At 30.4% G+C, this 121,896-nt stretch overlaps 9 protein-coding genes, 1 long non-coding RNA gene and 1 pseudogene across 37 annotated transcripts; 5 read left to right on the top strand and 6 right to left on the bottom strand.

Moving 5' to 3' along the window:
* Window positions 1-785: 785 nt before the first annotated feature.
* LOC113523534 (putative odorant receptor 92a) lies at window positions 786-5,190 on the bottom strand. The gene is made up of 7 exons (XM_031907479.2): window positions 4,563-5,190; window positions 4,044-4,245; window positions 3,762-3,858; window positions 2,702-2,806; window positions 1,348-1,436; window positions 1,162-1,228; window positions 786-860 (listed from the first exon to the last, which is right to left on the bottom strand). The coding sequence occupies exons 1-7, from the start codon at window positions 5,188-5,190 to the stop codon at window positions 786-788; spliced, it is 1,263 nt and encodes a 420-aa protein (XP_031763339.2).
* Window positions 5,191-13,079: 7,889 nt separating this feature from the next.
* On the bottom strand, window positions 13,080-44,400 carry LOC113523423 (TWiK family of potassium channels protein 7). Of its 12 annotated transcripts, none has more exons than XM_031907599.2 (9): window positions 44,322-44,400; window positions 33,636-33,898; window positions 25,894-26,064; window positions 24,309-24,432; window positions 23,145-23,303; window positions 22,846-23,046; window positions 22,340-22,560; window positions 21,392-21,463; window positions 13,080-14,371 (listed from the first exon to the last, which is right to left on the bottom strand). In XM_031907599.2, the coding sequence occupies exons 2-9, from the start codon at window positions 33,786-33,788 to the stop codon at window positions 14,210-14,212; spliced, it is 1,263 nt and encodes a 420-aa protein (XP_031763459.1). In that variant the 5' UTR covers window positions 33,789-33,898; window positions 44,322-44,400; the 3' UTR covers window positions 13,080-14,209. The 12 variants fall into 12 exon arrangements, with proteins under 12 accessions (XP_031763459.1, XP_031763457.1, XP_031763454.1 ...); XM_031907597.2 differs by having other exon boundaries at window positions 44,261-44,367; XM_031907594.2 differs by having other exon boundaries at window positions 44,148-44,367.
* On the bottom strand, window positions 26,319-27,524 carry LOC113523422 (cAMP-dependent protein kinase catalytic subunit alpha-like). Its single transcript, XM_026909396.2, has one exon. It carries the CDS (start codon window positions 27,390-27,392, stop codon window positions 26,319-26,321), a length of 1,074 nt encoding a protein of 357 aa, XP_026765197.2. The 5' UTR covers window positions 27,393-27,524.
* On the bottom strand, window positions 28,969-30,073 carry LOC116412733 (cAMP-dependent protein kinase catalytic subunit 1-like; annotated as a pseudogene).
* LOC113523421 (cAMP-dependent protein kinase catalytic subunit alpha-like) lies at window positions 30,619-31,871 on the top strand. Its single transcript, XM_052902411.1, has one exon. The coding sequence runs from the start codon at window positions 30,789-30,791 to the stop codon at window positions 31,869-31,871; it is 1,083 nt and encodes a 360-aa protein (XP_052758371.1). The 5' UTR covers window positions 30,619-30,788.
* A 10,631-nt stretch (window positions 44,401-55,031) lies between the features above and the next one.
* On the top strand, window positions 55,032-68,782 carry LOC113509099 (circadian clock-controlled protein daywake-like). The gene is made up of 5 exons (XM_026892381.3): window positions 55,032-55,204; window positions 60,892-61,120; window positions 66,336-66,472; window positions 67,132-67,284; window positions 67,623-68,782. Exons 1-5 carry the CDS (start codon window positions 55,135-55,137, stop codon window positions 67,784-67,786), a joined length of 753 nt encoding a protein of 250 aa, XP_026748182.1. The 5' UTR covers window positions 55,032-55,134; the 3' UTR covers window positions 67,787-68,782.
* Window positions 68,369-87,477, bottom strand: LOC113523533 (uncharacterized). The gene is made up of 10 exons (XM_052902358.1): window positions 87,340-87,477; window positions 86,758-86,971; window positions 83,130-83,260; window positions 81,086-81,340; window positions 77,401-77,566; window positions 75,884-76,056; window positions 74,807-74,999; window positions 70,773-71,081; window positions 69,729-69,898; window positions 68,369-69,294 (listed from the first exon to the last, which is right to left on the bottom strand). Exons 1-10 carry the CDS (start codon window positions 87,362-87,364, stop codon window positions 69,038-69,040), a joined length of 1,893 nt encoding a protein of 630 aa, XP_052758318.1. The 5' UTR covers window positions 87,365-87,477; the 3' UTR covers window positions 68,369-69,037.
* Window positions 85,879-89,580, top strand: LOC128202346 (uncharacterized). The gene is made up of 3 exons (XR_008253724.1): window positions 85,879-86,158; window positions 87,560-87,682; window positions 88,866-89,580. It is a non-coding gene; the product is annotated as an uncharacterized LOC128202346 (long non-coding RNA).
* A 2,246-nt stretch (window positions 89,581-91,826) lies between these two features.
* LOC113509118 (TIP41-like protein) lies at window positions 91,827-95,377 on the bottom strand. The gene is made up of 6 exons (XM_026892410.3): window positions 95,209-95,377; window positions 94,974-95,128; window positions 94,597-94,776; window positions 93,174-93,387; window positions 92,502-92,660; window positions 91,827-92,066 (listed from the first exon to the last, which is right to left on the bottom strand). The coding sequence occupies exons 1-6, from the start codon at window positions 95,221-95,223 to the stop codon at window positions 91,974-91,976; spliced, it is 816 nt and encodes a 271-aa protein (XP_026748211.2). The 5' UTR covers window positions 95,224-95,377; the 3' UTR covers window positions 91,827-91,973.
* A 325-nt stretch (window positions 95,378-95,702) lies between these two features.
* LOC128202345 (uncharacterized) lies at window positions 95,703-97,003 on the top strand. The gene has a single exon (XM_052902359.1). The coding sequence runs from the start codon at window positions 95,908-95,910 to the stop codon at window positions 96,910-96,912; it is 1,005 nt and encodes a 334-aa protein (XP_052758319.1). The 5' UTR covers window positions 95,703-95,907; the 3' UTR covers window positions 96,913-97,003.
* Window positions 97,004-97,583: 580 nt separating this feature from the next.
* Window positions 97,584-121,004, top strand: LOC113523531 (dynamin-1-like protein). Of its 17 annotated transcripts, XM_052902341.1 has the most exons (18): window positions 97,584-97,867; window positions 99,085-99,229; window positions 100,632-100,706; window positions 101,025-101,233; window positions 102,034-102,244; window positions 105,477-105,586; window positions 106,820-106,957; window positions 108,863-109,103; window positions 110,129-110,274; window positions 111,334-111,477; window positions 111,656-111,820; window positions 112,464-112,487; window positions 112,773-112,847; window positions 114,285-114,356; window positions 116,091-116,214; window positions 117,701-117,796; window positions 118,725-118,936; window positions 119,890-121,004. In XM_052902341.1, exons 1-18 carry the CDS (start codon window positions 97,766-97,768, stop codon window positions 119,944-119,946), a joined length of 2,346 nt encoding a protein of 781 aa, XP_052758301.1. In that variant the 5' UTR covers window positions 97,584-97,765; the 3' UTR covers window positions 119,947-121,004. The 17 variants fall into 17 exon arrangements, with proteins under 17 accessions (XP_052758301.1, XP_052758302.1, XP_052758305.1 ...); XM_052902342.1 differs by lacking the exon at window positions 112,464-112,487 and having other exon boundaries at window positions 97,585-97,867; window positions 111,656-111,838; XM_052902345.1 differs by lacking the exon at window positions 112,773-112,847 and having other exon boundaries at window positions 97,585-97,867.
* The last annotated feature ends 892 nt before the right edge of the window (window positions 121,005-121,896 follow it).

Consider the following 121,896-nt stretch of genomic DNA (forward strand, 5'->3'; position numbering starts at 1 on the left):
AGTCAAGAACCTTTTTCCCCGTCGGTCGTCGGTTATTTTAGTTCTTTTGCGGATATCTTTGTTTCGGATTCTATCACACAAAGAGCCCTCTCCATAGCCCGCTGAGTAACTTGAAGCTTTTGTATACGGGTAATCGTGTAGAATTATGTTTCAGTTCCAAAAGTCATAACTGGCAACACCTGGTTAAAGAATTTGTCTTCAAATTCTAAGGTATTTTGGTTAAAAGGATGTGACGTAGTTTCCCGAACGCTGTCCAGCCGAGTTGGATTCGTGAGTTGACCTCTCAGTTGAAGTTGGACTTACCCATTTGGATAACTTGTCCCAGGTATACATACTCATCGACAACTTCGAGCGTAGTATTCTCAATAGTTCGTTCAATCTTCTTCGTCATACTAGTAACTAAAGATTCAAAATATCTTAATCATAAAATTTTTACTTTATATGTAAAGTACTTGTAGTAATTATAAATATTATATTTATGTGTTTTTGTATTTTAGAAACGATTTTGTTGTAATATTCATATTCTTTACATAATTATATGTCATATATGTAATTTTAAAGTTCACAAAGATTTAGTTATCATACGTGTCGCTAAAGTTCTACCAACGTCTCGATGAATTGTGATGCACTACTGTAAGTTTTACACGACATTGCCAAACACAATACTTAAAATCTGAAATGTATATTTTTTATAACTCAGGGGTAAACGAGCATGCGGCTCACTTGATGGTAAGTGATTACCATCGCCCACAGACATCCACAACATTTACATGCATATTTAAAATTTAATTATTTTTAAATCCTTTTCCTCCGTATACTGTTTGCAGCAATGCGAAGTATGACCAAGACCTTCCCATTATCTGAAATTTACAAAAATCACCTATAAGATTTAGTTTTAAAGCAGTAGATCATAAGATTTAAAACTGTCCGACTGGAAAAAACGTTATAATAATAATTACAATTAATTATGATAGTTTTCCTATATTTAGGTATGTTCATGATGGGTCCCTCATGGTGTATTTAGTAAAAAAACTGTGTGTCAAAGGCCTTTATCCTTAAGTACATCTATTATTTCGTCTACTTTTAACAATTTTCCCATTATAATTATATATTATAATATCATCATATACTAAATAGAGTTTTAAAAAATATGATACTCACTCTACCAAACGTATTCAAATTAAGATCGGTAAACCGATATGCAGTTAATTTACATGCTCTCCGAGATCTAGAAATAATAAAATGCATTTGTAATAAAATAAAAACGTACAATTTCTAAATTATTAAGTAAAGGTTTTATATAAATATCTAATATCAAATAATATAACTAACGACGTAGTGAGATACCTGATGGAGAGAAACAGTAAATCTCTCATGACCTTGGCATCTGCCAAATACCATTGACTGTTGTATACGGCATCACTTATTTCCATGCTCTGAAAAATAAATAAATAATACTGGGCAATTATCTATACAGCGCATTAGTCCTAAACTAAGCAGAGTATATAGGTACTTGTTATACATATATACTTTTTAATCTAATTAAAACAATAAATGGGAAAGTTTGTACCGATAGATGGATGTTTGTTACTCTTGCACTCAAATACTACTATACAAATTTGAATAAAATTTAATACACGGATAGGTTATATGCTAATTTATAACACAGGATGTATTATATATTATATATTGACTAGCTTTTATTCGCGTCTTTGCCTGCGTGACTGGGAAATATTCAGTAACTAGGATAAAATGTAGCTAAAGATGGCTACACCCCACGTAGTACGTTTATACCAAATTTCATAGTGATTGGTTAGGCCGTTAAGGCGCAATGAAGTAACAAACATACTTTTATATCCTTACTATAATATTAAAAAGTATTTACGTGGGTGAAGTCACAGGATACAACTAGTATATGTCTATTATTCTTTTACATAGAAAATTACAATAATATAATCAGATATACTCGTGAATACAAATATTCGTATTGTGCGTAGATTGAACCCAAAACCACCAAAAAGTGGTTAACCTAAACCTATTAAGCTACTATAATACAAAGATAGTCGAACATATAAATACTTTATTTATTACTTAATAAATAATTAATACCTACATTTAATTCTAGTAGAATTCGTCACGATGGACTAACTAATTTGCTTTCATCGTCACCTAGCATCCCTCACTGGTGCCCCGCCAGCGTATACCGATAGCGCGGATGGGTTACCATTCCATTATCACCCATTAAAAAAAATCTACATTTGAAATGGCTGAAGCACACTGCTTATCTGATAGGGATTATAACCGTCGACTAAAGACACGAACAGCACCATAGCTATCACAAATAAAGAGTAAGACATCTCTAGTACTCTTCGTATGTTAGGTATACGTTATACTGAGTCCTAGGATATTATGAATCCGTATTTATAATTTTATTGCTTTCTTTCATTCTTAATATTTGTATTTTCTTAGTAATACAAACGACTTGCCCTTTCCATGATTCCATGTTTCCTGGCTTTCCATGATTGATGATAAGATCGAGATCACGACCACGCCACATACTAGTCCAAAACTATCTTATCTGACAAGCTAAAATGAACCAAATTCGGTTGGAAACTTTCGGAGATTAGCGTATATGAACATAGTACATGTAATGATTTTTTATATAATAAGATTTACGTTAATCATAAAAAAAAATACATACATATTGCATTATTTTATCGCCGTAGTAACATAATACGACTACTTGCAGCATAGACATTAGAAAGAACGAAACGAACGGCATCATTAAAATTTTATTTTCAATTGTCTGAAATAATTGAGTACATGGTTAAAATTATTGAGATAAAATTAATGAACTATTCTATTCCTTTGCCCGTTGCTGGGCTTCCGAATTTCGGTTCATTAGTTCCGGAATTCCTCTCCTGGAGAGTGTTGTGACCTAGTACTGTTTTATCCCGACTTATTAACCTCAAAAGTCGTGAGTTCAATCCACCACCACCATAAACTTTGTCTCAATTTAAATTTCCGACTAACTCTCCAGTAATGGAAAACTAATTTAAGTGACAGAAGTAGACTCGCCCCCTGATAAAATGCATACTAATATGTTCGACTAAATGTGGGCACATCTAGTGTTATGTTCATTGCAATAGCAAATATTTATTATCTGTACCGTCAGGGATTATAGTAATAAGGACGTTAATATTCTTAAAAAATGTTTTTTTCAGTACTGCAATTTCAATATTATACAAAAGGATTTATTTAAGGTTCTGAAAATACAAAATCGTTGCCTAACTAATAATACAATATTCAAATAAATGTGGATACCAAACCGATCGGTCTGGATGGTAATAGCATATTAATATCTTTTTTTTCGGGAAGAGATTCATATATAGGGAGACTTTGTACAAAAGTCGGATGTCCTATTCGTGTTTCAACCGTGAGCGGTTGTGTTTGCATGGCTGTGTTTTGGTTTGAAGAGTGGGATATGGCGTGAATTTACTGGGTACAGAGGAATAACACGTGAGTCCTCAGGAATGGCAACTCATGGGGGGTATCATGGGCGAAACAGTATACTCTGTTATGTCCATGATACTGCTCATGTCTATAGGCGAGACTTTACATATATGCCATTCTAAGTTGTATAAAAAAAAAATTGTATTAAGATATTAATGGATTATTATGATATCATTCTTTTAATGATCACTGGTTATTCCCACGACTGAAGCTGACAGTTTATATATAAATATAAAAAAAAAACTTACCGTAACGTTGAAACCCGTAACACATATGATTAACGAACTTGTAGCAACGTTGAATAGAGTGGATTTTGCAAAAATTGATTCTAACAAATTCACACATCTGAGAAAATAATTTTAATATTTCATTAAGTAACTACTAAATTGAATAATTAAATTATCTATTCAAAATTAAGACACTTTTAAATTATTTATATTGTTGAGGTATAGAGAGAGTTTAAACTTACTAAATACTATATTTAGATATATATTAGTTCTTTTACTTCGTGTTATACTAATATTACTAACCGTATTAATATTTTATGCCTTTGAATTATCTGTTCAAATTGTAATCGAAAACCACCATCTATGAGACATTTATTTCTGTTTTTCGTTCCAACATCAATTTTTTCTATATCATACCGTAAGCAATGAAATTGTATGTTTATAAATGTGGAGCAAGTTGCGAAAAAGTTATCGGGACCAAAAACCTTAAAAACAGTAATTGTAGCTGCAAGTAAAATTAAATATTTATTAAGCATATTTCTAAAACTTGCTCTTTATTGAAGACACTCTTGTTTTTTAAACAAATCCCCTATTTTTTCTACACAAGGTTATTTTTTTTTTGTTTTATCGTGGCTTCTTTGACGTCTCTCTATATTTGACCTTTTAATTTATTATTTTTATTGATGCTAAAAAATAAATGTCAGAGAAATAGAAGGATTATTTTCCTGTTTCAACTAAAAGAAAAATGTAAGTTAACATTAGTTTTGTAATACTTAAAAACAATTTTTTTTTAATTAACAAATAAATATTACACTTGCATACCTGACCACACTTGATGAATATATAGAAACGGCCAATTGGTTAACTTCGTTTGATCAACAGGATACCAAAGAAAAAATGGTAAAGTAATTAACATTTCACCAGTTGAATAGTAATAAACACCCAATATAAGAAAAGGACCCATCATAAACGACAGTAGCGCTCCTCCAGTTGTAATTGAGGTGAGATAAGTGAACATATTGTAAATCCACAATCTGTTGTTTAACATTTCATGTTCAACTTCATTTCGATATTTTCGCATTTCCGATGTCAAACTCTGTACCTTTCTCAAACTGTTTACAGTGTCATTAACGAAATGGACGTATTTTATAAAGTAGAATGCCTTCATATTTCCGAGACAACAAAAAGTGACGCAAGGCATGAAATAAGTAATCTCTGTGATACTCCTGTCTGTTATAATCGCTTCGACCCACCACGCAAATTGTCCCATAATAGAAGTAGTGAGGTAGAAAAAGTTAAAATAATAAAACCACCGGTGGCGTAGAAGCTGTAATAGTGACTTGTTACAACCTATGTCTTCCTTCAGTTGCATTCCCGTAACATATAAAAATTTATTTGTTCGATCCAAATACTTTTCAAATAATATTTTCTCCTGGCTCTCCAGATCCATTTCGCCGCTTGTATCTTACCAATTCTATTGTTGAGTGAGACACTAATGTTAAATTACATCGGTTCATGGCTTTTACAAAAAACATTATTTTCCAGAGACATACACTTATATAGATGTCGCAAGTGTATTTTACGTATTTTTATCAAAGAAAGAAGGATATTTTTATTCTTCATATATGTAAAATCTTCTTCAAAAGTGCAATAGTTAGGTTTTTGTGACTTTATCATCTCCATTATTTACTTTCTACTAATCTTACACCTATGCAGTTGAGTAAAAGTAGAACGCATATACAAAAACTATTTTCAGGCTGTCGTTGTATATATAATTTAACATTACGATAAACAATTTAATTTCTCTATAAATTCGTTTAGTACAGTTTTAGTACAATAAAAATACGTTTATTTACTATGAATAGAAAACAAAACTATAAATATGCAATAATCTTATACGCATCAATAGATCTAGTATGAATTAAATAGAAAATCAATTTTAATATACATTGAAAATGTGCGACATCTGTAATCACATGTATATCAGTGGTTATTTTTTGAGGCGGGTAATTACATAGTTAAGTGTTTAATTAGTTACTTATTAGTATTTGTAATGCCTCATATTAATCTTTCCCTGGTGTTCTTTAGGCTGTATTCACATGAGTCAGTAGTAATTAGTAGTTAAATATTAAAATTGTTTATTGTTCTATTACACGGCGAAAAGAGAGCGTTGACAAATATTATATACATATATATATTGTTTAAAGTTAGTGTGTGAATTATCTTTGAACATTATTTGTGTAATTCTGAGATTATCAATGCCAAATTATTGTCGGATTGTGTTCTGAAGAACTGTTCGAAATGATGCCTATAGTCACTTTTTATCATTGTACCCCTAACGAACGACAGGACATTCATCTTCATACGAAGGCTGAATGACTACGTACAGTGCGGTTTCAGAATAGTTTCCTCCCGCGAAAACTCAAGTTGTAGAATAAGCCAAAGTTTTCCCTAGAGACTTACAGTATGAGGTTCTTCAAAAAACATGTATTAAGATTTTGTCAGGGTTGGTCATACGCACGTGATACTCCTAGAGTTATAGGCATCCACAAGCTGCAGTGATCATTTACTATCAGACGAACTGTATGCTTGTTTGTCACATTCGTGAGATAAAAAAAAGAAAATCTCATAAAGTATTTTTTTTAATTTCATGTCTAATACAAACAGAAAACAAATATTTGTAATGTGCAAAAATTTTACTTGCAAACCATCTAAAGTGAACCGCTGTATCATCATTATTATCATAATTTTAAAAAATAAACAAATTACAACATCCCTGACAGCTTATTTTATGATAATAATTGTTATTTCAATAATAATTAATAAAAAATAACAAAAACTATCCAAGTGAGTTCCTTTTTCATATTTATGTAAGTTCTTATTACCCAAAACAATTTTTCACACGCGTGGTCAAAATGTTCGAATGAAGAATTTCATCTGAATGTTTGATGTATAGGGAAGTCCATAAAAATAAAATACTGTTATTCCTTTATAGATAGCCATTTGTGAAAGTCACCCTACTACATTTTCCTGTAAGATTTCTTGCAGATCGAATTCAAAGGATAATGTTATTTCAGAAAAATACGGTGTAATAGTAAAAATTCCAATTTTTCTTCTTGACAAATTACTATTTACTTATTTATCAGTCAGTATTAACCAGTTTGAATACACAGTATTTTTTCAGGTGCTAACTCTCATGTGAATAAACCCATATTACATACATATGGGTTTATTTACATTCACACAAAATAGTGATTTTTAAAGGCAATTACCACGTCTACCTATCTAATATTATCAATTTTGTAACGTCGCTTATTCCGAGTAGTAACTAGTAAATCATTCAGAATTCAATGTATGTTTGCAATCGTATAATGTTGAGTAAAAATAGCATGACTAAACTCTGTTACACACTTCTAATATACTCCCTGATGCTCACATCATTTTCCATGAATATGGATGAGTAAAGATCAATTTATATCCAGTATTGTGAAACAGTTTATTTCAATCATGCATCCGGAAAATCACTCATCGACACAGAGATTCGTAATCATTCAATATTTTTGTACAATTTTTTTTTATCATTACTTGCCTTGTAGGTTACCTGTACTATTTACTTAATATTTTTGATAGATACAGTAGTAATATTATTCCAACAATTCTAAACGTAATAAATAGATAGATGTTATAAAATAGAATAGGTGACAAAATAAATATTTACCGTGAATTTTATATATAATAAACGATCAACGTCAACTTAATCTTCAGATTAAATGTTCGAATATTTTTAATTTGTAGTAAAGATTGTAGTATATATTATTTAGATAAGGATAGTTTCGATCCCTGTCGCAAGTAAAGTTTTTCTCATTGGCATTCATCAAATGCCTTTGATTACTATTTATGCATGCTTCTAGCACATTTATAAGTACGAATTATAATTTACAATATGCAAATTCATTTGTTCGACAGTCCGGACTTAAGATTGAAATGAGACAATACTTCCCTTTGGTTTTTACTGTCCGTATCAAGGAAAGTATCCTATACAATTACACGGAACAAGACGATGTCTGTATATGGGGGATATTTAAAAAAAATACTATTAGTGCCTAATAAGACCAATAGATGCCAAAACAATATTTTTTACAAATATTGTCTCTGTACATTTGTAATTGTCTATTTATGCTTTTGTTCTGGCATTACACAAAAATTACTATACCATATTTTTATATAACTTAGAATGGCAAACAAGCTAACGGCCCACCTGATGGAAAGTGGTAACCGTCGCCTATAGACATGAGCAGTACCATGGACATAACAGAGTATACTGTTTCGCCCATGATAACCCCCATGCGTTGCCATTTCTGAGGACTCAGGTGTTATTCCTCTATACCCTGTAAATTTACGCCATATCCCACCCTTCAAACCAAAACACAGCCATACAAACACAACTACTTCACGGTAGAAACACGATGGGACAGAGGTGCCCAAGCAATCAACTTTTGTACAAAGTCTCCCTCTGGTAAGAATTTAATGTAGTTTTCAGATATATTCCTGATAGTCTTACTTACAATTTGTTATATGTTTCATCTTGATACGTCATCACATTTCATTGGACTTCCTATTTCTGAAATCTGTGAATAGCGTGCAAAAAGCTAGTACCTAGGTGATAAAATAAATATTTGTGTTTTGTTACTGATATTATCGATTACCACTGATTGTAACCGTTGCCTATTGGCATGAATGGTAGGTGTCCTGAACATCAGAGAATATACCTCAGTCCCCATGGTATCCCTCATTGTTCGCCAAACTATTCCTTGGGATTAAGGTATTATACTTTAGTTCCATATAATTTAGTGAAAATACATATAAATAAATATAGTAGCGTCTATATTTAACGTTTTAAACGAAAACCAAAACCAAAACTAGCAATGCAACAAAGGTTTCCTTTATATCACTTACCTAACTAGTTAACGCAACTATTTGATAATTTTATAGTAATTTTGATCTACTATTGTGCACGACGCACCTTTTTAGTTTCTTTTTTAATTTTATTAAAAAGATGTTCCTTTTATAATTTGAAGTCTGTGTCAGTTTCGGTTTTGTTTTTGCCTTCGCTTTTTTACTCCGTTGGTTTGATATGTATATTTTTTATATAATTATATTATCTTTCTAAAACACCGTGTTTCCATACCAGCATACAGTCCTTTTGTCCACATTTTTGGCGCTGCATCAAGCCCGTCCACACAGCTTTGTTCATTAAAATAAGAATGCTGATGATATTCAACAGCAGTTTCCTGAAAAGGTCCATGTAATCGTTCATGACCATTACATGGACGATTGCATAAGTAAGTGTAGAGTCTGTGGAAAGAGCTGCTCGTGCAATCTCTGCTTAATATATTAATGCGTTTTCGTGAGGAGAGTGTCGCGATTAATGGTGACATTAAAGAAATGTTTCCTCAGGTTAAAATTTGTAACGCAGACCGAGATGCACAGCGTTTTCCAAGGCGCGATAGTCCTAATGAACTGACACTACTGATATTCAACAGCAGTTTCCTGAAAAGGCCCATGTAATCGTTCATGATCATGGACATTTGATCACGGACACATGGACGTTTGCATAAGTAGTGTAGAGTCTGTGGAAAGAGCTGCTCGTTTGGTAGCAGATATTGTTGATATACATCAGAAAGCAGGATTAGAGATGCGTAACTGGATATCTAATGAACCAAGGGCGCTATCACTAATGCCTAAGAGTTTGTGTCATAGTCAGTCATTAGATACACTTCAAGTAGATAAAGGTGTTGTTAGTACACCTGTACGCACACTTGCTTTATTATGGTACCCAGGCACTGATTTAATCGCTGTTAATACCGGTCTTCAAAAAGATTTTGTAATGCCTACTAAACTCACCAAACGACAGGCTCTTGCTTATATTATACGGATATATGATCCACCAATTTTATTAACACCAATACACGTCAGAAGTCGCGTTCTTTTAGAGTGCGAACTATGATTTTTTATGATGTCAGTAAAGTAGCTTATTTTAGTAGCTTACTGCTTTATTCATTCTAATAATCATCGAAGCTCATAATTAACTTAACCTCATTTGCATCAAGTCAATCAGATCACTTCATCCAGTTCGCAGTTGTCACTCTCAGCTGATCTATTACGTTAATGGATTAGATTCATTCATCTTTATATGTTCATGGATTAAATTAGTACGTTCAACAGCAACTGCGCATAAATTCATTTTTATATTGCGATTGCGTAGTTTACGAAAACGAGAAGTTGATATTTCTAAATTAATTAAATTAAATTATTGTATTTGTTCTTTTTTAGATAATTCTATTAATGTAACGGCACTAACTTCGCGTAGACAGTCTAATATTTCAAATATTCTAACGGCGGAAGCTTTAAATCTCGCTGAGTCACATATACTACGTCGTAGCCAAGAAGACGATTTTCAAGAAGAGATTGCATACATTGCTAATAATCGGCCACTTAACCTCAGAGTCGTCTCCGCAAGCTGTCACTACAAATTGGTCCTGACAAACTTATACATCTCTGGTCGTATTACAGCGGTTTTAGATGTCAATGAAGAAGATTAGTTTTCTATTTTTTTAGATGGAAACATCCAAGTATTCTCCTTTTAATTCATTATTATCACGTTCGAACTCCTCATGGAAATACGGAAACCATTGTTAACGAGCTTCGACAAAAATACTGGATTCTTGGATTACGCAATGCTGTGCGATCAATTGTTCACAGCTGGCAGCTCCTTACCAGCGACACTCTGCAATCGAGATCTAATTTCACACAATAACTGGAGAATTGCTGTATGACTAAGTGACATGTTTTAGAGCCGGTGGGTGATAGAGTATCTCCCCAGTTTACTGCACAGTCATTCAAGTTCGAACTCTTCAGCACTAAGTATTTCTATCGAAGATGTTGTTCTTATAGCTGATGGAGATTTACCCCAAGGTACATGGTCGCGAGGTCACGTGGTTGCTATGTTTCTTGGAAGAGACAATTTTGTTCGTGTGGCTGATGTTTAAACGGTATCAGGAACGTTAAGGCGTCCTTTAAAAAGTTAGTGCCGATAGTTAGAACTGAATAATTAGTTTTGTTTAGTCTTCGACTAATAATTTCTGTAAATAAGTAATCTTTTTTTTCTTTAATCCTAGACGATGTGCACGACGCACCTTTTTAGTTTCTTTTTTAATTTTATTAAAAAGATGTTCCTTTTATAATTTGAAGTCTGTGTCAGTTTCGGTTTTGTTTTTGCCTTCGCTTTTTTACTCCGTTGGTTTGATATGTATATTTTTTATATAATTATATTATCTTTCTAAAACACCGTGTTTCCATACCAGCATACAGTCCTTTTGTCCACAACTATATTTTCGTTATTTTTGAGTAAAAAATAAACGATAAACTTCCTCTAAATTTATTGATGAACAAAATATAATTTTATGACTCAAAAATTTCCTGTATGATAATGATAGTGTAATAACCTCTGTAAAAACTGTATTGCAGAAATAGTAAAAGATCTCCATAGATGTAAGATGAACAATTCTGGGCAATTACATTTCTTTACTCTTTAGCGATATGTCTACTATGGCACATCATGGCCTGATATAGTTTAAACGCCGGTATTACTTGTATCAGTATAAGCACTTCTTTATAAATGTCAAATTATATAGTCATGCAAATCGTGAAAGCTTTTATATGAATTTAGGAGTTCGGTTCCATTTATTACAAAATATTGTACTTTTCATTATGAAAAACCTATTTAACAATATATATGTTTAACAGCTAAACGCGTATATCAAAATATTATCAATTTTATTTGAATAGAGATAATTTTCCTAAAATCCTTCCCATTAACAAAAGTCGTTCGCCTTCTGCCAGATGGGTGGTTATCATCTTGTTTGCAACTTGAAATCGTTTATAAAAAGGTAGATGAAATTATGGATTTATTTGCTATAAAACATACATAATTACCCACATTATTTACTGTGAACCTATTTTTAAATATCTGGTGGAATCAAATTATTAAATAATAACTATGTAACAGCATAAACAATTAGAATTAAGCACTAAATAGGACAATTCTTAAACAAATGCATAACAAATATAAACAGACTATTAATCATCATAATAAGTACTTTAAATATATCATCTGTTACACAATCAAACCCACCGCTCATAAAAATTTGAATTATGGTCATTTTCTAAACCCACACGTAGTTAATCCTATAGTATTATAGTACACTCATCCGGTTGGTAGCAAACTGTTCTTGTTTACTCAATAAATTACGAATTATACAAACATTGGAATATATTTTATTACACTATAAAATCGGGAAACAACATAAGAATGGAAACCGCAACAAGCCACGAAGTGATCGTACGAAAACCAAACAGATCAAGGCTAGAACAAATTGACAATGAAACTATCTATCATTCCTAGATTTTGTCCAAAGTATCTAATTTTTTTATTTAAACTTAATGCATAGTGAATGTATCCATGTATATAAAAATTTAATAATAAATTAAAATTGTATAAATTTTTATAACCAAACCATTAACAATTTGTATTACTTAGTTTGATTATTATTAATTCAAGATAAGCATTTATTATATTCAACACTGGCTCTAATAAATATTCGTTAAGTATTCAATTTTGTTTACATTATCTGTAATAACTGATATTATTACTATATTTTGGAATGCAATAAAGAATAAATAATAACCCACCAAAAAAAAAATTGAATATTAGATTCCTCACTGTTGTTGTTTTACGACTATTATTATTAAACCTAATTTTAATAATTTTATTTAAAATGTTAATAACATACTCTAATATGTTCTAATCCAACTGAACAGAGAATGAAAATACTTACTGCTGCAGATTATACGTATATCATTGTTAATACACATAGCATAATTCATTGTTGTTATTTATTTATCGCAACATTAACTATTACATATACTAGAAAATATTTATTTATACATATATACTTGCCGTGTGGTCCTAACATAGAACCACCCTTTCCTTACCCGTGGATATCGTAAAAGGCGACTGAGGGAACTTAGTGCTTTAGAGATGAACAGAAGCGTCATTCTTATAACATCACCAAAGCTTAACTGCGGTTGCAAAGCCACCTGCCAAGCGTGGCAACTGCTGACAAAACTCCCCTTATGGGGGAGGATTATGTTCACAGTAAACGGCTGATACATATATATTTACATACATATATATGTCTCCCATTGGAGGCAGAAACAATGGAACGCCAAAAAAACAAACCTCTTTACTACATATATATTGGGAAATAAAAAACGTACTTATATTTACGAAATGCAATTTAATGAACAATTTAATAAAACTATAGCAAATTACAGTAACCGTACAGTAGTCAGTTTTTTCTTTATAACTTTATTAGTGGCAGTTGCAAAGGCAAATAATTAGTGTCTTTTCTAACAATCCGTTATAATCGAACCCCAAGTTTATTTATTTCTACCATAAGAACAAGTAACATTCTTATGTTTATACAGTAGCAATCAATACGTTCTTATATTAGTTTATAACCTATAATTACTTTTATACGGCCAATAGGTAGTTCATTTTATAGTTTACACTTAAAGGTAAGAATAGGTACGTTGTTTTATATTTTTCCGGCGATTGAAACAATATTGAAATATATAGATAAAGTGCATTGCAATAGCAATAATAAAATGAAATTTTAGGAGTATTTCCAATAACATCAATTCTTTAAAGTCATATTCAACAATTGTTCAATATTCATTTTCATACGGAACAGTGGACAAAAATATAGTAAATTAATTCATTACGTTTACAGTTTGTTGCGCCTAGACAAACGTCGTCGAACAAAATATCTTCACTCGAACCATTCAATATACACAAACATCACGAGTCACATCTTTTTCTGATTTTGGCACACGGACCACATGCCACACTGTTTAACTAATTGTCTTTTCAGATTACGCATTTACCGCTACATTTAACGTATACAGTTTTAAACAGCAATGCAGAAGAATGAAATGAAGTAAGTTAACCTTGAACTTTTATACTCTAATGTAATCTCTAAATGTCACGCCAGCATAAGCGCCCGTGATCGAATTCCATAACAAAAGTATGTGACGATAATTTAATTTAGAAGTTTTATGTTCATTAAATATAATGAGCTTACAGCTTTATGAGAAAATGTAGAATTAATATTTGTATAAAAAGTTACTTTTAATCAGCTAACCTTACGTTATGCTAGATCTGTATTAGAGAAGCAAGACTTCTTGATATTTAAATTTAATTTAATTTTATGCAATATCGTGATAAAGTGCATATTTATATTCGATTTAATGATTCAAGGCAATTGCTCATTACACACGCATTTGGAAGACCCTCTTGCTTTGCTTACGCGTAGCATGTATTACTTCAAATATAATAAATAATTGTACTAAACTGAGGATTCATATATTACTATCTGCACGATTGGTGGCTTCTTTTCAGGTGTAGGTGCCGTGATATCCCTTATCACCGCTTCAACTGCAGCCTCCCATTCTAGTTGGCGTTTATCAGAGAGTCCATCTTTTCCAGTAGACAAACGTGGCATAGTAACCTGAAATAAAGTATTTTCGATTTAAGACAAGATTTTATATCTCTAATAGTGCCACAGTACGCAAATACTAGTCAAATCAAACAGTTTATAACCATAAAAAAAATCTATTTCAAACAGGACATAATTAATATAAATAAAACAAACTAATACACAAATAAACGAATGTATAAGAATTATAAAAATGAGTTTAGAATTGGTGACTATAAACAGTAAAATCCTATTCGAGAGATTATTAATAGAGGTTTGCGTATTCTCAAAATTTTCTCACTTATTTCTTCCATAAAAATTAAACTATCCCAAGTACGCCGTACTAGTGTAGTCAAAGTCGTGACTTTAAGATTATTTAAAATAAATTATCTTTTTGGTACGTTTCCTGGTACTGTCACTCTTTTCAGCCGGTTTAAGAACTTAATTTCGTAAACAGTTCGTTACAAAAATATTTAACTTATATTGGCAATTTAGTAATATGGCATTCCCATTTCTTTCCACTTTTCCCTCCAGTCCCATAATAAGTCGCTTCATACACACGTTATGTCGCCGTGTGCAAATATTTTGTACTTTTCATACTTGCCAACTGTAGAACAGGGTATGATTATATACAATGGACAAAATATACGGCATTACTGCGGTACTAGGGAATAAAAATTGTTGGTAATAGGATCTAACAATCACATTGTTAGCAATATACCACTCAGGTAGACTTCTAGAGTTCCTGTTGGAAAATATCATGGTTAATATTTTATATAATTCGTCACGATGAACTAACTGACCTATTTTTCCTCCCCACCTATCATTTCTCACAGAGGCCCCGCCAGCGTCTACTGATAGCACAGGCAGGATTACTACTCCATTCTCGCCTATTAAAAAAGCGCCTAATTTCGAGATAACATGCTTGGTCTGGTCATGAATTCGATATCTAGATTAACGGATTTGGATATATCAATGCTATAGGATCGGCCAATATATTTATATGAATATTCTAATCTGTATTACTAAAAATTTCATACATACATTTATCTCCATCACGTTTGACTTCCATTAGGGTAAACAGAAACAATGGAACGCCAAATACACCAATTCAAACAGACCTCTTTCGGTTTCTCCACATTAATTAATCTAACACGCTCGCCGGTTACGTGTACTTTTAATTTGGCCTTTCTTTTGTTTAAGTAAAAAAGTATGTCGACGTGATGAAAGTTACGGGTACTACTAATTCAACCATACCAAAAAAAATTTTTGGAAATTTAAGAGTTTTAATATATGTATCATATTTTCAGGTTGATGTTTGGTCCGATTATGAATCTTATATTCGAATTAACAGCGCATGACTTCAGTTAAATCAATGCTATCTATTCTCCATGCAACGTTTTCTGGCATCATAATCATTTGAATATTCAAATTTCTACTTTAAAAATATGTGTAAATAAATATAAGATATAAAGTTGAATATTTAGCCGTTTGAATGTCAATTAGTCAGTTACACTTATCCAGGTAATGAGATTTAAATTAAATTTGATATAATTATAGTTTAGCGTACGATCTAGATAAACACATAAGATACTTTTTTCTTGATTTATGTAGAAAAACCGCAAGATATAGCAACCTAACTAAATAAGTACATATTTGACTAGATTCTTATATATACAAAGTAATGTATTTTGCTAATGGATTACTGAGACTACTTCATGAAAAATATATACATATATCCAACGGTGAACGATTAGTGAGTTTATACATTCTTTCGAGCGCAGAACTTTTCTTTTCAATAATTTATCATACAGTTTATATACATTATGTTACTTTACATAAAAAATATATCAAGTGCAATAAATTTTGATTCACTAAAGATAAAACAATATTAACTATTTTTATAAAAAAAAAACTTTATATAGGTAAAATATATATACTAATATATGCCACGCATAATAAATATTTTATTACGACAGTATTTACTCCCTTACTGGAAATATAAATTTTACTAACGATTTTCAAACTTTGTATTCAAACTAGACTTAAACTTTTCACAATCAAATGTAAGCTGTAAAATCAAGTAATCGAATAATGTTCTCAAAGAAAATTATACTTTGCCTTAATATTCTTTCCAACTTAGAGGCTAATTTGTAAGTAACGCGACAGAGTTAACGCTTTGTGGGTATGTCGTGACTTGTATTCTAGGCATAAAACATTAACTAATGTATATTCAGGTCAAATACAAAAAGCTAATATTCGAACTCTCTAATTCCTACCATATTTTAGTACCTACTTTCTTTTTGAACATAAATTATTTCTTTCCCAGAACGAGCTAATTAGCAATAAAAAGAAATTGTTTCCCAAGTGGAACAATTTATTTGTGCTTCTAGAGAACGAATATTATAACTTAGTTGTATCTTGTAATATTCAAGTACTGGAATATAAAGTTTATAGGTATTTAGTAATCACACCCGAACAGTTCATATAGAAACGTCGATATCCATAGCACGAACGTGTAGAGACATCATTTGTTTATATACGAGTAACTGTGAGTATAAACAGATAATGACGTTACACGCGTAAATGTCTGTGTATTTCTAGGTAGGTATGGAACAGGATATATTCCTTTTTCGAACAGTCAAATTTGGGTCACAAGATGGGGTTGATAGAGACTCGAGGGAGATTATTAGTGATCACACGGTGGGAACGCAATATTCAATACGATGAAGATATAGATAAACAAACATGATGATGATACTCACATATTCTATCATATTTTTTATCATTATCATATTTCATTTATCAACAATTTCAATGGAGAATATTAAAAATATGTTGTAATATATGTAAATGGGTAAAAAAATGAGTTTATGGTACCTAGAATGTCAACTTAATTCAAATTGATAAACGCTGTTTATATATATGAACATCACATAATGCACTATGAGGCCAATGGTGCCTTTCATGCATTGCCATTTTTGAAGACTCTCGGTGTCGTTTTATTGTATAATTTCACTCCCAACCTTAAAACTGAAATACAGACGTGCAAGCTCAACATCTAATATATAAAATCTCCTTCTGATAAATATTTTGTAATTATTTATTGTGAGAATACTAACTTTATGAGAATTATTAAAAGTATCTCAACATAATAAAAAGCAAGTACGACCATGAATTGCTAAGAACCTGTATGTTACTCACTGGTGTATATTTATAACCAGTAGATTCTTTCGATTGACCTTCTTATAGAGTTTGCACAAAATAAAATAAAAAAATTTAATTTTATTGAGTATAGATAATACATATTCAATAAATTTTTTTTTTTTTTTTTTTTTATTTCACTGAATGCAAACAAGCTGACGTGCCCACCTGATGGAAAGTGGTAATCATCATTCCATTATCAGTACCATGGACAAAAAAGTATACTGTTTCGACGAATTATTAGCCTCACATGCCATTAAAAGGACTCAGGTGTTATTCCTCTGTACCCAGTAAATTCACGCCATATATTTCAAACCGAAACACAGCCATGCAAACACAACTGCTTCACGGTTGAAACAAAATAAAATAAACAAATTTACTTTTGTACAAAGTCTCCCTCTGGATATATAAATATAGAAATATTGTGTATGAATTTTTATACTACTTGGAAAAGACAATATTTTAACAACTCTGTTAATAATGTTCGGTAATTAGATTTAAGTGATGTCCTTTTAGACAGCTAAAAGAATATCGCTTAAATTTAATTATCACAAAATGTTGTAGCCAATGCTCAAACTGGAAAATGATATTCGTCACATAAAAACCCAAATAATATGAAAAATACTATGTATATTCCCATTCCACTACTATGAGACTTATTTGTTGATACTTTTCTCATTAATTATGGAAACTTTTACAGTAACAGCTAAAGTCAATCAAAATATATCCCGAATATCAGATTCTCTATAGAATCTAACATTAGCAAGCGACCAATAGTCTATTTGCTCTTTTTTACCACTTAGAATAGCATACAAGCTGACGGCCTATCTGATGGGAAGTGGTAACCGTCTCTTATAGTTATAAACAGTATCATGGACTGCGTCGCCAATACTTTTCATGCGTTGCCATTCCTGAGGACTAAGGTGTTATATCGCTGTACCCTGTAATTTTATTGCCATATCCCATCCTTCTAATAGAAATACTGCCATGCAAACACAACTACTTCACAGTAGATACACGAACGGGAAAAAGGTACCCAAACAGTTGACTTTGCACAAATTTACTCTCTAATAAAAGTTATATATAATCCGAAAACATTACCTGTAAATTAAATAATAATTCATTAAAAATTTTTACATTTATAATTTGACTACACAAATAGACCCTATCCTAACAATATAGCATTTAATGAATTAATAGATATTGAAAATATCGAAATCACAAACCCATAATGTAATAGATATACCTATTCTGTGTAAAAAAATATTTATGTTTAACAATTACGGGTACATTGTTAAAATACATTAATATTAAACTGGAGTATAAAAAAACATACAGTACAGACACCAAATAATAGGAAAAAGTATAAAAGATGATGAGTAAAGATAAAAATTTAATTATGTCGTTCTTCACCTTTCCAATAAATGACGTTATTGACAACTGGAGTTCATAATAGGATCACGTCTTAAATAATGGTTCCAATGAAATCTCAATGAAGGCCGTAGAATTGCTGACGCACTGGCGTTTTATTGCCACTAGATCGGAAACTTATAAAAATACACCATAACGTTCGTCTTATTGACTGTAAAATTTTAAAACATACAGTACAGCGGCTGTTTTATTATACTTGCATCTTATTCATACTATATTATATACACAGAGAACCATCACCAAAACGTAACATAAATACATATGTAGGCAAATAAATATGTACTCGTATATTATAAAATATCGAAAGATCAAAGATATAAAAATAATGTCTTAGTGTTTAATAAGCAGTGTTTTTAAGATAATATTTTATATGAAAGCTTAGTGATTCAAATAATGTTGTAAGCTTAAATAATACATAAAATTTTAAAATTGAGACACAGAAATTGAGATTGATGTGTTTTGTTTTAGATCTAGACTCAGTTATGGTAATTCTCTTTCTCGAATTATTCAATAAATATTTACCTATGTAAAGATTATATAACATCCAATCCTAAAAACAATTTAGAAAAGTTTATCATACAAATAAAACAGATTTTGTGAGAAGTCTAATTATATTACTATACAATACTAATAAATATTTAAATAGGGTATTCGAAGTTTAACACGTTCTAAAAGTATTGGTAGGGCTGTATCCTTATTTAACATATTAGATGACAATTTTATTGCAGAGGCACTTCGAGTACGGTTAAAAAGAAAGGGTGTATTCATTTTTATGGAATTAGTTAACCACACCATTTAAGCATGTGAATTAAGCAGATGACCTATTTTTTCCAAAAATATAAGCATTACGAAATAAAGCAAGCATTAGTGATTCGTTCAGAGCAGTTTATTGGGTACTAAAACTAAAAGGGTAGCTATTGCGACATTGAAACATTCGGCCTCGAAGCGACCTATGCAAGCATCACCATTAGATACAGCACCGACCATTATTTTAATGAAGCCATTCCTATTTTTAGTAACAAGATAGTTTGTTTTGGTTTCTATGTAAATGAAAGAGCTGTACTGATTTGGCCATTTGCCTATTATTTTTTATTATTTTCAATTGCATGTATATCTAAGTTATATTTATGTGTCTCTGGAATTATGTTCATACAACTTGTATTTGTTTAAATAAACAGTTTTACTATAAAAACCTTCTTCGATTGATCATTTTTAAAAATGGTATATATTTTAACAAGTAAAATAGAAATAAATAAGTTTATTATTTCAGACATAGGTTAATGTATGTTCTCATCATTTTCGATTGAAACTATTTCACCCTTCAGTTATTAGAGAAAGGTCTCTTTCTACGACTTTGATATTATTAATCGTAGAAAGAGAATGACAGGTACTATTCTTAATCTACGAAGTAAATAATAAATGAACAATTATTTAAGAAAATAAATATCGCTTATGAAATTATGTGCCAGTATATTATTTTAAATAAATAGTTATTACAATATAGGTAATTTATAAAAATCTCTCGTGTTTACAATATGCTTAAAATCTATTCTTTTTAACATTTAACATAACAATTGTTAGCACTAGCAGTGAGATAATGTATGGTTATAACAAAGATTAATTTGATGGGTATTTTACACATTGATTATATTATCGAATGATTATAGGCAGATATTTAGTCTAGAAGGAATGAGTGTTTCCATTTAATTATTATTTAATAAATAAGAAAGTAATTAGTGTTTATATTAATAAAAAGAATTTATGAACAAGTTTTTATCAAATTTCAAAAACGTTCTTATTCTTAAATAAAGGTTATAAATAATTGCATGTTTCTTGTCAAAACTACTACCAGATTCAAAACAACAATTTATTCTCCCTTTATAATAGTTTACTAATGTCCAGTGTCATCGATTAATGTTTCGAGGTCAAGGATAGTAAAATCGCTACAACCGACTCGGTGACGCCTCAGAAATCAACTCAGAATAATATTTTTCAGCAAAAACAATTTTTGCACGCGGCAACTAACTCTACATAATGCTTGTTAAGCAGTTGTGATAGGGTTGCCATATGACAATGTTTTACGCAAAAGTATAAGTTTTTACAATGATAAATTAATAATTTAGTATCTACAAAGAATAATTATAAAACAGGAATATACCAAATGCATGTAAATATTTATACAATTAAACATAGTTGAATATCCTTTTAATTAGGATTTTTTATTATATAAAATATAATAATGTCTTTATTATGACAACCCTGGATATAAATATAAAATTAACATATAATGGAGTTTACAAACTACTAAGGTATGAATCAGATATCAAAATGTAAAATTTCAGAAAGCGCAGGAACTGCTGCTCTATTTATCAGGAAGCTAAAAGCGTAAATGTTTCTGCTTTCTATACTAGTACTCACAACTGGCGTTGCCGCCGGCTTAATTTGAGTTTTTTTCAATGGACTCAAACATCTGACCCCTTTGTTCATATCCTGAGGTGATGCATTTATACATAGAAATATAAATTAATAATAAAACAAATTATAATTAATTAAAATGCAATATTATATTACTCTTAAAAATGTTAATTACTTTTAAGAAATCGAAATGATGTCGATAATGGACATGAAATTATCTATTTCCATGAATATATAATATTTTAGTTGTAAACTTTTTAGGTACCCCTAAAAAGGTCGGTCAGTAACTCTTTTCACTGCGTAACACAAAGTAGGTAGGTACCAGAATGACATTATTCAACTTGAATTAAATCAAGGTCCACAAAGTGTGACAGTAATTAATTAACTTTATAGATTTAAATTCATTAAACTAAATTTTCAACTAATAATACTTTATATTTTACCATCGCATTCAAAGAATATATTTTTATCCTTTGTTGACGTTATAACAAAATCATAATAAATAATAGCCATAATAATTATAAAACTTCCATAGTCGACTACACATAACATAAACATCCAACACAAATATTATATCTACTAGTCATTACCTCGTACAAGTGATGTTTGTTTACTGTTTCATCCGACGCCTGTCATCACATTCTACAAATCTTGGAGTTAAAGCTTTTAGTTCTGAACTAACACATGCAATTATTTGTGCTAACAGTACCATATCCAATTTATACAGTAAATATAGAAAATTACTCTATAATTTTTAGACAATTAGTTTTTATTGGTAAATAAATGGAAATTATTTCGAATTAGTGATCAATTACCAAATAGTATTCCTTAGAGCAATTTGTACGCATTCTAATCCTACGTCTTATTGATCGTTAAACTAGGCTAGACTTTCTTATCATGATAGGCTACTAGCAAACTGACCTCGAGCTAATATAAATATATGTAACTCACCACTGTCAGTACTTTACGAAGGTCACTATGGAGAGCAGACACATCTACTCCCCTACCGGCGTCGCCTAGTCTTCTTAAAGTGTCCGCTAATGGCCCGGACAGAGCTCGTAATTGTTGCCAAGATCTCGCATACTGCCTTCGTACCAACTCTATTATAGTTGAAGTAAGCGCCAAACCAATAAGTATGTAAAGTGTGCATAGAAGCATATATTTTGGCCGTTCTGTGAATAAAACATATCTTTAAAAGTGGATGACTCTTACTTATGAATACAAATGAATCTAGATCATTTCTATCTAGCAAAATATGAGCAAATCGGGTGTGATATTCGCTACAAGAGAATAAAACAACAACCTGTAATAAATATATCAATTTTAAAGCTGAAAGAGATCACTTTGATTTGCCATGTGTTTTGTAATGCTGTATTTTTCTATACATTTTATGTAACTGTACCTTTCTGAGAAGGAATAATAAAGGGTTTTACGTTCATTATTAATTCAAAACTTACTTGGAACGAGATCTCCAAATCCGATAGTGGTCATAGTAATAAAACAGAAGTAAAAACCATCGTAGAAACTCCAATCGTCCTCCCACATTTTAAACAAGCCCGCACCGGCAGACAAATACACGAATAGAAATCCTACTGCGCCGAGAGCATAAAGAGATCGTTGTCCCGCTGGATTTGCTTCCGATACTCGTTTGCAACATTCTACAAACAAACAAAATTAGTATCGATGAGTGGAAATAAGGTCGAAAATATTATCGGAATAAAGTGCTTCGAGAATATAATATTTATGAATCACTTACTTGGCATAGCGGGTAATTGTTTTGCAATAATAGAAACAACCGTTGCAAAGACTCTACCCAAGTCTGCGATTACTGTTAATGTCAACGGGATTCCAATTAATGCGTATGCAATACAAAATAATCTACCCCAGAACGTCTCAGGTACTATATTACCATAACCTAAAAAAAAAACATTTTAATCAGAAATGTTCAAATCAGTAACTGTGTAGTTAGACGATTCATAAATGATGTAAGAACTTTATTAAAGATATAAATAATTTTATAAGACTTATACACTTTTACACAATTATAACTATTCATGAAACCATTGATGCTTTTTATATCACTAAAAACCTTGTTTAATTTTTGAATAACAGTCCTATGTAATCATATATACAATATCATGAAGAACCCTTAAATTTAATTATATATAATCCACATACTCATGAAACATTAGCACGCACTTGCTTTTTTTTAGGTATATTTTTTAAGTTTTTGTAATTTATTTTTATGAGCTAAAAAAACATTATATCCAGAATATGGCCAAAGGATGACCGTGTTTAAGCATTTTAATTACCTGTCAACATCATTTAACAACCATTTTCCGTTCATATTAGGCCAATTATGTAAAATGTTAGTCAATTTAATAAATTTCTTATTAACATTCAGTAAAATATATTCTTAAAAAATAACATTCTATTATTAATATTATCTATCTCTATCTTTATTTATATGATGGAGATTAATATTTTAGAATTACAATACCGCGTTTTTTAAATTTATACATTCGGTACTCAAGGACAATTCGTACAATGTATTAATTTAATTCAACATTTAGAGAATAAAATATACGTATTTACTAGTGTGAATAAGTAGGAATACAGTCATTGTTATTATTCATGCAGGTTATTATATTCGTGTATAAATATTTGACTTTTTAGCCAATGTTATAAATAGTATGTTGCAAGAAAATTTTACTGCAATATTCGATATTAATAATATAGATAACGACATACCATTTACTATTTTATTTCATATTTTTAGATGAATAACCAGAAGGCCTATAGAATTATTTTAATTGTTTGATAGAAGAGGCATGAAATTACAACATAGAGAAAAAATTACCTACCAAATGTGCATAGATTAAACTAGTGTAATATATACTATGCTTACATGTTTACACACCTATTGTGGTGAGCACAGTTGATGAAAAGAATACTGCTTGTAATATACTCCATTTTTCTTCTGCAGCAGGAAAATTATTTTCGACTTCTAATGCCAGTCCACTCGAAGACGCTTCTTCTAATACCTTAAAAAAACATTTTAAAGTTAAAAAACATATATTTTTAAATATTTGTTATGCAAAAACCAAGAAAAAAATAATAACACAATTTCGCTTATAATTAATATTATTTTATTCCGCAAAAATATCAACGCCATTTTTAAAAAACAAGAGTAAACAATTTCTAATTGAAAAGTGATTATTAAGAATGGAATGATGTTATATAAATATATCCACTAAAAAAAGTTCATTTTAATCCTCGTTGTGTTTGAAGTTGATTAAAAAATATAAAAAAAATTATATGCACTATTCAGAAATCCTAATATCTTCACAAAACACTTATTTTAAAAATTAGGATTCGTATGTTAAGTGTGGAACCAAAGAAAAGATAAATGGATGGTGTCAAATACAGGAGGAGAGGAGTGATCACAAAAAATGAACGTGTTTTAGTTGGCATGGCGATCTTCACAAAAATCGGACCCAAAAATGCAAGGAAATACATGTTGCCGATTATTAAGGAAAAAATCGACTTTAATCGATTACACGCATATCTTGGAAGCCGCTTGAAAATTACAATATATTTGTTTTTCTAGTATGATTTCAGGACTGTAAGCTATTCGTTATCTTACTTGGCAAAATATAATTTATACCCGAGGAAATCTTTGTACAAAAGTAAGACGACTTTGGTTTTGGTTATTTGGGTGCCTATGTCCCATTCATGCTTCTGCCGTGAAGCTGTTGTGTTTGTATGGTTGTGTTTCAGTTTAAAGGGTAGGATATGACAATGAAATTACAGGATACAGAGGCATAACACCTTAGTCCTCAGTACTGGCAACAAATGAAAGGTATCATGGGGGATACAGTATACTCTGTTATGTCCATGGTACTGCTCATATCTATAGGTAACGGTTACAACTTTATCCACCATCAGCATTTATACACAATCAAGCATTAATCGTAGCTTACCGAAATGTGGCATTGTCATAATTATTTACCAATTATAAAAATAATTGAACATTTTATAATGAACTAATACGTTAGTCATAGTGTACGTTGTACACAAATCTATCTTTAAAAATTTGGCTCCTATTTAGCTTCAGAATTTTTTCAAATACACTTTTGTCATTAGAATTCAAGTTTCAGTGGCAGCTATATAAGAACATTATTACATCACTAACATTTTAGTTCGCTACCAAAGAACTTTTTAAATTAATAATTTTTAAAATAATAAATAAATTAACTCAGACTTTTTAAAATAATAAATAAATTAACTCAGAAACATTAAAAACTGTTAATACGTTTTTTAAAATTGATATTGATAATTGCAACATTGTCACACTTTAAAAATAAAAAAAATAAAATTTTCATAACTCTTCAAAGTTATGAATGTATTTAAGTTATGCAGTCTACGATAATAGTAAATACCCAATAGCAGTTAATACGAGTAGACAAAAATAGATGAAAAAAAACATAAATTATTCTACTCACCTTCTCATATATAGCTAACTGATCACTTAATAGCTTCTCCATGCCCCCTTCAGTTCCATTATTATGATACTCAGATACGAACTTAATTAAATTCCATCGCTCTGTTAACAAACGTTCTCGATGATATTCTTGTTTCTCCAGTTCCGCTGGGTATTCCAGGGCACGAAATACCTGTGTAAGAGTAAACAATTAGAATTTAATTACCGTAATGTATTTAAAATTAAAAACAAAAAATGAGACTTACTGCTCTTTCAGATCATTACACATTACTTTTTGAATAAATAATATTCCACTATAAAAGGACAACTTTATATTTTATATATTTAATTCATATCCCTATAAATATACATAATACTATTAAAGATAATTCTAGATTATTGTTTTATACAATGCAAGACTTATAGTCTACGTAATAATGTTTAAACTTAAAAATTCTCGAACTCTTTCTCAAATAAACATTGATCAGCTCTCTTTAAGATAAAATCATCCACTTTTCTAAAATTCCCGGTATCTCCTGGATTTTTAAAAATTGGAATGAAAGGCGGTAACATTTTATGATGTAGTATTGCATCCCAATTTGTGTCATTAAACCATGGATGACCTTTTATATCATACACTCCTGTTTTAAGAGAACCTAGACGCTTCGTTGGATCAACTTCTAATAAACCTTTTACTAAAGACTTACATTGGGGTGTCATTGTATCTGGTGTTTTAAACTGTCCAGCAAATACTTTCTCATATAATTTCATAGTATCTGAACTATAAAAAGGAGGATAGCCAGCATTCATTTCATATATTAGAACTCCCAATGCCCACCAATCTACAGGATATGAATAACCTTTAGACATTACTATTTCAGGCGCTAAGTATTCTGGTGTACCACATATGGTCCATGTTCGAGATTTTACAATTTTACTAAAACCAAAATCTGCCAATTTTATGTAACCTGATTCATTAATTAGAATATTTTCTGGTTTCACGTCTCGATGTATTATTGAACAATGATGAAGATATTCTAATGCCAAAACAATTTGTGCAGTATAAAAATGTGTTAATGATTCTGACAAAGACCCTAATTTCCTTATCAAAGCAAATAATTCACCGCCACCTTCATATGACAACAGAAAATATATATATAAGTTATCTTTACAACAAAAATCAAGAGTAATCACAAAAGCAAAATTAACACTCTGTAAAATTCTCTTTTCTAAAAGCACTTGTTTAAGACATTTCTTTTTTATAACATTACTTTTTTCAATTGCTTTCATAGCATAGTATACAAAAGTAACTTTATCACGAACAAGAAATACTGTTCCAAATGATCCACATCCTAATGCTTGGATCAGATCGAAATCATTAACCGATTTTGAGTATATTATCGGATTTGAATAATTCTTGACAAAATCTTGTTTCAAAACATCTAGATATCGCTTATGATTGATTTGCAAGTCGTATGTATATATATTTGCTTTCGATGATTGCCTCTTATCGAATGTCATTACCAATGCTATTTCATTCACTTATAGACATTATCTTGTTATCATAAATATTTTATGGAAGCACACAGATATGTAAAGTTTATTCTTCATTTTAATTAATATTGTTTTATACGAGTATACAAAATTCTTACCAGAGACGTCACAATATTGACATTTACAAACATTTTTCGAAACATAAGGTATTATTTTTCATAGATTACGGATAGTATCTATGTTTCTGTGCTAATTTTAATATATATTTCACAAAACTAAAAGAGAAAAGAAAAAAGAGAATAGTGAAAACTTTAGCTTATAGCAAGAATATAGTAATTTATCTGAACTTACAGTTTCTTTCAAGTAAAATCGCGGAAAAAAATATATGAATAAAGAAATTACTGAGATACATAATAAGTCAACAGACAAACAATTTTTAATATAACTCTCTTTTCTGTATTTCTCTCTCCATTTTAATGTAAGATAGAAGATAATAAAAATAGTAATACATATTATATTTAGTATGCTTAATAAATTTTTGTGACTGATTAGAATAAATAAGAGTTTATGTCCTTATTAGTCCTTAATAACATGTTCACAAATTTTATGTTAAAAAGGAGTTTGTTTATTTTTTTATGTTTTAACGGTTTAATTAACCGCTATAAAATTTGGTATATACTTACTATTTGGAATGAGAAGGACATGGGCTAGTTTCCATACCAGTCAATGAAATCATCTTGATCATGTGAACGTAGTCGTAGGTAAAATCTATTCATTAAATACTTTTATTATTAAATAATGACTGATCTTCTTTATTCTATTAACATCGTTATTTTAAAACTCTTTTAAGAAGACTTTTAGATATTTATAATAGTGGCTAATTATTCTATTAATATTATAAATGCGAAAGTTTGTAAGGATAGATGGATGGATGGTTGAATGTTCTTTAGTCTTTCACGCAAAAACTATTGAACGAAATTGGGATGAAATTTAGTACACGAGTAGGTTATATTACATCTCAACTCAGTACTCAAGTGCTTTATATACTGGTTCTTGATAGAGCTAGTATCCTAAGTAGGCCAAATATTTAATTAAACCAGTAAAATCAAACCAGCACATTATTATTAACAGCGAAGATACGATTTTTAAATGAAGACAATTTGCCTATTGTTGTAAACAAAGTCAGTAATAACATTTATGTACCGTGCTAAAAATAAAATCGTTATTGAACTATAATATGCTAATACGAGTAAATACGCTATTAAAGTGCATGGTATATGTATACAGCTCAGTGGTTAGTATTATTTATTGTATATTATATTGTTGATTTTTGTATTTTATAATTTTGTCTGTTTTGTTTTATTTTATTTTATAAGGTAATAAAACGAAAACAATGTCTTATTTTTAATTGCTAAACTGTCCATAACGAATATGTAATTTTCCAATATATCCCTGTAATTTTCCTTTTTTATAAAAATAAATATATATCATACATTACAGAGTATACGCATGTATTACAATTGATATTTTCATTGTCTTATTAAAATCATAATTTATTTAAACATTAATAATAATATTAAACAATATAAAGATACCATAATCTTTAGAATACTTCAAACTCTTGCTCGTAGAGGCATATTAAGGTTATTTTTATCTTAGGTTGCGATATTTCGGGAAAATTACTTGTAAAGGACATAAGGGTATAAATGGTGCTTTCACTCGCTGATTGACTGACTGCCAGGTAATATAGTGAAACCACGGGTGACTTTTAATATCGTACACGCCACCCTTCAGAGACCCTACTCTTTTGTTTGGATCAACTTATAGTGAGTCTTTTATTAAACTCTTGCATTCTGGTGGTATATTATCTGGACTCTTGTATACACCATCGAGCACTTTTTCATATAACTTATATATACTAGGGTCAGAGGCAAATAAGGTGGATGTCCGACCTCCATTTTAAAGATTAATATGCCCAACGCCCACCAATCGACAGCAAAAGAGTAGCCCTTTGACAATATAACTTATGGCGCTAAATATTCTGATGTTCCACACGAGGTCCAAGTTTTTTTCTTCATTATTTTACAAAAACCGAAGTCACAGAGTTTTAAATAACCATTTAAATCGACCAAAATATTCTCCGACTTTAGAACCCGATGCAAAATTTGAGAATAATGTAAGTACTCTAATGCTAATGTTACTTGACTGGCATAAAATTTTGCCAAATTATTTGCTAAGTTGCCATGCTTTTGAATGCAAGTAAATAATTCTCCTCCAACTATATAAGGAAGTATAAAATATAGGTAAACGTTATCTTTAAAGGCAATGTCTAATGTTATAACAAATGGAAATCGAATACACTGACGAATTTTCTTTTCTAACAATAAATATTTGACATGATTCCTCTCAACTACTACGCCTTCTACAACTTTCATAGCATGATATGTGAATTTACCCTTATCTCTTACTAGAACCATAGGCATCATTACCAATAGTTTTGATTCTGACAAAATCATCAGGAGTTTTAGTTAAATCTGGTGGTTCCTAAAATTTCTTCACAAACTCACCTTTTAATATCTCTAAATAACGAATATAGTCTGTATGATTTTGTTATGTATATGAAACCTTAGACATGTCCTACTAAAGTTAAATATTACATGAAAAAATTAATACCAAAATCACGTTATAAATATAAACGAATATATAAAAGGAACCATATATTTATTCGTTGTTGAACACTTAATAATGACACCAAAAGACAATAAAATCTTTTTAAATATTTAATTTATGTATTATTATTTAACAACGTAGGTTTAATAATCATTTATAAACGAGTTGGTAGCTTATTAATATTATACTTCATCTGAGATAAAAACCGTAGTACTTTTCTAATCTATGACCTATGAATATGTATATTAGTACTAAGAAATGACAAATAATAAATGCGCAGGTGAAGCTGCACGGAGTAGATAAGTAGGAACTTTTAATTACGAATTATTTCAGTTTATAAACTTTTCTACGAGAGATCCATGAAACTTTGTATTCAGTCTATTAGATAACAAACTGAATATAAAGTTTCATGGATCAATAAATGCCTTACATAGAATTGCTTTAGTCATTGCTCATTAATTGCCAAGTTCTCTATCTCATAAAATTACAAATTATCTTTATATTTTACTTTTTCTTTGTTATAAGAACTTTTTAAATAAAAACTTCATAGACTAATTAAAACTAACTTTTGTGACTGCAATAATCTATCTGATATTTTCAACTAGTCCTAATCTTTATAGATTTCTTATAGCTTTATTCAATATTACTAAGCATTATTTTTAGTACTTGCTTAAATAATAAAGTAAAAAATTTTCTCATACTTAAAATAAAGAATAATTATTCAAACTGCTTTCGGTAGAAGGTGCACCAAAAATGGCTGATGACGTCAAGCGTCATACTTATTTCTCTAATCCAGGGGGTTACTCACATGCTAAACAAGATCAGTATAAACAGTATCTTCGTAAACTTCATCAAGATTTTATAGAATCTTGGAATGAGAAGACGGAAGTCGACGGTAAATTAAGTGACTTTGAAAAAAGTAGGATTCTCGGCACTGGAGCATTTGGAGTCGTTTATTTAGTAAGACATACCAACAGTGGAAAATATTATGCTATGAAAATGTTAGAAAAAGAAAAAATTGTTAAACTTAAACAAATTGAACACAGTTTTTACGAGAAAAAGATTTTATCCGGACTTAATTTTCCCTTTGTAGTTTTCATGAAGTACTTCTTTAAAGATAATGTTTATTTATATTATATCTTACCATTTATTCCTGGAGGTGAAATGTTTACCCATTTGCGCAAAATGGGAAAATTTGATGAATCGTCTTCAAAATTTTATGGGGCCCAAGTTATTCTAGCTTTAGAATACCTTCATGCTTGCGAGTTAGTTTATCGTGACCTCAAACCCGAAAATATTTTAATAGATAGAACAGGCTATATTAAATTAACCGATTTCGGATTTTGTAAGCTAATCCAAGGAAGAACTTGGACTCTCTGCGGTACACCAGAATATCTAGCACCTGAAATTATTCTTAGCAAAGGTTATGGAATGTCTGTAGACTGGTGGTCTCTTGGTATTCTACTTTTCGAAATGAGTGCTGGACATCCACCGTTTTATGCTTCAGATCCTATGAGAATCTATGAAAAAATTGTATCTGGGAAGTATCGATGTCCATCGCATTTTTCTTCAGAATTAAAAGATTTAGTCTCACACGTTCTTCAAGTTGATACAACTCGACGATACGGAAATCTTAAAGATGGTACTTTAGATTTCAAAAATCATAAATGGTTTCGAGAAATTGACTGGGATAATCTCTTAAACAGTCGCATTCCTCCACCTTTTATACCAAAGATTCGTTCACCAGGTGATGCTACTAACTTCGATATATTTGATGAAGAAAAAATTAAGGAAAGCCCAGTTTGCTTATTTGAAGAAGAATTTATTGACTTTTAATTTCTTTTTTACTATAATAATAATTCATATTTGCTTTATATCTTATAGAAAATACCGAATATAGAGATATTATCATAATTTAGTTTAAGAAAGTGTTGAGTTATATGATGTCATATGCAGATAAAAACTGCTTTTCGTCTTATAGTACATGTGCTATTTAGTGAATAGTTCTATTCGTTAAGTAACAAATATAATTAGATGTATATACAAGATTTTAATATTAAAATTTCAAAGAATATTTATTCCAGATATCTTTTAAACGTTTCTCTCAATAGATATATATCTCGACTTTCTAAATAATTTGAAAAATGTGTATTGAAAAATTAAGTTTGTTAATAGATAAGAGTTCTGTCATTTAATAGATTCACATAAATCTTAACATATTTTAAAACCATGTATTTATTCAGCATACACCTTAAAAGTATAAAAAAAGATGCATCTGTCTAATTATATATTTTTAATAGTCAGAAAGTCGAATTAGAATATTATAAAACCCAAATATTCAATATTTAAATTTATATTGAAGTTGCATGCTATCGAATCTCATGGTCCTTATTTGTGTGTCAAACATGAAAATATCAGCTACCCCAAATGTTGTGAACATTTAGGGTAGCTGATATTGTTTAACCAACATTGTTTAACCTCGTTCATCTATATACTGAATACAAATGAGCTGATCTTTCTTATATATACCTATATAAATATATGGGTCTTATTTAATCTACGTCATCATGGATATCTTGATAACTCTCCACACATTGGTCGAACATTATCCCTTTACAGTGGCTGAAAAGGATAGGTACCTACTTATATATAGACTGTTACAGAACATTTTCTATGTTCAACAATAGTTACATAAAATATATAGACAAGTTGAATTTTGTATTCACAACAACGATAAGTGTCAAGGAAATGTCTTCCTTCGCTTAACGCTTCTGGGAAAAGTTATCGAATGTCGGGTTTGATTTGTTTATGGGTTTTTTCTTCATTATTTGTCGTTCTGCCGTATACCAATAGGAATACTATTCTTGCGCTTCGTAGGCACTTTATGATAGACAATTTGGTAAAAAACATTACGTTATTTTTATATTCTCAGTTCATTTTCTTTTGTAAGCAATGCCGTCGTAAACGTAACTAGTAAATAATAAACATAATTTTTTCTTTGTACCTACGGAACACAGATTATAGTTTAATAAATAAAAAATATAATTTTATTCCTACTTTACTGGATTCATAGATTGTTAAAAAATTAATGAACTCATTATTTATTATTATCATGATTTCGATAATATTCATACATATATACTAAGTTCACGTAATCGAAACATGTCAATTGACCGGGATAGATAGCTTTATCTTTCTCCGTCCCATATAGTAGGGCTATACTAAATTTCATGACGATTGATTGATCAGTTAAGTCGCCAAGAGATGACAATCAGACAAAATTACTGTCATATGTATAATATACTATGATGTGATATCATCCGCGTAACCGGAATAAAAATTTGCCTATATCTCCTTTATATTTTGCATATATGCTCCATCTCGTATAATAAGTATACCAAATTTCATAGTGATTGGTTAAACTGTTAAAGCACTATAAAGTGACAATCAAACAAATTCATTTTCACATTTATAATATTAGTAAGGATTAGTAAATTTTCTGTTGTATTTTACCCTTAATAGCTTTTATAATACAAGCTTTATTTTGTTTGGGACTAGTTAGTGCTGCGTAATATGATCTAAAGTAAAAAAAATACTCACCAATCCTCCACCACCAGTGTATAGCATAAGTGCAATAAAGAGTCCCACATGGGACAGAGCTGCCCTCGGACAGAACTGTTCCCACCGCGACGCTGGTGGTGTCCCCATCAGCGTCTCCGTCTCCCACGCAACATTCTTCACGTTCTTGCACATTTTGTCACGCGGTCCTTTTCACTGTTATAAATAACTCCACCATTTTTTTTCTCTGTTTTTATTACACTTCACTTATTTGGATTTGTTCCAGACATGCTGCGTACGTTGAACTAAATGGATAGCGTTGATGTAGGTATTTTAAGATTTATTAATCAATAATTATAATTTTCACAAAATACCTTTACAAAAGTCTTTTGTAAATAATTAAGTAATAAGTAGATTAGTATGGTAGTAATATTATAGTAAGAAGTTCGAAACTATATAATTAGTACTTATTAAAAAAATATTTTTTGATATGAGACTAATACCGGAATAACACATTCGCTTAACATTAAATAACAATCATCAAAATCGCATCGAAGACAATGATAATTTGTCTGATAATACGTTCACAAAAAAAATATTTGAGATGATTCTTATGATTATTTTTGTAGCCATAGGGATAAAAATGTGACTGTTTCATTTGATATCAACATTTTTGCCTTTCATCGTTTCAAGTTTTCATAAATTTTGTAATTTAAGTATGACACACTATACACTGCGCAGTTAAATAAACATTCCTTCTTAGTATATATAAGCACTGTATATATAGGCACTTAACCCAATAATTGTGAAGCTGTAGTATTTGGAAAGATGCCTACAAGTCTGATATATTTGCCACTAATTTCATTGTTCAAGTAAAACTGTGTCGCGTTATAGTACCGCACTGCAGGTACTGGTAAAATCGCGTTTTTTATCGTATTCATGCCTCATTATTTTCACACTATGTTCCTTACAGGAAAAAATAAAAAGAACACTAAAATTAAAAATGTATTATTCTATAATCAATTATATTCTATAATATTATTATAAGTTAAAAATCCTTTTTCGTTATACATAACTTACATTTATTACTAAATCTATTTAAATAAAAATTTAATGTCGAATGTATGTAAGCGCAACTCCAGAATGACTGCAACTATTTGACTAATTCTCTTTATTGTGTTTATTATTAATTATCAGGACAAGGTTTGTATAGAGAATAGAAATAGGAAGGGATAGATACCAATAGGAAAAATTTTTAAAAAATCATACGAAAAAGTAAACCGTGCGAAGCCGGGCAGGCATCTACTACTTACATAAAATGTTTTTTTAGGATTGATCCAAATGATTATTTTATTTAAAGTATTCTTATTCTTACTAATATCACAAATATAAAAAGTATTATCCTTTGACGCATTAACAGATCATCCAATAGCAACGAAGTTTGGTGTACACGTACTTTTTGGGATAGAGAGGGATATAAACTACTTTTATTTCGATCAACGTATACACATTTAATTCCGATCACCTAGAATCGCAGGTAAAGACTAGTAAACAATATATTCTAAATTCAACGATTCCTATCCTATTATTATTTCTACTAATTACTACAGACAGATACAAAAAATTGTCTATATAGTAAACATATTTGGATACTTATACATTTGTCACTTATTCGATTAAATAAATAAACAGCTGAATAGATTTGAATAAAATATACAAAAGTACACCATATCCTAGAATAATATACAGAAACTTTTTATTCCAACTCGAGCGGGAGAAACAAGATATAGTTAGTGTCTTATAACAAAGGGGTCGAGTTTTTTACTTTTGAATTTTATCTGAACTTGAACGTCGCGTTCAAACTTTACCAATCTTTATTTACGTAACGCTTGGCAACATCGTGCAATATCTACCTAAGTCTTTATTGAAGTTACTAAGTTATTTTTATCAAAATTAAATTTATATTATATGTATTCTATACAATACAAATTAACTAGAAATTATACAGTGATCTACAGAGATTACTTTTACACAGAAATCAATTTACCTAAATGGACTGACCTACGTAGTAGACACCACGTAATTCTACCGTTCAAATACAATATATGTCACTAATATACTAAATTAATTATTGTTATTAAGTTCATCATCAAGGGAGGATCGTCTAGTCTCGGGTTTACTTGGATTCTATTACTACCTACATCCTATATCACATGTGTTTCATTAACGCATCACACGCTGTGCTAGAAAGTTTTTCTTATATTATTTCCCCGTCACGTCCGCCAAAAGATATTCTTTACGGTGTATCATTATTGTAATATGTATTTTAGTGCACTCCATTAATATGATTAGTATATTGTCATCTTCGTAATTGAGACAGTCTTATTTGTTCTGATAGCATAAATACATGGTGATATCAGGATCATTAACATTAGTATCCTTTTAATATAGTATTCTATCAATAAAATTGAAGATTGTTTATTTATTTATTTACACTTCATTGCACCAAGTAAAAAGAGAGATAACAAATAGATAACAATGAGAAGTGATACAAAAGGCGGCCTTATCAGACAACCTTTGGGTAGAGAACATTGAGAAAAAGACAAAGAGTAGGTGGCGCACTATTATATAAATATTTATCATATACAAACATATATAGATACATACATTGTTCTCAAAGAAACATGAATCAAATAATGACATTAAATTACATTAGATGTATACCTATGTGCCATATGATCCTGGCATAGAATGGGTTACCCATTTCTTTCCCGTAGGTATTGTAAAAGGCGACTAAGGGAAAATAATGGTTGTGGGATGAGCAGCAGCGTTCCTATTAAAACATCACCAAAAACCAAACTGCAGTTGCAAATCCGCCTGATAAGCGTGGCAACTACTGGCAAAATCCTTTCAATGGTTAACTGCCATGAGGAACAGCCCTATTTTTTGTGACAGACTGTCATAAGGATGGGGGAGGCTTTTGTTCAGCAGTGGAGTGTAAAAAAATAAAAATCCTAATAAACATACATAAAAAACTGTCATATTCTCTTTTTCCTTTTACGAGTACTCACAGAGGTTGTCTATAAAAGATATTTTGACCATTATATCTACGAAAATGAAATGTTTTCTTTCGATTAAGATTATTAAAATTAAGATGGCTTCAATTTACTGTGCATACAATTTTCTTATTTCATGGCAATAATAACGATACCTCATATAATTTTATTTGATATATACCTTTCATTACATTAATACGAGATATGTATAATATAAATTATATATATATATATATTTAATTTAATAATAATATATTCGCTATTGTTATGCTGGTTATTCGTTTAGAGGTGAAACACGTGTCGCAAAACGTGCGTAGACGAAATAGCACTCGAAAATTGAGGGCTGATATGGACGGTTGTAGAAATTCTAGTAGTAATGATAGTGGTCAATTTTTCAGTGTTGGCAGTCACGCACATACTACTGGTAGCAGAATTAAACAAAATAATTCTAATCTAACTTCCGCAAGATAACCTTCATTTCAGTAAAAGATATTCATGTGCATTTTATTGGGGTTATCAAAACTCATTAAACACATAAAGGAAACTAAATAGCTAATACAATTCTTCCGAAAATTTAATTCTGCCATCAAATTCCAAGAACATTATTGAGAGGCTTTTGATTTACAGTTGATTTGAATCAAGCACGTTAGTACAACGAGGTTTACACTCAATGTAAGTCCAGTATGTACCACTAAAAACTTCTGTACGCGCACTTCTCACATGGTGTGTATCATAACAGTACTTATATTATTTTAGGTATTAAAATATTGAATGAAACTAAAATGTATGCCGTTGAGGGGTGTCTCTTATTAGACTTAAAAAGGCCTGAACAGACGAAGCAAACAAAGGAACTTTTGGTCTGTAAACTTGATTTGTCTGTCGGATATCATCGTCCTGCATCGTCATGCATACATCGTCTTGCATAAGCTATATAAATTACATATTATTTGAAGTATTTAGTAAGTCAGCCCTACAAGATTTATAAAGCAAATAAATTACCTAGATTGTAATTACTAAAACCAAGTCTGGCAACTGGTGTGAAATTGGGTTGGGATGATAAAATTTTGTACTACTATAATAATTTTAGAAGAATTTATACATGTAAGTAGAAACACTTTTTTTAATTTAATTTTATTAGGTACTTATTTGGAAAACTAATTTGTTTTTCGATTTAATAATAATAACAATTAAAACAAAATAAAAAAAAGAACAAGTATATGTTTACAAAACAAGTTGATTAAATAAATTTGTTGAGTGCCTAACTCTCATTTCCGCTGTAGAAAGTCTTACACGGACTTGTAGATTATGATCAAATAAAGTGAGCGCTATTTGTGAGAAAAATAAGCAGTCTCTGAAACCGGCATATAAGAATGAAATGAATTATACAAATAAATGTGTGTAAAAAATGTATATAAGAATAGTTGAGGCCATTGAACTTAGTGCTCCTTGTCTCACATTCACAAGGGGCCAGGACTAAAGATAGATGAACAACATATATTATACAGATGTAAATTAAAACTAGCCCGTCATTAATTACTTAGCCAAAATAATATAGGCGTAAATATCATTGCAATAAGTACATTAACATTGAAGCCAAAAATTATATAAAAGACCAAATATATCGTGTTTGGATACCTTTTTAATATCCATTGCAATAAACAAAACATAGCTGTCAAATTTATTTCTTTAACCATTTTTTCTTGAATTTTGAACATGAATTATATCACCTTGATATATTTCATTAATAAAAAAAAAATCATGCAAAGAAGGATTAATGTGCTGCCTTTATTATAAATTTTGTATGCATATTACACATAAAAGTTTTGCTGTGTACATAGAATGGGCCACCCCTTCCTTTGCCGTGGGTATCGTAAGAAGTGGCTAAGAGAAGTTAATGGCAGAGGAACTGGCAGTAACGTCTCTCTTAAAATATCACCAGAGCCTAACTGCAGTTGCTAACCCGCCTGCCAACCGTGGCAAATACTAGCAAAACTACCCTTCTATAATGGATGCGTATGTTCAGTAGTAAACAGGTAACAGTTGATGTGATGTTATTACAAAAGTTGTTACGTACAACATTATTCCATTTTTAGAAACTGAATTTTCTTTCTCGTTTACAGACAGTACCTTGTTTAACTAGGACCTAAAAATACAAAGTGGCAAACCTTAAAACTTGTAATTACAATGTCCCGTTGGCTGTAACCCAAAATTCCAATGGAAACGCACAAGGGTTAAAAGTAGATATGCCAATCAGAAATCCCACTTACCAACCTAAGTGTAGACCAAAATAACGCGTTCTCGTAATTTCGTTCACTAATGCTGTCTAACTTACCTATGCAGGCAAAATGTTCAAGATTAAGTTGTTGATAAAAGCTTATCTTGACGCCATCTGGGTTCGTGGTCCAAATTTAGTATTCCAGATACTGCTGACTTTTGAATATTAGATTTGATGTGGCCTAAAACTGAGTAATATGCTACATATTCTAGTATCTAAATTTAAATTTAAATGTAAGACTACCCTGAATAGGAAATAATTCACTATGCATAATAAACCGTTAATGTTCCATTACTTACACGCACACACACTACACATGACTGTATGATTTTAATGCACTATTACCTTAACTCGTATGTTTTCTTTCGTTAAGTTCTTTATTATCGTATCGTTCTTTTGTATCGGTATTATACAATGGCAACGCACGTATGGCATTTCTGATGTTATAGGCGTGCAAACCAATCTCACATTCTATGGAAAAGGGCTATGCTCGGAGTCTCTTTGCGTGATAGAATCCGAAACGAGGATATCCGCAAAAGAACCAAAATAACCGACATAGACCGAAGGATAAGCAAGGTAAAGTGGCAATGGACTGGTCACATTGCTTAAAGAACCGACAACCGATAGGAAAGAAAGGTTCTTGAGTGGCGACCGCGTATGGGTGAACGCAGTGTAGGACGACCCGCCACTAAATGGAGTGACGACCTGAAATGCACTGCAGGAAGCCAGTGGATGCAGGTGGCTCAAGACCGTTCTTTATAGCAATCTATGGGAGAGGCTTATGTCTAGCAGTGGACGGATTATGGCTGAAATGATGATGATGATGAATCCCACATTCAAATTTCTTTTATATTTATTCAGTCAGACTGATTTGTAAGACTGTATTCGAAATTATCTTACTTATACTTTTTGTATTTCATATGGGATTATACTTGATCTCATAACGTATAGAATAACATCTTATAGACAACATTAACTCAAATATAATCGTAAATTGCTCTAATTCAAATGAGTATTAACTATATTATTTTTGAATATTAACAACATTAACCCTGATTTAATACCTACAACTTTAAAATAAAATAAAGGAGGTGTTGAAAAGAAAAATAAACACTGTCGATTTTATCGCTTAAAGCACTTTGCATTGAAATACAAAATACTTGTACGCACACGAAAATATACTATTTCCATTAGGTATATATAGAATTTGTTTAGTGTAATAGTAAATGTGGGTGGACGTATTAATTGACTGTAAAATAATATGTTTAACTTTCTGTAGTTAGATATTACTTTTTACTTTATTCTGACTTCCTCTTAATGTAACAACAAGTACATATTATAATTTTAAACAAACAAACAACCAATAGATAATATCTATTCATGGTAATTTAAATTTACTTAAAAAAAATAGTACGTGACACGTAGCAGCAAATAGGTTTAAAATACTTTATGTATTTTACTAAAAGATCTGTTATACTAGCATATATAGAGATAAATAATAGTAGAATTAGTATTTTAGAAGTAGCATTTTTAAAGAGGCTTAGTAAGCTTTCTACTGGATACTGTTTTAGTATGATTTATATTACGAACACGTGACAGAATACTATTTTACAATTTGAGATTAAGTCGCAATATGAAGTTCTTATTAATTAACTAAAAATAGCTCGTATGTGTTTATGTGTACCGTCAAAAATCAGGTTTTATTTAAATTGTCTGGATTTTTATAAATATATGCAAAAATTTACTTTTACATATTTATAATTTATATACCTATATATGTGTGTGTGAGTTGATGTCTACAGAAATTATAAATATGTAAAAAAAATATGCCAATTTTTTGCATGTTGCACTAACACGACTTATAATAAATAGTTTATAAATATATGTATACGTAACAAAATATACTTTAATGTAAAAAAAGACTTCCCATTTCTAAGTATAGTGTAATTCAATATTTCCTATATTTACTCTACTATTTGTAACAGTATACTCGACATCTTGCAATGTCACGTTAAGTATTTTTAGTACATTTTTATTTTATTTGCTTGTGACCGTTAGGAAAAACTTTTTTTATTTTCGTTATTAATAAATTGTCAGAGACAAACTATAATACCATGAAATTTAACAATAAGTAATTTGACGTGACTTCGCCTGCGTTAACTTATTTAGTACCTTTTATTTAAGACATTCTTTTTTAACAGGTAGATAATCAATAAAAACGTATCTGCTATATTTAAAACTGTAAATTTTTAATAACTATAGTTTTTCTTTGATGTATGTGTCATTCAACCAAAACAAGTATTTTCTTTTTAGTATTTCCATCTGTTTATCGCTGCTTCGCCTTTACGTAATTCGTTACATTCCGTTCCCGTGGGAACTCTGGAAAATAGACCAGTTTTTATCCTCAACTATTATCCCTCACTGGTGCCCCGCCAACATACCCATACCGATAGCGTAAACAAGGTTGCTTTTCCTTTCCAAAAAAACAGAAATAAATATACCTACAAGTATTCTTGTTTCGTATGTATGGATACAATATATATGCAGTATGTAGAAATTGATACTCATACATCTACTAGTAAATTTTTATATCTATACTAATATTATAAAAAGGAAAGATTTAATTATTTATTTCAATGGATGAACTTAATAACTATCCAACTAATTTTAAAAAAATTCTCACCTAGAGAAAGGAACATTACCAGCGAGTAACATAGATTATATATTACTAGCTACCCGCCCCTGCTTTGCACGAGTTGCACATTCCATCACATCACATTAGAAACCTCTAAAATTATCAGTGTTTCTCTACAATATTATGAATTTATTATATATATAAACCTTCCTCTTGAATTACTCTATTAAAAAAAACCGCTTCAAAATCCGTTGCGTAGTTTTAAAGATTTAAGCATACATAGGGACGGACAGACAGCAACAGCGACTTTGTTTTATACTACGAGTATGTAGTGATTTTCAAAAAGTCTTTTTATCTGTTTGATGCCGGGGTGGGTCATTAGTATCAAATAAATTGATCTTAATTGACAAAATAAGCCATATATAACTACACCTATATATTTTTACTTTTATACTGTTAAAAATAAATTAGGTGCTAGCCCTAACAAGCCTAAACAATTAAACACACTGAAGAATTTGAGCAGACAAAAATCTTATACTACTACGTATCACTCATTTCAATTTTATATTAAATTCTCCCTGTGTGTAAGCACAGAAAGAATTGTGTGTGTGTCAACGTTTTATTACTCCATTCTCCCCACAAAATAATGTAAGAAAAAAAGTATAATACATTATGCAATAGAAGAATGAAATACAACCCCATATAAAGCCCATAGCAACTCTTGAAATTTTATTAATATTTCACGCAAAGTATCTGCCTACTTTACATGAATAGTTTTCAGGAAGAAATATGCATTTAATACTTATATTTTTATACACACGTAAACTTCCTAAATTTTCTTCTACAGTATTTACTATAAAATGTAACGCAACACTGCGTCCTCAATATTATCTACGTAAGCGGAACAAATTGATTGACCGGGATAAAATGTAGCCTGTATAGTATAGTATGTATTTTCCGACTATTTATTAGGTCGTTAAAGTGTCAAAGGGTGACAAACAAACACGAACTTGAACATTCATAATATTAGTTGAGATGACGACTATAATCCCAGATAAAGGAACTGATTTAGTTGAATATGAAATATTTGACTTAATGGTATATTCGATACCGGAAGATAATTTATCAGTTACTGTAAAAAACATATTAAAGGTTTAAGAATTTTTAAATAATCAATCAGTTATAACTGAAAATTTATATTGAAAACTAACAGATAATTTTGTTGTTACCACACTTTAGTAAGCTTTAGTATTTTTTTATGCAACTTAGAATGACAAACAAGCTGAAGACCCATCTGATGGAAAGTGGTAACCATCGCCTATAGACATGAGCAGTACCAAGGACAACAGAATATACTGTTTCACACACGATATACCCATGCGTTGCCATTCCTGAGGCCCCAGGTGTTATTCCTCTGTAGCCTGTAAATTCAGTGCCATATCCCACCCTTCAAAGCGAAACACAGCCATACAAACACAACTGCTTCATGGTAGAATGACCGCTCCCAACAGTAACTTACCCAACTAATATATAAATGGATGTTCGTTACGCAATCTCACATAGCTGGATGGGTTGAATGAAATTTATTACACATATAAACCACAAATCGTAAATTAAATCCACGGAATACAGTTCGTTAATACCAAATATAGTTGTGGTAGATCAACAAAATTGTATGTAGGAAATTGCTAACAGTTTTAAAAAAAAATCTCTAACTTCGATAGATAACAGGCAACCTAACACGGGGGATCATTCTAATTTTAAAACATGTTTATTTTTATTACCTATATAACTAGACAAAGGAAATTTGAGGGTGATACTAGGTATGTTTCTTTTCTACCGATTTCAATTTCATCTAAGGGTGTTCTTCAGAGTGTTACTATTAAAATGAAAATGCGAATATTTATAATGACAGATGAATGAATAGATGGATGTTTGTTTCTCTTTCACGCAAAAACTACTAAACGGATTTAAACGAAATTTAGTACACGGGTAGATTATGTCCTAATATAGCGCACAGAATACTTTATGTACTTATTCACGTGAGTGAAATCGCGGGACACAACTAGTTATAAAAATAAATACTATATTTTTAACAAGAGTGTATTACGTGTCATTAAAACTTTTATTTGCTATTAAATTATATAATTAATATTAAATTCAATAAGAGTTAACAGTGTGTGAAGATTGCTGATGAAAAATCACATAAGCACATTCACAAGGAAGATTGATTGTTGAATATACATACCAAATTGACTTAATTGTGACAGTTTAAACAAGACACGAAAAATCAATCTGCATTGCCGCATAGTTACATAAGTAGGTAGGAAGCCTGGCTAAGCTATATAGGTTAAGGTCTAGACAAACATTTCTGTTATTTAAATTCGTCCTTGCTATTAATTATTAATATTTTACATTGAACTAACATGCATTAGGTCATTCATTTTTAACATCATCAGCATCTATTACCGTTTTATTGATAAAAATTATGATTTGTTTACTTATTATTTTCACTTATTAAATGTATATCTCATTCCACAAAAGGAATATCCCATAAAACTAAAATAATATATAATCAATGTACCTACATGCGATTGCTATTACATCTATAATGTTCGATCACAATACTTTAAAATAATATCTAATATATAGAAAAATAACATATAAATATATTGATATACGATCACAAATTATTGTTAACCAGTTAAATCCAATAAATTAAATATTTCACATTTAGTAAACAAAGTTACGAAGTTTCGTACGACTCAATGGTAGTTACGTAGCACGACCATGAACATGCTCTCACGGGCGCAGTTCGCGAATAACTGAAAATGTGTTCAGCTTCAGCCCGTCCCGACGGCTAGCTCTCAACACTGGAGCTATTCAATCGGTACTTACGGGACAGCTTTTAGCCTTTATATCTCGTTGAAAACCAAGCTTCATAATAATACTTGAATGCGAACCAAACTTCCACGACGAAAATGCAAAAAGGTTTATGAACTCATTGCAGGAGTAACTATTATATTTCAACAGATGTGTAATCATTTTCGACCTACATATTTATTTATTAAATAAAAATTAAATATATATTGTTACTAACTGGCGTGGCAAAGGTTTTGCCCTTTATACTAGTATAGTATTATATTATCTGTGCCGTTACCAAACATTGAACATTTACAAAATTAATTAATTCATAGTCGCACAAATTTTTTATATTTATTAAACCCATTGTCAAATCTGTGATGCTATTGATGGTGTGCAAAATATATTGTTACGAGTGTCGTATAAATTTGCTATAAAGAGAAAAATTTATACACCAGTTTCACCTAAATAGATTATTGATCTTATTTAATCTATATTAGCTGATTCTAAATCAGAAATTCCTGAACATCTTTGTAAATTTTTGATTTTCACTAATTCATCACTTTCTGAGAGCAAGCAAAGTAAGCGAAATCTTATTTGTAAAATCAGAACAAGGTACGTTACGACGATGGGCCAATATATTTTACAAAATGATTAAAAATAAAAGAAAATTATGCCTACTAAAACAAATATACATTTTTTATAAAAAAAAAATAGATATCCTTATATTTGTAATAAAGAATTTCAAAAACATTGTGATGACTGTAACTACATATAGTCGTATATGTAATCATGAACAATACTTATTAAGCTTGTCAGACATTGAGACTCTTTATAATAAGAATCGCTCGCCTCCCAATTTTTTTTTGTTTTTATTCAACTACTAAAATAGAAAATAACATTACTTGATATATATACATAGGTAAATATATCGCTGTTAAATATATCGTTTTCGCTACAAAAAAAATCAAATATTCCCTTTTATGACGTTAGTTTAGATGTCCAAAGCTTTCATAATTTATCCAAGAGAATACTTTGAGTAAACAGATACATGTTATTTTATTTAATGTCTTTATTTTGAATGTTAATTCTAATGTTTAGGAAGGCTATTTTAACAGACCTTACCTAGTATGTCCTAAACAAACACAATGAATAAATACATTTTATTTTATTATACGCAGCCACTTTGTACCTACAGTTTATAATATATACGTATATAAAGTCATTATTTTAAAATAAATTCTATTGCAATCTGATTAAGACCATTTTCACTGCTAGTGTTTAGCATTTGATTAGTAAATATACTTCACAATCCTATAACATACCATTTAGGTGAGTAAGTACTTTTTTATGTCTTTCGATCGGCTAATGGTATGCATATATCGTACCGTCGCATGTCTATATAATGTTACATATCTAGTTATAAAACTTAACTATGAATATTTATGAACATCAATAATTATGTTACTAGCGAAATAACGACGCTTCGTGACTACCTCTGCTTGGATTTTGTTAAAGCACGAAAACGCCTTCATTATAGCTTATAACAACACGGGTGTCTCAAAAATATTAGAATACCAACGCTGGTCAGGGGATTTGACATTATTGGAGATAAAGATGAAGTAATACGGAATATAATTTACCTATCCGTATGCCTCATTTAACGCAAACAGTTAAGCTCTTCATGCATAATTAAGTAGTTAAATAAATAATCGCTTCTCCAAATATTGCTACTAAAACTAAAACACGGAAATATCTTTGGGAAAATTTTATTGTTGGGTTTAGTTCAAGATCTATTTTACTCTTCTAAGTGATCTGTGGTATCTATTTTTGTTGAGTGTGTGGTTGTATTTAGGTCTACGGTAGCCAGTGAAATAATATGATGCTCTCATATTATCATCTCAGTGAAAACGCCTGGGGAATACTATAGGGGCTACAGTATGTACTTACATTTATTTTTTTATCTTCAGTGTTGCAAATGATGGTGCAGAATCTTCAGAAGGGTACATAAATGAGACTCGCTATCTATACAGTTTGCTTTTATACCAATAAAATGCTCGAAAGTTTAGTCTATTAAGTTGGGTCCTTGTAGAGTGCGCGATTAACTTATATCACCTGCGCTCCATACTACCAGCTTACTTTTCCAGCTGGTTGTTATTTATTAGGCACTTATTATAAAAATAGCTTCTTTAATATCAAGGCAATTAGTTAAGGGATGGTCTGTTTTATTTTAATATATCTTGATAGAAGTTTTCATTTCTCGCCGCCAATCCCTCTATTATACATATAGCTAGCGTATATTTTATATATGTGATTGACAAAACTAATGTTTGTTGTTTATTAAAACACTGACTTATTAGACTGGAAAGTCTTGATTATGGTTCGAGAAAAGTATGTACCAAATTTAACCATAATGATTTGTTAAGGCGTTATGTAGCCAGAAATGAACTCACTTTCGTATTTATAATATTACTGTTTGTCGGGACTTTTCTATTTAATTACATATGTGTTAAATTAGGGTATAACCTACCCATATATAAAATTTCATTGAAATTCGTTTAGCTATTTAAGCGTGATTGTACCACAAATATCTTTACAAACTTTTCTAATCTCTATTTAAATCACATTTATAATATTAAGTAGTGGCAGTAAAATTACAGGGTACAGAGGAATAACAACTTAGTCCTCAGGAATGGCAACGCATGGAGAGTATCATGGGCGAAACAGTATATTCTTTTATGTCCATGGAAGTGCTCATTATCATAAGCGGCGGTTACAATACAATTTTCCATCAAATGGGCCGTCAGCTTGTTTGCCATTCTAAGCTGCATAAAAAAGTAGGATAGTAAAGTAACAAGTACATGTTTACCTAGTGGGCACCTATATACCTGCATATATATATATATATATATGCAGTAAACCTCAACACAGGGAGACTTTTCTGCGGCAATTCTGACACGCTCTATTTTATGCACGCGAACACGCCTGATTGTATTTAGCGATAATAACGCAGATAAGCTTTGTTAACTATTACAATAATTGCAGGCAACGAAATTTGTATACATTTCTTTTAATTATAGTCTTATTAATGACCAGCTCCAACTTGGCACTAGTGCAATTTATTACAAAACATTTCAATTGCAGCAAAACTAATTATTTTGTTAAAAAAACTAAACTACTGAAATCATTTTAATAAAATTTTTATAATACCAATTTATAAGTATATCCTTTCAGATAAAAAGAATAATATTTCAAATAGATTTACAATTGACGAAGTTATAAAGTAACAAACATAAAACAATACAACACAATTTAGACCTCTTTTTTGAAACCGCTAAAATAGCTAGATAATAATGAAACCCGTATGAAAATTACTTACATGATTTATAAAAAAGTAAGTGGAGAAACAGACAGTCGCGCCACGACTCACTAATTCCAGGTAATTTTTTTATACCTGACGTAAATTTTTTTTTATATAACATATACATATTATATCTGGTAACTTGTAATACTGGTTTAACACCTAGTACAGGCACCAGCTCCTACAAATAATATTGTTAAAATGTTCTACATGTTATAGATAGTAAGTTCCTCAATTGTTTGTGTTAAGAAATAAATTAATAAATTTAATATTGTAACTTTTTTATTCATAGTCAGTCAAGTCACTACTTGAAACTACTAAATGTATTTTTTCTGACTACTCACTTATTTCAACTTTCTTTTTTTTTCATCATTTCTTTAAAATTTTATGTGATGTTCGTGCCTTCTAATGGTAAATAATCCTAGACCACTTATGTTATAATAATACATCAATTCCTTTGATGTAATAGATTTACCGGAGCATTAAGCAAATGATAACAATCAAATAATATTCAATAATTCAATTTGAAAATTTTGGAGGTTTAATCTATGTCCGACTAAGATATCATAACTCCTTCTCACTATTTTTTTATTAATTAAACATTTTTACTTGTTTGAGAAACAGACAAAAAAAAACAAAACAAAAGTGATTATGATCGTCTTCATATGTAAATTTGGTATCGAAATTTTGTTAAAAAAAAAACAAGGGCAATGATGGAACAGATACCAAGATATTCGTATGATTTCTATAATAAGTAGCGGCATTTAAATGTAAAACGTAATCTGAAAATATAATTACAGGTTGCTATAAAATAACGGATTAATAATGATGCGAAGCTTTTTTCTTATTTACCAACAAAAAGATTCTCGTAAATAAAAATAATCCGTACAATAGTACTCTTAGTGTTACTAAGAGTCCGGGTAATGAATAATTCAGTCCTCGTCTAAGTTGACATAGACGTCATAAATACACTGTAAGCATAATAAATTATGATATAGTAGCAAGGTCAGTATTTAAACATAGCTTAGCTACCTAACAATCCTACCAAAATCATAAAGGAAAATTTTCATCAAGATACTCATACTTAGAATAAAAAAATCTACCCATACATACATACATACATACATATCTGTCACGCCTGTCTCCCATTAGGGTAGGCAGAAACAATGGAACGCCAAATGCTTCGATTCAAACAAACCTCTTTCGCTTTTTCCACAATCTCCCCATCTAATATAATAAAATGAAATTTAATGTACGTACGTGTACAATAAACATATGACGTCAAAACATTACTATTTAAACATACCTTAATCGGCTACCTAACAAGTTTACTAAAATCATGAAGGAAAAATTTTATCAAAATACTCACACTTATAATAAAAAAATGTGCCTATCTAATATAATAAAATTAAATTTAATGTACATTAAACAAAATGACGTAAAAATATTATACCACTAGACAATTTTGAAGTGATTTATGGCTTGTATAAATGTCGCACAGGATATGAACACAGAGATAGTTAAATATAAGTAGATACCTGTCAGTTTGGGTATATTTTTCGCAAATTTGGGTAAAAAATTTTCTATTCGCAAAATTTTTAAGATATTTTTGGAAAAAGTAAAATGGCCTTGAAGAAATTTAGCTATTTTTTTTCGTCAATTTTGGTACTTGTACTATACAAAAGTATATAAATAGAATAAAATATATGATATGAACGATGGTAACAAAAGAGAAGGTACAATAAGAGTAAAAGAGGGGATATAAGAGGAAATAAGCTAAAAATACAAACAGATAGAGTTGTGTTTTTTTTATTGTCATTCATTTGTGACGTTAGCAAAACGTAGCGAAAAATATATAAGTTTTGGGGAAAAAATATTTGACATTTGGGGAAAAAATCTTAGCATCTGGCAAGCCTACCTGTAGACTTTTTCACAGGTAATTTTTTTCTCGATTAATAAATCAACCATTTACTTCCGACTAGCAATTATATTCGCAACATAGTTAAAGGACAATACCTGACAGCTCGCAAATTTGTCGTCATGACAGTGATCTATAGATTGGCTTTAAAAAAAAAATAAACTATTAATGGTACAATATATACTTAGCCGAAAGTCAATGTAGTCGATTTTGAAGACTGTCTCTAAACCTACATCTAAATTTAAAATTTCAATTTGATGTCACAACAAAATCATTATTCCAAGGACCAATTTGAACAACTATTTTTATGATTTTAGTCAAAATAATTTTCAACTTACTTTAAGGTGTTCCATAATGCAATAATTTCGCGACACTATCAAATTAAAAAAAAAAGGATATAAGTTTAATGAAAGGACGCTTCAGAATCGACACTAATGATAACATTCATAAAACTGAACAATTTTCCTTAAAAAGAATAATAAAAATCTGAATTTTTTTTAACTTCTTATACTAAATCAATCGAGAGACCGCATGACTTGTATGGAAATTGAAAAAATTATTTAGGAATTTCGAATTCATTCGTTGAGGACTGTTTGCTTTATAAATCATTAACAATTTTGATAATAGTACTTTAATCAGAAAGTTACTCACGTGATAACCTTCTGGCAATCATATCGATATTGAAGTTTAAAAAAAAGTTGTTCTTACATTATAATTTCGCTGAATAAATGATCTTATCATCATATTGGCCGTTAACTTTCGAACATAGACCTACCCCATAAGAGGCGTTTTCCCAGTAGTTGCCACGCTTGGCAGGTGGTTTGGCAACCGCAGTGTCTTTGGTGATTTTGTAAGAGGAACGGTGCTATATATGTATATACTACAACTACTACTAATACTACAAAAGATGTGCTAAAACAAAATCATATTCAATGCGAATTCTTATTCATTCATATACCTAATAATAGCTTCAAACTGGTAATAATTTTGTATTTATAAATTCTTGGTTTTTTCCTGTTTGTTCGTTTAAATAATTTTATCGTACATTTTTGCTTGATTAAGAATCAGAACCGGTTAGTTAACAGGTAACGCGGAAGGGTTCCGACTTTCAATGGATTATTGAATGATATCATTAACTTCCTTAAAAATCGGTTATATTTGTATAATCCTTACTAATATAATATAACAAATGAAGTTTTCCGTAGAGACTGCAGAATGAGACTCTTCAAAAAGGGAGTCAACGCACGCGTGACACCCCTGGTGTTGCAGGCGTCCATAGGTTACGGAAACCGTTAACCATATGCTTGTTAACTATGCTTGTCATTGTTATTACCCGATTGCCCTTTGCTTGTTTACTACCACAGTAGTATAAAAAAAATTGTCAAAATCTCTTTGTTTGTAACCTCTTGACACCTAAGTAGGTAAATGAGATTGAAAAGGTTATAAGTTGCATTTTATTAACGTCAATCAACATTTTCTGATCATGCGAACAAAATCACGGGTAATTAATGCATTATAGAATTTAATAGAAAAAGAACAAAGTAAGTATTATTTATTAATTCTTAACACCTTGACTGAATAAAATCTGAATAAAATTTTATATACACGTAATACCTGTTAGAAATGGAGATTTTCCGATCAACAGATTAAGACACGGCCAAAAACTGGAATATCGATAAAACATACCGTCTATTTTTGTTTAGAATAATTTATAATCTACCTATATCTGTGAGCTTATACGTATTTATATAGAGTTGTTATATGTTTTAATTATAAATGTTTTACAGAAATTTGGTATGAATGAAAGCAATTTAAGACAAGTTAAAGATACGATGATATTATTGCCATCAAAATAAAAAAGAAACATATTAAGAATAGTATTATACTTATTATTTTTTATTACAATTGTCGTCTCGGATTTACTGAAAAGGTTAACAAGTAAAAATAATTAGGCTTTAAGACCTAATACATATGTACATAACTTTTTTTCTGGACATTAATTAAAATGAATATTGCTCTTTAAAATCTGGGTATATGTTTTTTTTTTATACAACTTAGAATGACAAACAAGCTGACGGCCCACCTGATGGAAAGTGGTAACCGTCGCCTATAGACATGAGCAGTACCATGGACATAACAGAGTATACTGTTTTGCCCATGATACCCCCCATGCATTGCCATTCCTAAGGACTCAGGTATTATTCACACCACACATACATGCAAACACAGCCATGCAAATACAACTGCTTCACGGTTGAAACACGAATGGGACAAAGGTACCCAAGCAATCGACTTTTGTACAAAGTCTCCCTCTGGTGTAGTTATGTCTAGTTTTTGTAACCATAAATTGAGATCAAATGCTATCTTTTATAATCCAGAATATGACTATTTTACAAAATTTTATTGAACTTTGTTTAGCCATTTAAATCTTATCAAGTAACCAAACATGTGTACCTATTTTCTTTAATGTAACTTAGAATGGCAAACAAGCTGATGACTAACCTGATAGAAAATAGTAACTGTCGTCTATAGACTTGAATAGTACCATGGACATGTCAGAATATACTGTGTCGCCTTATACACGTTGCCATTCCTAAGGATTATTATGCCGCTGTACCCTGTAAAATTTTATTTTTATAATATTATATATTTTTATTTATATATAATGTTTATAATATATTTAATAAGAATATAACAACCATATATTTTGTTAATTATAATTTTAAACCGCACAATTACAATACAATACAATCGTTTCAATTCTCAAAACAACATCAAACTACCGTCATTGAAGTTCTAATTTCGTCTCAATTAAAATTCTACTTTTTATAGGAGTGCAAAAAGATATTTATCAAACCAGTTTACTTTTATTATTTATTTTGTAATAATAAGTTAATATAATTTAAATAAAATTGAGCTTCCTTATTAGTTCTGACGATCGGCGCTCCTCTTAAACATTCAATAAAAACAAAACTTGAAAACCGTAAAAAAAGTACTTATGCAAAGTTAGAATTTCAATAAAGTTGTACCTACATTAATTAAATTCTTATAAGGTAAATATTTGTTAGAAATACTTATTTGTTCAATGTCCAGAGTTGCTTATAATAATCTATAAATATAAAATCGTTTATTCAAACTGTTTCATTAATGCACAGCCTTAAGGGGTAAAACTTGAAAGTTTATTACGTAAATTTTTACATCGTAAAATGCATCAACTGTCAATCGACAAACTTCCCTAGTAGATGTTCACTAAGATGGGATTTTTTAGAAACTCTATACCAAAAAGGATAAAATAAGGTATAAACTTGTATAAAAAACAAGATGTCTGGTTAAAAGTAAATAAATACATATTTCTATATTTTATATACCTGATCTAAATTCTTAGCGCCTTTTTCTAAAAAACTAAAAATATACATCATTTTCAAAGAAAAATGAAATTTTAATATTAAAACTTCTCAGCAAAAATAAATATATATGTATTTCGTCGTTTATGAAAATTCAACCTCAAATGAGAAAAATCGGGAAACTTTATTATAAAATAGGGTTAAAAGTATAGCATACCTATACTATAGTATAGTAAAGGTATAATCTAAATAGACGACTGGCATCATATAAAGTTTATGGCATTAATATGCTGTAATAACTACTAACTAATCTGTTTTAGCTTTTGTTTTGTAATCCTTCTATAATATAGTTTATTATATAGCTAAAGAAAAGGCATTTAAAAATTCGAAACTTATACTGAACCTTATATAGTTTATTTTCTATATATCATATTAGCAAGGAAACAAAAAAAAATATTTTTGATTTAAACACAACAGATGTCAAACATATAAATATTAATTAATGTTAAGAATATTTGACACACGAATAACAATATAAGCACTGATAATACCGGTTTTGATCTGAAATTAAACTTCCACATTAATGCGGAAATAAGATTAAGTATAGGAACTCTTGCTGAATGTCATTGACAATCCAATTTTAAACGATGTTTCTGCTGAACCCTGACTTATCGCGGGGTCAATTGATGAGTACAATGAAATGATTTACAAATTTATTTGCTTAATTATAAAAAGTATTAAAACTTATAACTACTATAAATATATGTAATATAAAATATTATATATATAACAATAATACAATCCATGCTTCCGTTACAAATATTGTATTAATTTTATTATGCATAAAATTGCTTTTAAGATTATACAGGGCACAAAATAATTGTTTTTTATTTTAAGTTTTTTTATGCAACTTAAAATGGCAAATAACCTGACGGCCCATCTGATGGAAAATGGTAACCGTCGCCTATGGACATGAGCAGTACCATGGACATAACAGAGTATACTGTTTCGCCCATTATACCTCCAATGCGTTGCCATTCGTGTTATTCCTCTGTACCCTGTAAATTCACTGCCATATTCCACCCTTCAAACCCAAACATAGCCATGCAAACACCACTGCTTCACGGTAGAAACACGAATGGGACAAAGGTGCCCAAGCAAACGATTTTGTTACAAAGTCTTCCTCTGGTAAAAAAGTGGGTATTTTTTAAAGACTATATAGTCTAACAAAGCTTCATACTATCATCAGCATGGAATTTCTTATTCAGTTTGAAATGTCGAACTAACTTAATTATAATTTAAGATTGTGTTTCACCAAAACACAGATTTAAAACTAAACTACTGAATTAATATTGATAAAAAATCTATGGAACTAATCTGAAACCTAACGTTTTCAGATAAAAAATAATTTTCCAAATCAATTTATACATAACGACGTCATAAGGTAACAAACATAAACAAAATATAAATGAAATGAAAAACTCCTCCTTTTTGAAGTAGATTGAAAACTTTGCAAAAATATTAATGACCGCTTATCTATTATATTCATGGCTAATTTCATTTAGGTAAAAAATACTTTTTTTTATACAACATGGAATGGCAATCAAACTGACAGTCCACCTGTTGGAATGTGGTAACCATTGCCTATAGACATGAAAAGTAACTATAAGCGTCATAGTGTATTTCATGGCAGTGATATGTTACTATTTTATATCATTTACAATACTCATCACTATCCAATTAGCTATGAAATCATCATTATAAATGATTGGATTTATAATTGTTAGTTACTTTGTTATGTCTGTCGATATGTACAATGTAACAAGTTCTTGAGAACATAATCAACTTCGTTGATCCGTGCAGTGAAAAATAAGAAAAAACTGATTAACGCCGTAGTAATAATACAGTCTACAGAACTCTTGTAACATAATAATATGATGAGGATCTATAATACGACCGACTTGCGGTAAGAACATAAATAAGTCGCTCAGACGACATATCCTCGCAGTAGGTGTTGAGCTCTTCATCCAAAAAGTTTTCCTCATTTATTCATTAATCGAAAAATACAGCAACAGTACTATACTCGTACGATGCAGGTGATATTCAGTTTTGTGCTGTTTGGTGTTTTTTGCAAAACACTCGGAGAAGAAAGTTTTTTACGTAAGTCAATTAAATATTCTTTCCATAGACAAAAAATTAAGAATTTCATAATTAAAGTAATATTAAAAATATTGTTTTTTTGTGATATATATTAACATTATTTATACAAGAGTTAAAAAACTATAACTCTTAAAATGTTTTTGTTTATATTGGTATTGGTGCTTCTCTATTATAAACAAATAAATTAGATAGTGAATAGATTTAATTGTTCGTTTGTTTATTTGTGATGGATAAGCTTAAAAAGATATGTTTGTATGTACAATAGATAACTTTAAAAAGCTATATTATAAGTGAGTTTCATAAGCTATATATTATTTTCGAAAATCTATCTACCCGTGCAAAGCCGGGCCGATTCACAAGTAGGCCTATAAGATTAAAACTCGAATAGTTATACAAAAAGCAGAACTAATAGTAATAAATTAAAATATAAAAATATAACATGGATACAATAAAAAAAAAAAAACATTGTACGTCATATGAGTATAGTTGGCCCATTTTTTTTAATTTTCCTTACCTTACTATCATAGCAAAACTCCATTTATATCTATATATATATTAATGGAATAATTCAGCAACGACTACCGTGTGAGCCATGACCTTATAGTCCCAAAATTGTAACTGCTGTAGGTTTTGTTTCACTCTTTGTCCTTTTGTCCATACATCTCAAAGTGTATACACAACCAAGAATTATATCCGTCATCTATGCAAAGTAACGTATTGTATGTTTGATGACACAGTAAGAAACTACTCGTATTATTAAATTTATTCTGTGGTAAGAAAACAATGGTTTACAAACATAATTATAACGATGATGAAAAATTGCTTTTCGTCCCCGGATGCCAATATGAGACGATAGTACATGTGCTAGTGAGCTAGTTAATATTCTCTTTTTATGAACAAAAATCTATGCGCAGTGGTGGAATATTAATCAATTATTAATAATGTATGATAAACATATGTATCACTGTATTACGTAGGTCTTGAACTGTAATCAGTTTTTAAGTAAAAGTTCTCCATATTTTAAATGTGTATGTATATGTACAGCGAATACAACTTTAATTTTGAGCCGATTTTAACAAATATTTTTGCAATCAATAAAGTTTTATTGTATTAACTTTATGACGTTTAATGCTACTATTTTTCTGTACGATATAAAATCCCATTTGCGAAACAACATCTACTTGTAAACACGTGACTCTGCGAATTAAATTCGAATATTTTCAATATAATGTATCTACGAAACATGCAATGTTCTTCGATATACAAATATCCTGGAAACAAATCCAGGATTGAAGTCGCTTTTTTGCGTATCAAAATATACTTTTTTATTATATTAATAGACAATATCATAATTATGTTGTCAATTGCATGATATAACCTCCTGATCTAAACATAGACAAAGAGTGGTAGCACGGGCGTAGAACTAACCATGTACCTATACAATTGAAATAATAACAATCATTGTGTCGATGGAATCATTAGGTACAATTTGAAATTGATAATCATTATAACGGCACAATAAAATTATGAACTAGTAGACAGTGTTTTTGCAATGACTAATTATTAAATACTAAATAAGGGACTTTTATTAAGTTTTTACAGACTATAGTTTTAAGTATGACTACGTCTGATATGCGATATTTCAATGAGAAATATCTGCCTTTTTTCTCAAACACAAAATGTTTGCGATTTTAATACAATTTGAAGGTTCAAGCTCGATTTAAATATTCCTCAATTTTGGTGAAGTAGGTAATCTATAGAAAATGGTGAGAGGGATTGTTAGTAGGATCTAGCGGTCCCATTTCTAGCAATCTATCCTAACAGGTCCATCTAGAGACAATGGGCGATCTGACCTGAGTATATCTTTGCTTATTATCCCTCGCTGCTACCCGGCCAGTGTAAACTATGCAAGGTTACATTCAATTTTAAATTATTTTCATAAAGTGAATAAAAATCAGACACAAAAGTAAATAATTCTCATTACTATGTCAACTCTCACTGCCATATTTATTTATATGTAACATAGGATATGTCATAATATTATTTATTAAAAATTAAGTGTTCGTTACTTCATCGATTAATTTTCACGGTTGTCTTTATATTTAATTTTAATTCATTGATTAAATTTCATGCAGCAGCAACATCATGACCATGACTCTTACAACAGGGTCAAAATATCATCATACTCGAACCAATCATCGTTGTAAAAATCTGCGACTATGCATATTAAAAGCAAAGTTGTATTGATTAAAAGAATTACGTAGATATGTACCATTATATTATATAATCAATCCTAACTTATATATTTATTATATTAATATGTATTATGTCTAGTTATTTATATATGTATTGTATGTGATTTATGCATGTATAATTTTTGTAAGTACGTTATTCTATATGTTTGTATGTTCATTTTTCTTAAAATGTATTATATTTATTTATTTACAAATTTTGTAAAATCAATGCATCGCCTTTTACTCTCTCTATTTAACGTAACAGTTGACTAGTAGAGAATGCCATCAGGCATTATGTACATATTTTAATGTCTACAAAAGTATAAACAAATAAATATGAAAATAGTAAGTCTTCTATACTAATAGTGTTAACGAGGTCTAGACTTAAAACTTGTAAGTATGATACCTCTTACTAATATTATAAATATGAAAGTGCGTGTGTTTATTTAATTGTAACTTCTTGGCACGTTAATGCGCTTACTGATCGTCATACGATATATGTAGTTATTGAAACAAAGAAAACGTAGACTACTTTTTATTTCGATCAATCAACATGTCCCAGTTACGCGGACGAAGTTACGAGTAAAAATTAGTAAATCATGTCATGCTGAAGTAACGATGATGTGTTTTTTGTAACCCGTTTGTTTAATATAAGAGAGTTACTCATTTTAAGGCATTTTAAACGCGTCACCAAACACGATCTGTTCAAACCGGCCCTTTTAATTGTGCCTTTATGTATTACAGCAGCCTACCTACAGTAATAATATAACAATAAGTTAATTTCCTACAACAGTAACAGTAACCTGTTAATCTTGTTCTGAATACAGCCTTCTCAAAAAAGGAACAAACAACAATAATAACAATCAAGATGTAAATCATTGTGATGTACCTAATTGTATCTTTATTGTTTGTATTTTTATATCCTAAATATAATCGTGCGTTTGTTTATTAATGAATAATGAGGTACTAAAGTTGTTAAATACATTAATTAATTGTCTTCTATATGAACCCTATTAGGGTGTTGCAAATTACATATATAATCATCATTACAGATAATTAATTACATGGTAAAATTTAGTGGAAGATAATCACAATCTGTAAAATATAAATAAGATTTTATTTCAAAAGTACATAACATTTTAAAATTATAATAAAGTAAAATTTAGCTTTCAATTGAAATCCATTATTCGTTTCGTCTTTATAACGGAAAAATTCTTGCAATATATTAAAACACTTTACATTTAGAAACCATTTTAATTTGATGATGATAATTGATCCTTTTTCTTGTTTTTAATATGTTTTAGTGTTTCATTGTAAATAAGTATCGACATGGCATCATTACATGGCATTATCTCTTGACATTTTAAATAGGCAACCAATTGCCATAAATTTTGGCGTACACGTGGATTTTGGAATGAGGAATGACATAGATATAAATAATACATGACATAAATACACACTCTTCATCCAAACGAACTTGTAATTAAAAACCAATTTTTGATAAAAATTTAAAGAATTAAGAAAAAGCATATTGAAACCTGAATATTAATTTTTAGCAATAGGTGTATAATTTGAAGTATTAAATATTTTTGAAGATTCTTTATAAGTAAAGAGTTACATTATCTTCATTTATTATATTTCCTCTCTTTTCCTAACAAAAAGATATATTGTGCATGACGCACCTCTGTAGTTACCTTTTTAATTTTCTTGAAACAAAGTATTTTTTGTAACTTGAGGCAATTGTCATGTTTTATTTGTTCACTTCTTTTCTTTTTCTTTTTTCTGCTTTGTAAAGACACCTTTGTAAAGACACTTTGTTTTCATAACAGCTTAAAATTTTTTCGCACGCATGTATTTTAAAATATACACTATCTATACCAAATTGGCAACATACAGCTGAAACTATAATGTAAAGTGAAATATTAAAATATTTGTTACGTAAGTCAAATATCTATTATATTTGACTTCGTTTAATCAGATTAACTGATTTAAAATCCTAGATCATCAAACCTAAATATTTATCTTAATTTATAGATACAACATCGCAGAACACAGCTTCATTAGCATTACATACTTAACATAAAATGTAACAAAAAGTGTGAGTAATAAAATAACTACTGCTATTAATTCGTAGGAAATACCTAGGTATCTATTCATTAATTGAATTGCGTTTGACGTTACATTTGCTCACGACAATCGCGACGGCATTGTTAGTACGTGAACCGAATTTTAAGTAATTTAAAGTACGTAGTCAGGCACATAAATAATTTGCAATTGATCGAGTCTTGAATGTTGAATAATTATGGTACTTTATAAAAAAAAAAACGAAGATATATTATCAGTTTTAGTTTAAGTGGCGTAAGCTGTGGAGCAAATAGTAATATATGTACTATTTGGTCCACAGCTTACGCCACTTATGTGCTTTCTTTACTAGTTCCAATATAGATATTTTAATAAGAGGTATTACAAATTATGACAATTATTGCTCATTTCTTTTTATAAACCTTTTGACGCTCTAGATTTTATACTTGATTTTATTTATAAGTTGATAAAATGAAAATAATGTTTCCCAACCTAAGGAACACGTTCGCTGTTTGTTCACGCTAATTTCAGATATCGCTCATCTGTTTTTACGAAATTTTGTAAATGTGTATTATTTACTCCAACTTGAGAAATAGGCTGAATCCAATAGGTGGTAGTACGGAGCAAAACGATGTTTGTTAGTTTAGCAAGTTATTTTATATATTGTCTTCAAAGATTAAGATAGCAAAAACATTTTACTGCGCATAAACAAATAATGTCTTCATTCATGACAAAACACATCTATAAATTATGAATGTTTCGTAGACACACTAGATACATTGAAAATATATAAATTTTAATTTGTACACAGAATCATGAGTCCTCAAGTATTCAATATAGATTTTGCTTCGCAATGTAAACACTTTTTGTTTAGTAAAACAGCACTTCAATCATCACAAAATCATTGTCGAACTATCAGAATCGATTCAGAATTGGTATTGCTATCGCTTAATATTGCAATTTTTTTTCACAAAAATTCAATGATCTCCGTAGTGCAATGGTGAGCATGGTGCTTTGCATAAATGTGATCTCAGGTTCGATTGCCAGTCGCACCAATTTAGGCAACAAACTTTTCTGCATTGTCCTGAGTCTGGAATAACGCTAAATGTTCTTTGCCTAGTTCCTCATAACACCATATCCTAATTTGAGAACCAGGCAATGAGTGTAATTGACAATTAGTATTATTTTTATTATTAACGAAAAAAGCAATTTTTTTTATACCACAAGTGGCAAACAAGCATACAGCCCACCTGATGGTAAGCGATTACCGTAGCCTATGAACGCCTGCAATACCAAATATATTACGCGCGTTGCCGATTTAAGATCTTCTTCATTTAAAATTTACTAAAACATGTTTTTTTAATTCAACAGCTCCATATATTCAAACATGCCACATAGATGACAAAGAAATATCAAAATGCATCAAAGAGCAAATAGAAGCCAGTCTCCCATACTTTACTAAAGGAGTGCCCGAACTGAACGTGCCTTCAATAGATCCTGTGCAATTGAATGACATCAAAATAGACGGAAATGGACTTCTTTTAAAGTTTACTAATGCTGAAATGCACGGGCTCAGTGAAAGTAAGCTTACAGATTTAATGTAAGTATCACTTTAATATTAATTTTTATACCACAATTGTTGCGATCAATAGCTACAATGAATGCCTGCATAAAAGATATTAAATGCACTTTTCTGATCCCCTATAATCCTCTAGGAGTTCTAATATCTACTAATCTTAGAAATATAACTATAGTGAACTTTTTTATTCATTTTATCAGACTCTTTGGAACATAAAAGAGTAATATATCAAATCTGTTAGTTTGTTTGTTACCTTTTACCGCCATAACAGCTCAGCTGATCTGCATAAAATTTGATATACAGACAATAGTCGGTATCTACATATTCCAGTCAAGCGGACTATTTAGAAAGAAGAATTATTTGTTATTATTTTTTTTTGTCTATAATGGATAAACTCAAAAAATACTTAACATTTTAGAAATTCTCTCACCTATAAAAAGCTATATTATTATCGATTAACGTAGACTGTATTTTATTTAAAAAAAAAAAAAGTGCGATGCCGGGATGTTCCTCTAGTCAATACCGGTTGACTGCTAGAAAATACTACTCTCAATAAATCCGCCTTTTGTAAATTTTTTTTTGCCAATAAAGTTATTTAAATGGATAAATAAATATAAGCATAAATAATATTATACACTAGCATTCACTAAATTCTATTAACCTGTGTTATGTTTCGATTTGAAGAATGGGATATAACAATGAAATTACAGGGTGCAGAGGCATAACATTTTAGTCCTCAGGAATGGTAACATGTGAAAGGTATCATGGGCGACACACTATACTCTGTTATGTCTATATATGGTACTGTTCATGTCTATAGTGACTGACCACTGATGACCACTTTCCATCAGATGGGCCGTCAGCTTGTTTGCTATTCTAAGTTGCATATTAAAAAAAAAGAAAATAAAAACCTACTATATCGAGTCTAGTGATAATAAATACATAATGTACTCATATATCCAAAAGAATTTAAAAAAGAGGTTTTCCATTCGACTGTATAATTATGGGTAGATATGTTACGCAATACTTCAATCCAAAATAATCTATTTTAATCGAAGTTGATTGCTTTTGTGTTAATGCTGTAACAGTTTTGGTAAGATTGAAGGTTTTAATAAGGTAACCTTGGAAATATATAACCTTGGAATTTCATCATCCCGGTACTAAGATATGAATCTATTAAGTATAAACAATAAGAGTTAATTCATTCCGCAACATGACAACAATGTATTTCAATAAATTATTACCTGTAACTAATAGGTTTTAGCAATTAGCTTAACTCTGAACCCGTGTATACTTACTGATCATTAATATTACCGACTAGGTATTATGTGCAACTATTAAATGAATTGCACATCAAAACATTATTTTATTGTGATGCAGATTAATTTTATTCTTTAATCCATAGATTTAAATATGGTTATAATACCTACTTAATATATAAAAATCCCATGTCACAATGGTCATTTAAGCTAATCTTTTACACCGCTGAAATTTTATAAATGTTTTGTTATTTCCTACTTGAAAGAAAGGATAATTTTATCCTGATGAAGATTACTTTTTTACCTGATTAAGGTTACATATTTAATGATAACCCGTTAGATGGCGGTAGCGAGCAAAACAATGTTTGCCGGATTGACTATAATAGTGTAGCAAAAAATAAATATTTAAAGATATACAGTTAATATTTAAAAATATATAGATAATTTAGTGATGTAGATTTCCACAATAAGTTATTAAGTATTTACGAGTGTTGTTCTTAATGATAGAAACTACAAATATTTCTTTTCATCCAGCATGCTTTTCGATGTTATCAAATTGGAAATAGGTGAAATAAACATCAAAAAGTATAGTACCCGTAGTACAGTATAAAGAACTAGACTCCTTAGACTGTGATATACAACAACAGTAACGATATAAATTCGATTTGATTTCAATTTTATTACAACAAAAATCAGTCAGCCTACAAATTCTCAAACTAGGACGGCTTATTTTGTGAAAATGCGTAATAAATATTTAAACGTATTACTTAGAACAATAGGCTGAGGACAATTTAGAGAAATTTATTTCCTTGATTCCCAAAACTGGCGGAACTGAAAAACAACGTTTACTTATGCAAAACATTGCTTACCGCTGCCCTAAAGAAATCGATAAGCCTTAAAATACTCTTCTATAAATCATTAAATTATTAATATGCAATAGAATACATAATATGTAATAGTAACCATATTCAATAAAATTTATAATATTAATCTAAAAGTCCATCTTAAATAATACTAAACTTTCAACGTCTTCAACTGACTTGAAAAAAAGGTAGAGGATCTCAATTCGGTTAAACTTTTTTATTATGTTTGTTACCTACAAACTCTGTCATTTATAAACCGATTTGAAAATTCTTTATTTATATTAAACTTTGAATGAATGAATGAATGAGTATACTTTATTTGCATTATACAATATAGGAAATAAGCAAGACAATTTACAAACACAACAATACAATTGTATTAGAACAGTAAGGCGGTCTTATTGCTGAGAGTAATCTTTTCATGACAACCTTAAGGTAATGGACCAACCTTAGGGAATGTTGCACAAGTTATCTTTGCTTATAGATAATCATCTTAGAAATTTTGTCAAAATCAATTCAATGGTTTGATTTTTAAATCAACATTAAAAAAAACTGGTTTTGCCGCGATTGAAATTGATATATTTTTTCGGGATGGATGTGGAAAATCTACTTGTGTCCTATTAATGAGAATATCCTAGTAGTATAATCGTAGAATTATAGTTCAACAAGTAAATATGTATATTAAGTTTTTACCATTTTAATCTACTCTTTTGATCGCAGTCTATTATATAAATAGGTTAGGTTCAAAAGAGCACGTTTGAAGTAGTAAGAACAATATACCTATTTAAGTACCTACGTAATTAAATATTTGTAGCATATTGTGTTTATCATGATTTATATGGAATTTTATTATCTGATCTTTGCTTACAAACAATATGTAGGTCTATAGGTGATGAACTAAACATAATGATACTAACCTAGAGATTTTACTCATAGATAACTTAAACGCGTCATTGACAAAGACTTTGAACTTTACAATGGGTAAATGATCTAAACAAGTGTTAATTATTAGAAAAATATGTGCTTGCATGCAGTTATTTACAAAAGTAGGTACTCTTTGTTAAGTATGCTACTTATCCGGGAAATGGTTTTACACTTATAAACAACTGTTTTAAATACATAAATCCTAATAACAACAAAGTTGATGATGTTGTTGTGTTACATTACCTCTTTGGTATCTATTTTTTTTTTTCTTTTACTGCATTTAAGTGAATCTTAGTAAAATATCTCAGATTCTCAGAATATTTAATATTTCTTAATAAATATAGATATAAATATTATATATATATATATTCATTACTGATCATACACGCTCCTATAAATCAGATTATCGTTTATTAAGATTTATCGTAGCGCGTATAGGCTGGGATTACCAGATATTTATCTTACCTTTCGTGTCAATAAATCAATCTTTTTGTGTTACCTATGGCATAAGCAACAATTTATGATAAATATACAATAATGAAGTCTGTTCTGATAAACCATATTAACAAAATAAGATAATTATTACTTAATCCTACTACTGGAAAAGTAACAAACATCCATCTATACGAGTATATCCTCGCATATATCACAAACTTGAGCGTTTATAATAGTATCAATGCAAAAGTTTGCGAGGATGTACGAATGAATGTTGAATCTTTCACGCCTAAATGGCTGAATAAAATTAAATTAAATTTAGTTCATAGCTAAGTTATATCCTAACTATTCTATATATAACCTACCTATGAATCAAATTTCATATACTGATTCACGTGGACGAAGCTACGCTAAAACATACATAAATGTGAATGTTGTGTTTATTTGTTACTTTTTGGCATTTTGACGACTGTACCAATCGTAATGAATTTTGTATTACACGTACTATTTTAGATAGAGTAGGACATAATAGTAGTAGATGTATAGACTACATCTTATCTTGGTCAATCAATGTCTCAGTCAAATTCGAAGGTAAATACTAATTAAACATTAATGATCAAATACTTAAAAATTTCAATATTAGTTCCAATAATTTGTCTAAGCAATAGACAGCGATTCAATCAGTAAATAATGTACGCTTAATTTAAACAAAAATTTGGTTAAAGACTTACCTATCACGGAAAATATTTATACCTAGTTCTATAAATGTTATACTAGAAGGTAAATCTTTAATATTTGGTTAAAAATATTCATAGGACATTGGACTACTTGTAGGCAGAGGTCTTTTTCATACCTATAAGTACTACATATCTATGGGTAGTTCTTGTACCTACCATAACATGTCATCTTTTGAAGTACGAAATCCAAGGTTTGTTGTCAATGCATACTTATATCTAATAGAACAATCAATATAAATATTTATTGTTTTTTTTATTCCTATAATAGGTACCTAAATCGAAGGCCAATGCTAGAATTGACAATTTGAAGTTAATTTATTTTCATTAATATCTTAAACATAAGTAGTTATATCGTTATATCAGTCATATAAAGAATCGCTGTTTAAAAAATTATTACCGCAGAAACTACACAGTACCTCAGTATTACTAACAAATCATCTCAATCTGAGAAGTTAGAAACTACAAACTCTCTATAAACAACTATCCTGACGGTAGGAAGAGCAAATACTCTAAAGTTTGCGGTCACATCACTATACCTATTATTATATTGAATACTAGATTTTCCCACAAGTTCATCTGCATGATCAGGATAAAAGCCTATGTCCTTCTTCATTCCAAATGTTACGAATATACTAAATTCTCTTAAAAATAAGTCGAGTCGTTAAAATGTAAACACGTTAAAAAACAAAATAAAGCTCACCTTCTCATTTATAATATTAGTAAAAGTTGGCTAATGTTTCTCTTTTTCACCTTAATATGTACTCTAATAATAATAAACAATAAATCAGGTTACTAGGGCTCAAATAAGAACACAGCCCGCCTGAGGATTAGTCATATTCATCGGTATTACACAGGAATAACAATTTCATCTATATAGTTAGGTTACAAACTAAGTAATAGTTCAATTTCATACTTATCCCTCACGGGTACCAGTATAGTAACGTATACCAATAGCGCAGATAGTTATCATTTCATTATTATCCATTACAACAGCTAATTAAAGTTAATTTCTTCTCAGAGTCAACGTCGGAACTGTAGATCAGGAATTCAGATTAACATTCAAAGGAAATTTGAATTTAACAGCATTGTACGAAGTACAAGGACGTATCCTTATTCTGCCAATCGAAGGAAACGGAGACGCTGTAGTAACCGCGCGTAAGTTTTACAAAAAAAATATTTTAAGTGGTCTATTTTAGGCCTACATAAACATAGTACACATTTCTATTATTTTAAAGTGACTTCAAAAGAGGTTAAAGTTAACTTTTATTTTTTTTGTCTCTGTTTTGCATGTCTGCTTGTTATGTTGTACACAATGTCTGTCCATTCAATTTTCATTCTTATTCTTCGTATTCTTTTTATAGGGACTATTCATTTTTCTATCATATTGGCTCAAATTGTTATATTATTTCAGAGAGGATACAATACGAGAGAACTAGGAATGTCATCCTTCATAAATAAAAATACGAGTACCTTTTCGATTGAGTTGCCATTTCTGAGTCAATTTTATTTTCTAATTTTCTTTATTAATTATTAAATACATAATTATTATGATAAATATATAATTTTCTTTGCAATTAATAGAATTCACTTTCATTGATTTCATATTAATTTTGTAACTTTGTCTTTCTTTGAGGAACAAATTTAAAATTGCAAAACAAACACGATTCCTCGTTCTAATTTCAAATATTTTCGGTATGTGCTGTCACAACTGAAGTTTCTGTTCTTTTGCGTAGTAAGATGTACTAAGCGATTACTTACTCTGTGATTCGTTGATGTTTCGTTTTATATATTGGTGATTTCATTTAAATTTTCAGAGGGCGTGGAAGTTGAAATTAATAGTAAATTAACCCAAGTGAAGGACGCCAAGGGTCAAGAACACTTTAAACTAATCACGCCTACCTATAAATATACCATAGAAAAAACAACTTTTGACTTGAAAAACTTGTTCAACGGTAACAAACAGTTAGGTGAGTACTTAATATGGATAATTTTATTTCCTAATATAGATAATTTAAAAAATTGATTAGTGTGGTTTTCACTAAGTTTGGAGTGAAAATTACTTAACATTAATAAATGCTTAAGTAGCTACAACGAATTTCTATTTTTAGAAATCCATGTCATAAATTTATGCCATAAAAATAGATACATGCATATAAAAAGATCTAAAAATAAAAAACATGTTCCTATTAAATAAAAAAAAACTGGTAAAAATATCGCGAAATATGTACAAAGAAACATGCCTACAGTACAAATCAAGTCTTCCTTTCATAGGGTAATTAAAAAAGAATCTAATATTTTTTTTCAGCTGAAACAACTCTTCAGTTCGCGAATGACAATTGGCAGCAACTGATGGACGATCTCGCGCCACCCGCAATTAAGCAGATCGTGCGAACCTGCGTCAAAGCCATCAATAAATTCTTCTCCAATGTGACAATTTCTAGAATAATTAGAGGTTATAAACCCATTTAATTTCGTCCGTCGTGATATTCAAATAAATTTCCAGCGTTTCGTTATCTTATAGATATATAGGTGCCTATTTAATAGTATGATATTTCTATGATACAAACAACTCGTCGAATTTCTACCAGTCAATAAAAATAAATATATAATTAATTTATATTAAGCATTATATAGGTAGTAACAGTCTACCTCAAGTGCCATGAAGTGCAATTGTTGTGATTGTGATAATGCATAACTGGTATAATTAAGCTTTTTAATAATTTTTGCTATCAGAGGTGTCGAGACTTAAAATATACATTAAAAAGTTCGGTAACAAATACCTGTAAATGTCACAAAAGTATAGATAGAAAAAATAGTAATTAACTATTAATTTTTTTTTTGGAAGATTTTTTCCAAAAACAATATTCTGTGTAGGAATAATATTTCTAATTAGAGCTATGAGCCGCTATTTAAATATATATAACATTTATTTCATAGGAAATAACAAGAGCGATTCCCATCACTCGCGCAGGATATGTCATATCGTATTTTTTTATAAAGTACAGTTAATGTTTATTTATAATTATACACGTGTGATATGAAATAAAAATATTCTTTAATTTTAAATATATTTTTATTTGGAAACTTTACCGTATTGAAATTACACATGGTATGAATAAAAGTATTCAATAACTCCTTTTACTAAACTAGACGTTATTTTGCGGAAATGCATGTCACTGCTTGGTTGATTAAAATTAGTTTGTTTAAATCCGGTACCATTAGTAATAATAACCGCAATTGATCTTCAAATGTTAGCAGTCGCACGCATACTGATTGTAGCGGAATTAAACAAAATTATTTTTATAAACTAACGAATCCTTTACTAGCATGTAACTTTGAAATATCTAAAATTATAAAGCGTGATAGATAACAATTTACACAAATAAAAACCTAATATAATTTAATAAACTACTGACTGAGCCTTGCTTTGCACGGCGTTTTTTTTTTTTTTTTTTTTAATTAAAACACAGCCAACGTTTCATGCTAATAATGTAGTTTTGTATATAGGTGAAAGAATTTTTAAAATCGGTTTAGTATATTTTTAATTTGCCCATAACAAATAAGATTAAATGTATTTATTTTATTAGACCTATATTTTAGATAATTCTTAATCAGTAGTTACATATGCGTACATAATTAATAATTTTATTTCTATATATTGTTCATAATTGTTTTCATAAAATGGAATAAAAAAATGAAAAACCTAAGCATTAACGAGGACTAAGGACGAGGTTGAGCAACAGGGCTAATAACATCGAATTGAACAATATCCTGAGTTGATGATGATGTCGATGTAACCGATGACCTGTCATCTTGGATTTGCATATTCGCTACACTTCTACGACCAGGAAAATTTATTGACAAGTTTGGAATTTTCCATCCACGCTTATAACCAACGAATCCGGCCAAAATACCAACCAAAACTAGAAGTCCAATGACCATTCCTATAATACCTGCTCGGGAGAGTGGTGCAGACTCTGTAAAAGAAATTATTTTATTACTATTATTTTCTTTATGGTACTAAGATAACATTTCAGTAAATTCTTAGTAACAACAAGTGTATATTGCTTCGCAAAGAAAACCGTTTTATTCATGAATACACCGAATGGCATGGCGATCTAAAATCAATTAATCAAAAAATCGATATTTTATACCAAAAAAATTGATTGTTTATTTGATAAATCATAATGCATTAAATCGATAGTTCACCCTAGAAAAATCGAAGTTATATTTTTTCTGTATTATTAAAAACCACACAAAAGGGCTTCATAAGACTTCCTTTTTACCTTTTTGGTACGGACCCCTAAAAATACAGACAAATTGAAAGCCTACTTGTTTTGGAAATCGCTTAAAAGTACGATTTATTTCTTACTAATTTTTATAACAATTTATCAATTTAAAAGGTACTTACTATCAAAGTACACTACAATAACGTCTCTAGCCTCCATCTGACTTTCATTGATAACAGCTGCACATGTCCATTCTCCTAAGTCTTGTGCGTGTACTGGATTTATCGTTAGTGAACAATCTCCATAATCCAGATGTCGCTCTGGTGTAAAGTAGTAACGTTGTAATATTGCACTAAAATTAATAACATTTATTAATAAAAAATAACTATGCATTTATTACCAAAAAATAACAGATCAGACATATTACTTAAAGTTATACTATTAAAAGATTGTATTACCATCAGCTCCCAATCTAGGTTAAACCTGTATCTTAAGAACTAGTAATAACTGGAGTAACTCGACAATTATACAAATAATCGTATGCCTTCAATCTCGAGAAACGTAAACAAAAATTTAAACTCAGTCATAGCGTGTTTGACAATAAACAATATTTACAGAGTGCTACGTTAACAGTACAATTATAAAACCCAATCTTAGTTATATTACAGTATATCAAACAGTACCACGATTATATCAACTCGACCTGCACGATCCCCCTTCCTTCTTTCCGCCAAATTCAAATTAACTTATATTTTTAAATGCCGTAAAAAGTCCACTGCTGGATATAAGCCTCTCCCATAAGGAGGGTGTTGCCAATAGTTGCCATGCTTAATAGGCGGATTAGCAACCGCAGTTAGGCTTCGGTGATGTTTTAAGAGGGACGCTGATACCCATCTCTCGACCATTAATTCCCTTAATCTTACAACTCCCACGGGACAGATAGGGAATTTGAATTTCAAGCGTGTAGTCTCTTCTCTATCAAGATGAATTAATCACTATGGACACACTGTCCTGATTTCATTCTCATCTATCAACCCTCACTGTATAGTGATAGCGCAGGCAGATTTAACATTTCAATTTCATGTATTTAATAAAAATCGTAAATGTGTTGTGAGGAAATAGTTGATACAGGTGGCTTAAGACCGTTCTATAATTCCGGAATTCATGGAAGACGGTCCAGCAAAGGTCAATAAACGGGTAAAATAGTAATGATGACTTGTACTTACTTTTCTTGCGTTACACTCGAATCTATTGTAATACCTAGGTTTCTTGGTGATAGGAATCGGCAATAATTCAAAGGTTTGTTCCCATTTGACGTATGACAATACAGTGTAGCCTCTCCGCCGATATTAGCAGGAACTTCGACTACGTTGGCTGCAAGTGGACCAGTAACGCGAACGGTTACTTGATCTGTCAATTCTATACCCGAGTGAGTTGTAGGGCCCATGTGACAGGTCCACTGTCCGGCGTCCTCTTTCTTGACGTGCGTAAATGTAATTCCACATTCACCAGTCTGAAGACTCTCTCCTGTATACCTTTTAAAATGTATTCGTAAGTAGGTATATTAATTATGCGACATGATAGTGATCTAACTATATGGTAAAAAAATCCTAATAATATTATCATGATTTTCCAAGTGCGTCTGTCGAAAGAAATAGATACCTAATTTAATTACTGCTGTCTTATCTACAAACATTTTGTTATGATGGATAAGAAAATTTATTATCTAATATATAAAATTCTCGTGTCACGGTGTTTGTTACCAAACTCCTCCGAAACGGCTTTACCGATTTTCATAAAATTTTGTGTGCATATTCGGTAGATCTAAAAATTTTTTTTATATTTTTTGACAACATTTTTAATTGTGTTTTAAATATGATTTAACATTGAAAAATACATACAACTTTAAATTTTCTACGTTTTACGATCAACCCCTGTATTTTAATCGCGATTTTTATATTTCGCAATAAGTGGTAAAACAACGTTTACGGGGTCAGCTAGTCTATGGTAATATATAAAATTCTCGTGTCACGGTGTTTGTTACCAAACTCCTCCGAAACGGCATTACCGATTTTCATGAAATTTTGTGTCCATATTCGGTAAGTCTGAGAATCGGCCAACATCTATTTTTTATACCCCACAATGATAAGGGTGACTCACCACTAAAAATTTTTTTTATATTTTTTTGACAAAATTTTTAATTAAATATGATTTAGCATTGAAAAATACATACAACTTTAAATTTTCACCCTTTTACGATCAACCCCTGTTTTTTAAGCGCGATTTTTATATTCCGCAATAGGGTTTCAAGATGGCAATCAAATATAATTATCATGAATAGTTTATAATTACAATTTGCTTATATTATATCTTATTTCTTAATTTGAATTAATCATCAACCCTCACCGGTCGATAATTGATCAAGTACCAATCGATCAGTTACATTACGGAGTAGGGATGAGGACGAAGCCGGCCTTTCTCTTACTCTCTTTACAGTTTTCGTCCATTTTTTTTTGTTTTTTATTTGTCTCAATCGTAGCGGTGACTGTTATACATCATTATATCACTTTAACTTTTCAGTGTAACTCTCATGTTAATTTTATTCTGATAGTGAATTTGTTATTACTTTTAAGTTGCTATTAAGTAGTCATTGGTATTTTAGACAAGGTGTGTCCGCATTGTCATGCACTTAAATTTAAAAATAAGCCAGTCGGGATGTGTTGCTCATCAGGAAAATTAAACTAACGGAAATTGAAACACCATCTGAACCATTGCACGGCTTACTTATCGGCATGGATCCAAATTCTATTCTGTGTAAACAATGCTGAATAGGAGCTCGCTGTTCATGGGCCAGCGGGACGTCCGGGACTTCACTTTGGCTAGATCGTCACGCGGAATGTTTGTCGGTATTTTTGAATTCGTTTGTTCATTAACAGTTTGTTATATACAAGTAAAGTTGATTTGGTCAATACGCAGACTTTTAGTTTTATTAAATTTTCACATTTATTAGAAACGTTATCGAAGCCAGCATTTTGAATGGCAAGTTCAGAAGCGAAAATGTATTGCTACCCTATGATCCCTACCCTACCCTATGAATCCCTATGATTCCTACAGATGTGCCAATTGAATTCAAACGCATTCAATTCCCAATTAGATTAGCATTGGTAATGACGATCAACAAGTCACAAGGCCAAACATTGTCTGTGGCGTAGATTTGGGTACACCATGCTTTTCCCAAGGACAACTACACGTGACATGTTCTCGCGTGAGGAAACCATCCAGATTGTTTGTATTGGCTAAAAACGCACTGACCAAAAATATTGTATACTCCATTGCGCTGAGAGATTAATCTTGGTTTATTTTTTAATTGCCATAATTATTAGTAGAAATATAAAAAAAACTATTATCGATGTATCGATAGCTATCAAGAATTGTAATTTAATATGTATTTGTTATTTTGAATAATTTATTAACTTAAATAAGTATACTTTAATTGCCTGCAATGCTTCATTCCTCTTTCAATCATAATTAAATCCTAACACACTTATAGTGTTAGCTATTTTTGATTGAACTAAAAAAAACTATTTTCTAGAAATAATGTATATGGCAAAACAACGTTTGCGGGATCAGCTAGTAATATATAATATATTTGTATCTTTTATTTGTTATTAACTTTAATCGTTGGATTATAATTATTTAATTAGATATAAGATAGATATAACATTGATAAATAAACTTATTTGCAACTATATGTAGTGTGTATTGAAATCAAAGGGGCGATTATTATACATATCTATTAAATTTTCTATACTGGCCTCCTGGACAAGTGGCAAACGAATTCGTCGATGGAACCATTATCACAAGCGAGTCCATGAGTTAGAATGATACAACGAATGTTTATCGCTAGCGAGTTCATAAGAATGATCAAAGGTTCCATCGATGGATTCGCTTGCAACTTATCTAGAAGACCAAAATACCTATTACAAGTATTTGAAATAGATCCTTTTTTTTAATATAGAGTTATTTGTAAGCAATACAACAATTACTTAGAGAGCGTTGTGGCCGTTATGAATAACAAACTAATTACGGATAGCAAAGGTCGTAAGTTCAAATCTGGCCGGCGTGTACTAAAGACGTTTTGGGTTTTTATTTTTTTTTTATGCTACTTAGAATGGCAAACAAACTGACCACCTACCTAATGAAAAATGGTAACCGTCGCCTATAGACATGGGCAGTACCATGGTCTACTGTACCATGGACTACTAGTAACTGAGTATACTATTTCACCCATGATACCCTCCATGCGTTTTCTCTGTACCCTGTAAATTCACTGCTATATCCCACCCTTCAAACCGAAACACAACCATGCAAACACAACTGCCTCACATTACAAACACGAATGGGACAGAGGCGCCCAAGCAAACGACTTTTGTACAAAGTCTCCTTCTTGTAAATACCTAACTAAATCTCTGAAGATGGAAAATACCGATAAAAACTGAATTAATCCCATTGACACTAGTAGGCTCGCACTCTGCTATACTGTATTCTATTACACTCAGAATGTGCTCTAGTATTACATTCACCACAACAACAGCGAGCAAATGTTTCTGACTACTCTTTTCGAAGACATATCAGTTCCGTTGCTAGCAATATACTCTATCAAGTCAACCTCCACGGGAAACCATCTTGATTAATTCATGTGAAATTCATCAAGATGGAATAATTGACCTGTTTTCATCCTTATCTATCATCCCCTCACCGGTATTCCACTAGTATATGTTGATAGTTCAGGCGAGATTACCATTTATTATCATCTACTTAAAAAAATATTTAGATAATAGAGAAAATTTAATTATTATTATAAATGTCTATAATTATATAGATATATAATATTTATTTATATATTTAACTCTTTACTACACCATAAACAAAAATATACAATGACAAGTGAATAATTCAAGTGAAATATAGTAACATAATAAATACAAAATAGATTGAAATATACACATAAAGGTACAAAAAGCGGTCTTATCGCTAGGGCAATCTCTTACAGACAACCTTTAAAATATCAAATACATATATCTTATTAAACTACTTAATATAACATATATATATATATATATATATATATATATATATATATATATATATATATATATATATATATATATATATATACAAAATACATAAACATATACATACAATATAAATATTGAACTTATATATTTTATAAAATATTTTATAATTTATATGTACTTACCAAAATAGCTGATCCTCATTATTTGTAGGTAGTTGTGGCAATGGTGTAAACTGCGAACCGTTGGGGTGTTGGAACCAGCAATATGCGAGTGAAATATTGGATTGGCAACTTATGGAAAAAGTCATGTTTTCTTGTACAAATATAACTCGTTCCTCAATGCCATCAAAGTTAGTGTTTCGTTTGATCGTCGTTTCTAAAAAATAATAAAAATAATTGTAATAATATACTTTTTCAAGACACTTGTAAATTTTACTTTTGGTATTAGTTTAATCGCTGTATTATGACTTTAAATATCGATTGATATATTATTTTGAAAATTTTACATATAGAATTACAGTGAAATACAAATATAGTAATACCTAAATAATAGTATGACTCTAATTTTCTTATATAAAAATTATTATTTCATATTTTATATGTATTATATATGTATTGTTTTATTCTTATAAGATATAGAAGATATCTAAACATCTTCTGTTCTGATTTGTCAAAATTAAAGTTAGGTAGTCCCTTACCACCAGGTAAACTGTTAATAAAATGAAAAACTCATTGTAAAAACCAAAACCCTACTACTATTATAAATGCTAAAGTTTGTAAGTATAGATGGATGTATATTATGCAAAAACTACGGAATATATTTAAATGAACATTTGTGGTATAGGTATTGTAACTTAAAATATAGAATACATAATGATTTACGCGGGCAAAGTCGTATAAATCAGCTATTTTAAAATAATATAATATAGCAATAATTACTTATACACAAAGTGAAATCACGATTATTAGCATCCATTGGAAACATGATTCGAAAATCTTCCATATTAACTTGAAATCGGTAAGCCCTATTAATACACGAGATTACATTTTTTGAAGTACTTTTCATGTTCCTTTTGAAAAAAAAAATTGTACTATTAACATTGCAATATTTTATATCAATTTCATTGATAAAAAGATACCAAAGATATCAACAATTTCACTCAGTTAATAATTAATAAGTATAGATGTTAAAAATATGTAAGTAACGCGATTTACAGATTTTTATAATTTTATGTGAAAAAATACAAACAATAAACTCACGGCCTGACAATTGAGGTACACTAATCAACGCCTGCAATGGAGTCTGATCCTTAGTATGTGTACCCACCCACTGTTTTACTCCTACTGAACAACGCCACGTAGTATAATCATCCGGTGTAGGATTTTCTAAAGTTATGCCGCAATGTTTTTCAGCAAAACCATTACCATAGTAACTGTAAATATAAATAAAAAATATTACCTCATAAATCGCGCCTTCTCTCTCCAGTAAAAGGTAACTAATAGAAAATACAGTCAAAAACATATTTAATGCTTAAACCAAGTGATGATGAGATAACCATGTAATAAAACTTTAAGAAAAATTAAAAAAAATAATCATAAAGTAAATTAAAAAAAGTATTTGAGATCAATATTTTAAATAATTGATAATTTTCTATAATCTCGAATGTTTTAATTATTTTTTAAGTTCTTCCTTTTAGAGACACTACTAATAAAATAATTATCTTCCTCTTTTTTTAACTAAATTCGGTTTGCTTAACAAAATTTTTGTCGATATGTCTTACATTCTATACATATTTCTATAACGATAATAACTATAAGCAAGCATATCGTTGTAGTAGATGTGTTACTGTAAAATCCCCAATATTAGTAAATCTTAGGTTTTACAAGAGCATTTTAGAATTTACCAACCTAAGTTGGTAAATATAAGGATTTTATAAAAAAAAGATGATTTCTTGGTCTTATACCAAACCAAATCTAAGCTAACTTCAGAAAGGTATTTCTGACCACGAAAACTTAGATTTCTTATACAACTTAGAATGACAAACAAGCTGACGGCCTAACTGATGGAAGATGTAACCATCGCCTATAGCCATGACCAGTACAATAGGCATAATAGAGCATACTGTATCGCCCATGATATCCTTCATGTGTTGTGATTCTTAAGGACTAAGGTGTCATGACACTGTACCCAGTAATTTCATTGCCATACCCCACTTTTTAAACCAAAACACAACCTTGCAAATGCTTTCTGGCAGAAACACAAATGGGATAGGGTACCTAAGCAGACGACTGTTGTAAAAGTTTTCTTGTAGTAATTATTATAATTTACCATAATTCGGTTTTTACATAAAATATATAATATTTAGACATGTTTAACGCGTGGTGTTCGTATTTATGGTTAGAAAGGTTGGTTAGATTAGGTTTGGTTTGGTGAAAGCCTCAAAAATTCTATTTTATAAAATCCTTACACTTATCAACACACGTTAGTATATCTTAAAATTTGGTGGTAAAATTTAAGGTTTACCAACGTATGGACTTTTACAGTAATAGGTACGCCATTATACAAAGATGAAAATTCCATTTTCAAAAAGCATAATACAAAGTGCTAGTGACATGTAAATAAATACAATGAACCATCTTCAGGTAACACCATTCCAATTTTAAAACATTCTTGCGACCACCAACTTGCAGGACAAACGTTATAATTATTGCTAATCCTTTTTTACGAAAAAATATTACATATAAATAAAGAAAACTTTATAAATGTTATTATTCACCTGTGACTACCATCACTTATTCCATCCATAATATTGTAACCCGCCTCAGCACCGGTTTTTTGAAATCGACAGAATGTAATATTTTTAATAGTATGGAGAATATTACAGTAAAGGTGAAGTTTCTTAGAGGCAGTATCATGAACATATCCGACATCCAAACGCTCCGCTGTAATAACATAGGAAAAGTTATAGAAATAAATAAGTACACCTTTATAAATTTACTATATTATTAAAATGTATGTAGTATTATTATACTTCAAAAAAATATCCGATATATTACAGAAATGATGTTTGTATCATTAATTTACATCGTTTTAAATAAGTGAAATTGAACATTTTGCCAAAAAGACGTGGTTGAAAAACACATAAAATTGAACTCCTAACACGGTAGTCTAGGAGTCAACTGCCTTTTTTGTCTCAATATAATGATTTTGATTTTATCCTATGTATCCTATTTTCCGCTGATTCTTGAGTGTAATTTAGACGTAGTTCCACCTAAGATAGAAGAAGTAAAATGTGAACGTAACAATGTTTTGTGGGGTGACAGAGGCATAGAACAAATCGACTCATATTATAATGAGTGTCATTCTCATTTCAAACTTCTTAAGTTTCCATCCGAGTTCCATAACTGTGCCGATCAGACTTGTAATGTTATACAACATAGACAGGTCATTGATAAGTTGTATAATGATATAATAAATGTACTAAAGAGAGCGGCTGTAGCTAGTAGAAATAACACACATTGTAAGCGTAAGAAAAAGAAAATTGTAATAGGTTGGAATAAACATGTTAATGAGGCACACAGGAATGCCAGGCAGAAATTTCATGTTTGGTGTGATTATGGTAAACCTAGAGTTGGCTCCATCTATAATGATATGTGTGAGGCTAGAAGATACTTTAAGAAACGTCTAAAGTGGTGTCAAGACCACGAAGAACAAATAAAGATGGATATTCTAGCTTCACATCATTCTAATAATGACTTTCGGTCTTTTTGGAAGGCTACGAGGAAGCTAAGTACAAAGTCTGCCCTTCCTGTGTCTATTGAAGGCGTAAGTAATGCCGATAACATAGCTGATCTTTTTAAGGATCATTTTACTGTTAAATCCCCTTTGGGGCCATCGCGTGCGGAGTTGAATGTTGAGACTGGACGTGTGGTGGAAATTAGATGTACTGCTAGTGAAGTAGATCGAATTATAAAATCTATGAGTAGAGGTAAATCTCCAGGACACGACAGTCTCAGTATTGAACATCTAAAACATGCTGGGCCACACTTGGCGAGACTGTTGGCAATGCTCTTTAACTTTTGTATAAGTCACTCGTACATGCCGGAGGAGATGATTAGAACAGTGGTGATACCTGTAGTTAAGAATAAAATTTCTGATATAACAGACAAAAATAATTATAGGCCAATCTCCTTAGCTACTGTTGTCTCAAAGGTGTTTGATAGCATGCTTAACTCTCGACTGACTCAGCATATAAAACTTCATGACAACCAGTTTGGCTTTCAAACTGGACTGTCAACTGAAAGCGCTGTTCTTTGTGTTAAGCATGCTATTAGATACTATACAAATCGAAAAACGCCAGTCCATGCATGCTTCCTCGACCTGTCGAGAGCTTTTGATCTGGTTTCTTATGACATCTTGTGGAAAAAGCTCGAAAATTTTCAATTACCATCAGAGCTCATAAATATCTGCAAATATTGGTATGGAAATCAGCTCAATAGCGTGCGATGGGCGGGGACTATGTCGCAGTCATACAGTTTGGAGTGTGGTGTGAGGCAAGGAGGGTTGTCTTCGCCGGTACTATTTAATCTGTATATTAATGATCTGATTGTTGCTTTGAGTGGTACCCGTATCGGCTGTCACATAGACGGCATTAATGTTAATAATATAAGTTATGCTGATGACATGGTGCTGCTCAGCGCGTCGATATGTGGGCTTAAAAAACTCGTGGCTATTTGCGAGTCATATGCTGCATGCCACGGACTGATATACAATGCTGTGAAAAGTGTGGTCATGGTCTTTGAGAGCAGAGGCAAAAACTCAATAGGCTTTCCAGATATTAAACTTAAGGGTATAGCGTTGAAGAGGGTGTATAAATTTAAATATTTAGGACATCAATTGGCCTCGGATCTCAAAGATGATGATGACATTGAACGGGAGCGGAGGGCGCTGGCGGTGAGGGCGAATATGATAGCACGCAGGTTTGCACGGTGCTCTAGACAAGTTAAAATTACGTTATTTAGATCACATTGCACATCTTTCTATGCATGCAACCTGTGAGCTGTATATACTCAAAAATCCTACAGCGACCTCCGTATCCAATATAATAACGCGTTCAGGGTGTTGATGGGGCTGCCACGATTCTGCAGCGCGTCAGGGATGTTCGCTGAGCATCGTGTAGATTGTTTTTATGCCACGATGCGAAAAAGGTGTGCATCCCTGGTGCGCAGAGTACGTGCCAGCACCAACAGCATCCTGAGTATGATAGCAAGCAGGCTGGACTGTGTGTACGTTAATCACTGCTGCGCAATTTCCAATGGAATTGTGCAGCGGTGATTATCTGTATACTACTTAATATATTGTATGTGTGTATGTGTGTGTATGTGTATTGTGTATGTAAATTTACTAATATTAGTTTTTTTTTTTTTTTTTTTTTTTTTTTTTTTTTTAAGAATATTGTTACTAATAAATATTTAATGGACCAAAAAGTCTGAAATAAAAATTATTATATTATATATTATTATATTATATATAAGTCTAGAAAAGAAATCTCACTCCTATAAAAAACATATGCCAAAGAACATTTTTGTATGTAGTAGTATACCTACATATAAACAGATGTTTTTAAATTTGTTTATGCAACTTAATTAATTAATTTAATTGTTGCAAAACAAAAATATTTCGAAGTATATTGTTGCAAAATAAAAATTCTGAACGGATTTTCGTAATTGTTTTTGCAACCGATAGGATTGACTCCCATATAACCAATATCAACTACGTAAACTGGTAACATAGTAGCAAAACAATTCAGATTGCCTGTAAATTTTCTTTTATAACGCTTAAAAAATGAAATACAATTTCACCCATAAATTACTATATAATTTCTTTTAATTTAAAAATGGCAAACGAATTAACGTATCTACTGGATATAAAACAGTTACCGTTGCCTATGGACATGAACAATACTTACTTATGACACAGACACCCATGATACCCCTGCGTTGCTATTCTGAGGACTATAGTGTTATTCCTCTACACCCTATAATTTCATTACCATATCCCACTATTTCACGTCAGAAACGTGGATGGGATAAAGGTATCCATGAAGATGTTATTAGAATTTAATTAAAAAAAAGAACTACTCTATAATAAAATATTTGTTAATTTTATTTGTAAAATGCTGCTGGTTTTTTTAAATAAATAAATATAAAATGGGATCATTATACATATAAATACATGGAATATATTTACAGATACTTGGAAAATATGATTTTTATCCATGATTAATAATTATCTACGTATAAGTAGGTACTTATGACATATCATTAAATATAATCCGATAAAATTAGAAAGTAAGGTAGGTAAGTAATTATCACGATGTCTGGTTGAAGCTAGTTATGGCATAATTAAGGATAAGATTAAAGTAATAAAATACTTAGCTATAGAACAAAATAAAACTATACCTTCTACATCAACACGCCGTCCTACGTGCATCTCTGATACCCGACCAGGTATCCCAAGAAGCACATTCCAGTTACCCTGAATAGCTCTAGTAGCCCGATCTATCGTCACACGACAGTGTCCAGACACCAGCGAGCTCTCAGAAAATGGTTGAGTGACAAGACAATAATTATTGTTGAGTGTTGTCAATTCTATCTCTTTGTGTTTTTCGCCGTCAATAATGGATATCGGTGACGCTGGATACGACGATAAATTCTCTGAAATATAATATAATATAATAACATTTCAAATTAAATTATTATATTATTCACCACATTATTATATGGTGTAATAATTAAATATGTCCACGATTATAATCCCTAAGGGAATAGTCGGGAGGGAAGAGATTGTTAGTATTAGGGATCTAACAACTCCGTTGCTAGCATCTGGTCCACCTCAGCATTGCGAGTGATGACATATGGAACCGATACAAGGTCCTACACGATTGCCTGTATGAAAAGGGCAACGATTGGAGTTTCTTTGCATGATATAATCCGAAATAAGGATATCCGCAAAAGAACCAAAGTGGCCGACAAAGGATAAGCAAACTGAAGTAGCAATGAGATGAATACATAGCTCGAAGCCCCCACAAACGACATGGAAGAAAGTTTCTTAAGCGGTGACCCCATATACGAAAACCTAGTGTAGGATGACCACCACTAGATGGAGAGACTACCTTAAATGTTCCGCAGGGAGTCAGTGGATGCAGGGGGCTCAGGGTCGTTCCTCATGGCAGTCTATGGAGAGGCCTATGTTCAGCAGTGGACAGATAACGGCTAATATAATGATGATGATGAATCGCGTAACATAGTCTCACCCTTACTAATATCCTTAGATACTAATATTATAAATGTGAAAGTGAGTTTTTTTGTTATCCTATAGTGCCTTAACTGCTTAACCAATCAGCATGAAATATGAAATACACATACTATAAGAGATGAAAAAGCATATAGGCGCGCGATATATTCATTGCAGTCAGTAAACATATCCCGGTCGCAGGTAAAAGCTAGCGGAATATAATACGGACAATTGATAACATCCTTCTTTTGGAATACACTTATGATAGAAAGTACAAAACGTATCAAGCACAGAACAGAATAGAAATGTTCCTTATTCAAATACAATAAAATAATACAAGCTCTTTTAAATCGCTATTTTTATGGCTCTTTTGCTGGGTTCGGAATGTTGTTATCTGCTAAGAAGATGATGAAAGATGGTAAGGTTGATAGTTAATTTAGTCTACCTACTTAATTGCGCTGTGTATATAGATAAATAGATACGTAAATTAATAGAAGTTAATTCAAAGATATTTTTTTAATATCCAATCAGGCTACTAAAGACCATAACCAAGCTACTCTTTTAAGTATCTGTAATAAATTAAAATACCAAAGTTTCTTTAGAGAAATCATTTAGAGTCGATTTTATGTATACGCGTAAATGTGCCTTAGTGTTATTGTAGACATCAACAGGTAACCAGCTGTTTGCAAACATGCGAATTGTGGTGAATCACCACGCTAGTTCTTCGTGCATACCTATGTGCATACCTTTCATAAAGTCATACAAGTACATTAATATAATCATTATAATTAATTGCGATCGTTGTCGATAATAATAATCGAGTAAACGGATATTATATTTATTGATTAAAATCACTGATAAATTATTATGAGTATTTTGAATATAGGATATAATACAAAGAACTCTGGCAATGCCTGTCACGAAAATGTATATGAAAACTGAATTGGAAATTAAAATTTAATGTACTCTTGAAAACTTACTTAGCTTACTTAATTAAAATTATTTTTATTCTTGTTGGAATACGGTTCTATAAAATGTAGTAACGAATAAACTATTTACTTATTGTATGAATATTTTATCATTATGACGTCAATGTCTTAAAGCTTATTAATTCATGTTTAATTAATTTATATTCAAATAATAATATATGTGTGGCTGTATGATAAGCACAGTAGAAACTTTCGTTCTTGAAGTTCATTAAAAACTTACCCTCTACGTGTATTTCGCTCCATCCTGTAATATTCCTACCCGGTTTGAACGCTGTAAGTCTCCAACGTCCCTCGTCTGAAGCCTCGACATGCCGCACTCTCAAACCACAACCGCCAGTCCATTTCTCGTACCTTGAAAATAAACCATTTTTATGTATAAGTACCATCTACCATTATTCCAGAATAGTGGCCAGTAGAAAAAAATTGCGATACATCGTAAAGCGGAAGATATTAACCTCTTGTTCCATTACTAAAACCACTTAAACAAAATCTTTATTACAATATAAACGGTGAGAGGGATTATTAGTAATAGTATTAGGAATTAATGATCTCATTTCTAACAATATACCTTATTAGCTGGACCACCACGCGGTTTCTTCTGAAAACCATCATAGTTAATTTTTGTTGATTTAATTACGATGAGGGGACTGACCAGACTTCATCCTCATCTATTATCCCTTAATGGTACCCCTTCTAATATACACAGTGACAGCGCAGGTGAGGTTACTATTCCATTAAGCAAATCATAATGTATGTAAGGCACGAGTATAAATGTACGTAAATCTCGATATATTGTGATCTATTTGTTGCAATTTAGTCTACACGGCTTATGCTTGACGGATATATGATGTGTGTTCAGAAATTAACGGAAAGGTTTTAATTTCGCGAGTTTAGAGAGTCTGATTAGTATAATTTTTATTATAATGGTATATGTGCCTCTAAAGTATTATAAAATGTTCAGCTGTATTATTTACTTTATCTGTGACAATCGCTAAGGTTAGACGTGTTTTATAAGCTCAGCGATTTTCATTTGTCAAAAGAAATGGATCAAAGATATAATACTGAGCTTTAGTTTCGACGTCATATCCGTAAACCTATATTCCGTCAATTGTAATAAATAACACGTTTGAGTAATTTTGCATCGTTGTTGACTTTATTTAGTAACTCCTGAGCCACTTCCATTCTCCGCTGTTTTTGTTAAAAATTCAAGAATTTTGAAATAAATTATATTTAAACACATCATTCGAAAAACTTGCGTGGCATGTGTTCTGGTCTCTGACACATCTGCCCTTAGCGCTTACCACGGACAAAGTAATCATACTTCAGGAGCATATACTGATATATAATAAAAAAATTGGCATCCGGACTCTATAAATCCGCGAAATTTAAAAATTCCTGTTATTTTTTGAACACACCTCGTATAATGTATCATTATTGTGCGAGTCCTAAGTTGCATAAGGATTGTATAAAATTAATATGACTACCATAACAGTCAAACACTTGTTGTGAGTCGAATTTACTGTGACCTTGTCACATCTAGTTTCCAGATATTTGTATAAAAAAATATTTAGCGATAGCTATTAGCTAGCTTTTTATCATCATCATCATTTCAGCCATTATCCGTCCACTGCTGGACATAGGCCTCTCCTTAACTGTCATAAGCCACCTGCATCCGCTGACTCCCTGCAATGCATTTGAGGTCGTCACTCCTTCTAGTGGGGGGAGGGAGTCCTACACTACGTTTGCAGTACGAGGTCGCCAGTCAAGAACCTTTCTTCCCCGTCGGTTGTCGGTTCTTCGAGCTATTTGACCAGCCCATTGCCACTTTAGCTTGCTTATCCTTCGGGCTATGTCAGTTACTTTCAGTCTAATGCGGATATCCTCTTTTCAGATTCTATCACGCAAAGAATATCCGAACATAGCCCTCTCCATAGGCCACTGAGTAATTTGAAGCTTTTGCATACGGGCAATCATGTAGGACCATGTTTCGGTTCCATAAGTCATCACTGGCAACACGCACTTTTTTATGCTATTAAATAATTTAGTTTACTGCTCTGTCTAAACTTTTCATTATTGATGCAGTATATGTAATTTATGCATATGGACCATCTATTTCTACAGAAAAATAAAGTATTGCAGTACTGAACCTGACAGGTTATATTCAAAACTATTGGGTATACATATATATATATGAATGTTGTTTAATAATAGTGCTTAGTAAATAATGATAGTAGATAGTATAGACAATTAGGTAAAAATATAAGTACGATTTGTAAATTGACCGCTCTTCTGTTTCCATTTCTCTTATTAAGACCCCTCGAGTCGGTTTTCCAAAAATTTTAAAAAGCACAACAATCGTATTAAAATTCTTATAGGTCTCTACTAAAACTACTGCACCAAATTAGATATAGTTTCCATAAAGTGTTCCTGAAGATTTACCTAACTTAAAATCTAGTAATGTTTTATCTTAATATGCCAGCTAAAAATGATTTATTTTATTAGTTTTCGTACTTCCAAAATCCATGCATACAGAGCCGCGAGCAAAAGCTAGTTGCAAATAAAAACATGATTTGTATCCAAAGATTGTGAGGTTATTACATCACAAATGCAAAGCTTCCTTTGTTTCCTTTGTTTGGCGACAACGAGGCGAGACGAGTATTTTGTAAGCGTCAATTCAACTGAAACCTTAATTTTAAAAATGTCATTACGTCGTTTTATTTCCCCCCTTCTAATACCGGTACATCTGTTTGACTTTCAATCATTGCACAAATGTCCTTAATCAACTCCCATAGTAATGGTGTCAATGTCAATAAGTCCCCATACTTACACTACACTCACTATTAGTAAATCTATTTCATTGTCATTATACAGTGATAATAACAAAATAGAAATAATAATGGCATAGGTACAAAATAAAGATAAGAAAGTATGATCAAGCTATGATATGATTATGCTAGAATCTCAACAAATAAACTGCATTTTACAAATTTCTCCAAAATTACCGTTTCGTGTACAAAATGCAAAAACCTTTTCTTTTTCTTTTACATAGCATTATCGTGCGTAAGGCCTTATATTATAAGGTATATAAATTGAATAATAGAAGCTGCTTTGGCGGAAGTTTGAACAAAATAAAACTTTATTCTTAAATTTTAATGTACGATTAGTATTAAGTGAATGTAGTTTGTTGAAATAAAATATGATGTTCCTAGATATACATAACAAAAAAACACAAAACTGTATATTTTTCACGTAAGTACAAAACACTATAAAAATTTATCTTATTAAATGAAAAATTTTGTACAAGAATTAATAGAAAAAAATATATAATTAAATCCAATTAAAGTTCTGAGCGTCCACACATATAAATCGAAAAAAAAACACGTATTTGTTTATTATATTTTATTATAACAAATACGTGGTTTTTTTTTTTGCTCCTTTTGCAACTTCAATTCCATATAAATTCAGGTCTGATCCATGAATATATTTTCAAAATACATACACTAGTATAATTGTTTTTGTCTCGTTTTTTGATTGCATTGACTGCGTCAGTGCATAATATGATATACTATATCTATGGTCTGAGAATATGGACGGTTTCTTCGTAAAGAAAATTTCCCTTTCTATGAACCATATACATGTACATTACACATTACATACATTACATGTATTTATACGTTATTATCCATTATAGAGTTTTCATTATGAACAAACTAACATTTACTCCAAATATTGTCTCTCGTCGGATTTATTAGACGCAAAAGAAAATTTTCTTAGCGGAAAAAACATCCCTTGTCTGCATAAGGTATTATCTACCTACCTCATGTTAAGAAGTAATAGGCATTGCTTACCTGCTGTTAGGCGGATGTAGTACGTTAAATCTTTCACCAGCCGGAGTTGTAACTTCACACGACTGTTGGTTCTCCAATGTAATGCTTAGCTTCATGAGAGCTTGGTGTCCCTCAACGACAGTCAAAGAGTGTGGCCAGCCTATGCCCTGTTGCATGCTTAATAGATTTTCCACTCGAACGTATTCGCCAATTGTATATTGAAGACATCCTGCCACTGCAGTACAGAAATAGATTTGAAACCAGCATCATTACCAATATGGTCTAATATGGTTAGAATTGGCCTTTCTTAGCGAATGTTTTATAATTTTAATGATGATCGTAGTAATAGATACGTTGCTCTGCATAAATGAAATACAATATTCGATTTTTGATTAGGACAGTTGGGAAACTAACTTTTTTTTCTAAATCGGCTTGAATTTACGTATTATATTCCGCTTCTTTATGTTTGTAGCCCTATTTCTAATTACATGTTAAAATAGTGCATTGTAACTAATTGGTAGGCACAATATAACTAGGTATGTATCTAAGTATAACCATTTATTTATTATTATTATCAACTAAATATATTAATTAGTTACTAACCAAATATGAATAATGCAAAATCCATCTCTATGTAATAACTTGGTATACTTTGCAAGTAGTAAAAGGAAGAGACACACTACATACTTAGACCAATTCTCTATTGATTTAAATTAATTATAATAGATAATTATCGTTTTATATATTATCATGAAATAATATGTATATATATAGGTATACATATATATCTATGTATTGATACAAAAAACGATTTGTCCTTCAGATAAATGTCTAGAACATTGATGGACAAAGTACGGCCCGCAGAGAATTGTCAACTGCGGCCCGCGTACGATTCGAATGTAGACAGCCATCGTCTCTTTTTAAGAATGGGAATACAGGAATATAGGTACGTACATAACTTAAAAATACATATTTAATTTTATTTAATTACATTGCTTTTTCTTGGTAATTCATAGTATTTCACTATAAAATATTATTATTTCTTTATATTATGACATAATATCATAAACTACATGACTTTAAATAAAAAAAAAACAGCAATAATTTTTAAATTTTCCAGACAGAGTTTCCACCGGATTTCAGTTCCGAATAATGGTCTATTTTCACTGTTTCAGTTTTTGCCAACCTGTTCCTTACTTTCTGTATATAAATTGTAAAATTTTGTTAATTTAAATAATATAGGTTGAATATACGTGTACGTGTTCGTTCTATTTCATTAATGTAACTAAATGTTACTTTTTTTTTGGAAGTCGGTTTATTTTTTTAAACTACATCCCGAACAACAATTAGAAATCCAATCAAACTGTTATTATAGAACTATAAGTTAGTATACAAATTTTACTTTAGTATGAGTTTTAGTTTCTATTTTTAACTTTTTATTTTCAGTGATAATACGTTTTATTTATTTATTTCAAATTAGGTATTGTGTAGCATGCTGATATACATACCTATAACAGACGTACACAACGTTGATTACAGTTTACATACTTATAAATGTCATAATATAATTAATATAATAAACTGAATTTATAATTACATATTTTTCGTTACAAAATTCAATACAAATATAAAGCAAGACTAGGCAATACCATCAAACCTACATTGTCTTCAGTACCTTACCGCGAAACACGGCCAACGAGTTATGGCTTACGTCTATATCCGGATCTAAACCGCATATATGATTATACTTATTGCATATTCTTGCAAGCGGAGCACTCCATTGGGTACCTTGCTTGGGTACCTCTGTCCCATTCGTGTTTCAACCGTAAAGCAGTTGTGTTTGCATATCTGTGTTTCGGTTTGAAGGGTGGGATACGGCATGAATTTACTGGGTACAGAGGAATAACACCTGAGTCCTCAAGAATGGCAACGCAGGGGGGGTACTGCTCATGTCTATAGGCGACGGTTACCACTTTCCATCAGGTGAGCCGTCAGCTTGCTTGCCATTCTAAGTTGTATAAAAAAAAACTCCATCCTAAATTAGTTTTGCACAGTGACACATAAATAATCTTATTGATAGGATACCTAGGGATACTGTGAGGAACTACATATTTAATTTCATTCAACAGCTCAGTCCACATCATGATACGTAATCTTATGGAGAAATACCAAATCATGCAGGCGGCGACGATCAGACAGGGTCTGCATAGTGAAGAAGTTAAGACGCTGGTTGTAGAGGCATCTGTGCGATATATTCTGTGCAAACCAAGCCAGGTGCACGCTGTACACTTTCTATTCGCTGTGATAGACATGAGTAGAACGGACTACAAACCACACTGCAGTACTCTAGCCGACTTCGGACTAAGGAGTTGTATAAGCTAATTTTAATCTTTGCTTGAAATTCCCTGGAAGTGCGTTTTACGAAACTTAACATTTGAGTCGATTTCCGTACCGCAGAGCCAATATGAGATGTGAATATTTATTAAGTATTCATTACATTTACATTACATTTGTAACAGTTACAGCTTTTTTTGAATAAACAAAGAGAAAATGATCCATTTTCTTTTAAAGTCCGATAGCCAGAAATAGTCATATCGAAACCAAAAATACAAATTGAAGCTAAATGAACAACCTATCTAATCCATAAGGTAGTCAAATCGGAAAAAATTTTTCATCCGTACACCAAAAATAAGACCGAGAAAATTCTAAAAAAATTTTTACTTTGATGTTCATTAAGATTGCGCGAATCGTGTTACTTGGAATATTTTTTCAAGATCCATTTTAATTAAATTAATTATTTACAATAAATTAAATTTAAAAAATTAAAAACTTCCAAGCTTTAAATTGCTTTTTCTTTACTCCAATACGATCAATTTTTTTCAAAGATATAGACATTTGAAAAATCGCAGAATATTTTGATTATTTTTTTTATCCCTTAATTTTTCCACTAGTACGGAGGAATAACACCTGAGTCCTCAGGAATGGCAACGCATGGAAAGTATCATGGGCGAAACAGTATACTCTGGTTATGTCCATGGTACTGCTCATGTGTATAGGCGACGGTTACCACTTTCCATCAGGTGGGCCATCAGCTTGTTTGCCATTCTAAGTTGTATAAAAAAAAATTTATATCATCTCTCTCTGGTGTCTCGTCAGCGTATACCGATAGCGAAAACGGACATTACTATTCCATCTAATCATCCATGAAAAAAAATATCAGCTTGAAAAAGCCTAAGTCTATACGTCCTTATAGTATTCAAGGAATTATCCCTTAACTCCTAATCATTGTTGTGTCTTTCATCATAAGATGATAACTCTGCAACATAAAATGATTACTACCAGATGCAAATATAACAATATTAATGTCTTTATTTAATTACAAATTTTATTTATTTAGATCTACTAGCCATCGAACTAGGCCAAGCTTGTATCTCAGTGAATAGTTAATATATAAAAATCTAAATAAGTTTTGAAAAAATATAAAACACCATATATGTGTATATAACATTTAAAGGCTTTCTTTGATTTTCCTGGGATTCCACCGTCAGAGCCTGATTTGATAATAATGCGATTAGCTCAAGAGTATACTCTTTTGAAAAACAATTTATTGAAAACAGTCTACAATTGACGGAGAAATGACATACATAAAAATATACAATCCAACACATAACCTTCCTTTTTTTAAGTCGGTTTAAAATTTATAACGATATCTCGAAATATAGTTACAATAACAATATAAAATATTAATAATTTAAGTCAAATTATAAACTTCCAAAAAAATAAGAGCACACAAAAATAAAAGCTAATAAATAAATAACCTTGCCCTTGTCCTTTTCAAGTGACTTTTAAATACCTAGTTGATAGTAATAAAAACATATTTTCATTTGTTGGTTTCTGTAAAATTTTCAACGTTTATCTAGCCCTTGAAAATAATATTTGTCTGTAGCCGCTGCATACAACAATTTATCGTCAATGACCGTCACGTTTAAATCTGCGATATCTATGAAAGAAATAAACTAAGGGTGATTATAAATATTTAGGTATGAATGTAAGAATAAATATAATCATTATTATCAATATTATACATATTATGATAATATGTAAATTACTAGAACATTTACAAGGCATCTACTTACAACAGATGTCATAAACTTTTGCAGAAATATAATATTTATAATGCAAGTTGAAATGGCCAACAAGGTAACGACCCACATTATTGAAAATGATAACCGTCACCTATAGACATAAACGTAGACATCACAGAATACACTGTGACGCTTATGGTAATTTTGTATGTTACCATTATTAAGAACTCAATCAAAATAAAAAGTTTTGTCGAGACCATATCAGGATATCGTAGTTTTTACATTGCTACAATTGATTGTAAATTACCAATCACATGTCGCAAACTTATTTAGTTATAATAATCTATAATATCTATATATATATAATAATCTAACAAAATCAATATCAGAAATTCCCCTCCATAAAGCTAACAAAAACAAGATCTTATAAGGTTCACAAATCAAGGTCTTCTATCTTAAGTGAAGTTCTTATTACAAAAGTAAAAAATTAAGTGAAGTTCTTATTACATTAATTTAAAAAGTCTTTCTAGAAAAATCCCAAAATTATATTTTTTTATGATGACGCTATTTTAATTTTATCCCTCAACAGGGACATAGGTCCATAATAGGAACTTCCATGCATTTTTCTCAATTGATTGTTCCCAAAGTGGTTTTAATTCGGTAGTGAGTGGCGGCCGGATTTTCTCCCTTTTATCTGTTTGCAAGAGTCCTAGAATGGATTATATTATTAAACACAGATATTATTCTAACTATATCCCATTTACAAAAAAAAAGGATAGTTTTAGGGTTCCATACTAAAAAGGTACAAAGAAACCCTTATGACGACATTTTGTCTATTCATCCCTCTGTCACTCTATTTTTTTTTTTTTTTAGTTATTACGTATACCTATGATCAAGTACTGATTTCTAATGAAATATTGTTTTACAACTTATTTTTTCAAACATTTAGTTATTGGATTTACCAAAAATAAGATGGTGGTGATAATAAAAATAAAACAACTACTATAAATGCAATAATGGTTGATGTACCTTTACTTGCAGGCAATAATTTAAGACCACAATTTTATATAAAAGATTAATTTTATTATTATTACTTATTTTACACAATACTTCATAACTGTAGAGATCATTAAATCTTATTTTATAATTTCTTTAAAAATTTACTATCAACTTCTCTGTAACTTTCTCTTTCACAGGTAGGAATGGAATAACGTCATCGGCTTCCTTCATTTGAGCTGTAGGTATCTGAAAAAGTTGAATAATTTATTATACCTAATACTTGATACATGTTCATACGGTTCTTTATTAAGTCAATAAAGTTTATTGTACAAAAAAGAAAACTACTTCAATTTTGTCAAAATTATATAATTATATTAATATGGAACCAACACAACAGTAAACCCTAAAAATACCAGTGCCAAATAAAAAGAGTCATCATTGATGAACTTATGTCAATTTGTCCATATATTACAAATATCTAAACTTTTTTTATAAAGTAAAATTTGTGATTACATTATTAATAATTTAATCAAAGTTTACATCAGTAATAACATGCCTAATAATTAAAAAAAAATCAGTAGTATTTTAATTTTTTTCCTTGTCAATTTAAACTTTATTGTATAAAAATTTATAATAATATTTGTTTAGGTAAATATGTATAACTTTGAAAACCATACTAACATTCAAGTCTTTTGCTAATGATTCTTTTACTGTGTATTCTCGCAATACATAGTCTGAGTTGAGCATATGAAACATTCTAGTTTCATTTGATCGCACCAACACATCATCCACTCTCAAAAAATATCTTAACAGCAAATACCAACATGAGGGCATTACTCTCTGAAATGAAAATAATATTAAGTTAATACATTTAAAATAATTACACACAATCCATATTGCATCTAATGCTCAAAAACAGTGAAAGAATATGATAATAAACATGCTTATGCTATAGCACTGTGAAATTCATTCTCAAACAAGTAATCTAGTATACTCTATGTTTTATTCTATATGACGATGGTATGAGTATTTTTAATATTTTCAATAGTGAACTTATTAAATAACTCATCAGAAAAAAACAACAATTTATCCTCCTATAGCTGACTATAGCTGACAGCTAGTCAATAGTTTAAGGTCTGAGTGTTATAAAAATGCGACCACACCACTTTATAGTAAAATGCACAGGCATTTTATTTGTATACTTTTGTGGAGGGGGATGAACAATATAAAAAGAATTTGTAAGATGTACTTTAAAGTCACAGATAATTTTTAAAAAATACTAAATATATAAAAAGAAATAAATGGTTAAAGATAAAATTATAATTTATCTATAATATTTCATAAATTACTTACAATCTTGACGCTAAGCTTGGAAACTCCATGATCATGCAATTCATCTTCAAACAGTGTGAGATCATGGTAGAACAAAATTTGCTCCTTTTGTTTTAATATATCATAGTTTATAGTTTCATCTGTAGCTTGAATGACAATATTATCTGTGAATGTTCCTTTATAATCAGTTGCGAAAGTCCAATCAAATGTTCTTTTTTTCTTTCCCGCATCTGGTCTTAAAAGAAAATTTTGCATAAGTCCTAATTAACAGTGTGATATAAATAATTTCTTGTGTAAAACTACTCTTGTAATGAGTTTATGTAACTTTCTAATAAAGATCCTGCCTTTAATTATATGTGCATGTGACATTAAATTAGTAATAAATTCTTTTTAATAGCATTGAAAAGAATTTATTACATTATGTTATTATTTATAACAAGGCCATGAGTTCAATTTAATGGATTTTAAGAAAAGTAACTTTCAAGATTACTTTGACAAATTAAAGATAATCTAATAATTCTAACTTAAATTACTAAATGTAGTTTAAAAATTATTTTATTTTAAAATTAACAGCTATCTACAGCTTTTACAATAGCTGAACCTATTATGTAGTTATTTTTTAACAAATAATCCTAAAATTTTTAAATGGTTATCTTAAAAACAATTATTTATAAAAACAGAGAAATGCAGAAAAAATTCATGAGTGAAGTTTTGACAATTATAATAAGAGACATAAACAATAAAAATTAATTATATTTATTATTTATCATTATCAAATTTGCAACATAATTGATGATGCATTAAGTAACATGATAAACTAAAACACAATTATACTGAAAATGAATTTTAATTCTTATAATTAAGTGGTCAAAATCATATAGTCATAAATAATTTAGCTTGCATTTGTAATTTTTCATGTTTACAAGTAAATAAGTACATTTTACTCTGTAAATTAGAAAAACATCGACTGCCAAAAACTATATTAAAAAAGATTAAACACATAGTCATTGCAAATTATTCTAAAATGCATTTAGAATTTATAGTAGAATAAAGAAATTCATATACATATAATATGCTTGAACCCTGACAACATTAAACCCTTTTTTGGATACTCCTGTATGTAGTATGTCTAGACAAAAATTAACAAATTAAAAATTTGTTTCCAAATGTTTTCATTATTATGTTCATATACCTTCCTTACCTATGTAAATGTTTTTAAATATTACATTCTGTTTCTATCTGTATTAAGCTTTTAGTAGTTGCACTGTCTTGCTTATATTGTTAGGAAACAAAGATATTATAGAAGGTACTAGTTGTATCATGGGGTTCCATCCATGGTTATGATGTTGAATAGCTCTTCATTAAAAAATGAGAAAAAAAATAATAAAATTTAACATTCTTTTTCTTAACCATAGTTTTTCAAAATCAAATAAAGAATACATACCTAGACTCCTGCCATGCCTCGGCACATGCAACTTCTATAGCTTCCACTGTATTTGCTACACGCTTTAGTGCATCCAAAGGATTAAAATTTATACTGGCACCACTTTTATGTGTCAATGTAAGTATATTCTTAGGAAATACCATATCAGGAAAATGTGGTATTGTCAGTTCTTTGCAATATCTAGAATCAATCAAATCGATTAATATATTAATTTATAACTTTAAAGACAGTAGATCAATTTTAAGTATAATCAAAAACATTGGAATTTTTCCACCAAACTTTGTATAGTTAGAGGTCAATGGATATGCTTAAAAGGCAGTTTAATTAGTGAAAAAAAAATACATTATTAATAAGTAACTACAATCAAAGTTACTTACATGCAGAACTGACAAAATTGATCGTCGTCTCTCTCACATACAACTTTGGTCGAACACACACTCGGTAGTATACAGCTGATATTATACGAAATATGCCACGGCCCAAAATGTATAGAATTGGAATTTATTTCAAATCGTCTTGAATCAACCGTGTCCTGTAAATGAAAATACTCAATTATCTTATTTTACATCTTAGTACGATAATACATAACCTGTAATTAAAAGGATAAAGCACCTTAATTTGAATCATTGTGAACTTCTATAGGACAGATAATTATATGATTTGATAAAATATATTTAATTAAATATATATTAAAGTATTTTATTTTAATTTATTTTAAATGCTATTTTGAATATTATGGGGAATTAAAAATAATATAATTTGACTGACTGAATGACATATTACTAAATTACTTGGCCTGTGTTGCTGGTGATTGAACGGACTGTTATAACTTCAAGTATTTAGACATAGATTAAGAATATTACAGGTTAATGATAAAATTAAATAACACATGATTGATTGAAAGTCAATGAGACTGATTCTGTAGCGCCATTTCTGTAAACATATCTCTGAACCAAATATTTTTATTTGATAATTTTGCATTTTTACTCTTTTATGGGTCATCAAATTTATTTAAGACATTTACCGTTTATGGTTTCTGAGCTGTTACTGACGACGTTTGGGCAAACGAACGTCGTAGATTAAGAATAGTCTATGACGAAAAAAAAAGGCGGGAAAACTTGTAACGCGAGGGCGGAAATTTTAAATTCATTTTATTTGTTTAATATTTGTTGCTTCTCCTAGTTTCTTTTACTTATTTCTCCAATTTAAGCCCTCGTGTGTTGTTAGAGGATATGTGCGAGTCAAGCGGAGGCAAGTTAAAAAGAAGAAAAAAAAAATACTTCCATATCTGATGAAGAGCCAGATGCTAAGATGAGTATTAAATTTACTCACTCAAAAAGAGGACTGTTTAAAGATCAAAATTACCTATATTCTGACACTACTAAAAATGAATATTTTATCCTGTTGTCTCCTATTGAGGGCAACAATGTAAACTTATTGCAAGTCAATTCTATTCTGAGGACTGTACCTGGTGTATTCTATATTCGTACTATGGGTTCTACTGCATTCAAAATATGTTTTCGATCAATGAAACAGGCTAACGAATTTTTATTAAATAAAGATTTATTAGAGAAACATAAACTTCAGGCTAGGATACCCAATAATCAGCTGGAATCTCAGGGAGTTATAAGAGCTCCTACTGAAATATCTGAGGAAGATCTCTTAAATAACTTAAAATCTACTGTAGATATCATCGGTGTTAAACGTTTCAAAAAAAAGAAAGAAGATGGAAGTTTTCATCCTCTTCCTACAGTTTTAGTAACTTTCCTCTCTACGCAGCGACCTGATCACGTAACGTATGATCATATTTGGCTGGATGTGCGTGAATTCATTAGACCTCTACTCCAATGCTTCACTTGTTACAAATTTGGTCATGGAAGCAGTTCCTGCAGAAGTAAGCAAGTTTGTTCCATATGTGCCGGTGCCCATGATTATAGATCCTGTATCAACAAAGACAATCCTAAATGTGTTAATTGTAATGGACAACATGTAGCAGTATCTAATAGCTGTCCCACTAAATCGATGAAATTGTCTCAAATCAAAGATAAAATTCTAGGCAAAACATCTTATGCATCAGTGACTTCAAAATCGGTTAACTCTGTAATTAATTCAAATACCCCTGTGTCTATTAACAGCCCAACGCAAAATAAATCTCCTCAAAAAAGGGCATTAGTTATTGACATCATTAACTCAGACATTGTACTCAACACAATTACTAAGACTGTTATTGAGCTAGTTAAGAAAGCTCAAACTAATTCTGATACAATTTCATCTAAATTAATTAAGGAAATACTCATATCTAATTTTTCAACATGACCATTACATCTTTAAATGAAATTAATATTGTTCATTGAAACTCAAGACGCTTTCTGTCTAAAATATTTCAATTTAAAAACTTTATTTACAACTTTACATCGCATTTTGATATCATTTTACTAAATGAAACTTGGCTTGATTCTAACAAAATCTGTAAATTGTCTGGTTATACTATATTAAGTAGATTGCAGATAGGTCATTGTAAATTTCCTGCACATTTGCAACGTATTAATTTATTGGATAATTCTATCTGTAAATACTGCCAAAACATTTTTTCTAATTTGGATCATATTTTTTTTTGTTTGTCCTAAATTCTCACTTCAACGGTTACTTTTTATTTGTCAATGTCAAGATTTAATAAAATGTCAAAATATTCCTACTTCAGCGCAGGATCTACTAAAACATACCATTTTGTACCAAGAAATTTTTCATCAATTGGTGAAATTTAAATATGTAATTGTAACTTATACTTTTCTACTTAACTTACTTTCTTAGTATATTATAATTAATTTATAACTATAATAATTTTTGTAATTTGTCTTGTAATTTTATATTGTTACCTTGTAATTGTTACTTTTTGGCTGATGGCTTTCGCCAAAGTCACAATAAATGAAAAAAAAAAAAAAAAAAAGTCTACGACGAAGTGAATCGTAACTAAAAAAACATACCTTTGCATATACTATTACTTATTTTGTCTATGCACGGCCAAAATAAAATCAATATGGCCGACTTTTACCGGTTGGTTTCTCTGTTTTGATATTTTGTTAAAATTATCAGTACTGTGCTTCTTACCTAATAGCACAGCAGAAAACTGATTCTAAAATTCTCAAGTTAGTAATTGGCAACAATAAATATGGAAGCGCTTATACCAGTTATTAATAAATTACAAGACGTTTTTAATACAGTTGGTGCTGATGCCATTCAATTACCTCAAATAATAGTTTTAGGAACACAGGTGAATGATTTTCAATATTATTCATAAGTAATAATTATAATTGTAGTGATTAGAAATATTGTAAGAAAGTATTAAAGAAATATTGTTTCAACTATTGGTTATGTAAAAATGTCACAGAGTTCTTTGTCCTCATTCCCATTAAATTAGAGCATTTATCCCAGTCCATAATCACGTCCCTGGCACTAGAAAAATATATATATGTGCTTTTGTTTAAATTTATATTCAATACTTATATTCAGTATACTTAAAATTAACATTTAATTAAGAGTAATGACATTCAATAGTTTTTAGAGTATTTTTAAAAATGTTTTAATTATACTGTGATGACCTACTCGCCTCTTGTAATTTATGAAAATTTCCTGAATAAAAAAAATACACATCTTTTTTTTAATTTTTTTTATGTTACTTGGCATGGCAAATGAGATGATAGATTATTTGTTTAAAGTAATAATTGTAATTTATAAACATGAGCAGCACAGTTACACTGCTGTTTATGTTTGCCATGTAATAAGGATGTGCCATAGCCTTATTATCCTAGCTGTTAGACTTATGACACTTTATTTAACATGTTATTAAATAATATATCAATTTTATTCCTATTTTATTATAAGAATTACTGGTTTGACTTATATGTAATTTGGTCCAGAATGTTTGACTTGTTTAATGAGAGTGATATGTTATATACATGTTGCTTGTGTATAACAATTGTTATTAACTTTAACATATGAAATTTACAATATTTTTGTTGTATTTTTTTATTATTACTACACAAGAAAGCTGTATCTGTAAAAAGATTTTTTTTTTACTTGTATATAGTATAATGTACCTAATGGATACATAGATTATTGGGCTAGTAATTTTTATTCTATAAAGATTGAAAGGAATATTTCAGAAGTACTGAATATAAATAATATAATAATAAATCTTTTATAGTAGAATAATTGCTAACTAAAGAAATTCTGGTGATTCTTATACTATTTTTATTCCAGTTAATAATATAAAACATGACATAGGGTATTTATGATGCATTAATCTAATTATAATCTTTAAAAAATATTTAGGTAGGGTAATACAATCATAGAAAATTACTATTTAATAATGTTTATAATAAGTTTTCCTTGAATATAAATTATTTTTTAAGTAAGTTTAAATGCTAATATTAAAAAAAGCACCTTTTTACTATTGTTATTAACATTATTTATTGACATTTATGGCAGAGTTCTGGCAAGAGTTCTGTGATCGAGAGCCTCGTGGGCCGCTCATTCCTGCCTCGAGGACCGGGCATTGTCACCCGGCGACCACTTGTCTTGCAATTGGTGTATAGCCCTAAAGACAGCAAGGAGCATCGTTCAGCAGAAGAAGGTTTGTCTACATAAACATCTTTAACAATATTTCATTTTATTTTGTTGTCTCATTTCATATAATCCACCAAATTTAATAGATACCTTCAAACCAGCATATATATAGTATAATATTCAAATCAGTCTATATAGACTTGTATAATTTTCTTGGTAGAAAAAACATAAAAAAATTAATCATATTATGATTCACATAATGGGTTTTTGGTAATTCTGGTCATTGTTGAATGCATCTGAGAAAATTTGTGTAATTTTATTTAATTGACTGTAATTGAACTTTAATTGACACTGATTTACTTTCCATGAAAAAAAAATACATTTTTTTATATTCTTGACTTCCAATTGTCTGCCATGTTCGAAACTGCAAAATATTTCAAAACTGGTACATGGATATATCAGGATAGGAATTTCTTTTCTGCACTTAACATTTTATGCAAAACTGGGGATATATATATTCGCCATTATCAGAAAAATCTCAATACAAAATTTTTGCTGAGTCATATAACACTGTCCCTGTGTAACTCTTAATTTGTTGTCTAATAACTTGACTTATTCTAATCAATAATAACTTTGCTTCCTTTTGAAAATAATTTCATGTGCATTCAATTATGTTTAGTTGTGCTGTTGATATCATCCAAGTCTGTCTAAGATAAACTGTCTTAAACAACTATGCAAATTTATTGAAAATTCTAACTATCAGTGGTAACTATTCTCTTTGTAAATTTAATATTTCTCACAACCTTATGCCTGAACCGTCTAGATTGTTATATTGAGATAACAATAGTTAATTTGAAATTCATTGCCATTGCAATAAAGACATTAATCTCCATTTCGCTGCCGCTACTGTTATCATTTGTATAAAATACATTTCAGCTCATCGATTTATATATTATCTATGTGCACGGAATGTCTTTGTTTTCTTATTTAATAGGATACTTGATTATTTTATTACCAAATTTTTAAGTTACTTCCAAAAGGAGATTTATTCACTAATTTATTATTTATGTATATTATGCATTATCTCACTAATGCTGAGCTGATTTTGATAATTTTTTTGCAATCATAAGAATTTACAGGTGAGGAAGAAAGGTTCTTGAATAACAATATCTAATAAGTGAATATAATGTTTGGTGATCCCTTAAAAAATAAATACTTAAAAAATGTTGTAAGGTGTTAATGGCTCAAAACTATTTTATGAGACCTATTTTCAGTAGTACATAATAAACAGGTCGAGGTAATCATAATTGTGTTAAAAATTTATGCTGATTTTTTTTATTTCTATTGCAATTATGTGAATTTAATAAACATATGCAGTTTAAATTTTTATAATAAACTGAGTTATGTTCTTGAGTAACACATTGAAATGTAGCATTCAGATACATCAAATATATTTACATCTATGCTAGTATTAAGACATCAGAATACTGAGGCAACAACATGGAACCCAATTACTCAGCTGTCTCATTCAATATTCAGTAAAGGTTTGTATTATTCATGGAATATATTTTTTCTGTGTTGTTCTGCTTGACCACCATTACCTAAATACCTTGTAAATATTTTAATATCAATATGTAATGAATATGTTAGACTTGGTATATGATAATATTATTCTAAAATTATTATTATTACATTATCATAAAACTAGAGGTATCAATTATCAATCAATATATCAATCAGGTGCACTTGTTAGTCTTGAAGAAATAACTTGTGTAAGGTTTTTAACGATTATTTTAATGTACTAACATCTTACTGGTGTACTTGTAATAAAATTATTTATGTTATTTATATTTTTGCTTTAGGTACAATAAATTTAGAAGAATGGGGTAAATTTCTTCATACAAAGGACAAGGTCTATACAGATTTCGAAGCCATACGACAAGAAATAGAACGCGAAACTGACCGCATGGCTGGTAGCAATAAGGGTATCTGTCCAGAGCCTATTAGTCTCAAAATATACTCGACAACAGTTGTCAACCTTACACTAGTTGACCTACCTGGAATTACAAAGGTATGATGATAAAATGTATAATTCTGTTTGTCTTTGACGATTGTACAAATGTTTCAAAAGAAAGTTTATATTTTGTGAGTTGATAACTTAAAAAATAAGATGTCTATACAAAAAAATGTTTATTAATTATCATAGTACAGTATTTGGGGATATATCTCTTAAAAATAATGTCGTCTAAATGAAAATCTTCGCATTCACGGCATTCGTGTTCGTCGCAGCTTAGTAGCGGCAGTTTTGCAAATTTACATGTTCATTAACGTGAAAATGAACTTCCGAAAACAAAATGTTAAACGTCGAGAAACGATCTATAGCCTGATTGATATACCAAGTGGCAGGCTACTTACTGGCAAACCCCCGCGCTCCTCACATTCGATGCGTTCATACAGTCAGCTAAACAAATGGAAACTTTCTTTTGATATATTTTTTCTATTTTATCTAATAAGGTATATAAAAATCTCGTGTTACTATGTTCATTCCCGCTAATGTACGAAACCGCTCAACTCATTTTAATGAAAAATTGAAAATATATAGTTTGCTTCAACTTGATATATATAATACGTTTTTTTATCCCAATAAGAAAATATGGAACTAATAAGTGTTTGTAGGAGGCAAAACAATGTGTGCTGGATTAGTTAATTAATAAATATAATTTATCTAATAATTAACACTTTATTGCACTAATACGGGCAATTAACAGATTATCAACAAAAAATAAAATAAACATGAGATTAATATTTATATTTATTTTTTTATTTTTTTGTATATTCATAATATTTACTGTTATTTAACTTTACTGCCAGATACCAATAGGTGACCAACCAGAAGATATTGAGAACCAGATTCGCAACCTCATTATTAAATATATTTCCAATCCCAATTCTATTATTCTGGCTGTAACTGCTGCTAACACCGATATGGCAACCAGTGAAGCCATTAAAATGGCTAAAGAAGTGGATACTGATGGTCGAAGGACCCTAGCTGTAGTTACTAAACTTGATCTTATGGATGCAGGTATGTTGGCAGTCAAATACATATCTTTATGTTTTCAATATTTTGTAATAAATTCTACAGATTACAACAATCTCCAACATGGTATCATTGACAAATCTTTTGCACAATTATAAGTAACTAACAACCCGCCCCGGCTTCGCACGGGTTTTTTACAAAAAAACATAAAATAGCCTATGTTATTCCGAGAAGTTTGATTATTATTATTGTAGTACATTATTTTAATCTATCTTGTAGGGTTCAGCCAGCATTTGCAATGTAAGCGCAAATAAATGTGTTCACAATGTGTCGTCATCACATTAGAAACCTCTAAATTTGTCAGTGTTTCTCTACAATATTATGCATATATTATACATATAAACCTTCCTCTTGAATCACTCTATTAAAATAAACCGCTTCAAAATCCTTTGCGTAGTTTTAAAGATATATATACTTTATATATATTAAAGTATATATATTAAAGATATAAAGCATACATAGGGACGGACAGACAGCGACTTTGTTTTTTACTATGTAGTGATAATAAGTTTTCAAATATGATAAAATTGTTACAAACCTCGTATTTTATTCAAAATATTAAATATCTTATAGCTTACAATCTCTACTCGTAAATAACTATCTCTAGAGCGCGTGGTGTTCTCAATTTCAAACATAAAAATAAAAACATAAGTAGGTAATAAATGTGTATACTTTCGTTACTATTAGGAGTACAAATAAGTTTCCGCCGTTTTTTAACACAAATTAAATATTTATTATAGAAGAACGGTAATATAGATTTATATAAAATATTGCCCATCACTTGCAACCACTTTTTCCCATCTCTCAGGCAGCATTCGAATTCCACGTCTGAAGAACTCCTTGTCTTTTGAGGCTATCCACGAATCAACCCAATTTTTGGTATCCTCATAAGATGTAAACCGCTGCGTCGTCAGAGCATGTGCCATGGACCGAAACAGGTGATAATCGGACGGTGCAATGTCTGGTGAATACGGCGGGTGGGGTAACACTTCCCAATCAAGTGTTTCCAAGTACTTTTTTACGGGAGCCGCAACATGTGGACGAGCATTGTCATGCAGAAGAATAATTTTTTCGTGTCTAGAATAGTATTGAGGGCGTTTTTCTTTCAGAGCTCGGCTCAATCTCATCAATTGTGTTCGATAGAGGGCTCCAGTAATTGTTTCGCTCGGATTAAGCAACTCATAATACACTACACCTAGCTGATCCCACCAAATACACAGCATAAGTTTTTTTCCGTGAATATTCGGTTTTGCTGTTGATGTTGACGCGTGGCCAGGTAATCCCCATGATTTTTTTCTTTTTGGATTGTCATAATGTATCCACTTCTCATCACCAGTTACGATACGATGTAAAAAACCCTTTTTTTTATGTCTAGCTAGCAGCATTTCACTTAAGCATAATCGGCGTTCAATATCTCTCGGCTTTAATTCGTACGGAACCCAATTTCCTTGTTTATGAATCATTCCTAATGATTTTAAACGATGTGAGACTGCTTGCTGAGTGACTTCTAATGTTAGAGCAAGTTCTTTTTGTGTTTGAGATGAATCCTCCTCCAATAATTCCTCCAATTCTGCATCCTCGTAAATTTTTGGCCTTTCACTGCGATCTTTGTCTTCTACGTCGAAATCACCGTTTTTAAACTTTTGAAACCACTCTCGACACGTTCTCTCACTCAAAGCACCCTCACCATATGCTTCTACGAGCAATTGATGCGCCTTAGCAGCAGATTTCTTTAAATTAAAGAAGTAAATTAATATTTCCCGCAAATGACGCTTATTTGGCTCAAATTTTGACATTTTCAAGTTATAAAAATTATATTTTACCAATATCAAATCAATAATATTAATAGGTTATGTTGGTCTTGAATGTCGAAACTATTTTTTAAGCCGGTTATCATCTGCGAAAGCTAACCGAAACTCCGTGCCGCGCCATCCACAATAAAACGGCGGAAACTTATTTGTACTCCTAATAATTGGGGGAATGTGCATCTCATTGTAAAGGTCTGCTGCTATTAATGATATTCGTCGGTGCATTTTTTCTCAGTCAAAATTAATACAACGTTGATCACAACACGGAAATTTCTCTTCTTGCTGTGCACTAATTAAAAATGAGCCCATTGTAAATGTTATTCCTTAATTACATAGGAAATTATATAATTGTTTAAAGTTCCATAAGTACAACTAACATACGGTTAATTACTTACTATGTTACATATGTGTAATCCAATTAAAAATTTTAGATTACTTGTACTTTTACAAGAAATTATATTCATACATCGTTTAAATCAAATACGCACTTATCACATTGATTGACACCGTCGCCATGTTGCAGAGACACATTGATAACGCCGTTAGATATTATTATACGTAAATAAACAAATCGACTGCGATAACATTTTTATTATAACAATTATTATACTGTTTCGTAACGATTAGCCACAATTTCAATTTATACTATTTCAAAACGTTTTAAAATGCTTTGCCGTCTAATTTGAAAAATATTACATTCTAAACTATTGTTACCATTTTTCATCAGATATTTCATACTATTAGAAATATAAATGAGTTACTTCCGCTATTTGCTTTGTGACTAGTAACCAACAGTGTAAAAATATAATCAAAACGCGTATAACGCTAATTATTTATTTTTATAATAATTTTTTTTTATTTTTACTATTTCATATAAAAACTACTAATCCGGCCGGACTCCATGCGGGCAGATGTAATTTTTAAAAATAATATATAACTTATGGTACTCGCTGAAAATGTAGTTTTTTATAAATGTAAGAATTTTTGAAATCGGTTGAGTAGTTCTTAAGATTATCCATTAAAAATAAACAAACAAATCTTTCCTCTTTATAAAATTAGTAGAGTAAATTTACTTATGAAAAGGATTTATGACATTTTGTATTCTTCAGACATCGCTACCTGATCAGATATCTGACTAACATGCTAATAGTAGCTTAGTATTCACCTCTTATGGGAAGAGACCTATGTCCAGCAGAGCACATTAATATGACGTTATAAAACCCCGTTTGTTTTCATCAATTGGCTCTATAAACTAGTTCATAAATATATTGGCAAAGAGACGTTCGCCGCGGAATTTACTTTATACATTGTAAATGTGTTCTAAATATATACAACAGATACATATAGTATATTTCACTTACATGTCGTTTTTATACTGCCGACAATAATATAACATTAATTTATTTCAGGAACTGATGCCATAGACATCCTGTGTGGGCGAGTAATCCCTGTAAAACTGGGCATCATTGGCGTTGTAAACAGATCTCAACAAGACATTATAGATAAGAAAACTATTTCGGTAATTTCATCTCTATATCTTTCTATCATAGTATATTTCACAATGAACTTAATTGTGTGATTTTATATTTATCGCTCCATTGTGATTTACATTTGATAATACAGTATATCGTATATTATCTGACGCAGAAGCACCTATGTAGACTTAGTGTGTAATGCAGTCTAGGACATTACTATAGATATCTAAATATTGATAGGTATTTTCTCAGGGTTACATAGGTAGTAACCGTCACTAATAGCCACAAATAGCGCTATACAAGATACCACTTTAGTATGACAATTTATAATCAATTAAATATAAATAATTATTATGTCATACTTAAAAACATTGGACTAAGATATTATAGAAATGTAATTTAAAATGAACAAAAATTGGTCCCACACGTAAACATATGTACAGTATGTGTGTTCGGTTATTTTACGCCAGCCAATTAAACGAATTATGCCAAACAATTAAACGAATTTAATTAAATAGGGGTATGTTAAGATTCGTTATGTGAGAGTGCCATATGCCGACACCATAAAATGAATAAGGTTGTAATAGTCAAAAACTGATTAATTATGAGTTTTTTGTAACTTTATTGAGAAAGAAAGATTGATATTGTCACGTTCTGACACAAAAACGTGACAACATATTCAACATTTGCAGCCGGGTGTTTGTAGTACTAGGTCTATCGGAAACGTGGGTGACTGACCCAGCGCGCGGCAGATCGAATACTAAGGTCCTCTACACACGCGTCGATTGGGCTGCATCGGGCTACGCTTTTAATTCTTCTTTCGTGTCGTATCGCAATGATGGGTGCGTAATTATTATCGAAAAGGTATACCAGAGGGCCTATCATGAAATGTTTTCCGAAATTTCGGAGCCAAACGGAACACAAATTTCATGTTAAAATTACATAATACAAGCCGTTTGGAAATATTAAGTGTTAAAATATTGTTCCTTTGGACTTTTATGATAGAATGTATGAGGAACGAAATGTTAAACTACATTTATTGGTCCGGTTTTGTTATAAACAAAAACACGAAATTGAGTCCGAAATTTCGGAATGTTATTTCATGGTAGATCCGCAGAAACTTTCGAACGACAATACCCGAATCGTGAACCAATCGACAAATGTGTATAAAGGTACTAATAAGCATTAATCGCACTGCCTAGTGTTTTAGTGGTACCATTATTTAAATAGGATTCCAGCATTCTCATATTTATATGTTTTCTATTTTAAATGTACAGGACGCTCTGAAAGATGAAGCAACATATCTCCAAAGGAAGTATCCAACTATAGCTACTCGCAATGGTACTCCATACTTGGCTAAGACATTGAATAGACTGCTTATGCATCATATAAGGGATTGCTTACCGGAATTAAAGGTACGCCTTACACTATAATTTGTTTTAATTTTTTTTTTTTTATTTTAATGATAGGAATTTTATGCTTTATACATTTCAATTGTTTTTTTTTTTTTTTTAATGAGCACATTAATTAAAGTGAAGGTAATAATTATTTAGAAACTTTTTAATTATTCGTAACCAACAAGTTTTATAGAAGTAATGTACTGGTAAATGTATTCTTTAATTATATGAGTATCTTTTAATAGTCGACTTTTTGTATATTCTCTTTATTCCAAAAATTGTCAATCAAAGCATACCTATACGAGAAATCTGTATTATTAATTTAAAATATTTTCTATAAAAATTATCCTGGAACACAACATAAAGTCACATTTCGTTCCATTTATTTATAAATAATTCAAACAAGATTTGCACAATCTCTTCAATTACATCCTACACATTTTATTCTAGAATATTGTACATGAGCAAATCTATTAAGCGCATTAATTTCATAATGAATTGATTGTCAATATTACGTAAAATAGATACTTATATGAAGATATTGGAATCAGTATATGTACATTAATTAATACATATAAATACTTTGTGTAAAGTTCAAGGTTATACACCCGAATACAATGGTATCGCAAAATTGCTTTCGACCGTATTATTACTATCAATATACAATGGTCTACCAATTCAATCGCGCAGTTGAAGCATTATTGAAATGATTTTTTCAGAACACTGATGATTGCATATTTACTAGCAGGTCATAGTTCAAATATTTTGATGTTCTTTGTCGTTTGATTTATAGTTGATGTCTACACTAGGCCATATAAAGTTAATAAGGCAATATACATACTAATACGCAATTTTTAGATGTGTAAGAAATAGATAATATCATGGCATAGCTATTAATTATATACCTTATAGCTTGATTATAAATTTCCTTTTTTATAACATTATCGGAAAGTTAGTTGCGGATTTGCGCGAAATAAACACAATGTCATATAAAGTTTAATGAACCGGTAAGCCAACATATTGAATGTATGCGTTTTATGTTGTCAAAGTAGATAATATGACTCATAAAGAGAAGTTAATAAGTACAGTCACTCTTTTATGATCACAACTAGAATATTAAGAACGTTCGATGATTCGCATATTAGCAAGAACATACGAAAAATGAAATCGGCTGAAAAGTATACGTCGAATTCAAAACGTCATGTCTGTGTAAATTTTTACGTCGACAGAAGTAATAAAAACACGTAAAGTCTACGAATCTAAGATGATTTTATTTTTATAAAGGAAATTGATTTAAAAAGTAGCTTATTCTAAATCTGACTTTGTGTCGTCTGACTCCATTAAATGTGAATGGATTTTTACGACCTTAAAAAACACACGAGACTGGGTACAAAATTTATTTTAGTTTTGTATAGTAGGTTTGGAAGTAGTTTTTTCTTCTTTTAATAAGAAATACTTTTAAAAGAAGAAAATGGTATATTTATCTATTTTACATGTAATTTTAAGAAACAAAAATATTAATTTATAGCTTATGCCTAATTTTATATTCTATGAAATGTATTTATATCTATCATTTATCTATCGTCAGTACGATACTTTTATCGTTTTTCATGAATTTTGCATACATTACTATAATTATAATAATAAATACCAAGAACAATACTCAGCACTATCAAATCCCAATCCAAGCAGACCTTGTATTGGGATACTAGACAACTGATAAAAATAATTAAATACATACATATAACACATAGACACATTCAGAAAAGTACTCATGTACTTCATAATACAAAAAATTGTATTAAGATGGGATCGATTCCGCGACCATCGGAAGTTGAAGTAGAGTGCTAAACTATTGAGATCAGCATTGTGTTTTAATTATATTTAATAAATATATATACTGTTACTATTGCTTCATTTTAGGTGCGTGTTAACGTAATGATATCTCAGTTCCAATCTTTACTCAACTCATATGGAGACGATGTGTCAGACAAGTCACAAACTTTGTTACAAATTATCACCAAGTTCGCCAGCGCATACTGTTCGACAATAGAGGGCACGGCGAGGAACATAGAAACCACCGAACTGTGTGGAGGGGCAAGAATTTGTTACATATTTCATGAGACGTTTGGCCGTACTCTGGACTCAATTCACCCTTTAGTCGGTCAGTATACATAATTTATATTAAACAAAATATCTATATTCGTAAGGTCTTTATAGACAAGTGATACACGTATATATCGATACACATATTACTGGTGCCGTATGCTTGAGATAGAACAAGAATGTGACATCCAGTGTCCAATGAACATAAATGTTAATAAATATCAATACCATAGACAATTTTACTCAGAACTAGCTTGTACATGAGCTTTTGTCCGTATCACCGGGATATGTTCACTGACCAGAATAACAAGTAACTTATGTCTTTCATACTGTATAGTTCCGACATAAAATAGGCCAACCCTTCCTTTTCCATGGGTGTCTTAAGAGGCGACTAAAGGAACTTAAGATATGGGGAGCAGTGCCCCTCTTAAAATTAATTTAAATCATTAAAACCTAAGTGTGGTTGATAACTTACTTGCCAAGCGTAGCAACTACTGGCAAAACACCCCTCTATACGAGGCCTATGTTCAGCAGTAGGCAGTTACCGGTGATATAATAATAACAATATGCCCTTCATCCTGTACGTGTATACCAAATTTAATAGTAATCAAACTCATTTTCACTTTTATAAGATTAGAACAAAGTAAGAAGCTTCATAACTTATACTAAAAAGTAGTTCATGATTATAATACAATATTTTTATATCTCCATATCTTTATAAATATCATGTATAAATATCTTACAGCTTCATATGAAAAGGAGTTCTTTATGTATATGTGATATAAGTAAGGGTTCAATAATTTGAATTTAATATTTTAAATTTATTATACAAAATAACTTAATAGATTTCGCATAAAAAGAAACGAAATTCCATCTCAATCAACAAATTTAGGAGATAAAAAAATCAATACTTAAGTATAGTAATTATGAGTAGGTATCATGTAAATATTGGTTCATTATAACAATTATAAACTTGAAAATTAACCTTAGAAAATTTGAATAATGGATTTACTGTTTATTACCATAAAAAACATTCAGTAATTAATAAATAGCAAAATAAAAAAATATGCATTGTATTCACAGGTTTAACTCGCATGGACATACTGACGGCGATACGTAACGCGACTGGCCCGCGGCCCGCCTTGTTCGTGCCAGAGGTCTCATTTGAATTGCTAGTCAAAAGACAAATTAGGCGATTAGAAGACCCATCATTACGCTGCGTTGAATTGGTAAATAATATTATAGCATAAATCGTCGTGCAGCAAAAAATCATTAATATATTTGGCGAAACCAATTTTTTTGCCCCATTTGGTTTAAAATACAATAATGTACCCTGTTTTAAACAATATAAACATTTTTTTTTCATATTTTCGAAATTACAAAATGTCAATAAGTACCTAAGTACCAATTCTACTGGACTTTTCTCCGCGAAAACTAATTAAGTTGATTTTTTAATTTTAGTTTAAACAAATAAACAGCTGTTGAATTTCATTAATTACACGTAGTTTTATAAAAATTGTAAGCTAAGTTTTCTTCCTACAAATGTTTTTGATAGCATTTAGAAGCTATATCTTTACGTAAAAAATATAGCTATATTTTTACGTAAAAAAATAGTCAACGCGATTATTCTTAGAATCTGTTTTTTGTAGTTGATGAATTTTCATTGCACAACGACGAAATAAGGTGTATTGGTGTACCACAGTTTCACCTACGGACACCATTCCTGTGAAATTTCGGAACATGTTGTCTTATGGACATTTGTGTTAAAAAGGAAGGAAGGATCCTTACTTCGATAGATTAGACTTCTTATCATACTAATATTGATAAATTTACACTTAAATGACTGAAATTAAAGTTGGTATAAAATAAACAGTTAATTATCCTAATACACAGTAAAGCAGTGGGATACAACTAGTATACGTACATAGTATTTTAAACAGTTGATGTTTTATAATATTTTTTTATTTTGTTTTATTCAAACTATTGTATGTTAGTTGGATATTTTACACTGTTTAGAGCCGATATTTACATTGCCAAACTAGTAGTGACTTAAAATAAATTTCACTACATTAATGTCATCAGTAGTGCTGTGAATCCTTAATTTCATAATGTATGCATGAATTAATTTCGTGAAACTACAACGTACAACTAAAACAGTTTCGTGCACAGTTCAATTTTTAAACAAAACTACTGCCATGCGATTAATTTAGAGAAAAATATTTTAATACATTAAAAATTAATAATATAAATAATTATATTATTCGGCTTTCGCTTATATTTTGGTACAGGTCCACGAAGAAATGCAACGGATAGTGCAACACTGCGGTACTGAAGTGCAGCAAGAGATGCTGCGATTTCCCCGGCTTCACCAGCGCATCGTAGACGTCGTCACACAATTACTCCGTACCAGACTGCCGGCTACCAACTCTATGGTATGTACTCTTTAATTCCCTTTAAAAGGGGAAAGACCCCTTTATGTTATATACATATATGTGCCATCTTCAGATGATTAGCAGTAATTGTTTTGAAAATAGTATGACATAATAAATGATCTATAATTATATATCATGGTCATAAGACTATAGATTTCTTTAACAAAACGTTTCACAGGTTGAGAACCTAGTCGCTATTGAATTGGCGTATATCAACACCAAGCATCCGGACTTCCACCGTGAGGCTGCTCTCGTCTCTGGCCTACTGAAGAGTACAGACGGCTTGATTGACGAGAACAGCCCCATATTCAGACAGAAGACACCACGCGCCACCCCCTCACCGGTATCTACATTATTCAAAGTACATATTTTATTGCTTATATTTAGGCCGTGCATGTGGGAACGGGTCTAATATGACACTAACTCGAGGTAAGTATACTGAATGTATTTTTGACTAGTCAAAGATAGAAATACTGAATATTTTACAATCAGTATTGATTACCTTATTGAAGAATTTATGAAAGTTATATCCTTATATTTTTCTTTTTAAATTATAAGTAAAATCTAATTTAAAAAACGTTGTTTTGATTATGTACAACTTAAAATTAAAATTAAATTGACAAATATCTTGAATATTTCATAATTTAATTTCATTAATCTGAAACATTATATGTTTATTGAGAATGCACTATAACCAATAAAAATTAGTACTTGTGTATGCAATATTACACTGTCGTTAAAGACGGTAGTTATATTTATTTGATATTATATCCTGTTATTAAACTAAATATTTGTATCATAAAAAATATTTCAATCAAAGTTTCATATACCTACTATTCCTATTTCTATATTTATAACATTTAATATAATATATTTATGTATTAACTATAACATAACATTATTACATGTTATATGCAATATGAATAATAAATACATTCCAGTGCCATGTTCCGATTTGCTTTCTAAGATTACAATAATGTCTATAGGGAACGGTGGGCGCCTTCTATAATGTAAGCATGTTTTATACTATTTTATATTTTTATATATATCTACATATATACATAATATACTTATTAAGTTTTAAACTCATATCATTGCATTCTTGATGAATAAATATTATTTATATTTTATATTTTGTTCTGCTGTGATAATGCGTTTAATATTATTAGTACTAATATTTTTAAATATGTAATTAACAAACAGTAACATGGTTTATTGCTTTTGGGTGCGGTAGAAAATATTCTTTTTTTTTTCAAACAATTAGTAAAATATATAACTGTTGAACTTGTTTGTAGCTATTTCTTCAACAAATGGGCGAAAGAGGGTCCACTCTAGTATTCTTGGCAAATGTAGTGGACTCATACAATCAGGTAAAATAAAAACTAGATATTGTGTGGACCAGTGCTGTGTATGGTACAGTCATTAATTACATCGATCTTACTAAATCGAGTTACTACACAGTCATTATTCATAGCTTTTAAACATTTACCCTCTTATTCATAAGAACGTTAAATATCTAACAAACTTATTTTAATTATTAAAGTGTTTTGTTTTGTTTTTTTCTTTCGAAATATTTTTTTATGAAACAAAGTGGCAATACACTGTAATAATTAAAATAGGTTTATAGAAAGTGATAATTATTATTATGTATAAGATTATTTAATATTATGTATAAGAGGGTTAGTTTAATATATGTGGACTCTCTTTAGTCTGATGTACCTCATTTTAGAAATCACGTTTATTGCAGTGCATGAATCATCGGTTTAACGATAAGTTTAAATAATGACAGTTTGGAAGGGAATTGATCCCATTGTACTTGTAGTTTTAACTCACTAAAATTAGAGAACATTAAAAATGTTCTTTAATTATATTATTAGAGAACTATTGAAGAACCAGTCTATACGAGAACACTCATTGTGCATCTCATCACATGTTACCGTTCAGTTATTTTTTATTTATAGCTGAATTGAATACATATTAATATAATATTTCATATCAACTATAAATAGTAAATAACAGAAAATATTCACTACATTTATATTGTGAATAAAATATACCTTTTTCTATATCTGAAATGACCAGGATCGATATTAATATTAGATTCATGGGCGCCGGCAATCAATTTTAAGTTTTTCATGTAGATCGATACCACGCTATAGAATGAACAATATTAACTTCTATGGATATATGAATAGTAATCTATGCAATATCATGTTGATTTCAGGGATATCCAAGATATGTATACACCATTTGTCACTTGCCGGCGCAAATGACTAAGGTCGACTTTTAGTTCGATACAGTAAAGTGACATAGAAAAAATATTATTGTCTAAAATAAAGTTATTAACTTTTTATATTATTAAACTTTATAATGATGTAAAGCGGTACACTTCAAGTTCAGTTTGGTTATTTTTACAGGACTACCAAAAAAAAAAGAATTGTTTTACGAAGTTTATATACAATAAGTATATATGTTCAAGTAGATAAGAATAATTAATATTGTTTTTTTTTTTTATATTATATCTTAAAATAATCTTGCGTGAATAAATATTTGCACAAGTGACTTTGTGCATACATTTTATTGTTAGGTGTTTAAAATGTTAGAGACTCGCTAATATGTCAATGTATTCAATGAACTGGATTTATTTTTTATGACAATATTTTCAAAAATCAATATTGACAACATTAAATGTCATTTTACTGTATTGTGTAATTATTAGAGATCATAACAATTAGCGGCTAGTCTGGATTAGATTAAATTCAATACATTCATACTCATATAATTCATGGTTTATGGTTATGTTTTAGCATGTCGCTGCGATCACAGATGGTCATGAGAACAAGTCTCCCAATAACAGTGATTCTCCAGCCACTCCACAGGTGACAGTGTTTTAATACCAAAAGCTTGTTATTTATACATGGGACACTCAGAAAGTTTGGCGACACTAAAAAAATGTTCCTATAGTTCCTATATTTACTTATAGTACATACATTTTTTCAAAGTACTCTCCACCAGACTACAAAGTTTCATGCGTCTAAACCAGTTTTCGAAACACTTTTTCCAGTCCGCCGCAGACACCTCGTTTTCAGCCTGCTCGAACGCTGAGAGCGCATCATCCGGCGACGAAAATTGTATCCCTTTGAGCTGATTTTTAATTTTTTAGAATAAGAAGAAGTCAGACAGTGCTAGATCAGGGCTGTAAGTAGGGTGCCCAGGAGTTTGACCCGTGTGCTGTCTAGGAAGTCCCTCGTTTTGATTGCGGTGTGGGCGGACGCATTATCGTGGTGGAGCAGTAGCCCGCGGATCTCTGTGTTTGGTCGCTTGTTGCTCACAACAGAGAAAACTTCTGCCTAGCATTTGGTAGTATACCATTCAGCATAAATTCTTCTTTGGTTTCGTAAAGGAATTGACACCAAGTAGCCAGTTAAATTGAAAAAGCTCACGAACGAAATCTTCCCCCCGCTTCTAGGTCGCTTTACTTTGGTAGGCGTTGGTTCGATTTAAAACACCCAAACCGTTGACTGGCACTTTTATCACTTCTAACAATGTTGTAAACACGCCGAGACGAGCCTGCTTCAAATTTGTCTATCATATCATGGCACCATTCCACCCTTGCCTGCTACTGAACATCGGTGAGGTTGTACGGCACCTAGCGTGAAACTATCCTCCGCATCCGTAGATAAACGTGTAGAATCTCGTGAAGGCTTCCTGATCCAATTTGCAGTATGTGCTGAATCTCTTGGTATGTAACTTGTCTATTGTCTTGGATAATATTTTTCACTGCTAGCATGTTTTCTTCCGTAACAGCCGTCAAAGGGCGACCACTTCTTTCTTCATCCCCCAAAGTTAGTCGACCGCGTTAAAATGCATTATACCAACGATACACGGTTGCCTTAGAAGGGCCTTCAACCATGAATGCCATTTGAAGTCTATCGTACGATTCGTCCGGTTTCAGGCGACACTTAAAATCGTAAAAAATCATAGTGCGAAAATGTTCTCGACGCAAATCCATTTTTCAATGAGACACGGTAATTTTAATTAGCTCGCAAAAAAATGTGGAGGGAAATTTAAATTTAGAAAGTACCTTATTTTACTTATAAGTTATAATATTTGTAAATAAATTATAACTGGCCAGTCTCGCTTACATAAAAACTTTTTCTCGCAATACTTTCTGAGTGACCTGGTACATGTATTTTCACTTTCACAATCATGCGTTTCAGAATTTATAGTGTTAATTTTTTTTATTTTTAAATTGTACTAACTGTTGTTTTTTCTCATAGATCTGCTGTCACAAATCCATGTAGTTCCATACCCGCCAGAATTTCTTTTGCTTTTCACTCTTTTAAACCATTCAGTATTCATATTAAAATTCCTTTTACATTCCACCGAACTCTTATTTAACTTAGTATCTATCAAGATTGTTAGTCCAAGACTAAAAACTTTTGTTAAAGGGGTTTAATGCCATTGAATAGGATTTATTGAAAAATTAAATTTATACAAGTTTACGGTCTTAGGCCAACATTAACTAAAACTCCCATAACATTAGCCGATTATTAACTAGTATTACGTACGTACCTAAACATGCAATTTTATATAGATTAATTCCTTCACAGATGAACGGCACTCCAGAGAATAAGGTTCTGACTCCTCAAAAGCCTGTTAACCTGCTACCGGAGGTGCCAAGCCAGACGTCGCGCAAGCTTTCCGATCGAGAACAGCATGACTGCGATGTTATTGGTAAGAAAGATTCTGTTTATCTATTATACTACTTATATCTAATAAAATAAACAACAAGATTTAAACCACATATCTACAAACTACCCTATTTTATCAATTTTACTTATAAACTTGTGCATATTTTATTAGAATTTATGAATTAATGAGCTTAAGAGCGTTCATAATTTTGGCTTGAAAAAGTGTGGCAACGTCGCAATTATAGGTCAAATTTTCAAAAATAATTTCCACTAAATACTACACCTACTTCGCATTTTGCTTTTTAGTGACACTTTTATAAGAAGATTAATGCATGATTAACGTTTTAGTTCAATAGCACAGAATTATTTAAAAAATAATTCAGACACATTAAAAATTGTTAAATTGTTTTTGAAAATTAAGAGATAATTGCAACGTTGCCGCACTTTAGCAAGCTAAATTATGAACACTTTTCAGTTGTATACTAAGATCGCTCACAGATTCTAATAAAACACCTATTCGATATATGAAGTCGCAAACAAATCTTAGTTTAAGTTCTCGAAAGAATCCACTTTATATATATAAATTCAGGGCAACCTCGGTAGTAGCTATCAAATAATTCTACTAATTGTTCATGTAAGCTTACACAGTTGTCATAATATACCATTATAATTGTTATATTATAATTAATAAGTTTGTTCTTTAACATGTATTAGGCGCGAACATATTTCACCTAATTGACTTATCCCTTATCGACGATACATTACACACCTCATTTCACAGACGCATTTCGAATCTCCGATATCTATTCTAGCAGCGAGATATACCAACCATTATTAAAATACTATCTCTTTTTACTATCCCTTTGATTCCATAGCAGTCCTCAGGAAATACCAGATAAATTTTCACTGCCCGTTTTTAATCCGCGCTGTTTTCCCCTTAGTATATATAAAGCAAATTTGTAAGATTTCAAAAAGGATTCCATTTTTATTTCATTTATTTTATCCTTTTATGTCAATCTAACTAATTTCTCCGCTTTAAGAGTCTAAAGGGGCCTGACCCAATTGATGTATAGATATCGCCATATTATAAAAATAATAGTCAACTAGGCTTTGGGGAGTTATGAAAAATGTTGTAGTTTAAGTGACGCTAATAAAACATTAAAGCTTCGTCGTCGTCGTCGAAAAAAATTTTTTTTTATTATTTACAATGTCATTTGTTTCTACTTTCTAATCCCCTTATTCATAAAAACTAAACCCTTCTATAAACCTATTTTAACTATTACACTGTTTTGTCACTTTCTTTCAAATTAGGAATTTAGCATCAAAAAGATAAAACAGTTCAATAACTAAAATATGTTTATGAGAGGTTTGAAGTTTTTATGAATAAGAGGGTGTAAGTCTACAAAAACTGATTTAAATCCACCTTATAATGCTGCCTTTGTCAATATTAATTAAAATGTTTCATATATAACATTTAGACACTTGTGTTTGTACTATGGTTGAACGTTGATTTTCTGTTGCGATGCTAGGTGGACGGAGTGAGAACACAACAGTACTAAACGCTTACTCAAAAACAAATGACGTCATCACCATGATGCATTTGAACCAAATGGGTGACCTAGTTGGTGAGGATACTGAACACGTTGATGTGAAGCTTCACTCATCTGCTTACTATTGTTAGGTTTCCGACCACCTACCATCATGAACTGTTTGCTTGCAATGGCTTCTACCACAATATGAGCAATATATAATAAATAATAATAACTTTTTAACCTTTATTAGCGGACAATGCACAAACAAAAAATTTTATCCACTATTTACTAACCTGTTTTATATATGTATTGTGACATACAAATTTTTAAAGAAGCCGTTGCATTTTTATATATTGCAATTAGTGCAATTCTTTTTGTTTTCTCTATTTTGTCATTAATTTAGCATGTTATTTCATAATCACTCACATTTCATTTTCTTCATCATTGGCACGATTCAACAATTGCACTATACATTTTCTTTATTCTTCTGTAACGAACTAAATACTTGTGTAATAGAAATATAATTTTAATAAGAGTACTGATTTTTCTAATTTAATAATATTGCCAAATAGTTGCTTATGGTAATAAACAAGAATGTATTCAAAGTTACATATAAATTATGCTTACTCACGATTGTAATTCATTAGAATTTGGTAGAATTTTTACCATTTAAAAAAATATTCTCAATTAGATTATATTTTTGTATGTATGTCATGCAATAACTGTTTTCACTTAAAGTGCCTACTGATTTTGTTAAAGTAAAAAGTAATAACTTTACTAAAAAGTATAATAACCTTTTTGAATTATTACTTAACATCCAGCAAAACAACAGTGGACAGTTATATGGTTTATAGCAAATCACACACAGAATTTACATAACTTATATTTTGCTTTAAATAGCAAATATTTGGCAAATTTGCTTACGCTTAATTTGGATAGCACAATGCTTTCAAGAAAAATAAACATAATATAAAATATAGTTTGTATGTAGTAAGTAAACAAACATTTTGCCCTGTTTCAGAGCGACTGATCAAATCATACTTCTATATTGTGCGCAAGTCGATCCAAGATTCGGTACCAAAAGCAGTGATGCACTTTTTGGTGAATTACGTCAAGGACAATCTCCAGTCTGAACTAGTGACACACCTGTATAAGTCAGATCAAGCAGAGAGCTTGCTCAACGAATCTGAACACATCGCACAGAGAAGAAAGGAAGCCGCGGACATGCTCAAGGTAGGTTGGATCTACTCTTTGACTATATTACAACCGTCAGCTCAAACAATAAATTGTAAGGTCTAACTTCTGAATTTTATGTATTAAGAATGATAAATATTAACATTTTTAAATAGAAATCTACAAAGTTAAGATTTTAAGAGTTATGAAATTTCTAAATTAACATAATGAACTGATTGTCTGAGAATGGTAATTGTGGTGAAGGCTACATACAGCGACAGCAATATTATATATTTGTTGCACAAGATTATTCAGTGATGTAACACTTTGTAAACAGTTATTATTATCATCATGTTAGCCGTTAACTATTCACTGCTGAACAGGGGTCTCCTCCATAAGGGAGGGTTTGCCAGTAGTTACCACGCTTGGCAGGCAGGTTGATTTTTTAAGAGGAGCGCTGCTCCCTACCCTTCGATCATTAAATTCCTTTAGTTGCCTCTTAAGACACCCACGGAAAAGGAGGGGGCTATGTATGTATGTACATTCTATGCCAGAACCACAAGGCAATAATATATTGTCAATTATATGATACAAAACTAAGGAAATAGTCTCCATATTATGTTTCACTTACATTAGAGTCGTTTCGGGGCCACGAATTTTCTAAATCTAATATTTTGATTTGAAACGAAATTAATTTGCAGTTTTATGACCCACCATAAACTGAATGTATATTTTTGACTTAGATCTATTAGAAATTTAATTCATATTGGTGTTTTTCTAAGGATCCATTTGCTGTGATATCAAATTGAAATTTTAACTTGAGAGATATGTTTAGACAAATGGCGCCACAAAATCGACTCCATTGGTTATTAACTAGCACTATTTGTGCTTTGGTTTTACAGATTGAATCCTGCTACAGACCTATCTATAATGTCTGGTATTACTCAGTGTAGTAGTTATTTACTGACACTGTATTTCAGTATATCCGTAATAATAATGTTGTTTTCTTTCAGGCTCTGCAACGTGCCGGACAAATTATTAGTGAGATCCGAGAGACACATATGTGGTGATGGCCGTCGAACGAAGGACTAGTCTGTGAATTAGTTAATTGAGCCATCAGCTCTGTACATACTCCTTTAGTGTAGGTAAATTATGTGCATTAGGCTTTTATATTTACAATACATGCTCCCCATACATTTGCTTTTACAATGGTACTTTCTGCAGCTCTCTGTTGCTATGTATTAGTTAGTTTATTTATGGTTATTGAACCGGTAAATTTATCGATTAAAAAATGAACCAAAAATTCGAGTCAAAGCGGAATACTTAGAAGCAAATGCATGGTTGGTGTAGTTACACTTTTTTAAAAAAAAAACAAGCACTGTGTTTACAGCGTAGCTGTTTTAATACCTATGTATATCCTAAAATTTAGGACATTTTTACGGGGATCCTTTTATGTTTGGAGTTAAGTACTTATTTGATAGTAATTTGTTATTACATACTCATTATTACAAAACAGTGCCAATTGTTATTTTGTGGTCTGTTTTATGGATTATTGCACAAATGTAATGCTGTATAACTTCAGTTACCATTTCATTATTGCTTATTTGTAAGATGCACATAAGGTAGGCTAACTTTGAAGTGTACTCAGTGCTACATAATATTCATATGGAGTGATATTATTAACTCGATTCATGTATTTGTGGATTGTCTTATAGTTCATTAATTGTAGACGATTCTAAAATTATACACATTTACGAATATAATTCAGATATAAACAGGGTTGGTTATATTTTATATTTATGTTAATATGCGTTTGAATGCAAACTCGAAAGACATTTTAGATTACCCAGGCTATTTTATAGAGTTCCTCATTAATTTTAAATAGTATACTATGCTGCGTTATATTTCGTATTTTGAGTCATTATGTGTCATCGTCAAAACTTAGTGATTTATTTAGTTTAATTTTAACTTCAAATAGACTTAGTACTGCAATGTTAAAACAATGTATTTATTGTTATAGTCCGAGGTATGATTCCCTTTATGTAATGAAAGAAACCAATTGAATGTTACACATGGTAAGATTGTATTTAAAAGTCTGTTAATTAATAATATAGATTGATTAATCATATTTGAATAATGGTTTTATTTCGTACCTCTAACAATTATTATTATGTTTATTATTTTAAAGAAAATTATTTTGCTATCTACAAGAGCAGTAACCCAGGGCTTCTTCCGCTTGAATTAAAGTGAAAGTAATATGTTAATTCTGGCAAGTATTCAGTATGTAACTTTTTAGAGCACTAACAAACCGCAAAAAATTTAAACCAATTAGGAAACTTAATTAGTAATGATGCAATTAAAATTTGAAAATGTGATACAAAGTATAGACAAATACTCGCTTAGCTTTCTTAGAATATATGTATTAATTTTCGGACCTTTTTCAATAGATAATATATCTCCTTACTGGTGTACGATGGCGTAATATCAGCGAAAGATGATAGGTAAGGATAAAAGTAGGTATAGTTGTCCCACGACAACAAATTCACCTAGTATTAAACCTCAATATTTTCTACAAGTGACTACAGTTACTTCATGAAGATAAATGGTTTCAATCAGCGCGTGTTACTAATGATGACTTATGAAGACTCCAAGTTGCTCAGTGACCTATTGATATTGCTATTCTCCGTGTCTTATAGAATCCGAAATGAGTATATCTGCTGAAATGATAATGCACCCAAAGGATAACGGAGCAAACTTAGGTCTAAAGTTACAACCCTGCATAAGCTAACTTGTATAAGATAGCGGCTTTCTTAAAACATTAAAGCCTAACTGTGGTTACCAAGCGTGGCGACTATTGGCAAAACCCTCCAATAGAGGGAGGCCTTTGTTCGTCAGTGGACAGTAACGGCTGATATCATCATCATCAATTACTAACTGTAATTAAAAAGTATTTATCGAATAATCTAAAAAAGCAAAAAATAAGAATAAAATACCTCAGAGACCAATAAATTCTTTAAAAA

The sequence above is a fragment of the Galleria mellonella genome, unplaced genomic scaffold (assembly GCF_026898425.1).
Source record: "Galleria mellonella isolate WM207_F2 unplaced genomic scaffold, CSIRO_AGI_GalMel_v1 utg90, whole genome shotgun sequence".
Taxonomy (NCBI): Eukaryota; Metazoa; Arthropoda; class Insecta; order Lepidoptera; family Pyralidae; genus Galleria; species Galleria mellonella.

Excerpts from the sequence above, each read along its gene's own strand:
- LOC113523534 (XM_031907479.2), bottom strand. The coding sequence starts at position 5,190 with ATGGATCTGGAGAGCCAGGAGAAAATATTATTTGAAAAGTATTTGGAT. Across the intron at positions 2,807-3,761 it reads TTACGGGTTTCAACGTTACG|ACAATTGAAAATAAAATTTT; the intron begins GTAAGTTTTTTT and ends CAATTATTTCAG. Across the intron at positions 861-1,161 it reads ATTTGAATACGTTTGGTAGA|ATAATGGGAAGGTCTTGGTC; the intron begins GTGAGTATCATA and ends TGTAAATTTCAG.
- LOC113523422 (XM_026909396.2), bottom strand. The coding sequence starts at position 27,392 with ATGACATTCGATAAGAGGCAATCATCGAAAGCAAATATATATACATAC.
- LOC113523421 (XM_052902411.1), top strand. The coding sequence starts at position 30,789 with ATGGCTGATGACGTCAAGCGTCATACTTATTTCTCTAATCCAGGGGGT.
- LOC113523423 (XM_031907599.2), bottom strand. The coding sequence starts at position 33,788 with ATGTGCAAGAACGTGAAGAATGTTGCGTGGGAGACGGAGACGCTGATG. Across the intron at positions 21,464-22,339 it reads TTCGTAAAGTACTGACAGTG|GATATGAACAAAGGGGTCAG; the intron begins GTGAGTTACATA and ends GCATCACCTCAG. Across the intron at positions 14,372-21,391 it reads AGCCGGCGGCAACGCCAGTT|GTTACTATGCCACGTTTGTC; the intron begins GTGAGTACTAGT and ends ACTTTATTTCAG.
- LOC113509099 (XM_026892381.3), top strand. The coding sequence starts at position 55,135 with ATGCAGGTGATATTCAGTTTTGTGCTGTTTGGTGTTTTTTGCAAAACA. Across the intron at positions 66,473-67,131 it reads AGACGCTGTAGTAACCGCGC|AGGGCGTGGAAGTTGAAATT; the intron begins GTAAGTTTTACA and ends TTAAATTTTCAG. Across the intron at positions 67,285-67,622 it reads CAACGGTAACAAACAGTTAG|CTGAAACAACTCTTCAGTTC; the intron begins GTGAGTACTTAA and ends ATTTTTTTTCAG.
- LOC113523533 (XM_052902358.1), bottom strand. The coding sequence starts at position 87,364 with ATGGATTTTGCATTATTCATATTTG. Across the intron at positions 77,567-81,085 it reads ACGGCGTGTTGATGTAGAAG|CGGAGCGTTTGGATGTCGGA; the intron begins GTATAGTTTTAT and ends ATGTTATTACAG. Across the intron at positions 75,000-75,883 it reads TGTACCTCAATTGTCAGGCC|AAACGACGATCAAACGAAAC; the intron begins GTGAGTTTATTG and ends ATTATTTTTTAG.
- LOC113509118 (XM_026892410.3), bottom strand. Across the intron at positions 94,777-94,973 it reads CAATTTTGTCAGTTCTGCAT|ATATTGCAAAGAACTGACAA; the intron begins GTAAGTAACTTT and ends GATTGATTCTAG. Across the intron at positions 93,388-94,596 it reads GAGGCATGGCAGGAGTCTAG|ACCAGATGCGGGAAAGAAAA; the intron begins GTATGTATTCTT and ends TTTTCTTTTAAG.
- LOC128202345 (XM_052902359.1), top strand. The coding sequence starts at position 95,908 with ATGAGTATTAAATTTACTCACTCAAAAAGAGGACTGTTTAAAGATCAA.
- LOC113523531 (XM_052902341.1), top strand. The coding sequence starts at position 97,766 with ATGGAAGCGCTTATACCAGTTATTAATAAATTACAAGACGTTTTTAAT. Across the intron at positions 102,245-105,476 it reads ACTTGATCTTATGGATGCAG|GAACTGATGCCATAGACATC; the intron begins GTATGTTGGCAG and ends AATTTATTTCAG. Across the intron at positions 114,357-116,090 it reads ATTCTCCAGCCACTCCACAG|ATGAACGGCACTCCAGAGAA; the intron begins GTGACAGTGTTT and ends ATTCCTTCACAG.